The sequence below is a fragment of the Gopherus evgoodei genome, chromosome 8 (genome assembly GCF_007399415.2).
Source record: "Gopherus evgoodei ecotype Sinaloan lineage chromosome 8, rGopEvg1_v1.p, whole genome shotgun sequence".
Lineage (NCBI taxonomy): Eukaryota > Metazoa > Chordata > Testudines > Testudinidae > Gopherus > Gopherus evgoodei.
Window position 1 is genome coordinate 11,214,432 of NC_044329.1, and position 112,850 is coordinate 11,327,281.

The 112,850-nt window shown below is 41.5% G+C and overlaps 3 protein-coding genes and 2 long non-coding RNA genes across 10 annotated transcripts; 3 read left to right on the top strand and 2 right to left on the bottom strand.

Moving 5' to 3' along the window:
* Positions 1 to 15,934: 15,934 nt before the first annotated feature.
* LOC115655761 lies at positions 15,935 to 57,072 on the bottom strand. The gene is made up of 5 exons (XR_004001499.1): positions 56,893 to 57,072; positions 56,081 to 56,250; positions 54,681 to 54,766; positions 18,621 to 18,669; positions 15,935 to 16,054 (listed from the first exon to the last, which is right to left on the bottom strand). It is a non-coding gene; the product is annotated as an uncharacterized LOC115655761 (long non-coding RNA).
* Positions 24,836 to 32,844, top strand: LECT2 (leukocyte cell derived chemotaxin 2). Of its 2 annotated transcripts, none has more exons than XM_030571540.1 (4): positions 24,836 to 24,936; positions 30,046 to 30,142; positions 31,888 to 32,039; positions 32,678 to 32,844. In XM_030571540.1, the coding sequence occupies exons 1-4, from the start codon at positions 24,891 to 24,893 to the stop codon at positions 32,842 to 32,844; spliced, it is 462 nt and encodes a 153-aa protein (XP_030427400.1). In that variant the 5' UTR covers positions 24,836 to 24,890. The 2 variants fall into 2 exon arrangements, with proteins under 2 accessions (XP_030427400.1, XP_030427402.1); XM_030571542.1 differs by lacking the exon at positions 24,836 to 24,936 and adding an exon at positions 26,053 to 26,389.
* Positions 57,073 to 60,807: 3,735 nt separating the features above from the next.
* Positions 60,808 to 64,886, top strand: LOC115655758 (myeloid protein 1-like). Its single transcript, XM_030571539.1, has 4 exons — positions 60,808 to 61,020; positions 62,389 to 62,485; positions 63,632 to 63,783; positions 64,370 to 64,886. The coding sequence occupies exons 1-4, from the start codon at positions 60,975 to 60,977 to the stop codon at positions 64,534 to 64,536; spliced, it is 462 nt and encodes a 153-aa protein (XP_030427399.1). The 5' UTR covers positions 60,808 to 60,974; the 3' UTR covers positions 64,537 to 64,886.
* Positions 64,887 to 73,012: 8,126 nt separating this feature from the next.
* Positions 73,013 to 96,530, bottom strand: LOC115655757 (F-box/LRR-repeat protein 21-like). Of its 4 annotated transcripts, none has more exons than XM_030571537.1 (7): positions 96,378 to 96,530; positions 90,641 to 90,740; positions 89,633 to 89,710; positions 81,913 to 82,371; positions 80,412 to 80,534; positions 77,196 to 77,367; positions 73,013 to 75,543 (listed from the first exon to the last, which is right to left on the bottom strand). In XM_030571537.1, the coding sequence occupies exons 4-7, from the start codon at positions 82,282 to 82,284 to the stop codon at positions 74,900 to 74,902; spliced, it is 1,311 nt and encodes a 436-aa protein (XP_030427397.1). In that variant the 5' UTR covers positions 82,285 to 82,371; positions 89,633 to 89,710; positions 90,641 to 90,740; positions 96,378 to 96,530; the 3' UTR covers positions 73,013 to 74,899. The 4 variants fall into 4 exon arrangements, with proteins under 4 accessions (XP_030427397.1, XP_030427395.1, XP_030427398.1 ...); XM_030571535.1 differs by having other exon boundaries at positions 89,633 to 89,772; XM_030571538.1 differs by lacking the exon at positions 89,633 to 89,710 and having other exon boundaries at positions 90,641 to 90,736.
* A 92-nt stretch (positions 96,531 to 96,622) lies between these two features.
* LOC115655760 lies at positions 96,623 to 104,424 on the top strand. Of its 2 annotated transcripts, XR_004001498.1 has the most exons (5): positions 96,623 to 96,683; positions 97,183 to 97,280; positions 97,786 to 97,871; positions 101,002 to 101,201; positions 103,678 to 104,424. It is a non-coding gene; the product is annotated as an uncharacterized LOC115655760 (long non-coding RNA). The 2 variants fall into 2 exon arrangements; XR_004001497.1 differs by lacking the exon at positions 96,623 to 96,683 and having other exon boundaries at positions 96,690 to 97,280.
* The last annotated feature ends 8,426 nt before the right edge of the window (positions 104,425 to 112,850 follow it).

A 112,850-nucleotide genomic window follows, 5' to 3' on the forward strand; every position in this document is an offset into this window, starting at 1 on the left:
CCTCTACTGCAGCTGTTGGACCAGCAGGCTGGGGGGTGAGCCAAGCATGAAAGCATACTGTGTTGCCATTTAGATTGTCATTTAACAAATTTGTTCTCCAGAAATGCTTGCTAACAATCCTGAATTCAATTTCAATATTTTTAAAAAAAAAACCAATGTCTTAGCCAAAAACAGAAAATTAAGTTGTTGACAATTATGTGTGACAACTTATTTGTGTTTGGTATGGGGAAGGGAGTGGGCCAGTTTTCATCAGAGAAACAAAAACTGTTGACTGACTTTCCTATAGCCCTGCTAAATAGAGCCCTCCAACAAATGTAATATGCTCATCTCCTTATTAGTGTATAGAGCAGGGGTCGGCAACCTACGGCACATGTGCTAAAAGTGGCAAGTGAGCTGATTTTTGATGGCGCGCAGCGGCGGGCTGAGCGGCTCAGTCCGCCGCTGCTCTGCGGTTCTGGCTGCTGCCCCATTGCCACCCGGGGTCCCGGCGGCCAGCCCCACTCAGCCAGGGGCGGCTCTAGACATTTTGCCACCTCCACAGGCATGCCACCGAAAGCACCCTGCCTGCCACCCTCGCGACGCCAGCAGAGCGCCCCCTGCGTCTAGCTGCCCCAGGCACCCGCTTGGAGCGCGAGTGCCTGGAGCCGCCCCTGGACTCAGCACCCACTGCTGGTCTGGGGACCCCCAAGGAACCCCAGGCTGGAAGTGGGCTGAGCAGACTGGCAGCTGATACCCTGACTGAGCCACTCAACCCGCTGTCGGCCTGGGGTTCCAGTCACTCAGCTGGTAGTGGGCTGAGCAGGATTAAATTCAATGAAATAGGAAAAAAAGAGCAACTAATGACAAAGTGCAAGAACCTAGAGCAGTGGTCCCCCAGGTGCCAGACGAAGGACCGCGGTGGCAGATGAGCATCTGCCGAAAAGCTGCTGAAATTTGGCGGCGACGCCTCTGGATGCTGCTGCTTGTCGGCGGCAAGCAGCGTCATCCAGAGGCATTGCCGCCAAAATGCCGCTGAATTTCAGCGGCATTTCGGTGGATGCTCGTCTGCCAGCCAGTACGCAGGAGTACTGAGAGGCCCCAGCACGGGCCATGGCATCCACAGGCACCGCATTGGGGACCCCTGACCTAGAGAGCCTCCTGAAGCACAGCGATAGTTTTGATTTAAATGGACTTGAACTGTATGAAGAATTGAGTACACTGTCATCAATGTTGCCACATGCAAAATTGATAGACTTTGTACAGTTTATTCATATCAGCAAACTTGTTGACATCTATCCTAATGTGTACATTGCCACTCGTATTCTACTGACAATTCCTGTAACAGTAGCATCAGGAGAACGGAGTTTCTCAAAACTAAGGCTCATTAAAAACTATTTCCGCTCTACAAGGAATCAGGAACACTTGACTGGTCTTGCTATTCTTGCAATTAAACAAGACATCACTTTGTCTATGTCATATGATGACATTATTACTGATTTTGCAGCCAAAAAAGCCAGAAAGATTGCTTGTAATTAAAAACAAATCCTTCTTTCAATACCTCTTTATAGAAATTTCCAATAAAATGCTGACAGATTAAAAACATTATATTATTTGCATCATTCTGTCAAATCAGAATTTTTTCTATAGTGCTAGTCCATCAGGATTACAGTGGCTTAATTACGTTAAACTGGTTTTAATAACATGCATGTAGTAAGTTTTCCAATAGTGTAAGCGTATGTTTGTGTTGCTAAAAGCAAGACAGGCGCAGGGGTACCAGTTTAATAATCCCACCTAGGGCACCATAAATCCTAAGGACAGCCCTGCTAGTCCCCTGTCCTGAGCTCCCTGCTGCACCCTGCACCCCTGTGTACTCCAACCTCTGACCTGAACCTCCTCCCGCAGTCCGCACCCCTCCTGCACCCTTGCCCTGAGCCCCTTCCTGCACACCACACCCCCTCCCACACCCCGCACTCCCTCCTGCCCCCCAATCCCCTGCCCCAGCCCTGCATACAATTTCCCCAGCCAGATATGGCCTTTGGCCCAAAAAGTTTGACCACCCCTGGTCTAGTAAGTTGTGTGATTTAGCACCACATAGAATCATAGACCAAAACCACCCAAAACATCCCACTGACTTTGCAGCAGATGTAATACTGCCCTTTCTAGACCCTGGTGTGTTTCTCAAGAGTCCGATGACAGGATATGACTGACCCCAGCCACAGTTTCAGTGACAATCTCTCATCCCCTCCAAAGCTTGGCTAAATCATAGTTTCATAAACTGACAAGAGGCTTGAACGCCACCGCTGGGTTTGCCTATTCCAGATGCACATGGGCTTCTCCAGAAGCCTCTCCAGGATAGTCATGTAAAGTGTCAGTTGCTTGATTGTTTGTTACAGGTACAATTTTGATATTTGGTTGGTTTGTTTTGCGGAACTATTGCAGAATTTCATTCACGAGGGCTCAGCTTTGAGCTGCCTAAATCTACCTTAAGTCATAGAGGAGGAAGGGGATATAAGATACATCCCTAGTTCTCTGCACTGGCTTACCCGCATTGCCAGTCCGTGTGCTGGGAGAAGAGAAACTATCCTCCAGAGCTTGCCCTACTCAGCAAGTTGAGCTGAGGGGGAACTAAGTGGTGCCAGAGACAGGGGAAGCAAGGACTCAGCCAGAATTCAGTCTGCTCTGCTCTGCACCTGGGGCAGTGCAGCTATGTGATGACAAAGAGGCAGTGATGCAATATGAAAGCAGTTTACACATATTTTAAGGGAGACTGATTTAGTATTGCACATGCGGTATAGCTAGGCGTAAGGGATAAAACTGAGTATCAGGAACAGTATTCAAAATTGTGAGATGTATTATGGAATAGTCTCTCAAGGCAAGAGACAGAAGCCCCGTCTCTTGGGACTTTATACGGAAGACAGGATGAAATGCACTGCATGGTATAATCTTGCACTGGAATGGAAATAGGGTGGAGGACTTAACAGGCATCTTCCATCACTAACTTCTTTGATTTTATAGTCACAGGCTCCAGTCTGGTTTCCTTTTTCCATCTGAACTGATTTTAACCCACAGGAAAGAGTCCTACATTTTCTCCGTGCTGTTCCAAATGATCATTCAATCTCTACGTTAGCGAATCCCAAAATTCTAACGGCATCAGAGTCAGAAACCTGTGAGCCTGCTTACTGGATCAGGCCCTGCAGGCAACAGATGGGGAAAAGCTTATCTTCCCTTGATTCAGGGATCAAGCTAGGGCTTAGGCATCTGGGCATCTAGCGTGAAGCAGCAATGCACATCTTCTGAGGCAGAAACTTCAGCGTCTAGGGAACTCTTCCAACAGAAGTACAGGTGCCAAGTGAGTATAGTCACCTAAATGGTTAGGTGGCCACTGAGAGAGGATTTTGTAGATCCCAGTGTTGCCTAAAACTGGGATTTAGGTGCCTCAGTACCTTTGTCTTCACTGTTTTTTTTTTCCTTCTTCAGGACCAAGGCAAGTCTCAGCAATGTGCTCTTCTCCTCCTGCTTAGTAAGGCTGAGATTTCAAAGACGATTATGCGATTAGGCTACACAGCTCCCTTTGAAGTTAACGGGAGTGGAGTGACTAATTGCCCTGAAAATCTCAACCTCCACCTTTAAATGAATCTCAGCTTTTGTTAAACACATCCCAACACAATATATTCCTATGGCACATCAGCGGAGATAATCCTACTCTGATAGAAGCAGCTGTGAGCATGAAGGCCAGCAAAGGCAAGTGGAATTGCATCCTGGGGGAAAAAAATCTTAAACCATATTCTGGTTTGAAGCCTTGATGCTATTTAATGTTTTTAATATTATATACATTTTAAATTGCTGTAAATGGGCACTGAAGTGCTATCGGCCCTCTTTGCACAGGTGTAAATACTTGTAAATGGTCCATGGAAGAAGAGGATCAGACACCTGGTTACAGCACTGTAACACTGTTCCTGCCACAACCCTAGGGTCTCTACAGAGCCCTGTGTTTACTGCTGGAAGTTCTGGGGCTCTATATCTTGTGGGGGGAGGGTCAGGTGGGATGTAGGAGGAGCCTGCTTTATATATATTGCCTTTGGGCTGCTTGCACCCCTGTTGAGTTGCTTGAGGATTTGCCTAGGTTACACTTTTTGCTCATGTCATAATTTGAATTAACTAATTTCCAATTAACTCTGATTAATAGATCATGTAAATTAACCCGAGTTACAACACAACCAAAAACTGTAGTCTGGACAAATTCTTAAGCTACTGAAGGAGGAAAAAAGATACGTTTTTGCATAGTGATAATTATCTCCTTGTAAACTCCTATTGCAGACATCAAGGTTAGGTAGTTTTTATCTCAACAAAACTACTCAGGAGCAACCCTCCACCCCTCCATCTGGGATTGATCTCGACTGCCTACATCCTCCCCTCCAACCCCCTGACCCCTCCTTTTCCAGCTACACCTCTGTTCTAAGCACTAAGTGATTCGTGGAAATAGATTCCTTTTGCAAAATGAATGATTCACAAATAAATACTCATTCCCTGACTAATAGACGCACACAACTTGCAGCTTGCACTAACACTTCTATACACCATGAAATTTAACATCTGGAGTTCTGACCACGTGGAAGGATCAGGAGACAATTTGGTGCCAGAATATTGTTTTGCGTACCCCAGCGTAAAGCCAAATGTTACACGACTAAGGTCAATGGCACACTTGCCCGCTGTCAAAAAATGTAAGTCAGGTGCCTGCACTTTTGGAAATCTGGTCCAACAATGTTTAAAAGTAACCAGGAACCACCTTAAAATTTCCCTTCCAGGGCTGACTGCTTACTGTGTGTAGGTGGTCTGCCCTGCCCAAAGCTCACCTTTCACTTAAGAGGTTCCTGAATTTGGTAGATGCTTTCAAAATACAGAAGATCTATGAAAATTAGCACTCAGACCTTTGTAACATGCTATAGGGCCTGTTTTTCTCTCTCTCCTTTCATTTGGTTTCCTCCCATCTACCCCACATTACAGATGGGCTTAGTATTTTGTTATTTTGTGCTAAGTGAAGAAGGTGGAAAGTCAGTGGGAATTGGGTACCTAACAATCTTTTGTAAATCGCACTCAGCCTCTATCTGTATCTTTAGGTACCCCACCTCACTCGTGCCTCAGTTCCACATCTGTAAAATGGGGATAATGATATTCCCCTCTCTGGTGGTTGGGAGGATAAATATGTATTGTGTGGAGTGCTGAGATACCACAGTGCACAACAAAAAACCCTGTAAATAAGCCTAGCTGTGTCCTCAGGTGTTGGAGAACAATCTCTTTTATTCCTCTTGGGGGTTTCTTTATGAGTTCTTTTGGTGTGAAATCCTGGCCCTATGGAAATCAATAGCAAAACTGCACTTGATTCCAGTGAGGTTAGAATTTCCTCCATAGGGTTCTGGAACAGTTCCCCTGTTACACACACTCCCTCTCTCCTGTATTGTTCTCAACAATTCTGAATGTTAGCGGTGTTATTCTGAGAGAAAACAAATCAGGCTTCTGGCTTCAGTATCTCCAGCCACTCTTACTTACTGGCTTTTAAACTATGGAAGTTAACAAGGTCTAACCTTGCCTTTGTAACTGTCTGCCCATCTCTGGCTCTCACACTCACCATAAATGCAACTTGCCAAAAGCTATTGCTCCAACTCTTCCTGCTACTAGCCGCTCAGCAACGGAAAACCAGCCAGGGTTAGGGCTCATAGCTAATGGGAACATCAAGTATTAATAAGGAATTCATTTGGGTGTTCACAATAGGTAAATTTGTATTCATTGTTACTTTGTTAATTCATGCAAGACAAATTGTAAGAGAAGGAACAGAACATGAACAAGGAAGAGATTGTCTCCTTGCCTTTCCTGCTCAAGGAAACAACATTTATCTCTTAGCTTTGTCCAAGAGGATAGTGTAAAAAAATTTACCGCAAATTTAACAAGTTTAACCCGTTAAACTATTTTCATAAGGAGTCTGAATAAAATTAACTGAAAAGCAAGCCCAGGAGGTACAAAGGGGGCAAATCTTGCAGTCTGTACTCAGCAATTTTCCCCACTGAACTCCTTTCTCCCCTCGGTAAAGAAAGCAGGATTTAGTCAAAGGTCTGTGACAGGGATAGTGTCATGTGTGTTAATCTAGGTTTCCAGTGACCTCTTCACAGCCATTTTATCAGTATCAAGGAAACAAAAGAAACAAGCTTTCAAAGGCCTATTCACCTAAATTCATCTATGGCGCAGCAACTTTTTATATTCACACAGAGCTGAATTATTTACTGTGCATGAGTTTGTTGAGCGTTATGAAAAATTTGTCTTTAGAAATCCCAATGTGCCAATATGTTTTGTATTTGAAAAGTACATGCTGGCTTGCCATTTTCCTCTCCTGATTTAAAGCAACATAAGATTGTCTCCTTTGTAGTGGATCAAAAGTGTATATGAATCTGGATTGCTTGGAAAGCCAGAGTGGTCTTCAGTGGTATTCATAAGTAGTAGGATCATAAAAAGGTCCAGTACTTTCTTGTGAGCACAGAATTGGGGTAAAATATATAGAATTATTTCATGCAATTTTTTTGTTGCCTTCATTTCAACTGGTAAGTCTATAACAAAGTCAGAAGCTGTCTGGATGAATTTACACTGATCCAAATAATCTTGCTTTAACTTAATTGAGATCTATGAATGAGAAGCACTGTATAACAGCTAGTTACTGTGATTTGTTATTATTGTTCTTATTAAAACTACGTTTAACTGCAAAATCTGCACACATCTATTTTTGTAAAATGCTATGGTAAAATCGATTTTTTATTAGGCTATATATAATGGCTGTAGAATGTGAAATCAGTAAACAAAAATTAAGAGTTAATCAACATTCTTAGCAAAAGGGAGCTATTTCCAGAGGGATAGTCTTGAAGACCATTTTCAATAGGAATGTGAACTTTGGAAAGTTTTGGATTATTCTAGTCTGTTTTCCATTTAGCAGCTAAACATTAATAAAATGGAACTAAAGAGAACCAGACAGTTTTGGTGTTAAGTAAATTTGTTGCTGTTCATTATTGATTAGTTTAACTTATATCTCTATAATGGAAAAGTTTTTAAAGAAAATATTTTGGAAAATATCTGAAATATCTTGTGAGACTGGTGTTTAACAAGCATAGCCCTGTCCTCTGTTGGATAAATTAGATATAGGCTAAAGTTTGAAAATTACTTTTTTTAAAACAACTCTGAAATGTATATGCACATTTTAGGGGAAGTTTTGGGAAAATATTTTAGCAGTTTTTTGAAAAACAAATTTCCAGTGGGTGATAATTTTATTCTACTAGCACCAAATAGAACAAAACCTTACAAATGATAATGCTCTTTAAGTGTTTTACCCTTTCATTCATTAGCAGCACAGCTGACTATTATAGCTTCTTTTGTACTTTTCTCCTAACTATCCTTTCTTTGCCTACTGTTCATGGTTGGAAGGAGGAAGAAATTGCCTTTGTAAATGTTAACATTATTGAGCATGGTATAAGCAAGGTTCTGACATTCAAATGAGCGAATGAGATCTGGGAGAATGACACCACCCCTTTGCTGATTGCTGATGTTTGGTGGGAAAGGTTTCTGGAAGGCTGGGTTACCAGGGCAGCTGTACTTGTGATTACAAATAAAAGGCTAGGAGTTCACAAAGAGATATCAGCTAACTCACCAATCGAGCAACGTCTAGACTGGCCTCCGGCACCTCTGCGGGTCCTTTGGGGACTGGTCTCTGCATGGGCACAGGCCTCTGAACTGGCAGAGACTGGGATCTCAACATGGAGTTGAAGGATTTTGCTGTATGCTTCTCAATGAAACATTTGAAATATAGCTCAGGCAAATTGTCCCAGAAGCAGCCTGGATCAAGCAGTTTCCCCATGACTCTCAGCTTGACCTCTTACTCACTGCCCAGTGCAGTTCACTCTGCTTCTTATGGATATTATTTAGCAGAGGTGGGGAACATCTAAATTTTATATTTGTAAGACATAGCACAGGGTCACTTAGCATGCTGAGAAATAATTTTTCAAGCGGTTAAAAGTTTCTCATTGTTGAATGGCAGCAGCACAAAGAAAAAGAAAAAAAAAGTAGCTCACCCTCGCCCAAGATCAGTTACACATCGTGTTAAGATTTTTTTCTTTAAAAAAGAGCACATACAGCACATACTGCTGTTCTAATTTTCATATTCAAAGAGATGAATGTTCATTTTCAACCACAGACACACACGTATCCCTTGCCCCTCACTGCTCCAGACCGCCTTCTCCACGCCTCCTCTGCCTCCCATTGCTCTAGACCTTCCCATATCTCCCCTGCCTCCCACTGCACCAGACGCCCCATCCACGCCTCCTCTGCGTCCCACCGCTCCAGATCCCCCTCCACACCTCCTCTGCCTCCCACCGCTCCAGATCTCCCGCCACACCTTCCCTGCCTCCCATCGCTCCAGATCCCCTCCATACTTCCCCTGCCTCTCACCACTCCAGATCCCGCGCCACACCTTCCCTGCCTCCCACCGCTACAGATCCCCCTCCACGCCTCCTCTGCCTCCCACCACTACAGATCCCCCGCCACACCTTCCCTACCTCCCACTGCTACAGATCCCCCTCCACGCCTCCTCTGCCTCCCACCGCTACAGATCCCCCGCCACACCTTCCCTACCTCCCACCGCTACAGATCCCCCTCGACGCCTCCTCTGCCTCCCACCGCTACAGATCCCCCTCCATGCCTCCTCTGCCTCCCACCGCTCCAGACTCCCCTCCACACCTTCCCTGTCTCACACGACTCCAGACCCACCTCCACACCTCATCTGCCTTCCACTGCTCTAGACCTTCCCATATCTCCACACTCTTCTCCTGCCTCCTGTTGTTCAAGACCCACTCTCACACACAAGTTGTATTGGAGGAAAACTATAAGTATTATTGTACAGAATAGTGTCTCTCAAACTAACTAGGAAAGTTTGTTCCCACACGTACATTACATTCCTATCAAGTTTTTATAGCAAGAGACAACTTTAATCCCTTTTGCTCTCTAAAGAAAATTTAAAAGAATGAAAACATTTGAGTTTTTGTATCAATGGAGGATTGCGTACAAACAAAAACTAAAGCTCCCTCTGCTGGCCCATACTGCAGATAGTTATTTAGATTTCCAGGCTAGCAAAATTCATATTCTCCCCAGAAAATAATTTTCTATAGGTGTGTTTTGCACTTTAATATATGGTACATTTGCAGTGTGGATGAAAACTTTACATATGCTTAAAGTATTTGAAAGCTTCCCAATTGCAGATGAGATCGATTATATTTTAAAAAACTGTTACATATTTCATAAAACTGACCAATCAAATATAATTGGGAGCAGTGTAATAGATCATAACTATAATTCATTAGAGAAAAAAGAGAGAGACACAAAAGTGGGTGAGGTAATACTTTTTATTGGAAGCTGTTCCAATAAAAGATATTACCTCACCCGCCTTCTCTCTCTATCCTGGGACATACGCAGCTAGCATACTGCAAACAAAAATATAGAAAAAATACTTTCAAAATGTGTGTTTTCAATTTGACCAAGAAAATGTTGTTCTTTTTACATGTTTCATAACAGCAGAACATTTTACTATATTATTTACATTTCACTTTTAAAAGACTCAGTCCTACAGTCCTTGATGTTGATGGTACAACTGAGACAAGTAAGGGTTGCAGGATCTGGAATGTCTACACTTAAACCGCTAGGTCGTGTCTACATATTGAACACTGCAGCTGCACTGGCAAAGCACTTAGTGTAGATGCTACCTACACCGACAGGAGAGTTTCTCCCATTGGCACAGGCACTCCATCTACCTGAGAGGGGTGACCTATTTTGATGGGAGATGGAGTACCTCTGTGAGCTATACATGACACTTTTTCATAATTGTCATATGGGGCTGAAAAGCAAGCCTGACCCAATTTCACCAAGAGCAGTGACTCCTGTCCTGTCCCACAGGACTGGACCCGGATCCCTGCTCCAGGCAATGCAATCCCATTCACCATGATCCAACGCCACTCACTCAAATTTGGCCTCGGTGCTCCTCCATCATGACCGAAAGGTGGACAGGACAGGCCTGAATGGTGTTTCAACCCCAAGTGCCAGGTTGCAATGACCACAGTGGGGAGCCAGGCTCAGGCCTGCGGGACAGGAGCCACTGCTAGGTGAGTGCGGGGTAGGCTCACTCTCTACCTCACCACCCCAATGCAAAATTTGACCCGACCACTGTATTAAATTGTCTAATTTAAAAACAAAGTATCCCTCTGACTTCGCAGCAGGCATCATACTGCCCTTTCCAGATCCTGGTGTGTTTCTCAGGAATCCGATGAAAGGATTTGATGATTTCCAGCCAGGTTTTCCCAGACATCATCTCCAACCTCTGAAAGAGATGAAACAATCTGGCACACTAAACCAGAGCTCCTAAAATTGACTGGAGGTTTGAACTCCACCTCCAGGTTTGCATATTGGAGATGAACTTGAGGCTTTTGCATCTCCACCAGCCTCTTCAGCATATTAACTAAGGTATTGTCAATTGCTTGATTCTTTTTTTAAGTGTACGGTTTGATTTTTGGTTGGTTTGATTTGCAGAACTATTGCAGAATTTAATTGACCAAAGCCTAAGCTGTGAGCTACCTAGTGCACCCACACAGGAGAGAAAGACAACATACCCTGTTCTCTTCACTGGCTGCCCGCATTGCCAATCCATGTGCAGAAGGAAAGCAGTTGACTTCTACTCTCTCTCCTGTGCAGGTTGGTGGGAGTGGATGGAATCTTGACTCTATATTGACTCTTTCCCCAATGCTCTGGTCAGCAAGCTGAGCTGGCATAAAGGGAAATTAAGCTATGCTAGGAAAAAGGCTTACAACACAGTTCACATCCTCCATGGCATAAGGAGGAAGCAGGGACTGAACTTCAAATCTAGCTCAGAATTAGTCCCATCTCTACTCCTGGGGCAGTGCAGCTCTGTGCTGCCCCAACTTGGTCTGGATTCTAAACTGCTAATACTGCCCCAAGTGACTGCATCAAGAGGCTGGCGATTTTCTAAGCCTCTAAGCAGAGGGTTGATTCTGGCTTTGGGTGTTGGTTTGTTTGGGGGGTTTCTACAATTTTTTTTTAATTGGAAGTCAACATTTCTCTATAAAAGAGACGAGAACAGATGCACCAATACAGACACATAATACTCATGAGGTGACCTTCACCCCTTGCAGATGAGTCAGAACAAAATAAGGCTTAAGTGAGACTTAAGTGGTGCATGAGCTTTGTGCTAGCTCTCTGTACAGGGGTGAAGTTCACCAACAACAGACTGGGCCAATGACTCAATAAAATGTTGGAAATAACTTATTAAAATTAGACTATGAATTATAACTTCTGCTCCCATTATATATACCTCTTATGACATACATGTCATTGAGCACACACCCAAAATATTTAGTCTGCATTAGCTTTCAATCTTTTATTGAATGAGGGTGACTAGCAGGGAACAATAATAAATAATGAGGAAAAAATGGACATTTGGAATCTTCCCCTTTGAATAGTTCCTCTCGCTCCCTGAGACTGATGTGACCACATCTGGCGTATTGTGCACACGACATTGTCCGAAAGGAGAGACAAACTGGAAGGATATCAAAGAATAAGTACTGTACACTAATTAGAAGAAGAGGGACTTGGTTTCTGAGTAAAGGTTAAAAAAGCTCTATTTGTTATTGCATGACTAGGAGATGACATGGGGGCTATGGTGGAACATGAAGGCAGTTCCAAATATTTAACAGGACATTAGTTTGTGTTACACATAGGGATATAGCTAAGAATACAGGACAAAACTAAGATGGCTGAATATCAGGAAGTTTTCTTAGTGTGAAATGTATTGTGATGTGGAATAGTCTCCCACAGTAATTGGCAAAAACCCTCATCTCTTGGGACTTTTCAAGGAAGACAGGAAGAAATGCACTGTAGGATCTAATTCTGCACTGGAAGAGAGATGGGCTGGAGACTTCGCAGGTATTTTCCTTCTCTAACTTCTCTGCTTTTGTACTTACTGGCTCCAGTCTAGTTTTCTTTTTCCACCTGTGCAGTTTTTAACTCACAAGGAAGTTTCCCATATTTTTCCAAATGTTCAATCAGCTTCTGTATTAGCTCATCAGATGCTACCTCCCTCACACAGAGATACCAGTTCTTAATTTGCATTCTGTGAAGAAATGTTCTCATTATTAATAAAATAAACCACCTTCTGAATGATATAAGATACAAAATATTGCATGAGTCTGTCATCTCCAATTGCTCTTGCAAAATTGTAATTAATCAGATCATATTTATTTGTCTTCCATTTTGTAAGTGGAGTTAGGACCCAAGCCAAAGATCATTGAAGTCCATTTTCTATGGACTTCAATGGGTTTTGGAATAAGCCCTTAGACTCTGTCTATACTACAGTTAAAAACCCCTGGCTGGCCTGTGTCAGATTGCTCAGGTTCACCCAGGGCTTTGGAGCTATGCTCTGTCTCCACTCCAGCTCCAGGCAAAAACCTGCAGCTCCACTGCTCAGGAGCTGCTCCGCGCTCCAGTTCTGGGCTCCGCTCCAAAGCTCTGGGCTTACGGGCTCAGGCTAAGGGGCTGTTTAATTGTAGAATGGACATTTGGGTTTGGATTGGACCCTGGGCTCTAGGACCTGACACGGAGGGAGCTGGCACAGACCAGCTGCAGGAGTCCAGCTGCAATTTAGACATACGCTCAGAGTTTCAAAAACAGGAGCCTAACATTTAGGTCCTAAGTAAAGGATTTAATGCTCTGAAGTGCTGAGCTCCCTGAACCTAGGTTTTGGGTCATGCCCTCAGTGTTTGGGAAAGGTGACTGCCACAGCCAGGCTGGGTCCATAAAACAGACCCAGCCTGGCTGTGGCAGTGCAAGCATCTCCCATGGTGTGCCTTAGCCCTGTTTGGGGAGAACATTGGCAGGGGAAAGAGGGTGGTGCTGTTTCTATTCCTATTTAGAGGATCACTGCAAGGGAAGCACACAAACCTCTTGTCTCCAAGTTGGATTGTCTGGTCAAGTGGGCCACTATTCCAAAGGTATATACTTGCTCTGTAGGCTGAACTGGGGGTTACTGATATATTCCTTTTTCAAAGAATGATAAGGGTTGGAAGAGACCTCAGGAGGTCATCTAGTCCAACCCCCTGCTCAAAGCAGAACCAACACCAATAAATCATCCCAGCCAGGGCTTTGTCAAGCTGGGCCTGAAAAACCTCTAAGGATGGAGATTCCACCATCTCCCTAGGTAACTCATTCTAGTGCTTTACCACTCTCCTAGTGAAATAATTTTTCCTAATATCCAACCAAGACCTCCCCCACTGCAACTTGAGACCATTGCTCCTTGTTAAATCATCTGCCACCATGGAGAACAGCTGAGATCCATCCTCTTTGGAATCCCCCTTCAGTAGTAGTTAAAGGCTGCTATCAAATCCCTCCTCACTCTTCTCTTCTGCAGACTAAATAAGCCCAGTTCTCTCAGCCTCTCCTCATAAACCATGTGCCTCAGCTGCCTAATCACTTTCATTGCCCTCCATTGGACTATCTCCAATTTATCATCCACATCTTTCTGTAGTAGGAGTCCCAAAACTGGACGCAATACTCTACATGTGTGGCCTCACCAGTGCCGAATAGAGAGGAATAATCACTTCCCTCCATCTGCTGGCAATGCTCCTACTAATGCAGTCCAATATGCTGTTAGTCTTCTTGGCAACAAGGGCACACTGTTCACTCAAATCCAGCTTCTCATCCATTGTAATCTCCACATCCTTTTTTGCAGAACTGCCACTTAGCCAGCCGATAGCAGTACATGGGATTCTTGCGTCCTAAATGCAGGACTCTGCACTTGTCCTTGTTGAACCTCAGACTTCTTTTGGCCCAATCCTCCAATTTGTCTAGGTCACTCTGGACCCTATCCTACCCTCCAGCATATTTTCCTCTCCCCCAAGCTTAATGTCATCTACGAACTTGCAGAGGGTGCAATCCATCCCATCAGGACCTCTTTAGAATCTCCTGACATACCATCATAAAATGGATGGGTTCTGTTAAATCTTGGCTACTGAGAAGTTCTGTTAAATGTGGAAAAAGCTCCCCTGCTATCGTTATCCGATTATTTAATTGCTGGGATGTCTGACAGCATATTTAGGACATTGTGACTGTACTTTTTGTATTAGTAAAAGCTACATAAAATAAACGCACCGTGAAGTATGCCCTATACTAAAGGTCAGTAGGCTTGAAGTTTGATGGACAGAGTTCATAATTTCAAAGGTAAGTTCTCTGCAGTTGAAAAAGCCCCTGCCACTAGAATTGGAGTGGTGGAGAGACGGGTATGTTTTTATGATTGCAAGTAAAATATCCAGCAGTGTGCACCAGCTCATAAGCATCATTACTTCTCTCACCAAACTGCAACAAGGCATAGAGAAACCTACAAAACCCTTATGTGCAGGGACTGAGTGTTTCCAAACAGTTTTCCGCAGATCTTTGCAACAAAAGCTCTCTTTAAAATTCAACTCAGACTAATTTGGTTGGATTTTGGTGCTGATTATACAGAATACTTGCTATGTTTCAGGAAGACATTTTAATGTAAAAAAAAAAAAAAAGATTTCCTTGTGAACACAAGTTTGAAAAGCTAATTCATCTTTCTGCAAAGGTGTGAGACATTTAGTAGGAAAGAAAAGTTAATTTTCTGTTAGGCATTCTGACCACTGGAGTACAAGGGAAATCATCTCTCAGGATGATTGCTTCAGTGTTTTACTAATTAGCATCAGCCGAAATGCCCTGCTTGATCTATGCTTTGTAATCAGCTTTTACCTGTTTTTATTAAAGAGAAGAGACAGAAATATAAAATACTGTTGACACATTTTGTAACAGGCAGCTTTTATGACTGATTCAATCTTTTCTTTTTGTCTGCTCACTCCAACCTGTAGAAAGCTAATGAAAGAAACTGATAGAGCCAATGTGCAAAGAAAGAATATGGGAATTGACAAAAGTGATCGATAAGTGGTCCGTCTACTCTGGTAGCTTTATCTGACCGTGGCAAGTACCAAATACACCAGAGGAAGATCCAAGACCTTTATAATGGACCATTATGAAATTCCATGACAGGGGGGAACACAAACCTGTGGTTTCCGGAAATTTGAATATTTCCAGATCTGATTCTTAGACTGCAAAACAATTCTCTCTGCCTTCATTATTGGAATTCACAAGTATCCATCACAAAATAGACTAGATTTGATTCTATTTTAATCTGTAGCAGTTTAGATGTTTTAAACTGGTTTAAGGGTGTTTTCATTTGTATCTACTACTAAAAAGAAATAGACACTTAATAGATGGGATATTTGGTTTTCTTCCACCCACCCCACATCACAAATGGACAGAGTCATTTGTTATATAGTGCTAACCGCAAAAGATCCAGAAAACACTTGTCAAGGAGGAGACATCAGTAACCATGCACCTCTTTGAACCTGTTATGATGAAGAAATAAAAGGGATGGATATAGAACCCCGGTTACATTCTGAATCTGTTACCTTTAGAACAGTGGGCGTACACTGCCTACTCTGTTTGGAATCAGACACATTGTAATTTCACTCACTGCTCTAAATTGGCTCTGCGTGTACCTTTATCTAGGTCACTAACTCCCCTTCAGATGTCATTTGCCCCTAGGTGAGCAGACAGCAAGTGTGAAAAATCAGGACAGGGGGTAGGGGCTGATAGGAGCCTATATAAGGAAAAAGACCCAAATATCGGGGCTGTACCTATAAAATCTGGACATCCGGTCACCTTATTTGCCTCCGTTGTTTAATACATTACTAAGTCAATTCTGGTTCCTAAAGAAAGAGGACCAAGATAAATCTTTATTCCTAGTAAAAGATGAATATGATGGAATACACTTTACAGATACTCAGCATTTCTAGTCCCAGATTAAATTCTTTGTTCTTAACAGATAGGATACAATGGGAGATGGTGAAATGAGGATAGCCGGTCAGGGATCACCTCAGTATGCGTCCTTCTCAGCTTCAGGTAATGGTGATAATTTCTGTGAGGTAGGAAGAAGGAAAGGTCTTATGGACTGGGACTCAGGCAATTTGACACTTGTTCCTAGCTCTGCTACAGACTTTTCTTGGAGAGACTTTGGGCACATCCCTTAATCTCTCCAGGGCAGATTTATAAAGGTATTTCAGTGCTTAAATACACATCTAGAACTAGATCCACAAATGGATTTAAGTGCTGTGGCAAAGTACCTGTTTCTCCTCTGCTGGCTCAGTCCCCTTTTTCCTTGGAGATACAGGCTTGGGCAAAGTAAAGTCCTTCCTGGTCACGGAGGGTCTGGCTGATCCTTTTCTCAGGCAGTCCCTTGTTCTGTTTTTCTCCCCTTCTGGGAAGAGTGCAAGTCTTCCTGGCTGGAAGAGTTCAGAGTCTTGCTGCACTTACTCGCTAGCAGCTTCTCTGCTTCTCTCACTCCCTCTCCCCCCCGCTCCCCTGCCAGGGAGGGTTTAAAAAGGTCTCCAGCAATTTGGGCCAGCTGAACCTAATTAGTTCCCTGGCAACCCCTGTTCCAGCTGAACCTTATTTCTCCATGGCTATCTCCCCTCAATGAATAGGGAGAGGCCTCTTAGCCCCTTTGGGACTAATTACTATCCCTCCTTTGGTAGCTATTTGTCCTGGGTTTGCCACAGTGCCTAAAAGCCGCTTTAGCTATCCAAATCCAAAATCGACATTCTTGAAACCCCTACCCAGCTGCCACCTCCCCTGTAAGCACCTAAAGTCCCTAGCACCTACATTTCTACTTAGCTGCTCAGTGCTGAAGCTCTGGCGGGAATCACAAACCTGGTGTTCATCTGCCTAATTCATCTGTGGCACCCAATTCAACGGGCATGCTGAGAAGCTGCCTTAGAGCACATTTACTGTTTAGGGCACATACAAAACACAGCTGGAGAAAGAGAAGGTGGTTCTACCCCCATTATATCTGATAGCCCAGTGGTGAGAACATTTACCCAGGATGCAGGAAGTCCAAGGTCAAATCCCCACTCTGCCTGAGTTGGAACAGGGACTTGACCATCATGGCGTATGTCCTGACCACTGGGCTACGGTATATCATGGGAAGGCCCTTTCTCAATCTCTCCTGTTAAAGCTGTCTCACTTTCTTGTATAAAATACTTAAATATTCATCGGAGTAGGGACCTTAACTTGGGTCTCCCACCTTCCCAGGTAAGTGCCCTAACTTCCAGGCTATAGAGACTCTCTCACTCACTGTCTGGCCCACTGAAGATGTAAGTGTTGTGTACAAAGTGGAATATCGTCAAGAGACCTACCTCCAGATATCCTATAGCCCAGCGGTTAGGGAGCCTGATATCCTAACCCACAGCTGTAGAATCACAGGACCAGGGTGCTAAAGATATGCATTGCAATGCTCTAACTACATCCCCTCTGTGGATCTAGCCCTAGTGGATTTCACAAAACTCCTAAGCAGATTAGGTGCCTTGTTGAAAGTCAATGGGAGGTATGCACCAAACTCACTTATGCACACTTATTAAGGCCGCTCTCCACCTTGCAGCATCTTTAGGTGCCTAAATACCTTTATAAATGTGGCTCTCTGTGCCTCAGCTTCATGATGAGAATAATGATACCCCTATCTTACAGGGGTTTAGGGAGGGCACATGCATTGGGTGTGGAGTGCTGAGATATTATAGGGTTTTCTATGGCGTGCCATATTTAGGCTGAAACGGTTTTCTAAGGTGTGGGTGAGCAATCTTTTACTTCTCTCGTTGGGTTCTTTAAAAGTTCTTTTAAGGTGAAATACTGGCTCTAATGAAATCAATAGCAAAACTGATATTGACTTCAGTGGGGCTAGAATTTCCTCCATGGGGTTCTGGAACAGTTTCCCTGACACTTACTCTTCCTCCTGTATTGATCTTACCATTTCTGAATGTTAGCGTTGTTATTCTGAGAGAAAACATTCAGGTTTCTGGCTTCCACACACTCTTACTTACTGGCTCTTCAATTATGGAAGATAACAAGGTCTAAATCTGCTTTCGTTTCAGTGTGCTCATCTCTGGCTCTGACTCTATCACACTCCTGATAAATGCAATATTGCTCCAATTCTTTCTGCTACAAGCTACTCAGCAAAGGAAAACCAGGACTGGTGGCAAATATGAATGTTAACCATTAATAAGAAATTCCCTTGGGTCATCAGAATACTTTTCTAGGTCTCGGACAATGGAGCCAATAATCACATTTGTACTCAGTGTTCCTTTGTACATTCATGTGAAACAAATTATAACCGAAAATACAGAACGTGAACAAGGAAGAGATTGTATCCTTGCCTCTCCTGCTCAAAAAAAGCAGCCAATGAGCATTCATCTCTTATCTTTGTGCAAGAGGATAGCATAAAACATTCAGCAAATAATTTAGGTTTAGCAAGTTTAACTCATTCAGCTAATTTCATGAGAAGTTGGAACAAAACTAGTTGAAAAATAAACAGAGAGGATACAAAGGGGGCAAATCTTGCAGTCCGTACTCAGCAATTCCCACTGAACTCCGTTTTCCCCTCAGTAAAGAAAGCAAGATTTAGTCAGGGGTCTGTGATAGGGATAGCGTCATACCTGTGAATCCAGGTTTCCAGTGAGCTCTTCACCGACAGTTTATCAATATCTAGGAAACAGAAACAAGCTTTCAAAGGCCCATTCACTTGAAGTCATCTGTGGCACAGCACTATTTTATAATCAAACATAGCTAATTTGTTTATTGTGCATGAGCTTGTTGAGAATTATGAGAAACTCCTGGTTTTGGATATCACTCAGGTAGAAATCCCCATGTGTTCATATGTTTTGTATTGGAGCAATACACACTGATATGGCATTTTTGTCTCCAGATTAGCTCACATAATAAGACTGCCTCCTTTCCACTGAGTTGAAAGTTTATGAATTTGGATTGGCTTGAAAGTCAGGGTGGCCTTCACTGGTATTCATATGTAGCAGGATGAGAAGAAAGTCCAGTACTGTTGCCTGAGCACAGAATCGTGGTGAAGCGTACAGAATGATTTCACTGATTTTTGTCTTTGCCTTGTTTTCAGTCGGTGAGTCTATAACAAAGTCAACTTGTCTAGATGAACTTAAAGTGACTCAACTTAATTGAGATCTATGGATAAAAGATGTTATATAAGAGCTAGTTATTTATTATTATTATTGAGATTATATTGAAATGCAAATTCTATAGAAGTTTATTGTTTTAAATTGCTACAATAAAATAAATTTTAAAATATTATCTATTTATAATAGTGGAGGAGTGTTACACCAGTAAAAATCAGTTAAGAGTTTATCAATATTTTCAGCAACACAGAGTTAGTTCTAGAGGTATAGTCTCCAAGAAGATTTTGACTTGAAATGTGATGACTAAAAGGATTGTGTCATTCTAGTCTTTACTTTCTCATTTAGCAGCTCTAATTTAATCAAAATAGATCTAAAGAGAACCTAACAGATTTGCTGATAGGGAAATTTGCTGTTATTCAGTATTGATCAGTTTAAATTATAATGGAATACTTTGAAATAAAAGATTTTGGAGAAAATCTGTAATGTTTGGTGAGGCTAGTGTTGGATAGACCTAGCTTGGTCCTGTGTGAGTTAATTAGGGATAGGATAAAGTTTGAAAATTAAAAAACAAACAAATAAATGTATATGGAAATTTTAGGGGATGTTTGAGGAAAACATTTTTGCACTTTCTTGACAAACAAGTATCTTTCGCTTGGCCTGAATAGCATACAACTTCATGAATAGTAGTATCGTATCTTACTTTTTCATTTGCTAGGGAAAAAGTTGGCTATTAACAATTTCCTTTCCTAACAATCCTCTCTTTGCCTACTGTTTGTGGTTGGAGGGAGGAAGAAATTGCCTGTGCAAATGTTAACATTATTGAGCATGGTATAAGCAAGGTTCTGAAATTCACATCTTAGATGAATGAAATGGGGGAGAATGACACCACCCCTTTGCTGTTGCTGCTGTTTGGTTGGAAAGATTTCTGGAAGGCTGGGTTAACAGGGCAGTTGTATTTGTGATTACAAATCAAAGGTTGTGTGTTCACAAAGACAAATCAGCTAACTTACCTATCTCGCAATGTCTAGTTTGGGCCCCTACAGGGTCTCTTGTGGGACTAGACTCTAGGTGGGCACAGGATTCTGAACTGGCAGATCACATTGCAGAGCCTGGGATCCAAATATGCAGTTGGGGAATTTTGCTATGTGCTTCTCAAAGAAACATTTGGAATCTCATGCAAATTGTCCCAGCTGCAGCCTGGAACAAGCAGTTCCCTCATGACTCTCAACTTGGCCTTCTGGTCACTGCAGAATGTAGTTCACTCTGCTCCTTACCGATTTCATTTAGGTGGGGAGGGAACAACTAGACTATACCTAAAATCTTAGTAAGTGGCCACTGATCATGCTAAGAAATAAGTTCTCAATTGGTTAAAAGTTTCTAATTTTAGAAATCAGACCAGTCCTGAAAAAAATCCCAAAAAACTAAGTCATTTGTCTTCACAGAAGGTGAGTGACACTCTAAAATAATCCTTTTATTTTCTTCTCTTTTTTAAAAAGAGTAGGGAACTTACTTCTGTTAGAATTCCACACTAAGAGCTGAATGTGCATTTTCAACCCAGCTGACTTATTTTAGAGAACAAGTGAGAAAATTCTCAGAGCTTAGCTTTTATAGAGGCACAGCAAGTCCAGAGTAATAGCTAGTGAGGAACTCTTCAGGAATTTTATTCGCACTTATTTACTATTCGGTTATCCCTTGTCACTTGGCTGTAATAGCCCAGCGTAACATGTCCATAACATTTCTGAACAAAGTCTTTTCTATTGCTAGTTGCTGCTGATGTTAAATGTGAGAAAAAACTTGGGAAGTGCTACGACTATCGACAAAAAAGATGCTGGTCTGAGATGGTCTCTGGGTTGTGCGGACATGATAAAAATAGAAAATGCTGCATGCCTTGCTCTACTTCGTGTAAGTACAAGCTATTTTATAGTCTATTGATATTAGTTTTCCAAAGTATACATTTATAGTACATCGAGACTGCATAAGAATAGTCTTAGAAAGATAAGGCAGGTGAAGTAATATTTCATTGGACTAATTTCTGTTGGTGAGAGAGACAAGATTTCAAGCTACACAGAGCTCTTCTCCAGTTCTGAGAAAGGTACTTAGTGTCAAGGCTAACTGCAAGATTGAAGAGAGAGTTTACCATAAGCAGTTAGCACATATTCTAAGGAATCATTCAAGATGAAGTGGCTCTCAACTGACTTGTGACAAACCTTAGGTTCCCCCATCCCTTATCTGAAGTTTTCTTCTGAGGTACATCCCTTTCTCTTCCCTCACATTCCATAGGAGAGAAAGGGGGATGGGTGGCTGCCTCTTTCCACCATTTTGTGCTTTCATGGAAGTGTAGAGGAGACTCCTTCCCTCCACCCATATCCATGGGAAGGATCTTCTGGCTAGGTAGATTTCCTTCCCTAAATTAGTAGGAGGACCAGAGAAACACCTCTTCCTGGTTCTTCTGCAATGGATCTTTAAGTTCTCTGGAGCTGAGACCCCTTAGAGAAAATTAAGCTCAGGGGAAACCCCATCCAGGCTATGGAAAATAAGCATGAGTGGATTTGAACCGTGCCTAGTAGGACTTCTTTAGCCCAGCAGGTCACCTGGTCACCAACTGGGGTCAAGCTGAAATCTTCCCCTCCTAAAAATATTGCAGATTTAGCCATGTAATGATGGTGAGGGTGGGGAATGGTGTGCCTTCCTCTGGAGGCATATGGATGGGACCTCTGTTTCATCTGTCCCACTACTGTATGGTACTAAGACCACGACTAGATATACAGCTGTGAGCAACCAATACCAGCAACCAATGTCAGCAAACTGAACTGGTAATAAAATGATGAAGAGGATCAAAAGATTGGCTTTTGAGGAAAGATTAAAAAAATATACATAACTTGGCTAGATAATAACTATGGGAGTCAGAATAACCATTTATACGTGTTTGACATTTGCAATTCCTGAGAAAGGGGAGGAATGGCTTAGGGCTATGCAAGAGGGTATAAGAGAAGTCATTCTTCCGCTCTACTCTGCACTGGTTAGGCCTCAACTGGAGTATTGTGTCCAGTTCTGGGCAACGCATTTCAAGAAAGATGTGGAGAAATTGGAGAGGGTCCAGAGAAGAGCAACAAGAATGATTAAAGGTCTTGAGAATATGACCTATGAAGGAAGGCTGAAAGAACTGGGTTTATTTAGTCTGGAAAAGAGAAGACAGAGGGGACATGATAGCAGTTTTCAGGAATTTAAAAGGGTGTCATCAGGAGGAGGGAGAAAACTTGTTCATCTTAGCCTCTAAGAATAGAACAAGAAGCAATGGGCTTAAACTGCAGCAAGGGAGATTTAGGTTGGACATTAGGAAAAAGTTCCTAACTAACTGTCAGTGTAGTTAAACACTGGAATAAATTGCCTAGGGAGGTTGTGGAATCTCCATCTCTGGAGATATTTAAGAGTAGGTTAGATAAATGTCTATCAGGGATGGTCTAGACAGTATTTGGTCCTGACATAAGGGCAGGGGACTGGACTCAATGACCTCTCGAGGTCCCTTCCAGTCCCAGAGTCTATGAAAGGAGAAGTAATGGGGTGAGTCCTTTACCATTGGTATGGACACAGTCCTGGAGAAAATCTTTCATCGACAGAGTCTGTGCCAGTGATTAATGCCAGTGTCACTATGATCGTGGTTACTCAAATAAATGATGGATAGTATCAATTTCTAATGAGATTTTAAAGAACTCTGTTATTTCTTAGGTAAAATGAATGAGCACCTGTGGTTTCTCTTCTATGATCGAGCTTGTTTAAACCACAGAGGGATATGTCAGTATAGCAGCAATTATTGTTCTGGCACATACTCTAACCATAGATGCGGGGGACCTAAAACACGCCACTGCTGTTTGCTACGTAAGTGCAATGACTGAGGTTAATCAAATAAGATTTGAAAAGGGTTTTTCATAACTTCACAAAAAAAGAACAAAATATTCATTCTATTTTATTAGAAAAAGTAATTCATCCGATCTTATTTATTAATGGTTTGAAATACACCTCTACCCCGATACAACATTGTCCTTGGGAGCCAAAAAAATCTTATTGCGTTATAGGTGAAACTACGTTATATCGAACTTGCTTTGATCCGCCGGAGCACGCAACCCTGCCCCCCTCCCCCGGAGTGCTACTTTATCACATTATATCCAAATTCATGTATATCAGGTCGCGTTATATCAGGGTAGAGGTGTATTTTGTGGTTTGTGTATTTGGACTTTGAAAACAAGCAACGTTTACCTTTTGCAACATATAAATTCCTAGCACTAAATCATACCTTGAGAGTAGAAATGGCCAAAATTTTTCCTTCAAAACTTTTTTTGGGGAAAAAATTGCTTTTCATTAAACACTGTATGATTTCATAATCCCCAACCCCTTTTCGTAAAGTGTCCAGTTTTTCATCAAAATGAAAATTATCTCTCAACATTCTAGGTATCTTGGCTTTTTCCCATTTTCTTCCCTTTTTTTCCTTGTTGCCACTAAGTACAGAATACATACCAACACTATTTCTTTCCGTTGTTGTATTTAATTTCATTCTAACCCCCTCCAACTTTATGAGGACAAGGATTTGCGTTTGAGTCCCCTGTATCTAAACCTCATTTTGTGGTTTTGTCACCAAGATTGGAAAGGCAATTGCTTTTCAGAAGCAAGTTTGATACTATGAAAGGAAAGAGAGGGGGAATGAAAAGAAGGGGGTTGAGAGTACATCTACCAGGTCTGAATGTCCCATAATCAAATTATGTGTAACCTATTTTTTCATTTTTCTTTTACAGCTAGGCCATCTGGGAAATAATGACTCTCTAAAGACATACACCTGGCAGAGGAAGAGCCAAGAATATAAACTTAGCTCTCAGCCTCTGGATACCACCAATAGGTCACATTCCTTCCCTTCCCCAAAATAACTACAATTTGCCTTATTCATGCTTCAGCATTCTCCATTTCTTGAATTTCCTGTAATTTGGTTTAACCACATTACTAGAAGGTTTCCTATTTTTACATTAAGCCGTGCTCCAGATTGTAACCTTATGGCTTTTCCAGGTGTTAACTCTGAAGATGTATCATATCTAGGATATATAATGAAATAGACTTATGTAACTGAGCAAGAAGTGTCCCATGTACTGGTGAGACAAGGAAGAACCTTTCATAGAACACTCTAATAAGGTTCTATTTGCCCACAACTTTTCCAAAATAAGGTTGATTACTCAGTGGTCACCTTCTGAAGTACAGAATTGTCCAACTAGCTGATTTCCTTCCCAAATCTAAGGTGTGTCTCTCTCTCTGCAGGCCAGCCCAATCTGTAGCTTTACAGATTGCTTGGGACTCTATTCTCTCCTTCCATCCAATTATGTTTCTGAAATCAGGAATTTAGCTACAGACTGCTGAGGAATGCATAAATAGATATCACAATTTGTCCTTGAATTCTCCTTTTTTTATTTTTAAACCCACTGTTCAGTTGTTAAAAATACCTCAGACAAGTTAATTGCATTGCATTCTCCTAAACCACATAATTACTTTTGCAGAAGGGTTTGGCATTTCCACAATATTTATTATCTGCCCTGCCGGGACGCCCCCAAGAGAAGGCTCTGTTCTGGTTGATATTTGGCTTTAAAGATTAAGTTCTGAACCAAGATAACAGATTCCTATTAAATTTCCCTGATGATGTCTGATTGGCTAGGAACTAAGACACAATCTCTTTTGGAATGCATAAATAGAAAGCAAAGTATTTTACACCCTTCACTTGAAACCACAACGCTGGTGACACAGACAAAGATGCTCATAGTCAGAACAATCATTGTTGCTACCTTGATTTCATCTGGTAAGTCAAAATATTATTGTAATGTTGCTTATTTTAAACTAGCATTTTTTTGCTGGAAAAACATCTTAAGGAAGGGCAGATCTGGGCCTAACTGCCACTTGTGCATTTGAAAATCACATCTTAATTTTGTGTAAATACTTTAACAGCAAAATCCATAACAGTTACTGATAAAGATTACAGTAAAATATTAATAGTATTAATCTATGTCCATTGCATAAGAGAGACGACAGACAGGTAACAGTACATTAACTCCATCAGCAATTTGGGGTTTCTCCCAAAAACCTGCAAATGGTTTTATATTAGGACAAAGATCAAAAGGTATAGACCATCTCAGACTGTTTCTCTATCTATGATCCTGTAATAAAAGGACTAAAACAAAGGAGGAGGAAAAGTTCTCTGTTTTTAAGTAAACTGCTGTCATGGAATGTGAGTTTCTTGGATGTGATTACATTTAGGTATTTTTCGGTTACTACCGTATAAAAGGTCTTTCCTCCAAGTGATCAAGTCCTATTTGAGGAAACAGGTTTGAGACAAATACACACTTTTTACCCCAACATTTACTCTATATTCATTGTGAAGGCCTTTATGGAATCACTAATAGCTCAAACATATTTCTCACATCCCTCTTCACTCGTGATTTGGTATGTGTATCCACTTCTGTATAACCATTGGATATAATTGTTTATGACGATACCACCACAACACCCATTTAAAATCTTAAGTCATAAGCAGTCATCAACACACTAAATACACATTCATAAGGATTTGATCAGAATACTTATGAGAGGATCAGTCTCGGGATAACCCTTGCATCCTGGCTTGATTCAGCATGATTTGATAGGATCTGATAAATACCCTTAGCAAGCCTAGTTCTTTTGTACAGTGTGGCAAACAAGTGATGTCATGTTGATTCTCACTATCCTAGCTAATAACCAGGTTTTGGCCTGATTGGAGTCACTGCTGGTTCATTAGGCACAATCCTCCTTTATTGTTAGAACCATCTGGGACAACTGAGGACTTTTCCAAGGTCTTTTCCTCCTATGTTATCAGTTACCTTTTAGGTCCATTTTTTTCCAAGTAAGCCACATTTCAAGCCCTGTACTTCCAATCAAGCAGACCATTTTTCAAAGCCTTCCCACAACTGCTAACCGCAAGGTATATAATTTTCTTTAACCAAGCTAATTTACCCCGTTATATACCTATATTATCCAACAACAGCTATATCTACAGCATCTCTCTATACAATCACTGTATCAGGAAATAAAAAATGCTCTTGGAAGTTAAACTGAATTCTTTGAATAATTATAGAGGATTTAAAAATACTATTAAAGTGTAAAACCATAAAACCATACTCTCTTGTGTGTAGATAAAGGCATGTTATTCTTTTCCATACATCAGCTATGTGATTACTAGGTGAACTCGGTATCGACATGGCATACGTGGTTAATGTCTTGTGAGTATCAGATATTATAACCTTTCCCCTCTACTTTAAATAATAATAGCATGACTAAAGAGGCATCATCCTAGAATATTTCTATAGGTTTGTTTCTATATTAAATTGCCAAGGGATGGATTCTGCTACCTATAGTCACATTGAAAAATATATTATTCTACAAAGGGTTCATAAAAATAAATGGAACATATCTAGAATAAAGTATTGTTATGAGCTGAGTGGAACCCTGTTACACATAGAACTGCTACCTATGACAAAAGAAGCGTGGGAAACTGCCAGGGAGCTTTTGGCTGAATATTGTTTTGGGCTGGTGTGGGGTACAGAGCAAAACTGGGAATATGAGAGACAGAGAGCACGCCTAGAGGCATATCAGAAAGTGCAGTGGTTGACTTTTGAAAAAAAATTGGAGAAAAGTGTTTTGGATCAGGGGAGCTGGATAAAAAGGATGCTCCTGCTGTTTTCTGCTATTCAATTCCTTCTGTGTTCAGAGACACAGGACTTTATACATTATTTGTAAAGAAACAAAACTGCATCAGAGAAAATACCAGATCCGACCCATCTCTACTTCCAGCTGGAACATCCCCCAGGACCCTGAAACTTCGAGTAGCCACTTGGGTCAAAGGGGGTAACACTGATGCTAGGAGTGGGATCTAGTTTCCAAGGAGAGAGATTGTGAACTGATATCCTTATTGAATCAAGATGGAACAAATAATGGAGGCACCAGCAGAATTGTATTGACCTTCTTTGGTGTGGTCAGTAGGTGCCTTTCCCAACCTGCACAAACACTACATATAGATTCCAAACTCAGCTGGGGTCTGCCCTTCTCAAAAATAAACAACAAGAACAACAAAAAAGATATAACAGTAAGGATCTGCTCAGACCTTCTTCCTCTAATTCCTCCCTCAGTCCTGTTTCCCCTAGACAAAGCTACATCCACATCTCTTCTCTCTAGGTGGGATAACACGTCATTGCCCTAAGGGAGTCAGCAGACCCACTTATCCCTTTCCCAGCAGGGTAATAGGATGGTATGTTTCATTCCAATGAGCACCTTTTACAAGAATCTTCAAGGACAAAGCCATATTGCCAGTACCATGGTCACATAGTTTCTTAGCAACCAATCTCCAGCCTTGGATATGCCCAGCACTTACTTCAGTGGGAGCTGCACACATATTTAAAGCAGTGGTTATCAACCTATTTACCATTGTGGGCCGCATCCAATACTACCTGTAAGGCCCTGAGGATGTCACATGGGCCACAACTGTATGCTGATTGGGTGACAATCAGCGCAAGGGTCGCAGGTTGAGAATCACTGATTTAAAGGCAGAATTTATTCCTCATACAGGAAAGAGGCTCCATAATGATATTTATTTCTTCACATTATTAGTTTTTATTCCACACATTCCCTCACCTCTTCATTTTGCCCATTTTGTTCTTTTGTCTGAACCATGAATGAGCACTAGAGCTGGGAAAAAACTTTAGCCACAATTCTCTTTTTGTTTGCAGAACAATGCAGATTTGGGGTGACTGAAACATTTCATGAACATATGTTAAATTAACTGAATTGTTTTGGTCAAAAAAAATCTGAAAAAATCAAAGTGTTCCAATCCAAATACTTTCTTGACAGAGACCCATGCTCCTTATAACTAATCTTGTGAATATGGGTGTTTAAAAAACTCCTTCCCCGCACACTCTGTACAAACAACATGGAAGTACAAACCGTGGGCTCCATTGCTTTTCAGCACTCCCTTTCCCACCACTTGGTTTGTTTGTATGTTGTCTGTTAAATTGCAAGTTCACCCGGATAGGGACCTTGTCTTCTTACCTAACTGTAAAATACTCAGCATGCTGCTGCAAGACAAATAGTAGGCTAGATGCTTCACCCTTTGCACTGCTCTGGGGGCACAAAATGACACAGAAACCTGGTTTAATCAGCCAGTTCGGAAAAGCTCTTGGATAGGAATACCTGGGGGACACAGCCACGTCCACGCCACCCCTTCCTGCCCACAACTCTTCCAAGAATTAAAAAGTCTTCTGGGGGAGTTGAAGCTCCTGTTCCTCATGATGGAAGAAAGGTGGCAGAAAGTCAATTTCACTCCTCCCTCCTCAGTTACACGGAGCAGAGCTCAGGCCCAAAAGGTGTGTTCAGAAAGAGGTAAAAAACTCAAAAAGGAACAGTTTTAAATCAATATTGTGAAACAGATAGACATGGCCTTCCACTTAGCAGTTCTCAAAATACATCCAAGTAATTTATGCTTCATTTTCACCTGGCATAGAACCTGACCTAGAGTGCACTGAAGTCCATGAAGGGATTTCATGGGGCTTTTTATGAGACCTGTGTCAAAACAGAGGCTTGGTGGGTCAATTACGTCCTATCAATTATACGACTCTTACAGAATGCAAATCTCCAGCTCTGCAGGTTCACTTTTCTGAGACTCAGGGCAAGGCAAGTTGGAAAGATGTGTTCTTCTGCTGCCTTCAGCAGAGCTGCCCAGAGGATTCAGGAGGCCTGGGGCAAAGTGGGGGAGCTGCAGTGCTTGTGCTCACCTAGCAGCGGTCTGGGTCTTCGGTGGCATTTTGGAGGCAGGGGGGCCCTTCAGTCGTTCCACATCTTCGGCAGCACTGAAGGGCCCCCCGCCACCGAAATGCCGCTGAAGACCTGGACTGCTACTGGGCCAGGGCTCTCGGGGCCCCACTTGCTCCCCCGCCCCAGGCGGCTCTGGCCATCAGGCATAATCTCAATTTGCAGTTACAATGTAGTATTGTTTTGTTTTCTGACTCTCTCAGTGAGCTATGTTTTCCTATAAATAGTTCAAACTGATGAACAGCCAACATTCATAGCCTCCTCTGACCCCACACGCATTGTCTTCTACTTCAGAGCTAAATAATAAACTCAAATCCTTATTACCATCCATAAATTTCCACTGAAGAGGGAGGATAGTATCTGATCCTTAGTCTAAGTTATTATTCATTATTTCTATTGCAGTATCATCTACATCAGTGGTTCTCAAACCTGGGCTGCCCCTTGTTCAGGGAAAGCCCCTGGCAGGCCCGTGCCACTTTCTGCAGCACCCGTTGGCCTGAAGGGGCAAACCACAGCCAGTGGGAGCTGCGATCGGCCGAACCTGCAGATGGGGCAGGTAAAAAAACCAGCCCAGCCCGTCAGGGGCTTTCCCTGAACCAGCAGTGGCCCAAGTTTAAGAACCACTGATCTACATGCCCCAGTCATGAGCCAGAATCTCACTGTGTCAGGTGCTGTACAAACACACACACAAAAAATGAGCCCCTGCTCCAAAGAGCTTACAATCTAAGTAAAGCATGGGAACTCTTCCAGAGTTCTGCAAGAAAAACTTGGGTTGGATCAATTATTCCTATGTCAAAAATACCAAGATCTTCTCTTCTGTACGGTGTAGTCAATTTAAAGGAAAAAGAACACCACTCTGTTCACACTAACAAAGAAATAAAGAGCCATTCATCCATGGCACTCACACAACCAATGTATATTCGGAAGTGACACATTATAACGCATATTATTAAAGAAAATTCAGCATCCTCCTATTTTAAATCTATTAGTTGCATACCAAACATTTAATATGTAACATTATGTCCTGTACAAGGCAAAAAAAGATTCAATTTTGTATATTCCATTTCTTCTTAAGTTGCTGCAGGACCATGGGGACAGATATGTGCTGGGAATCCTAGGAACAAAGCAAGGGGCTGTGATGGATATGGCTGTGGATATTATACAGCTCCAAGGTAGGATACTGAGAGCACTTTTTCTGTGTGTGGAACAGGTGGTTTGTTTATTTATTGTTGTTGCTAAAATAATGAACTATTCACTAAGAACCAAAACTTCTGAGTTCAACCTTCATTTAAAGCTCTCAGGGCTTCTGAAGTCTGTCAGATGACACCACTGAAGAACAGTTGGCGAAACAAGACCCAGGACAACAATCCTTCCAGCATGCATTAATTCCTCATGTGACAGAATCACACTGAGAAAAGGGAGAGTCTCACCACTAGGACCTATTCGGTCCTTGGTCCTCCTTGTTGGGTCCTTATGTTAGTGCTATTTCTAAGGATTTTTGTGATGAGGACAGGACATTTGCCCTCTAGGAACTGGACTCAGACCACCAGATATTTCACGTGCAGCTCTCTAGAGGCTGTTCAGTTTGTTGTTCTAGACACAGGTAGGACAGACAGGGCCGGTGCAACCATTTAGGCTACCTAGGTGGTCGCGTAGGGCACTGGGATTTGGGGGGCGCCATTTTCTTTGGCAGCGACTGCGGCGGCCGGATCTTCGGCCACCCTGATCATCACTAGCATTTAGGTGGAAGGAGCTGGGGCAGGGGAGCGCAGGGAAGGCCGCCTGCAGCAAGTAAGGCAGGGGTGCGGCACACAAGGGAACTCCCCACTCCAGCTCACCCCTGCCCCACCTCCTCCCTAAGTTGATTGGCACTGCAAGCCTGGAAGGCAGGAGACATGAAGCAGCCACGGCATGCTAGGGGAGGAGGCGGAACAGGGGTGATCTGCTTCACTTCTCTCGCCTCCCAGGGTTGTGGTGCCAATCAACTTAGGCGCCACAAGCCTGGGAGGCTAGAGAAATGAAGCAGCAATGGCATGCTCTGGGTGCTCATGCGTGCTCGGGGTGCTCGTGCGTGGAGCAGGGGTGATCTGGGGTGGGAGGGGTGCCTCAGGACAGAGGGTGGGGAGCTGCCGCAAGGGGGCGCCTCAGGGTGGTGGTGGGAGCTGCCGTGGGGGGACACCTCAGGGCAGGGGCGCGTGGGTGGGGAGGTGGAAGTTTCGCCTAGGACACGAAACATCCTTACACTGGCCCTGAGGACAGAACTAGTTAAGAAACAACATTGAAATGGTCTCACTTCCAGACACTTGAGTGACCCCAATTCCCAACCTCAGAGGTCAGGTGGAAATGTTTTGACCAATTCTATCAAATTTACTAATTTACTTTTTTTTTTTAATCTCAGTGATTAAAGGCTTATTTTCCTCCCAGGCCTTCTTGAGAAATTTTCCTTTCGTTCAAAGAGTTTTTATGTGTTTTCACAAATATCAAAAACCTCAAAATGTAAAGTTTTTTTATTTTTCATTTTTAACAAAGGAAATAGGTATATGTCGTGGGTGGGGGGAGGTTGTGTTACTTTGTTTTGTTTTTTGAAACCGTGGTATAACCCCGAAACACTCAAAAAGTGTAAAAATGAAGATTTTATTTTTTTTCCAATAATTTTTTATGGAAAATGAAATATATTTTTGACTCGCTCTGATTAACAGTGGAGAGAGATTTTCAATTATTATAACTGGATTGAACCTTCAAATACTTCTACCTCCATTGCAGAAATACAAAATTTGAAACACAACTAAGCTAACAATGGTAGCCATACCCCCGTGTTGCTTTAAATAATCTACATGTGTATCTAGTGTGAGGTGTTAGGGCTAATGAACATGTAAGTCAGCATTGTCTCATTATTTGCACATTTACACACTTCCAGAAAAGACGGTAGAAGAAAGCACCTAGGGGTGGATGTTATATGCAGAGATGGCTCAACAGTGTATGCTCCTTTCAGTGGCATGATTGAGAGACGAATTAATCCCCATGGAGGGAGAAATGTCATTAATAATGGTGTCAAACTTCGTGGATCAGGTAACTGAGCTACCATATTCTAATATTTAAGTATTTATTAAAGATTTGTCATTAAACAAGATTACCTTCTATTCTTAATCAATTGGAGAGCTATGGTAGAAGCATGATCTAAACAAACTTAGAAGTTAAGCAAATCATAACTGTGTAAAGTAGGTCAATGCCGGTGTTTCACTCAAAACGATCTGGTCCTATATTTGAATATAAGTACAACTCATTCACTCACACACAAAGCAGGCCAAATTCTCCATCAAAAGGAACAGCAACACACTCCTTTTCCCCTCTAGCTCTCCACCCACTTAGACAAAGGAACAAAAATGAGGACCTAAAGTGAAGAAAACAAAGGGAGGGAAGGAAAATAAAAAGAAGGAGCTTCAAATACACAGGAGTTTGGTTCCATAAGAAAAAAAAATTCTTCTCTCGACCTCCCAAAGTCACCAGCCTAATAACCCCAACTTCATGAATACTGTTAGCTGGACTGCACTAGCGCTCCCAGCAGCGCTAACACCAATGGCAGTACAAGACTGGAAGATAATTAGAAAATTATTAAAGTAAAATCAGCCAAGGAGATCAGATGATGATCAAAGTTTGATGTTTCCTTTATCCTCCCTAAATCTTTTTTCCCCCCTCCTTGTCTCAAGGTTTCTGCGTCCATATGTTCTATATCAGGCCTGTTACTTACAGAGGTCGGATCAAAAAGGGACAAAAAATTGGAGAAATGCTGCCAATGCAAAGAGTATATCCTGGTATAACATCTCATGTTCATGTCCAGAACTGTAACCACTTTAATGTCACTCGCTACTTATAAACGGAAATGTATATTAAATGGAAATGTACAAGATCCCAAATAAAATTATCTGAACAAAAGCAAGTTTCTTCCCTTCCTACTCAGACAGGGTAAATTAAAAAGGTAGTCCCTGGGAAAGAAAAAGATATTTTACACATACAGCAAAATAAAAATGTATATTACTCCTAGGGAAATTCTGTGCCACTGCATGCCCACAGAATTCATGTCCCCCACAGATTTCTTTGCTTCCCCACAGAAAAAATGACTGACAGGAAAGCAAAGAGAAGCCACAAGAGCAGTCACACACCTCTCCCCAGGGAACCCGGTGAAGAGGTAAATCACTGTGGGGGTGGGAATGCCCCGGGGCCAGTGGCTCCTACTCTGCACTGGGCTCAGCTGCTGGATTTGGCCGGGATGCAGGGGGAGGGAGGATGATGGGATTTCCTCTTTCCCTGTATGAAACAGCCGGGGCCGAGAGCCAGGCCTAAGCTAAAATATGACTTAATCAGCTTCACAGAGACTTAGAGGGATAAATTTTGTGACGCAAATATTGGAATAGAGCAGGATAGCTTTTTTTTAAGAAAGACAGTCAGGGAATAAAGGGAGGAGGTGGTGTATTATACATCATTTGTTTTGAGGTCCAGAAGGAGGTGAGAGGCAGACTAGCTGAAAGTCTCTGGGTAAAGATAAAAGGGGGACGTTGGGGTGACATTATGGTAAGGGTCTACACCAAATCAGGAAGAGGAGGTGGATGAGGCATTTCTAAAACAAACAACAGAAATATCAAAAACAAATGACCTGGTAGTAATAGGGAACTTTACTTACTGAGGAATCTTTTGGAAAAGTAATATGGCAAAACACAAAATTTCCAATATTTCTTTGACTACATTGGGGCACACTTTCCATTTCAGAAAGTGGAGGAAGTAACCAGGGAGACAGCCATTTTAGACTTGACTCTGACCAACAGGGAGGAATTGGTTGTGAATCTGAAGGTGGAAGGGAATTTGGGTGAAAGTGATCATGAAATGACAGATGTCATGGTTCGAAGGAAGAGAAGGAGTGAAAGCAGCAGAATAAAGACAGTCACCTTAAAAAAAAAAAGCAGATGTTAGAAAACTAGAATGTAAGGTCCCACAGAAAGACAACCTAAGGGATAAAGGGGTTGAGAAATGCTGGCAGTTTCTCAAGGAGACAATATTAAAGGCATAACTGCAAACTATCCTGATGTTAAGGAAAGATAAGAGGAATAGAAAGAGGCCCGTATGGCTATATCAGGAGTTTATTAACGATCTGAAAATCAAAATGGAATCCTACAGAAAGTGGAAACAATGCTAAGGAGGAGTACAAAAGAATAACACATGCATATAGGAACAAATCCAAAAAGCCAAGGCACAAAATAAGTTACACCTAGCAAGGGACATAAAAGGCTGTAAGAAAAGGTTCTTTAAATACATTAGGAACAAGAGAAAAATGAAGGAAAGTGTAGGCCTCTACTTAGTGAGGAATGAGAACTAACAACTGATATCAAGAAGACTGAGGGGTTTAATATCTATTGTGCTTCTGTCTTCACTAAAAAAGTTAATGGTGACTGGATACTCAACAGAAGTAACATTAATAGCAAGGGGAAGGAACCCAAGCCAAACTAGGGAAAGAACAGGTTAAAGAATAGTTTGATAAGTTAGATTTATCCAAGTTAGCAGGGCCTGATGAAATCCATCTGAGAGTACTTAACGAACTATCTGAAGCAATCTTGGAACTGCTAGCAATTATCTTTGAGAACTCCAAGGTGAGGTCCCAGAGAACTGGGGAAGGGTAACTCTCTTTAAAAAGAGAGAGGTTCCAAGGAACAATAGAGTAGACAGTGTAACTTTGAGAATAGAAATGATACTGGAACAAATTATTAAACAATTTATTTGTAAGCACTTACAGGAGAACAGGGTTATAAGGAATAGCCAGCATGGATTCACCAAAAGCAAATTGTGCCCACAGTGGTCCCTCACACTCAAGTAGGGAGGGAAGCCACTTTGCCTACTACTGGCAGACCATAAGTAACAGTCTTATAGGGGAGAGCTCCAGCCTGCTTGGCCAGGCAAAGCACCACAATCCTTAGCCCACAGTAACCTGGCTGGAGCAGACAGCTACAAACACCCCACAGGGCCTTCTGGCCTAGGGATAAATAGGCCACCTCCCTAGGGTGAGGGCTGGTGGCAGGGAGATGCAGGCCCACCTGATTCCGCCACATCCCAGCCCAGGGCCGTAACAGTGCCAGAGTGTTCCGCCATTGGGTCAGAGGGGAATTCAGCGCAACACGCTGACTCACACTCCGGCAGCAGAGCCAGAGAAAAGTCTGGTCCCCCTGGGCTACTTAACCTACTACAATCTGGGTCCCGTGGTCCAAAGATCCCATTTCCTCTGAGTATTCAGCTGCTGGTAGCTCCAGCAGCTCCTCAGGGTCCTCATTTGCCTCCCCTGACGGCAAGGTGCTAGTTCGCTCCGGGGCTGAGATGGCCTCTTGCAGAGGCATCTGCTCTCTTCTGTGGCTCAGCAGCCACTGAGCTCCAGGGTTCTCCTTTTCTACTCCTGTACCACCCTGGTACTTCTGGTGAGGGGGGCGGGACAGGTTTGCATCCACTCACTCGGGGGAGTGTAGTGGTCCCTCACATTCCAGTTCGGAGGGAGACCACTCCACCTCACGACTGTGCCTAACCAATGTAATGTCCTTCCTTGATGGGTTATTGGCCTAGTGGATAGGACGGAAGCCGTAGATGTGATATGTCTTGCTTTAGTGAGGCTTTAGACACAGTCCTATAGGACACTCTCATACTCAAACTACGGAAATGTGGTCTAGATGAAATTACTGTAAGGATCAACTGGTTGAAAGGCTGTACTCAAAGAGTAGTTAGTGGCTCATTGTCAAACTGAGACTTGCAAGAGTCAGTCCTGGATCCGGTACAATTCAATATTTCATTAATGACTTGGATAATGGAGCGTGCTTATAAAATGTGTGGATGACATCAAGCTGGGAGGGGTTGCAAGCATTTTGGAGGGCAGGATTTAGCATTCAAAACAACCTTGACAAATTAGAGAATAGCTCTGAAATCAACAAGGTGAAGTGCAATCAAGACAAAGAAAGTGCTACACTTACAAAAGGAAACATCAAATGCCCATCTACAAAATGGGGAATAAGTGACTAGCCTGTTGTACTGCCAAAAAGGATCTGGGGATTATAGTGAATCACAGATTGAACTCCCACCATTGGAGGTTTTTAAGAACAGGTTGGACAAACACCTATCAATGATGGTTGAGGTTTGCTTATCCCTGCATCAGAGCCGGAGGATGAACTTAAAGATCTCTTGAGGTTCTTTCCAGCCCGATATTGCTATGATTCTATAACTTAAAATGTCCCTTTTAAATCTGCATGTATTGGTTAAAACCGAAAATCAGAAGCCCTACTTATACTCTGAGGTCTGAAGCCCTAGAGGGAGGGAGCTAGCTGTTGACACCGGTGTGTGAACAGGATGAACAGCCCAAAGTTGCTTTAGAACTCCAGCTAGAGTCAGTGGTTCTCAAACTTTTGTACTGGCGACCCCTTTCACATAGCAAGCCTCTGAGTGCGACCCCCCCCTTATAAATTAAAAACACTTTTTAATATATTTAACAGCATTATATAAAGGCTAGATGCAAAGCAGGGCTTAGGATGGAGGTTGATAGCTTGTGAGCCCCCATATAATAATGTCATGACTCCTGAGGGGTCCCAACCCCCAGTTTGAGAACCCCTCACCTAGACAGAGGCCCCAGAGGGGTGGGAGTTCTCTGCTGCCATCTGTGGGTGAGCAAGGGGAAAGGGTTGATCAAACTGAAGAAATAGCACAGAGCTAAGGCTGTGGAGTGAGCTGAAGTGGCTTTGAGATAGTGGGTCATGCTGAATCAAGGCAGTGGACAGGGCTGGGCTGACTGAGGCAGCTTTGAGGGGGTGTATGGAGGTGGGCTGCGGCAGTTTTGATGTAGACAGAGGTGTCACTGAGGTGGCTTGGACAGTAGCCACAGGCAAGCTGAGAGTCTTATTGCAGGCTCCTTCCCCAGCAATCAACACTGCAATGGCTTCACTGCAGGGAGGTGGTAGAGCCCCTGGCGCTGCTCAGGCAGCTCTTCCCTTAGAGGCTGGACATGGACCTGCCTAACTTTCTTGGTCTCTGCCAACCCTGGACAACAAACTGTGAATAGGGAGCAGGGCAGTTGATGATGGTTACATGCATTGACCCATTAGCCATGCGCAGCCAAGAGAGGACTGAGATAAAGACTGTTGCCAAGACACCTGGAGTGGTGGCAGTCTTACGTAATTGATATTCTTGCTTAATTAATTTGCTGAATTTCCCATGTTTATTGTCAATCTTCCCTCCTTTCCTCCCCCACCCCAGTACATACATGCACAAACCAAAGGGAAGGAATTTGGTTTGTTATTGGGGCTGCAGTGAGATTCTTGGGGAAGGCTGAGTTCCTTAGACTTCTGAGGTAATGGCAACTGGATAGATGGTTGAAAAATTAACCTGGATAAAATCCCATCCTTAAACTCCACACTTGCTATTTTATCTCAAATGTCCAAGTTGTTTGTGGGGGGAGGCTGGAAAGAGCTGACTCTCTCATACTGTAGGATTTTAGTCACACTCTGCTTCCACCCTTCTTTGCCTACAATGCAGCAGCTGGGAGTGTTAAAATGGAACTTCCTCAGACTTTTACCTTGCAAATTCCTCCTACTTACTCTGTTAGCAATATGTTGTATTTCATGCTGCGTGCGGTAACTCATGTTAGCTACTGGCATTCATTTTTATTTCTGATTTAAACTTTTTGAATATTTTTAACAATTCATAAACAACCCAAAAAAGGGACAAATTATCTCAAGATTTTGCTGTTCCCTAAAACTAAACAGGAGACCCTGTTTCAGCTCTAGGCTGTTCTAAAAAGGGTTTGGAATTATTGCTTTTATAAACTCTGATTTCAAGGGATTGTGACATGGCAATACTTGTAAATCACTCTGGCTTCAACCTGTCAGAATTGGTCAGCTCATACCACATTTTTAACTCTCAGAGAAGCTATTTTATTTATCTACAGTCCATGCTTTATTCCAACAGGAAGCAGCATGCTCCTGTGGTGACAGAACTAGCTTGAGATGGACTCCATCTGAGTAGGGAAGGAAACAGACTTCTGGGACAGAGGTCGGCACAACTAATTAAAAAAGGAGAGACGGTTGGGAGATGCTCATGTAATCCCCACACCTGATTCTAACATTGAGTGGGGGAGGGGAGACTCAAGTAAGAGAGAATTCAGCAGTGGAGAAAGGAACAACAGAGAGGAGGAGAATGGATGTCCAAAGGAAAGATAATACTAATGCCAGTGATAGTCAGGTAGGCGATACTGGCAGTAGAATGACTGTACCTATTTGGGTGAGGAGTCTGAGTGAAGCCATGCAGAAACAACTAAGATGTTGTCTGTATACCAATGCAAGGAATCTGGGTAATAACATGGAGGAACTAAAACTACTGGTGCAGGAAGTGAAACCAGATATTATAGAGGTTACAGAAACATAGTGGAATAGTAGTCATGAGTGGAGTACAGGTATTGAATGGTATGCGCTGTTCAGGAGAGACAGAAATAAAAGTAAAGGTGATAGAGTAGCATTGTATATTAATGATGAGATAGACAGTAAAGAAATTAGAAATGATGGAATGGATAAAACAGAATCTGTTTGGGTCAAAATCACTTTGGGGAAGAAAACTAACAGAAGCTCCACTGGGATAGTGCTTAGGTTTGCTGCAGACTCCCATGATTTGATTTGAATATGAAAAGAGACTGCTTTAATATTTCTAATTAAATAAATACTACTGGAAATTGTGTGAGTACGGGAGACTTTAATTTCCCAGATATAGGTTGGAGGACTAGTGCTACTAATAATGGTAGAGGCCCAGCTCTCCTGGATTTGATAGCTGATAGTTTTCTTCAACAAATAGTTACCAAACCAACAAGAGGTAATGGTCTTTTAAATTTAGTATCAGTAAGTAGCAAGGACCTCCTAGAAAACTGGTTGTAAAGGAAAGCTTTGATTCAAGTGATCATGAGCTAATCCATTTTAAACTAAATAAGCCTGCATCTAGGGTCCTTTATTTAAAAAGGCAAACTTTAAAAAATTAAGAGAATTAGTTAGGGACGTGGACTGGACTGAAGAACTCAAAGACCTGAATGTGGAGAAGGCTTGGAATTACTGTCAAAGTTGCAGAAATGATCTGAAGCCTGCATTCCAAGCAAGGGTTAAAATTCATAGGGAAGGGTTGCTGCCCAAACTGGATGAGCAAGCATCTCAAATAGGTTAGAACAGAAAGACTACAAAGAATGGAAAATGGGAAGGATCAACAAAGAAAGCTACTTCTTGGAGGTCAGCAAATGTAGGGGGAAAAGTGAGAACTGTCAAAGGCCAGGCAAAGGTGCACCTTGCAAAGGAAACTGAAATCAACAGTAAAAGGTTCTATAGCTATGTAAATAAAAAGAAAACAAGGAAAGAAGAAGTGAGACTGCTAAGCACTGAGGATGGGGTGGAGACAAAGATAATCAAGGCATGTCCCAACACTTACAAGAATACTTTGCTTTGGTTTTTAATAAGGGTAGTGGCAGCGTAGCTAATGGAAATGAAGATATGGAGGTAGAAATAACCACATCCCAGGTGGAAGTCAAACACAGATAGCTTATTGAGCCCAAATAAGGGAGGCTTAGATAATCTTTACCCAAGAATATTAAAGGAACTGGCACACGGAAATGCAAACCCAGTAGCAGGAATTTTTTATGAATCTGTAAACTTGGGGATCATACCGTGACTGGATAACTGCCAATACAGTACCAATTTTTAAGAAACAGAAAAAAGTGATCTGGAAAAAAAAAGGCCTGTTCATTTGACCTCAATTCTTTGCAAGGTTTTAGAACAATTCTTTTTTAAAGGAGCGTAGTTAAGGACATTGAAGTAAAAAATGATTGGGATAAAATACAACATGGTTTTACAAAAGACAGATTGTGCCAGACACCAACCTGATTTTTTTTTTTGAAAAGGTAGCTAATTTTTTAGACCAAGGAAATGCAGTAGATCTAATCTACCTGGATTTCAGTAAGGCATTTTTTTTTTTTTTTACAGTTCCACATGGGAAATTTAGTGAAATTGGAGAAGATGGGGATTAATACAAGAATTGAAAGGTGGATAAGCAACTGGTTGAAGGGAAGACTATGATGGGTCATACTGAAAGGTGAACTGTCATTCTGGAAGGAGGTTAGTAGTGGAGTTCCTCAGGGTTTGATCTTGGGACCAGTTCATGACTTTGGCATAATAAGTGGGAGTGTGCTAATAAAATTTGCAAATGACACAAGATTGGGAGGTATTGCTAATATGGAGGAGGACCAGAATATCATACAAAAAGATCTGGAGGACCTTGAAAACTGGAGTCATAGATTATATTTTTATGCAGCATCTCTGGGAAGGAGGAAAGAAACTTGTTTTTGTTTGCTCAGATGATTTTATATGAAATTTTGTACGTTTTCATTTCATGTAACTTTGCATTTATAAAAGTTACCAGTAAGATCTGCTCTGTTACAGTTCTCAGTATGTAACGTGAGATGTTATACCAGGATATACTCTTTGCACTGGCAGTATTACTCCAATTTCATTGCCCTTTGTGATCTGGCCTCAGTGTTTAACAAGCTTGATATAGAGCATTTTTACGCAGATATCTTGATGGGAGGGACGAAAAAAAGAGAGAGAAAGATTAAGGAAGGATAAAGGAAACATCAAAGTTTGGTCATCTGATCTCCTTGGCTGTTTCTCCTCTGGCCAGAGACGAAATATTTTCTACTCTTGAACTATCATTGGTGCTAAGAGTGCTTTCAGCACAAGTACAGTCCAGCCTACAGTATTCATGAAATTGAAGTTTTCGGGGCTGTTGTCCTTGGCGAGAATACGGGGGAGAAGGATTTTCTCTTAAAGAATTGAACTATAATATATTTCAAGATCCATGTTCTAATATTTTGTTTTTCCTTTTTGTTTTCTTCACTTGAGGTCATCATTTTGTCCCATTGTCTAAGTGGGTGGAGAGCTATAAGCAGGGGCGGCTCTAGGCATTTCGCTGCCCCAAGCAAGGCAGGCAGGCTGCGTTCGGCGGCTTGCCTGCGGAGGGTCTGCTGGTCCCGCAGCTTCGGCGGACCTCCCATAGCCGCACCTGCGGGAGGTCTGCCAAAAGCATGGGACCAGAGGACCTTCTGCAGGCAAGCCGCCGAATGCAGCCTGCCTGCTGCCCCCGCGGCGACCAGCAGAGCGCCCCCCACGGCTTGCTGCCCCAAGCATACGCTTGGCGTGCTGGGGCCTGAAGCCGCCCCTGACTATAAGGGAAAAGGATTGTGTTGCTGGTCCAGTTTATGGAAAATTTTGCTTTGAAGAATGAATAAGTTGTGCTTGGATTCAAATACAGGAACAGACAGTTCTGACTGAAATACAGGCTTTGACCTATTCTGTACAGCTATGCTTTGTTTTAACATCCAAATGTGTTTAGGTTGTGCTTTTTCCACAACTCTCCAATTGGTCAAGAATTAGGTAAAATTATTTCATGAGAAATATTCAACATTTATCAAAGATGAATACTATGGTAGCTCAATTTATCAATGATCAACACTATGGTAGCTCAGTTACCTGATCCATGGAGTTGGAGTCCATTATTAATGGCATTACTGATTTTATAGGGGATAACTTTTCTCTCAATAGTACCACTAAAAGGAGCATACACTGTTGATCCATCATTGCATACAACATCCACCCCAGATGTCATCTTGTGGTGCCATCTCTGAAAATGTACACATGTGTAAGTAAGGAAACATTGCTGATTTACATATTTTATAGCCATAATGTCTGATACCATATACCATTTAGATTATTTAAAACAACATAGGGGTTATGGCTCAGAGGTGCCATTTCAGATTTTGGTGTTGTGGGAGGGAGAGAGGGCACCTTTAATCATGATTCCAAGGGCCACTTAGGCACCTGAAAACTCCAGGTTTTTTTCACAGATAATAACTTTGAAATTGGCTGGTAGGGTGTCATAAACAGATAGCTAAGGGTTAATGTCTCTTTCACCTGAAGCACCTGACCAGAGGACCAATCAGGAAACCGGATTTTTTTCAACTTTGGGTGGAGGGAATTTTGTGTCTGAGGTCTTTGTTTTCTGTCTGCCTGCTTTCTCTGAGGTTTGGAGAAGTAGTTTCTGCTTTCTAATCTTCTGTTTCTAAGTGTAAGGACAAAGAGATCAGATAATAAGTTATATGGTTTCTTTTCTTTGGTATTTGCATGAATATAAGTGCTGGAGTGCTTTAATTTGTATTCTTTTTGAATAAGGCTGTTTATTCATATTTCTTTTAAGCAATTAACCCTGTATTTTGTCACCTTAATACAGAGAGACCATTTGTATGTATTTTTCTTTCTTTTTTATATAAAGCTTTCTTTTAAGACCTGTTAAAGTTTTCTTTACTGGGAAATTTCAGGGAAATTGAGTCTGTACTCACCAGGGAATTGGTGGGAGGAAGAAATCAGGGGGAGATCTGTGTGTGTTGGATTTGCTAGCCTGATTTTGCATTCCCTCTGGGTGAAGAGGAAAGTGCTTTTGTTTCCAGGACTGGGAACGGAGAGGGGGAGTCACTCTGTGTAGATTCACAGAGCTTGTGTCTGTGTATCTCTCTAGGAGCACCTGGAGGGGGGGAAGGGAAAAAGGATTATTTCCCTTTGTTGTGAGACTCAAAGGATTTGGGTCTTGGGATCCCCAGGGAAGGTTTTTCAGGGGGACCAGAGTGCCCCAAAAAAACACTCTAATTTTTTGGGTGGTGGCAGCAAGTACCAGGTCCAAGCTGGTAACTAAGCTTGGAGGTTTTCACGCTAAGGTCCAAATCTGGGACTATAAGTATGATATAGGGTGCTGTATCTAATTCCTATATATAAAAAAAGAGGATTTAATAAATATTAGATCCATTCAGCTCTAATACTAACATGTTCTCACATCCTGTGTCAAGTCACTTAAAGCAACACTGGTTAGGTTTAATGTATATTCTTTGTTATTAACTCTTGAATACAGCAATTGAAACAATTCGAGAAAAATCTAGATTGCTTTCTATCACTTTTCTGTAGTTCATCAAGCCTGAAACAGATCATTTAACTTTGGCAACATCCTACTAGGGCAACGCCCCATGAGTTTATACTGCACCTGCCTGGGGCTCTAGAGGTGTTACCTCACTACAAATAGACTCGAAATTAACCTTAAACAGGAGTGAAACTGACACTTTCAAGTCATTTTCACAATATTGCCAATCCCAAATGTTCAAAACCCATGACTCCGGCTCACCAAAAATCATGATATTGGTTTTAAAACATGAGATTATGTAAAAATAACAGATTGGGGGTTCTTTTTATTAACCCTCTGCTTTTTGAGCCTTTAGGATGCACTAGACTCACATTTTAAAGCTTTCACCACAGCCACAAGACTTCATTTTTCTTTAAAAATGAAGGCTGAATCATCACGTATCCACTTGACTCCAGGAGCTGGGGCTTTAAGGAAAACAATTATCATGAGACTCATGACAAAAATCATGAGAGTTGGCAACACTGCTTTTACTTCTGTTTAAGGGCTGGTTACTTTCCAGAAGGCTCTTTAACACAACACTACAGTGATTGGGTTACAGTTCTCTCAAGAGAATATTTAAAACCAAAATACCAAGAAAATTCTATATTTTAAAGTTGAGGGGAAAAAAAAAGACTTCTGAGTTATATCAGAGCCACTGCAGGCAGGAAAGAAAAATAAACAGGCCCAGGAGCTCTGGGAAGCTCTTCCTCTTGAAAGAAAGTTGGAGGGTCAAATCTTCTAGATTTTAGTCAAGTCTATTGCCCTCAGCACCTCCACTCATAGATATAAACATCACAGTGAACATGTGATAACATGTTCGGTCAATAACTATACACTTCATACTTAAATATCTGAGCCATCTTATCCAAAGTTGCACATCTTGCATGGACTCCTCCTGACGGTTGAAATGACAGACTGGATTTCTACATAGAGTGCTTCTACAAACGTGCACAGGCTGAAATTGTGAACAAACAGCATCACTTGCCCATAACCTCAGCTGTACAGAAACCAATGCCATCCACAGCCTCAGAAACAACTCTGACATTATAATCAAAAGGGCTGACAAAGGAGGTGGGGTAGTCATCATGAACAGGTTGGATTATGGACAGGAGGCTGCCAGACAACTCTCCAACACCGCATTCTACAGGCCACTAGCCTCCTATCCCACTGAGGGGTACCAAAAGAAACTACATGATCTGCTCAAGAAACTCCCTGCTACAGCACGGGAACAAATCTACAAAGACACACCCCTATAGCCCCGACCAGGGGTATTCTATCTGCTACCCAAGCTCCATAAACCTGGAAATCCTGGATGCCCCATCATCTTAGGCACTCTTACAGCAGGATTATCTGGCTATTTGTACTCCCTCCTCAGACCCTACCAGCACTCCTAGCTACCTTCAAGACACCACTGACTTCTTGAGGAAACTACAATGCATCAATGATCTTCCCGAAAACACCATCCTGGCCACCATGGATGTAGAAGCTCTTTACATCAATATTCCACACAAGGATGAACTACAAGCTGACAGGAACAGCATCGATGATGTAGCCACGGAACACCTGGTGTTATACCAATAGAATAAAAACCAGTGGGATTCTGCCGGTTCCTAGAGCGGGGTGACGAAGGAGTGACAAGATTATGGCGATCAACAGATGGCTTAGGGAGTGGTGTTATAAGGAGGGCTTTGGGATGTACGGTCACTGGGAAGCGTTTACGGATAGATGACTGTTCGCTCAGGATGGACTTCATCTAAGCAAGGAGGGAAATAGAATTCTAGGATGGAGGCTCGCCGACCTCATCAAGAGAGCTTTAAACTAGGAAGTTGGGGGAGATGGTTGGGAGATGTTCGGGAGATCTCCACGCCGGAATATAACCTGGAGAGGAAAGTAAACAAAGTGAGAGGGGATACCCTTGCGGTCCCAAGAATTGATCCAAGGAGGAATAGTGGAGAAACCAGAGTAACGGGTGATGCTGGTGGTAAAAGGTCTCTGCACGATGGGGGAAAGAATGTCACTGACGCCAAATGCCAAAAATTAAAAGGTCTGTACACTAATGCGAGGAGTCTAGGTAACAAGATGGAGGAACTGGAGTTACTGGTGCAGGAAGTGAAACCGGATATTATAGGGATAACTGAAACCTGGTGGAATAGTACTCATGACTGGAGCACGGGTATTGAAGGCTATGTGCTGTTTAGAAAAGACAGGAAGAAAGGCAAAGGTGGTGGAGTAGCCTTGTACATCAATGATGAAATTAACTGTAGCGAAATAAGAAGCGATGGAATGAATAAGACAGAGTCTGTCTGGGCGAAAATCACACTGGGTAAAAAAGCAACTAGAGCTTCCCCTGAGATAGTGCTTGGCGTGTGCTACAGACCGCCGGGATCTGATTGGGATATGGATAGAGACCTCTTTAATGTCTTTAGTGAAGTAAACACAAAGGGGAAATGTGTGATTATGGGGGACTTCAACTTCCCGGATATAGACTGGAGAACGAGTACTTGCAAGAATAATAGGGGTCAGATTTTTCTGGATGTGATAGCGGATGGATTTTTTATCAAGTAGTTGAAGTACCTACGAGAGGAGATGCCATTTTAGATTTGGTGTTGGTGAGCAGTGAGGACCTTGAAGAAGAAATGGTGGTAGGGGACAACCTTGGTTCGAGTGATCATGAGCTGATTCAGTTCAAACTAGACGGAAGGATAAACAAATGTAGATCTGGGATTAGGGTTTTTGACTTCTCGAGGGCTAATTTTAAAGAGTTAAGGAAATTAATTAGGGAAGTGGATTGGACGGAGGAATTAGTGGATTTAAATGCGGAAGAGGCCTGGAATTACTTTAAGTCGCAGCTGCGGAGACTGTCGGAAGCCTGCATCCCGAGAAAGGGGAAAAAAAACATGAGCAGGAGTTGTAGGCCAAACTGGATGAGCAAGCAACTCAGAGAGGGGATTAGACAAAAGCAGAAAGCTTACAGGGAGTGGAAGAAAGGCAGGATCAGTAAGGAAAGCTACCTTGGTGAGGTCAGAACGTGTAGGGATAAAGTGAGGAAGGCTAAAAGCCGCATTGAACTGGACCTTGCAAAGGGAATCAAAACCAATAGTAAAAGGTTCTACAGCCACATAAATAAGAAGAAAACAAAGAAAGAAGAAGTGGGGCCGCTATACACTGAGGATGGAATGGAGGTTAAGGATAACCTAGGCATGGCCCAACATCTAAACAAGTACTTTGCTTCAGTTTTTAATAAGACTAGTGAGGAACCTTGCGATGATGGAGGGATGATAAACGGGAATGTGGATATGGAAGTGGATATTACCGCAACTGAGGTAGAGGCCGTACTTGAACAGCTCGATGGGACGAAGTCGGAGGGCCCGGACAATCTCCATCCGAGGATATTAAAGGAACTGGCGTGTGAAATTGCGAGCCCGTTAGCGAGAATTTTTAAGCAATCGATAAACTCGGGGGTTGTGCCGTATGACTGGAGGATTGCTAATGTAGTTCCTATTTTTAAGAAAGGGAATAAAAGTGATCCGGGTAATTATAGGCCTGTTAGCTTGACGTCTGTAGTATGCTAGGTCTTGGAAAAAATTTTAAGGGAGAAAGTAGTTAAGGACATAGAGGTCAATGGTAATTGGGACGAATTGCAACACGGATTTAGTAAAGGTAGATCGTGTCAAACCAACCTGATCTCCTTCTTTGAGAAGGTGACGGATTACTTAGATAAAGGAAATGCGGTAGATATAATTTACCTAGATTTCAGTAAGGCGTTCGACACGGTTCCGCACGGGGAACTGTTAGTCAAATTGGAAAAGATGGGAATGAATATGAAAGTTGTAAGTTGGATAAGGAACTGGTTAAAGGGGAGACTCCAGAGGGTCGTATTGAAAGGTGAATTGTCAGGCTGGAAGGAGGTCACTAGTGGAGTCCCTCAAGGATCGGTTTTGGGACCGATCTTATTTAACCTTTTTATTACTGACCTTGGCACAAAGAGCGGGAATGTGCTAATAAAGTTTGCGGATGACACGAAGCTGGGGGGTATTGCTAACACGGAGAAGGACAGGGATACTATTCAGGAAGATCTGAACCACCTTGTAAACTGGAGTAATAGAAATAGGATGAAATACAATAGTGAAAAGTGCAAGGTTATGCATTTAGGAATTAATAATAAGAATTTTGGATATATGTTGGGGGCGCATCAGTTGGAAGCGACGGAGGAGGAGAAGGACCTTGGGGTACTGGTTGATAGCAGGATGACTATGAGTCGCCAATGTGATACGGCTGTTAAAAAAGCAAATGCGATTTTGGGGTGCATCAGGCGGGGTATTTCCTGCAAGGATAAGGAAGTGTTAGTACCGTTATACAAGGCGTTGGTGAGACCCCATCTGGAATACTGTGTGCAGTTCTGGTGTCCCATGTTCAAGAAGGATGAATTCAAACTGGAACAGGTTCAGAGACGGGCTACAAGGATGATTCGAGGAATGGAAAAACTGCCTTATGAAAGGAGACTCAAAGAGCTTGGCTTGTTTAGCCTGGCCAAAAGAAGGCTGCGGGGGGATATGCTTGCTCTATATAAATATATCAGGGGGGTTAACGTTAGGGAGGGAGAGGAATTATTTAAGTTTAGTACTAATGTAGGCACGAGGACGAATGGGTATAAACTGGATATTAGGAAGTTTAGACTTGAAATTAGACGAAGGTTTCTAACCATTAGGGGAGTGAAGTTCTGGAACAGCCTTCCGAGGGAAGTAGTGGGGGCAAAAGACTTTCCTGGCTTTAAGACAAAGCTTGATAAGTATATGGAGGGGATGTTATGATAGGATTGTTAATTTGGGCAATTGATCTTGGATTACCACCAGATAGGTCTGCTCAATGGTCTGCGGGGAGATGTTGGATGGAATGGGAACTGAGTTACTGCAGAGAATTCCTTCTTGGGTGCTGGCTGGTGACTCTTGCCCACATGCTCAGGGTTTAGCTGATCGCCATATTTGGGGTCGGGAAGGAATTTTCCTCCAGGGCGGATTGGCAGGGGCCCTGGAGGTTTTTCGCCTTCCCCTGCAGCGTGGGGCACGGGTCGCTTGCTGGTGGTTTCTCTGCAGCTTGAGGTCTTCAAACCAATTTTGAGGATTTCAATAACTCTGTCCTGGGTTAGGGGTTGTTATAAAATTGGATGGGTGGGGTTCTGTGGCCTGCCTTGTGCAGGAGGTCAGACTAGATGATCAGATTGGTCCCTTCTGACCTATGAGTCTATGAGGATCTTATTAAGAGGAATAACATTTTGGTGGAGAAGCCTCAGGTATCGTAAACATTGGTGTGCACACGGCCGGCTCTATAGAGAGCGGTTCTATTTTTGGTTAACCAAAGCCAACTGTTCTCCGGTGGGTAGAGGCTTCCTAAAAGAGCTCATAGAAACTTTAAGCTACAATTAATCATATCCAAAGTGTTCACTGAGAAATCAGGGGTAACAAGAGCCTATAGGGCAAAGTAAAGCTGCTCGCTAAACGAGACCAGTGGTAGCAGGATAAGATAATTTAGGCTGTGTCACTCGCTGCAAAGGTTCAGGGGTGACAAAGGAAATTATACATGTGTTAAAAATGTTTAAGAAAAGACAAGGGAGAACAGTCTCAGAGGCTTGGTCTACATTATGCGTTTAAACCGATTTTAGCAGCGTTAAACCGATTTAACCCTGCACCCGTCCACACAGCGAGGCCCTTTATATCAATACAAAGGGCTCTTTAAATTGGTTTCTGTAATCCTCCCCGACGAGAGGAGTAGCGCTAAAATCGGTATTACCATATCGGATTAGGGTTAGCGTGGCCGCAAATCGACGGTATTGGCCTCCGAGCGGTATCCCACAGTGCACCACTGTGACCGCTCTGGATAGCAATCTGAACTCAGATGCAGTGGCCAGGTAAACAGGAAAAGCCCTGCGAAATTTTGGTTTTCATTTCCTGTTTGCCCAGCGTGGAGCTCTGATCAGCATGGGTGGCAATGCAGTCCCAAATCCAAAAAGAGCTCCAGCATGGACAGTACGGGAGATATTGGATCTGATCTCTGTATGGGGAAACAAATCTGTTCTATCAAAGCTCCGTTACAGAAGATGAAATGACCTTTAAACAAATCCTTTAGAGAGATGGGCACAGTCCTTGGACTGAACAAGCCCTTGCAGATGCTTGCTCTATTTCAGATCTAGAGGATAGATTGGCCCAATATAGCCTCATATGTAAACCCCCAAATGCAGGAAAGAGAGATGCTGCAGGGATCTGGCTACTCTGGGAGACTTGTAATGACAGCTACCTCCACCTAACAGCCTGTAAAGAGGAGAAAATATCTCTAAAAGAAAAACTATCCCAACTGGAAAAAGGGATAGAGAATTGGAAAATCATGGCAATAAACTCACAGAATCAAATGGAAATGATAAAAGAGGCAATGCAGGAATGTAAACGTACAGAAAAATTCTTGACAGATCAAGTTACCACACTTAGGGGACTAGAAAGCGAGAACCAAGCCCTAATTAAAGAAAATCAGGTCCTACAAGGAGTGGTTAAAAAGTTAACATTGAAACAAGGTAAACATCCAGCAAACCACAATTACTGTGACTCGATTATTAAGCAGCCAAAACTAAAATTGGGCCTCACCACCTGCCAGATAGCAGCCATTAGTTCAGGAGAATGGAACCCAGCTGACCTCAAATTAAATTCACATTGGGAAAAACAGGCTTGGGACCCCCGGGAAACATGAGAAGTAAATATGTGGAAAGACCATTGTAAGCTGCTCTTTTAGGAATTAGGGGTTATAATGCTTAATATTTATCAATTTGGTTTTGTTGTGGTTGGTTGTTGCTCACAACTGTTGGAAAGAATGTTTAAGAAAACACTCTCTAAAGATATCCTTAAAAAAAACCAACCAATCAACCAAATTGGCTAGGTACTTATTAATATATAAACCCTCAGCTCCAATGAAAAAGGAAGCAGCTGCAGTTTGGCTTCTATGGAAAACCTGTAATGAGGTATTCCTTCAATTGGCTAAATGTAAAAATGAAAAACTGCACCAAGATTTACAAGCCTCTGCTGCAAAAGCAGAGATATAAAAATGTTTGTAGTACCCAAACCCAGTTAAGTGCTTCACCACCTGCCAGATAGCAGCCGTTAGCTCAGGAGAATGTTATGAACTTAATTAGGGTTAACCCCATACACTCAAATCTCCATCAGAATTTGCAATAATAAAAAACAAAACAAAAACAGGACAACACCATTCCCATGATGCACAAATAGTATATAGTGGCAGCTATCCTGAAGAAGCCTGCTAAGAGGTATAGCTGCTGAACTATGGTCAGCCTGTCTAAGAAGGCAATGCAGCTAGATTGGCACACATGATTATTGGCATCTCCCTGGTCACGGACAAAGGCCCTTGCAAGACTCAGAGCCTAAATATTTTCATTTGAATGGCCTCAGCAATCAACAGAAATCCTCAACAAGAATATGTTTGGGAGTATGATAGCAACAAAAGTTATAACTGATTATGGATACTTTCATTCTCTCTTTCTGAAGATAATAAGCATGGATCAAATTTCAGCTCCTTGTTTTTGCAGTTAAAAGCAATAAATAAACTGGACCCCCTCTAACACCTGGTATGCACATAGGTTTTGTACCAGTATAACTATGTCAGTTAGGGTATGTTTACACTACAGGATTATTCCGATTTCACATAAACTGGTTTTTAAAACAGACAGAATAAAGTCGAATGCACGCGGCCACACTAAGCACATTAACTTGGCAGTGTGCGTCCATGTACCCAGGCTAGCGTCTATTTCTGGAGCGTTGCACTGTGGGTAGCTATCCCATAGCTATCCCTTAGTTCCCGCAGTCTCCCCTGCCCATTGGAATTCTGGGTTGTGATCCCAATGCATGATGGTGCAAAAACAGTGTCGCGGATGATTCTGGGTAAATGTCGTCACTCAATCCTTCCTCCGTGAAAGCAACGGCAGACAATCATTTCGAGCCCTTTTTCCCCTGGATTGCCCTGGCAGATGCCATAGCATGGCAACCATGGAGCCTGTTTTGCCTTTTGTCACTGTCACCGTATGTGTACTGGATGCTGCTGACAGAGGCTGTATTGCAGTGCTACACAGCACATACCATCCCTATTGCACCGTCTGCCATTGTAAATTGGTGATGAGATGATGGTTACAAGTCATTTTGCACCGTTTGCAATTGGAAATTGGTGATGACGATTATCAATCATTTTGTACTGTTTGCAATTGGAAATTGGCAATGAGGGTTATCAATCATTTTGTACCGTCTGCTGCTATCATGGGTGCTCCTGGCTGGCCTCGCTGAGGTCAGCCCGGGGCTCATGGACAAAAGTGGGAATGACTCCCTGGGTCATTCCCTTCTTTATGTTTTGTCTAAAAATAGAGTCAGTCCTGCCTAGAATATGGGGCAAGTCTACTAGAGAGCCAGAGAGCACAGCCGCTCCGGGTCAGAGCCCCAGAGATCCCACAGAAATGATGAGCTGCATGCCCTTCTAGAGGGTGCCCCTGCAACAACCCCACCCATTGCTTCCCTCCTCCCACACCCCTCCTGGGCTACCGTTGCAGTGTCCCCCGATTTGTGTGATGAAGTAATAAAGAATGCAGGAATAAGAAACATTGACTTTTTAGCGAGATAAAATGAGGGGGAGGCAGCCTCCTGCTGCTATGATAGTCCAGGTAGGACATTAAAGGGGGAGGGGGAGAGGAGCACAGCCTCTCGCTGCTATGATAGTCCAGGGAGTACAGAATCTTTTCTTTAGACACGAAAGGGCGGGGGGGGGCTGACAGAGCTCAGGCTCCAGCTGCTATGAGGAGGATGGTTATCAAGCATTTTGTACCGCCTGCCAGGAATGACATGGAGCCATTGCCATTTTTACCCAGGCACCCCTGGCTGACCTCACCGAGGCCAGCCAGGAGCACTCACGGGATGATGATGGTTTTCCATCATTTTGTACCGTCTGCCATCAGGAAACGAAGGGGAGGGAATGCTGCTGTTCAGCACCGCAGCACCGCGTGCAGTAGACATATGGTGACATTGAAAAAAAGCAAGAAACGTATTTTTTCCCTTTTCTTTCACGGGGGGGTGGGGGCAGGTAAATTGACAAGATATATTCTGAACCACCCCGGACAATATGTTTGACCCTCCAGGCATTGGGAGCTCAGCTAAGAATGCAAATACTTTTCGGAGACTGTGGGGACTGTGGGATAGCTGGAGTCCTCAGTTCCCTGTCCTTCCCTCCATGAGCATCCATTTGATTCTTTGGCTTTCCGTTACGCTTGTCACACAGCACTGTGCTGTGGCCTCTGTCTATCATAGCCTGGAGATTTTTTCAAATGCTTTGTCATTTCGTCATCTGTAACGGAGCTCTGGTGGAACAGATTTGTCTCCCCATACAGCGATCAGATCCAGTATATCCTGTACGGTCCATGCTGGAGCTCTTTTTGGATTTGGGACTGCATCGCCACCAGTGCTGATCAGAGCTCCACGCTGGGCAAACAGGAAATGAAATTCAAAAGTTCGCGGGGCTTTTCCTGGATGCACTGGCCAGTGCATCCGAGTTCAGATTGCTTTCCAGAGTGGTCACAATGGTGCACTGTGGGATACCGCCCGGAGGCCAATACCATCGATTTGTGGCCACACTAACCCTAATCCGACATAGCAATACCGATTTCAGTGCTACTCCCCTCATCGGGGAGGAGTACAGAAATTGGTTTAAAGAGCCCTTTATATCGATATAAAGGGCCTCGCTGTGTGGACGGGTGCAGGGTTAAATTGGTTTAATACTGCTAAATTCTGTCTAAACAAATAGTGTAGACCAGGCCTTAGGAGTGAGATTTTTTTTTTTTTTTTACTGAAATAGTTACACCAGTGCAACCTCTAGTGTGGATGCAGTTATACCAGTATAAAGGTGCCCTAAACAAATATCGCTTATTCCCCTTCCTCTACAGGAATGCCTATAAGCTCCTTTAGAGTCCAATAGAATTACATCCATACTAGAGGGATTATACTAATTTAATTACACTGGTTACATTTTGTGAGTTGGTAGACCCTGACACTTTGCTTTTTTGTCTTCTCACCACTTTCTTGTTGACAGAGACCTATGTTCCCTTCATCCTGTAACAAGCTGAATCTACTGAATACGAGTATATAAAAACACCTTCCCCACACATTCTGTACAAACAACATGGAAGTACAAAGCGTGGGCTCCATTGCACAGCTTTTCAGCTCTCCCTTTCCTGCCACTTGGTTTGTTTGTATGTTGTCTGGTAAATGGCAAGCTCACAAGGATAGGGAGTCTGCCTTCTTACCCAACTGTAAAGTACTTAGCCTGCTGCTAATGCAAGACAAGTAGTAGGCTAGATGCTTTGCCCTTTGCACTGCTCTGGAGGCACGAAGGACACAGAATCCTGGTTTAAATCAGCCAGTTAGGAAAACCCCTTTGATAGGGATAGCTGGGGGGCACACTCAGCTCCATGCCACTCCTTCCTGCCCACCACTCCTCCAAGCATAAAAGAGGTTCTGGAGGGTTGAAACAGTCTCTGTTGAGAGAAGGGGGCACAAAAAGTCAGTTTCACGCTCCCCACCAGCTACGCCAAGCAGCTCAGTCCCACCAAATGTGATCCTAATGAACTAAAGAACCCCCAAAGGGAGCAGCTGAAATCAATATCAGAATGGGGCCTGGCCTTCTGAGTGTGTCAGAATGGGGCCTGGCCTTCTGATTATACTCCCTGGAGAAACTGAGGTTACAGACAGGGCTGAAAGTAACTGAGGACACTTACTAGTACGGGGTGGGGTGTCTCCAACCCCCCGGAAAGGGCAGGGATTTTGGCGGAAGAGGTGGGGCCGCGGGGTCAGCATCCCCCAGCCAGCCCTGTCCCACATTGCCCAGGACTCCTGTGTTGATTTAAAGGGTCTGGAGCCCCGGGCTCTTTTAAATCGCTGGCCCCACGGCAGCTGCTCCCTTTGCCCCCCACACCCGTAGGCAGCTGGGATTAAAGCATTGCAGGGTCCTTTGCTGTGGCAGTACTTTAACATTGCTGTGCCCCCTCCGCCACTCCAGCAGCGAGGGTGTGGAAACATTCAAGGGCTGCCGCATCAAAGGACCATCCTTAAAGCACTGCCGCGGCAGCGCTTTAATGTCCCTGCCCCATTTGCCTCCCCTGACAGCTGTTCTGCCAGTACAGACTCTACCAGCAGGGTCGTCAATGGAGGTGGGGGGAAGGAGCAGTGAAGGATGGTCCTTTGCCTTTGCAGCCCTTTGAGGATCCTTAAAGCATTGCCGCAGCAAAAGATCGTCCTTGTTGCTACTCCTTCCTGCCCCCCGTTGGCGGCCCTGGGGAGGCAAGGGGCAGGGATATTAATGTGGGCTGGGTTCTTACAGGTACGGAGTACTGGCCTGTACCAGCTCACTTTCACCCCAGTTACAATAAAATCAAATACTTTGCAGTTCCAGAGTATATTATAGCTTCAATGTGACTTCTGACCAAACGTTTTGGCTGGTAAACTGAACAACTAAAGCAGCCTGTTGGTTCCTAATGAAACTACAATACAAGTAATTGGTGGTACAGTTATGCAGGCTTTTTGGACACCGCTTATGTAGTCCTCTAGTCTATTGGCATTACAGTTCATCTCTGCTCACCTCTGTCCTAGCATTATTGGAACTCTTGCAAGCTGCAAATCCCCAGCTCCTCGGGTTTGCTGCCTTGAGAGTCAGGGCTAGGAAAGCTGGAAAAGCAGAAACAATATTTACATGTGATCTCAGGCAGCCCTCAGGCAGCCTCTCAACTTGCAGCTACAGAGGAATATACTTTTGTTTTCTGACTCTCTCTGTGAGCTAAGCTGATATCTGAATAGATCACCTGATGGAAAGCCAACATCCATAACCACCTATGACCTCATATGCGGCTCTTCTACTTCAGAGTGAAATAATGCCTTCAAATCCTTGACTGTCACCCTTTAATCTGAACTGAAGGTGGAGGGTACTCTCTGATCCTTAGCCCCAGTTGCTATACACTATTTGTATTGCAGTAGCAGCTGGATTCCCTAGTCACTGAGCAGGACCTCACTGTGTTAGATGCTGTACAATCATAAGATAGAGAAAGTCCCTGCTCCAAACAGTTTAGTATCTAACTGAAGCATGGGAATCCTTTTAGAGATCTGTAAGGAAAACCTTTTTGTAGGATCATTTACTCTTATGACAAAAAATAATCGAAATCTTGTCTTCTGAACAGTGTATTCTACTGAACAGAAAAACCACCACCCACCATTCTGCTTACATTAAAGCAAAGAAATGCAGAGCCATTAGTCTACGGGGAGCACACAAGCAACATGTACTGGAAAGTGACATATTGTAATACCAATTACTAATGAAATTCTAGCATCCTCCTATTAATATTAGTTGCACAGCAAACATTTTATATATTACATTTCTGATCTGTTTAATGCTAGAAAATGTACTTCACTTTCCTATATTCCATTTGCTTTTAAGTTGGTGCAGGACAACTTAACAAGTAAGGGGCTGTGACAGATAAGGCTGTGACTACTATGGAGCTCCAAAGTAGCATACAAAGAGTACTATTTTTATGTGGAACGGGTGTTTTGTTTTTCATTGTTGTTAAAATAATAAAATGTTCATGAAAAACAAAAAAAATCTGAGTTTAGCCACCATTTATAGCACTCGGGGCTTCTGAAATGTGTTAGAAGGACACCACTGCCAAGCAATTCGCTAAACAAGAACCGTGGTAATGTCCTTCCAATGTGCATTAATCCCTCATATGATAGAATTACACTGAGAATGGAAGAGTTGTCTCCTCGATCCATTCAGACCTTGGCCCCTCATTGTTGAGGTGCCAAGGAGGGGCCTTAAATACCTTAGTGGCACTTCCAAAGATTTTTGTGAAGGGGGCAGGACATTTGCCAACTAGGAACTGGTCTCAGACTACCCAATGATTGTATATGCAGTTCTTTGAGGCTATTCACTTTGTTGCTCTAGACATGGACAGAACAACTAGTTAAGGAATAACATTTAAACAGTCTCACTTCCACACACTTGAGTGACCCCAGTCCTCAGCTCATAGGTCATATGCTCAGCTGGTGTACGTCAGCATAGCCGCAATGAAGTCGCTGGAGTTATGTCGCTTTACGCCAATGGAAGGTCCAGTGTTCTTTTGAGCCTTGTAAGTGGATTGACAGCCTGCAGCACCAGGGAACTAGTGAGAGATTTTAAGAGTAGAGCTAGTCAAAACATTTCTATCAATTTTATTTATTCATTTTTAATTTAAAAAAAAAAAAAAAAGCCTTTTCCTTCCCAGGCCCTCTTGTGGAAATTTCCCTTTTGTTCAAGGAATTTCTTTGGGTTTTCACTGAAAAATCGAAAACCTCAAATTCTTTTTTATTGCCAATGAAGTCAAGCTAGACCATTTAGTGAAACTACATTGCCATCCTGCCAGTTTTGTTTGGTGCAGATAACCCCCACACCTTGTGGGCGTGGTGTTCTGTCCCATCTAGTGGCCCTGAGACCACTTAGAGAGAGCTTAATTAGTCTGCGCTACAGCCTTAGCTAAGGGTACGTCCATACTACCAGCCAGATCGGTGGGTAGCGATTGACCTACCGGGGATCGATTTACCATGTCTCATCTAGACGCAATAAATCAATCCCCCGAACGCGCTCCCATCGACTCTGGAACTGCACCAGGGTGAGAGGCGGAAGCAGAGTCGTTGGGGGAGCCGTGGCCTTCGATCCCGCGCCGTGAGGATGGGAAGTAAGTTGAAATAAGATGCGTCGACTTCAGCTACGCTATTCCCATAGCTGAAGTTGAGTATCTCTCTCTCTCTCTCTCACACACACACACCCCTTTTAGGGCACGTAGTAGAAGCTCACGCACTAGGCTCCAGAGATCCCAGGTTCAATCCTGCCCTCCGATGACTGGGTCTGTCGGTGTTACACAGGCAGGGTATTTTATATTAGGTCTTTCTTGAAAAATGTTGTGGCTTCAAGTATATGTAATTTTCCCTCAGCTATTAGTTTCAATTGGTCTCTGAAAAGAAAACAAAGACAACACTGCAAATGAATACAGCACATTTTTTTTCTGAATACCACAACTACAAAAGCCCGATAATCTATTTTCTTGCCCTAGTAACAAGAATGAAAATGAAAAAGAGAAGCTAACAAAGTGACAGGCTGAAACAAAATTTATTTAGGGCTACTTTTTGAAAACCACTAGCAGATGGTTGCTGCCATGGAACAACGCAGAACAATAGCTTGAGACTTGCTCTGCCAACAAACACATATAGGTGAGCCCTAGGCTCCAAGCACTGCATTGGAAAGCGGAAATATAATTAACTACCTGATATCACCATGCAGCCACCACCAGCTGCTCCACACAGCATACTTGTCAGAGCCACTGCAACACAGAAAAGGAAGAATATCTGGCAGGCAGGGATATTGGCATTTTCCCTCTGAAAGCAGCAGAATATCTGTGGACTTTTTAGTTGCAAGTTTATACTAACCCACCCAGCATTTAACTTTGCCTGCTATATTCACTGTGAGCCCCTTGGTAGGGTTACAAAGAGCACACACATCAAGGGAAGTCAATAGTGGGTATAGGAGCAGCGAAGCAAGAGACACATATTGGTTGTGTGTAAAAGACCCAGGATATTTTATTGGGTTTGACTCATCTGCTCTACTTCTTGCAGATCCTCAGAGCTTAGGCATTATATTCTTGGTATCCTTCCCTTTTCTGCACCTCTCTTGATCCTCTCCATTGTAGCTGGGAGGAGATGTCGCAACTGCAGGTGCTCAAGAGCTGTGCGATTTCTCAGGCCCTTGTTCCACTTCCGTCTGTTTTTATGTTGCAAGGGGCTTATTATTGCATGTTCCTTTCACAACTGGACATATCAACAGTTGTATTTTCTCTTAACATCCCAGTTTCTTAATTTGAGAATTGCTTTACACAGTTTCAAAGCTCTACTCATATGTGAATGGGTATTCAGACAGGTTTAACCTTTCTAGAACACAAATAGCAAAAGACACACAGTACATTATACTGCTGATTGTATGAGAGAATTCTGGTAAAACAGCTGCAAAATGTTCACACACATACTGACTGGTTTTTGGCTAGGTTCCCATCAGTAAATTGACTATTTCATCTATTTTCATGAGGGTTTGACAGACTTTTTAGCAGAAGCTTAAATATCAGCTAAATATTCTTGCAGCAAAATCCATTCTGATGTATTTAGTTTACGAAGAGTTAATGTAAAATACAATATTTTAAAAGACCTATTAACTGACAAAATATAAAGCATCCACGTGCATATATTTTATCATCAACTATTTGGCATGACGAATATCATTCATTATGTGGTTTAAAGAAATGCCATGAGAATTGCAAAGTTAAAGTTGTTTTAAATTACTCTTAATGGGTCTGAAAACTAGAGTATATATAGCCAACCAAGTCATTAGCTTTGCATCTACAGGATAACTGAGGGGAGAGGAGAGCATCTGTGTATTGGGAGGGATATTTGGCCTCAGTCCCTGAAAGTATAATCTAAAGAGGTTAACGAAGTTCCAGATTAAGCCATTTGAAATCACTATTGGGAAACAGAACAGGGCCTTGTCTTCTGCTTATCCATGTGCGATAACAGTGAGGTTACTATAAAACCAAATACTTTTAAGATACATGCTACAGAACTGCCAATAGTGACTTGCAACCAAATCTATCAGCTAGCACAGCCTGCTGGTTTGTAGTGAGACTACAAGAAATGGTTAGTAAAGCTAGATGAGTTTTTCAGACAAAGCTTATTAAGTTCTGTACTGTAGTTAAATACATCTAGTTTATTCTTAATTCGTCATTATTTCTCTTCCTGTCTTTTATCATTCTAGTAAATCCTAATACATAAAACAGAAAGCAAAGACTCATTCTAGTGGTCATAAACAATTGCACGCCGAGCTAGTTACTTGTTCTACTGCTAGCCAACACACTTTTCAGGCACAGAAAGAACTGAAAACTACATTATGCTCTCTGTGCAAAGGGGATGCATACCTTTCTATACAATGACTCACTGAACAATTTGGTTCCTACTAAGTAAATCCTAAAGATAGTAGGTGCCTTCACGCTATCCATTTTCATGAGAGTCCCAATAGACTGTCAATGGGATTTTGGCTCCGAACTGTCTAAATCGCTTTTGAAAATATGAGATTCAGGATCCTAAATCAAAATTAGTAAGGCAGCTGAGCAGAGTCTGTATCCATACGCCTTCCACATGCCTGTTATGCAAGCTGAGCAACTATATTTGCCTTCATTGCACTATGGGTATGTATTTAGGCATCTAATTCCCACTGAAATCTATGGGTGCTAAGGGCCTAAATACTTTAAGGATCTGCACCCAGCTCACTATGCTATTTCTCTTTAGTTGTCTCTATGTAGATCATATTGTGGATTTTGTTGCCAATGAAGTCAAGCTAGTCCATTCAGTGTGACTAGACTGCCACTGTATAAGTTTTGTTTCATACTGGTGGAGAATTTTTTGAGCTCCTGTATATTATATAAATACAAAGCTTCTTAATTTTCCATCAGCTACTAATTACAGTTGGTCTCAAAAGATGACTGCTAAATGGATACAACGCTGCAAATAAACGCAGTACATTTCTTTATCTCATAACGATACAAAGCTCAAAGCACAATGCATTAATTCTCTTTCACTCCATCCTTGGCAGTAAGGAATCAAAGAATGTCAGTTTATCAGAGAAAGTGACAGTGTAAAATACCATTTTGGGCTACTTCTGAAAGCAACAAACAGATTACAGCTGCCATAAAATGAGGTGAAACAAGTTTGAGCCCTGCTCTCCAGAAACCAAATGCTGGTGATCCCCCATGCTCCAAGCACTGCACTGGCTCTCTCTAATTTCATGAATGTTAACAGCAAAAGTATGCAGCACAATGAAAGGCTTAAATAACTTAGCATCAGTACAGCTGAGGGAACACCTATTGACCTCCACCCCTACAGACACCAAGAATAGCAGGGTAGGAAATCACCAATATTCCTGAAGTGCAATCCTGACTAATAATGCATTTTCCATGGAAAGCCCATGACTTCTGGTCCATTGCTTCTTCACGCACAGATATACTTTTGTGACATTTCTCATTACAAGACTGACAGCTTGTGTTCATTGTAACTTGCAGACTTCTGGCACATAGTGTACAATATAGAATGCACAATGGCTGGGAACATGGAGGGGAAAGGTAACTATCCCGTATCACCATGCAGTCACCACTACCTGCTCCACAGTTTACATGCCAGAGCCACTCCACCACTAGAAAACACGAGCAGCTGGCTGAGTGGGATAAGAAGCTGCTGCCACTACGACTGGCACATTTCCCTCTGAAGCTGCAAAATTGTAATGGAGTTTTTATGTGTAAGTTGATACTAACACACTCATCATTAACTTTTCCTGCTAGATTATGTGTGACCTTATTCAAACGATTATAGTGAACACACATTTCAAGCAAAGCCAATAGCAGGTGTAGGAGCAGTAAAGACATTGGATATGCATGAAAGACCCAAAGTAATTAATTGGGTTTGGCTCATCTGTTCTATTTCTCATGGACCCTCAGCGCATAGGCACTATTTTCTGAGTTCCACTCCCCTTTCTGCCACCTCTCTTGGCACAATTACAGCCCCTCATCAAAAGCTGTGCAATTTCTCAGGCTGTTTCATTTGTCTGATTTTATGTGGCAAGTAGGTAACTATTGCACTTAACTTTCAACAGTTGTATTTTCTGTTAACATCTTGCCTAATCTCTGCCTTACATTGTTTCAATACTCTGCTCAGAAGTCTGATTGGCTGGGAAGACAAACAGCCTTTCTAGGACACGCAGAGAGACTATACATTATAACTTTGATTTGACAGAGAACTCTGGTGAAACAGATGCAAAATGCTCACACTCAAACTGATTGTTTTTGCTGGTTTGGTTTCCATTGGTAAGTTAAGATGACTATGTCATATTTTCTTGATGCTTTTATTTCAAAACAGACTTTTTATAGAAGTGCATCAGGTTTACTATTAACTGAATATTCTTGCAGGAATATCTACCCGAAATATTTATTTTATGAAGAGTTAATGTAAAATACAATGTTTTAAAAATCTATTATCTGAGAAAATAAAAAACGTGCGTCAGTGATATGGCGTTAGTGATTTGACACACTAAATGGTTTAAAGAATTTAAATTAGTTTGAGACATAAGAATAGTTATATAAAACCATCCAAGTTATTAGCTTTGTTTTGTTTCTAGAGGGTTTTACCATTATCTTTAATGTATCTTTGTAACATAATAGCTATTCTGTTAGAGAAAATCACACTGAGAAGCTCTTGGGATTTAGAGAAATGACCCAGTTCTGATCTCACTCCAGTTTAACTTAATTGATTTATAACCAGAATGAGATCAGATTCAGGCCCAAAATCTCTAGTCTAGTCCACACACGGACTTTCTGTAAATTTCTTACAGTTGATTTTATTGGTGAACCCATGAGAAATGCCAGCAGTAGAATCAGAGGGTGCTACCTGTTGGCTAGTGCTGCCCATGGCAAAGTTAGATAGCAGGATGATTAGAACACCAGTGATCAGTCTACACTAGCTGTTTTGCTGTTTCCACTAGTGGTAGTAACTGTAGAAAATGTTAAGAAAAATCTAGCACAGATAAAGCCTCATTGTAAAAACTAGGGTTGAGAGCAAAGAGCCATAAAATGTTTTGTGAAGCACTTCTCTGAAGGTCAGCATAATGAAAACCCAACACTTATAGCCTCCCCCCGTTATAGACTCCTCTATTTCAGAGCTAAATCAGGTCCTTATATCCTTAATGAACATCAGTACGTTTCCAATGAAGGCATCTGACCCTTAGCCTAAGTTCATTATTTGTATTGAGGTAGCAGCTAGTAGCCCTAGTAATGGACCAGGATCCCATTGTACCAGTGCTGTACAAAACAAAAAAGTTAGTTAAGGAGGCAACAGCGAACCATGGAAATCTTTTTAGGAGTCCATAAAGAAACTTGTTGATGTCATTAGTTATTCTTCTACCTAAAAAAAAGAAAAGAAAAAGAAAAGTCTTGTCTTCTGAATGACATATTCCACATAAGACAAAATACATCACTCTGCTTCCACTAAGTTAAAGAGCCACTGTTTTGTGCAAGACACACAATGTGTATTGCAAAGTGACACTAACAGATCACTAATGAATTTCAATTTCTTATTTTTAATCAATTATTTGCACAGAAAACATTTAATATGCAACATTCTGTCCTGTACAAAAACAGAAAATGTACTTACTTTTGTATATTCCATTTTTTCTTAAGTTGCTGCAGGACGATGGGCACAAATCTGTGATGGGAATCCTTTGAACAGCATAAGGGGCTGTGATAAGTATGGCTGTGGATATTATGGAGCTGCAAGGTAGTATAATTTGGACAACAACAATGACTTTTTTGGGTTGTTCATTGTTGCATAAATAATAAGAATGCTAATAGAGAACAAAACAGACTAGTGAGCTTAGCCATCTTTTCCAAGCATTTAAGGCTTGCAAAGAGTGTCAGAATAACACTGCAAAGCAAGTGACTAAACAAGAACAGTTTGAATGTCCTTCCAATGTGCAGTAGTCCTCATCTGCTAGAACTGGAGTAGAAGTTGTCTCCAGGCTCATTCATTCATTGGCTTTCATTGATGAGGCTGTTGAACAATTCTCCCAAAGTACTTTAGTGCCACTTCAGTTTATTTTTGAGATAGAGACAGGGCACTTGCCCAGTAGGATCTGGTCTGGAACAACCAGATGATTTCACTTTTCTGTTGACTGTTGCTGTAGATCTGGGGCAGAACTGAACCAGTTAGTAAAAAATGGTATGGTCTGTAATCTCATTTCCAACCAGCTGAGTCGCCTCAATCTCTCAGCTCATGGGTCAGATGCTCAGATAGTACTAATCAGGATAGCTTCAATGAAGTTCCTCACTGGATTTACACCAATGAGAGATCTCACTTCAAGTGTTCTTTTTACCTTCATATGCAAGTGGACAGACAGCTAATATCTCTAATTTCATGGTGCTAACAGCAGAGATAGTCAACTTTCCATAAAATATTTTTTGTTTGTTTTAATGAAAGATGTCTTTGTCCCATCCCCAACGCTAGCTAAAGAAAATTTCCATTTTGTTCAAAGATTTTTTTTTTCCTGGATTTTCACTGAGATACAAAATCTCCAAAGTGTGATTTCCTCCTCCCTCCCCACCCTCCCGTTTTGACAGGAAAATATTTCAGTTTAGGAGTTTGGTTTTTTGTTTAGAAACCTGGGAAATTTTCACACACAAAAATTAAGTGAATATTTAAAAAAAATCCATTTTTGACCAGTTCTGCTTAACCGTTCAGAGTTTTGAAATTATTAAAATTAGATTGAAACCTCAAACTTTTCTACTTTCATTGCAGAAATACACATTTCTGCAAATAAGCTAAGAATAATCCATTTTGCTTTAAAGAATCTACTGGTAACAGGCTTTATGGCTGGAGAACATGTCAATCAGTAGTGTCATTACTTACATATGTCCATATTTTCAGAAATGGCAGAAAGCACCTAGCGGTGGATGTTAAATGCCAGGACGGATCAGGAGTGTATGCTCCTTTTAGTGGCCTGATTGTGAGACGCATTAAACCTTTTGGAAATAATAATGCCATTGATGATGGAATCTTACTCCGTGAAGTAAAATCAGGTAACTGAGCTACCACAGATAAAAGTCTTTGTTAAACTTTAAATACTGGTCATTAAATCATTTTACCTTCCTAGGCAATTGTAGCCCTATGGAAGAAGAACAATCTACACAAAAGTTAAAAGTTAAGCAAAGCATAACTATAGAGTAGGCCAAGGCCCATGTTTCACTCAGAACTGTCTGTTCCTGTATTCAAACCCAAGCACAACGCATTCACTCTTAAAACAGTCCAACGTCTCCATCAACAGGACCAGAATACACCCCTTTTCCCCCTATAGCTCTCCACACACTTAAATGATGGAACAAAATGAGGACCTAAAGTAAGGACAACCTTGTAGAAAGGGGAAAGAAGTATGAGAACAAGGAGCTTGAAGTATGCCACGGTTAATTTAAGGAGAAAAAAAATCTTTTCCCCATCTCTCAAAAATACCAACCCTGAAAATCTTAATTTTATGTATGCTTCGGTCTGGACTGCACCAGGGCTAGCTAGCGCGTACAAAACTGCTAGAGTAGGCATAGCCAAGGGGATCTGATGCCTATCAGAACATCGATATCTTCCTTAATCTCTCTCCTTTATCTTCCCCTAAAGGTTCTTGCATAAAACTGGCCTTTATCAGGCCTTTGAGAAACAGAGGCTGGATCAGGAAGGGATCTAAAATTGGAGTAATGCTGCCAATGCAGAGCGTGTATCCTGATATTATATCTCATGTTCGCATCCAGAACTGTGACTACTCAAATCCTACTGGCAACTTATAAATGGAAACTTACATGAAATGGAAGTGTACAAAACCCCAAATAAAAATCTGAGCAACCAAAAGTGTTTTTTTTCCCCCCTACTCCCCGTAGAAAACCCACCTAAAATTTAGTCCATGGGAAGGAAAAAAGACATTAGCGCACACAGCAGAGTAAAAGAGTACATAGCGTGTGTAACACCGCCTGTAGTGACTCAAAGAATGTACCATCCTCAGGGCAGACTTAAGAAACAGGTCACTTATCCCAAATTGATTGTGAGTTCTATACTTAGGCTACGTCTACACTACCGCTGGATCAATGCTCTGATAATTGATGCACTGGGGGTTTATTTAGAAGGTCTAGTGAAGACCCACTAAATCAACGGCAGAGCACTCTCTCGTTGACCCCGATACTCCACCCAGAATGAGAAGAGTAAGATAAGTCAATGGGAAAGTGTCTCCTGTCAACCTAGCGAGGGGAGACACCGCAGTAAGTCGACCTAAGCTACGTGAACTCCAGCTACATTATTCATGTAGCTGGAGCTGCGTAACTTAGGTCAACTTACTGTAGTAGTGTAGATATCGCCTTAGATTTCACCAATCAATTATCAAGTGGAGACACTTCACGCACTGTTACAGCCTCATCATGGAGTCACAGACAGTCCACTTGTGTACGCCAATCTATCTCACTACCCAGGAGAGCATATTTTTGTGGTACATGGCCACTAAGAATCACAGCAATATTCAGGTTACTCCTAGCTCCAGAGGACCAGTCACTTACTCCAGGTCAATTGCAACTTAGATCTCACATCAAAGACAATGAATATAAAGATTCATTAACTAGGAAAAGGAAATTAGATTGTTATTTACAGGGTAAAGCAGGTAAACATACGTACACAAATGAGTTACAATTTAAGTTTCAAAAGGCAACAGAGGTCTCTATATTCAGCAGGCTCTGTATGTCCTTTAGGGCTAACTCAGGCTAAGCAACTGGTGATCTCTTGCTTATGCCTAAAAAATCCCCATCCCCACTTCCTCCAAGTCCAAGCATAGAGATTAATCAGTTCCTTCATGTTAGGGTTTTTTTCCTCTTTCCTTCCACATGCTCTGAGCTGCAAACTCCCAACAGAAGGAATCCACTCATGTGACTCGTCTTCATGGTGGAGGGTAGAACACACATAGTTTGTCCTCTTTAATGCCCCACAATATCTACATCTGGTGTCAATGGACCTTTCCTGTTGAGCAGGGCATAACACGTTCCGTTGCAGATCAGTACTTCACTTTAATTAATGTCCCTCTCTTGCCTGGTGATTTACATACTCTCAGAGGCTCACAATATAACCTCTCAAATAAATATAGGTGTGATGTTCTGTACCTTGTGGGAACACCCTGCACCCCCATGTTCATCCTTATAAAATGATTATGTGGTATCTAATGCAAAGTTTGTCATGTTGAGTGTCTTCGGAAGGCTCAATGATGCACTGAGCATTGTTGTGATAGAGATGTTACAGGTTGTAATTTCATGTGTATATATAGTTATGAGGCTGAAAATGTGTATTCATGGCTTAAAATAAGATCAGGCAAAAACTCTCCAAGTGCAGAGGAGCAGTTCACACAACATCAGGGCATGTATGGTCAAACCCAGCCCAGCCTCACAGGAACAAAGGACACTGGCCGAGGAAGCAACAAAGGATCTGTTGGACTCTCAAGTGAGTCACCCCCTTTCCCTTGTTCAGACAGGGACTACGATGAGGTAATGCTCACCTGACTCTGAAGGAGACGGGAGGGAGAAGGGTGCAAAGCCAATAGGGAAGAAAGAACATGATAAAAGGGCAAGACATTTGCCATACTGTTCCTCTCTCTTCCACCTCCATCTACAGACATCACCACCAAGTGACTGAAGCACTGCTCAAAGTGAAAAGCCTGGCTGAAAGGCAACCAGCCAGCCTCTGGTGAGAAACATATAAGTTTGTAAGGGCATCAAGAGTGTTAAGATTAGCTTAGAACACGTTCTGCTGTTATTTCACTTGATCAAATCTAACTTGTTAAGCTTTGACTTAAAATCTATCTTTGTAGTTAATAAATCTGTTTGTTTATTCTACCTGAAGCAGTGCTTTGGTTTGAAGTGTGTCAGAGATGCCCCTTGGGATAACAAGCCTGGAGCACGTCAATGTCTTTGTTACACTGACAGACTCATATAAGCTTGCAGCTTCCAGCAGGCATAACCCTAGGAACCTCCGCCTTACAGGGTCCAGTTGTGTCTGAGACCAGAGATATTGGCTAGTATTATTTGGTGGCACAATCCCAGGAGCAGCTTACATGCTAGAGGCTGTACGTGAACCGCCCAGGAGTGGGGGGTCTCACAGCAGAGCAGGGTAAGGCTGGCTAATAGAGTCAAGGATTGGAGTGACCTAGCAGATCACCGGTCCAGAAAACACCAGAAGGGAACATCACAAAAGGATACTAAGATTGTGAAATTGATGAAGGCAGCAACTCACAAGCATTTAATAAAGTCTAAACACTAAACATATTCTTATAATTCTAATGCCTTTGTCAACAATACTAACACACAAGTAAGCCAGCCTGAATCCAGCTATGTATTTCCTAGTGTTCAGCTGAGAGACGGGAACACTAGTATGAGCTGGCCCCTGCTCTACCAGCATCACAATATGCACATTACCCGTGTGTCACCAGTCAGTTTAGCATACCAATGATTTGCCCAGGAATCATAATCTCAGGCTCAGCAATGAGCTATATTGGAAATACCACTGTGCCCAGTTACAACCTTTTTGGTATCCATATGTGTTTTTATTTGATCTTAGTCGAATACATAAAATCAAACTGTTCTCTTCACTGCGTGCATAGACTACCTCAATATGACCTTTTAAACAGGAAAAGTGTTACCTCTCTGTTTTTGTTGCTAAATGAGTCCCAGTAATAACACATGCAGGAGAACCTCTATTCAATTAAAAGGCATTAAGAGAAAAATGAAATTGCAGGGTGATTAATTTGCTGAAACATACAAAAGTCATACCAAGATGCTAGTTGCTATGATTATGATTTAACAACCAGCGTCTAAGTAAATTGAGGTAACACCCTAAAGGAAACCAGCTGCCTAACCAAGATCATGCATTTTAGTGAAATTAATATGTAGCGTGCCTCAAGAAATGGGAAAGGATGATTTTTTGTCTGTAATGCTCGAGGGAATTAAGCTTATAGGAGGGACTAGACTTGAAGTAGACAACAGACTTTTCTACTGAGCCACCTCCAAGAGGAAGAGAGAATAGTTGAGTCTAAGGGAATAGCTCATCAGTAATGGGAGAGGAAAGATAATACTGCTTTTAAACTGAAGTGTATAGAATAGCCCATAAAGTCTCTCACATACCATCTAAGTCAGATGGGACACAAATCCAGTGTGTTCCAGTGCTTCTTCCCTGTGCCTTAAAAGTACACTTTATTTCACCCAAACCTCATAGGATCTGAATGTTACACTGGGGGGAAAACTGACAAATCATTTTCTTGCAAGAAAACAAATCCCACGGTAATACATAAATTGGCCTGCTAAATCCAGGGTTGTGAGTTCAATCCTAGAGGGGGCCACTTGGGGGGTCTGGGGCAAAAATCAGTACTTGGTCCTGCTAGTGAAGGCCGGGGGCTGGACTTGATGACCTTTCGAGGTCCCTTCCAGTTCTAGGAAATAGGGGTATATCTCCAATCATCATCATCAACCTGTATTTCAGCATTTACTAAGGATCTATAAAATTTAAAACTTTGCATTAATAGGCTAGTCAAATTTTACCAGCCACATTTTTATTTATTGAACTTTACAAGTTCAACATTTCTTTTGGATCAGAGAACAACTTTCAAATTATACATGGGAAAACTGGGTTATTTTTGGATCCAAGTCTAAAAGAATACAGGTTTGAAGGGAGGGTAGTGTGCTTTAATTTAAAAGCAATATTCAAAATTATTGTGTGTTCACTTGGAATTCTAAGTGAAATTAATTTTTTTTTGGTAAAATTATGCAGAGAATTAAATATACCTACTAAACAGGGGCAGCTCTAGGCACCAGAGAAGCAAGCACGTGCTTGGGGCAGCCAGGATCCAGCATGGGAGCTGAGAACCAACAGGGGGCCTTGGGAGCTGTAGTTCCTTGGTTAGCTCCCTGCCTATAGAGCCAGCCCTGGAGCAGAGAAATAACTACATTTCCCAGCATTCCCTTGGCCACTACCAACAGGAAAGGGAGGGGAAGGGGGAGGGAATGAGGTAGCTGAGCGCTCATGCTGCAGCCTGCTGTGAATGGAGAGTTGCACTGTGAAGGGTAGGGATACCATATTTTAACATTCAAAAAATAGGCCACTCCATGGGGAGAGAGGGCAGGGCGGGGCTACCACCATCCACTCCCTCCAACTGCCCCCCACAGAAACCTCAACCCATCCAACCCCCCTGCTCCCTATCCCGATTACCCCCTCCCGGGACCTCACCTCCTAAGTGCCACTGCTCCTTGTCCCGATTGCACTCTCCCAGGACCCCACCCCTATCTAAGCCTCCCTTCTCCTTATCCCTAACTGCCCCCTCCTGACACCCTCCCCAACTCCCCCCCAGGACACCACCCCCTACCTGTCCCCTGACAAACCTCTGGGACTCCCATGCCTATCCAACTGCTGCCTGTCCCGACTGCCCCCCCGAACCCGACCCATCTAACCCCCCTTCTCCCTGACTGCCCCCCAAACCTCCACCCCATCCAAGCCCCCTGATCCCTGTCCCTTGACTGCCCCACTCGAACCCCCTACCCCTCCTCCAAGCCCCCAGCCCCCTTACCGTGCCACTCAGACCAGCATGTCTGGCTCCACGCAGCACTAGCCACGCTGCTGCATACATGCTGCCATGGTCTCCTGCGGAGCCACAGCCCCCCCCCGGACCTGCCTTCCAGATTGAATACCTCAAAATTCATGAGTGCTCAAGCTCAATTTGGGCAGCTGTTACTTCATTTCTCCCAAATCAAATATACTGATCCACTGTAACTTACTGTAGAAAAAGTAGGACAGAATTGAGCAAGAAATGCTTCCCGGTGGTTATTAGGATTGGAATTGCTATTTTTAACAGCCATTGCCTTTTTTGTTTGTTTAAAAGGAAGACAGTGATATCGCATTGGCAAATTCCCCATCGAAAAAAAGAGTAGAACAAAAGAATAATAAAAGCACCTCAACTTTTTCACATTTATGTAGGACAGTCTTTATAATATGCATCCAGATATCCTCCAATCACACGAACTGAAAATTGTTCCACTTTACTGCAGTTCTGTAACAATATGGGAACCAATCCTGTATGCGTTCTGTGCACATCTAAAATTCCTGCTGAATGACCTGCCCTGGGAGCAAGTTACCAGTGACCCAGGGCTGCGGAGGAAGGAGGGTGTGGGGGGGGGAGGAGAGCCCAGGGCTGGGGTGGCAGGTGGTGTGTGTATGGGGCAATGGTGGGGGGAAAGGAGGGAGCCCAGAACTGGGGTGGCAGGGGGAGTGGGGAAGAGCCCAGGGCTGGGGCAGCATGGGAGGGGCGGTGGAGCCCAGGGCTGGGACATGGTGCAGCCAATTTTTTTTTTTTTGCTTGGGGCAGCAAAAACCCTAGAGCCGGCTACTAAAGCCAAAACATTTAAGCATTGTAGAAATACAAAGCATGGAAGTATGAAGGAGCCTCTCAAAACCAATACTAACACTGTAAAAACTTAGGATTCTTGGCGGAAGAGGGGAAAAGATAAAAGATCTGAAGTTCAGTGTAGATAAATATTCAAAAGCTCTAATACTTATCCAGACTCTGAACTTGGATACATCTACCATATCCCTAGCTCTCCTATAATATTCCTTAGAACGATGGTTCTCAAACTAGGCCCGCCACTTATTCAGGGGAAGCCCCTGGCTGGCTGGGCCAGTTTGTTTACCTGCTGCATCTTCAGGTTCGGCCGATTGCAGCTCCCAGTGGCCGCGGTTCGCTGCTCCAGGCCAATGGGGGCTGCAGAAAGCGCTGCGGCCACTGGGAGCTGCGATCCGCTGCCACTTCCTGCAGCCCCCGTTGGTCTGGAGCAGTGAACTGCAGCCACTGGGAGCTGTGATTGACCGAACCTGCGGACGCGGCCGGTAAACAAAAGCAGCCCGGGCCACCAGGGGCTTTCCCTGAACAAATGGTGGCCCTAGTCTGAGAACCACTGCCTTAGAACAGGCTCTGTTTGGCAACCCCTAACATCCTACCTGTTGTTTTGCAGTAGTCTATCATGTTATTTCTAGATGGCATATCCTTTGTTCTCTCAATAGACTCCCTGGGACTTCTCATCTTATTGGTCCTCAACTTTCTCTCCTCTCAAATCTACCAGAGACTGCATACACTTTCCATGTGGAAGATATGATTATCTTTAACTAAAAAAAATATAGTATGACATTTTATGAAATTTTTTTTTTTAACCTGTTGAAAGCAAATATAGCACCATCTTGGCCTAAAATAGGAAACTAATTCATATTTCAGAATCAACCTATTTTTATTTAAAAATAGTCTTAATTAAAAATAGGGTGTGTGTGTGTGCTGGCACACGTGCGTGTGTGCCTCTCTCTCCCTCTAAACTCCAAAAGCAATTCATAGTAGAAATCAAGATCACTCTCTCCCTTTTGGCTGTGGGGACAGTAGCTAAGATAAATAGATTCAGCAAGGCTTTTTCCTCTGGCACTCAGGGAAGAGTCAATCAAGTATTTCAGTTACAGAGATCTAGGATAGATCCAACTAACATATGGAAATTAATCTCACTGGTGAGACAATGGTACTTTAGTGGACATGTTCAGCTCCACAAAAACCATCTTGTAGCAGAGTGTGTGCGCGCGTGTAGAGAGATGCACCCAATATAATGATCAGCATGTCTATGCAACACACTGCACAACCATTTGATAAACTGTATGTATACATGTTTGATCCAACTATCCAACAATTCATTACAAATGTGTTCTCTTACTATTCCAAACTGCAAGTAGCTTCAGTCAAAACTAACTTTTCTCCATTCTTCCTGCTAGAGAGAAGGTACAATCATCTCCTGAATTTAACAACATTTGGGAAGATCAAAATCTCCTAACACTTGTTTTGATACTTTTCATTCACAGATCTAAAAACACTTGTTCTTTTTTTGCTGTTGCACGATCCCCATTTCACAAATAGGGAAATGGTAGTCCAGGGTATGTCTACACAGCTAAAAAAAACCACAGCTGGCCCACACTAGCCATCTGGGCTCATGGTGCTGTTTCATTGCTATGTAGGCTTCTGGGCTTGGGCTCAGGCCCAGGCTCTAGGATTCTTTGAGGTGGGAGGGTCCCAGAGCCCAGGCTCCAGCCCAGAAGTCTACACAGCAATGAAACAGCTGCACAGCCTGAGCCCCGTGAGCCAAGTCAGCTGGCACTGGCCAGCTGTGGGCTTCTCTTTGCTGTGTAGACATAACCCTAGAATGATAGGCATTAGCTCGTCACAGCACCTCAGTGAGCGCACAAGAACCAGAGACAGAACTCAGGTCCACCATACTATTCCAATATCCAAAGGAGTATGCCTGCTTCCTTATGATGTAATCAAATATGGGCAGTTTTTTTAAACATATAGGACTATTATTTCACTAGATTGCTGGAAAATTCAAAAGATAAAAATGCCTTGATAAAAAAAGATGTAGGTAAATAAAAACTCTTTTGGGGAGGCAAATCTGTTTAACCAGTTTTGTTAATGTTTAATTAAAAATGTGTGAGCTAATCAACTGACAGATTGAGGCCAGTGGGGTTAAAAGCAGTCATGTTACACACCCTTGAAATCAGAGTTCAAAACAGCAATCATTACAAATCCTTTATTACAGCAGCCTTTAAACATGAAACCTTGTTTCAACTAGTTTTAGGAAAAAGCAAAGTTGAGGTATTTTAGTTACTTTTTTGCTGGAGCGATAGAGGAGGGTTATGAAAATACTTAAATATATACAACTAAGACACCTGCATTAATTTTTACTGCTATTGTAAGTGTTTCTATGCTGCATAAAACAACATTGTTAACAAAAGGTCAACTTTGAGCAAGCGCCATTTTAATATGTATATTTCAGTTTCAGGATTTGAGGCACTCCCAGCTGCTGAACTGTAACTAAAGGAGGAAGCACAGGATGACCAAAACCCCACAGTGAGAGAAAGTCAGCTCTTTCCTGTTCCCAAACAACTATGACAGATGAGGAAAATAAAGTCCTTTTAAGGATGAGAATGTACCCAGGTTGACATTTCAGATAATAATGCAGCTATATTAACTAACAAAGAAACACAGACTTCCCCTACTATTAACCTCCCTTCTCAATAAAAACAAACAAACAAAAAACAACATAAAACAGCAACCTGATTCCCTTCCATATGTACTCCTATGTATGTTTACCTTCACTGTAACTTATTCTAAAAATGTTGCCTTTTAACTATTTTCATTAAAACCAATATAAATTTTCTTCAAAATCAGTGGGAAGGTTAGATCAGTTTATTAAATTTACAGTTTAAACAAAAATTACAAAAATCCTCATCAAAATAATATTTGGAACTAATTTAGATTATATAAATTTACCACTTATGAACTGCTTGGTTAACAAGTGATATTACAGTCTTTTCTACAATATTTGTCTTACGTAGTTTTTACAAACTCATTATTGATCAGTTCAAATACATGTGTTATCCAAACAAACAAACAATCTCTTATTTTATGTTGTGTATAACTTTTCAAACTATTCTGTTTGAGGGAATGGAGGAGTTAGCAAACACCTAACCCAAAATTATTTGTACAACAGAGAAGTTAGGTTAACAAAGGAAGTGACTCTACTTGGCTTTTACTTTGATATGACAATCCTAATACAGATCAACCAAATGCACACATCTCTGATTTGCTGCTACAAGCAGGTAAATAGACAAACTATGGTACAATGCACTACAAATTTATATTAGTGTATAAAAGTGGATCACGAAAAACAAACACATGTTCTACTTTGTACTAACAACCTTTACCCCATTTCAAGTAAAAGAAAGATTGCCTTCATCACAGGATTCTTTAGTGCAGATATGAAACAAGTCAATCCTACAGTCCTAAAACAGGCAGGACACTCACTTAGGTTGCAAGTCTTGCTTACTTAATGAAAACAGGATCAGCCCCCGACACTCACTATAGGAGGATTTAGTGGTTAGGAGAGAGTTCTGTGAGGCACAGCTGAGGCTCCCAAATTCCCAGGGTTTAATGGGGCCAGTTTGGCCCCTGGCATTAGGAAAGCTTTGGTTGCTCTAAACTTGTGTGTGTCAGGTGGGAAAATAACTGCATCCAGTTGGTACATCCCAATCACACGCTCCTCCCTACCAGCATACTTCTGTGCTAGTGTCACTGAGATATCATAGCCATCTCTACACCAGGAAAAGGAATACAACCGTCACCATTTTGGGACATCTTAATAGACCCTTTGTGAAGGGAGCATGGGCCAGAATCCTGACAGTTTAGTCTTTAAGATAAAAAAAATGGTCTTAACGATAAAAGCATACACTTTCTCAAATGAAAGAGCTACTATTTCTTATATACAGTTACTAAAGTGCTTCACTGCTTAGCCAAAAATTGAAACATGAATTATTTTAGGTACATCAATTTTAACAAGGTTTGTTTTTTTCCTGTACAGTTAAGTCAGTACATAGGAGGAGAAACAATGAATTATAAAACACTATCTTTATGGAATAACTTACTGATAAAGTGAAAATTGAGTCCAGAGTGCAAGTTAAAATAAAAAAAGCTTTTTCTTTATCGCAGCATAAGTCCTTAATTTGCCACAATACTCAAACACCTGTATACAAGCACATTAAAACAGATTTAATAAGCTATACTATTTCAGATTGCTATTATGATACAAAGTGTTTGTTCTACATGTTCAACAAAAAATTAGTGAACAAGTGGATAAACAATGCAAGTAATAGTTTACCTGAAAGTTCCATTTAACTCCCTATCAAGCAGACTAGCTTCTGACTCCCTTTAACCACATCAGAAAGACGAACACCTTAAAAACTTCGTACTAACTATGTTTAATGGAACAATTTAATTGAACAGAGGCCAAATGAATGTGCTTAATTTAATTGGAGGAAGAAATATCTCTAACTCACAGACATCCTTTCAATGTATCTATTGTTAAGCATACGAGATTCTATTTTCTAATTGAATCTAACATTGTCAAACACTTCATTTTAGCCTACATGCAGTTCATTAAACTTGAGAAATTTAAAATTAAGTTTTGATGCTTTACTTTTATAATTTCTTATTTGCATAGTAAGCAACATCTTGATCTAACCAGTTTTGATGATATAGTAATACTTTCTATAGCTAGTTTACCAAGTAGGCATCATATCAGGGAACCACATTCTTCCAAGGTGTTTGGAGACTTCTGAATGAATTTGATCCAGGTTGTAATCATTATCTGGAATTAGTACCTCCTCCATAATAGAAAGTTGGGTGAGTCTCCCTCCACACATCTTTACAAACTCAATGAAACCTCTACAGGTAACCTCACATTCACCGAGGCCCATCGCTGTTAGGTTCTTACAGCGTTCAGCAATGCAAATGAGTTCATCGTCCAGTGGCTGAAGTCCATTAGCACACACCACCAATTCAATCAACCTGGGGCAGTTCATTCCAATACGACCTAACATAGCTTTGCTTACTGCACGACCAAAGTAAAGGTGCGTAACAGGAGTTTCTTCTCTGAAAAATGCATCAAATTCCTCTTCATATAAAAAGAAGTACATCACAATATTGACTTTGGGGGAGTGCTTAACAAGTGCATCCCAACTTTGCTTTTTAATAGTATGAAATTCAATTTGTCCAGGATTTTCACTCACAACATCTATGCGAAGATGTTCAAGGTTAACATGTTTCTCACTTGAAAGAGCCAGGAGCAGTTCATCACTTAGTATGTAATAATTCAAAGCCAGTTCCCTAAGGCCATGACACTGGTCAGCAACACAAAGAATTCCTAAGACAAAACAATTGAAATACATAAATTGCATATATTTATTTCTTTTATAAAGTACAGTATGTTTGTATACTTAGCTTAAATTAAAATATTTTATTCAAACCACTAAACCATGTGTTATTCTTTTTGGCATACCCATATTCTAGAACAATATCTAATATTTCCAGAAAAGCAATGATAATAGAAAGGGTTGGTTTTGTAGGTTGTGAAAAACTTCAAAGCTGTCAGCTTTATAATAGTTCATATTTGATGGCACCCCTAATGCTGTCAAACAAATCTTTTAATTAAAGAAGTTAGTGTAAAATATAAAATGAAGCTCTACTGTGAAAAATGGCTAAATAAATATAGAATCTTCCTTCTCCACGGTTCTGCTTCTCTTGTGCGTTCGTATCTGCTTATTTTAGTGATTATTTTCCTCCTACTGCTTTTTACTCCTGTTAGTCCTAGAATGTGCCTATGTCTGTGACAGTGTGCACTGAATTTTAGCTTATTTGTATACCAACAGAACTGCTTACCAAATTTCATTCTGTCATACTTGTAAAAAGCCACTGAATGCAATGAATAGGGACAAGTATTAGAGGCATAATCTGAAGAAAACGAGTTGTACATCTGTTACTAAGGGAACAATCTGGTCCACAGAAGCTTTAACTAGTAATGATATTTAAGAATACAGTTTGATTTTTAGTTGTGAAAACAGCAACTGAACTGGCATTCAAAAAGCCTCAATACACAACTGAATTCATTTAATGTTTATGTTGAGAAAAACAGAGGCTCAAACTTTGTTAAGTCACTTTAAGATGTTTTTAGACTCAGAATATGCAGTGTGTCATTGATAAAGTTATGACCATACATAAATGCATAATATTTACAATACCTTACATAATTCAGAAAATTCAATGTTATCTAATTTCCCACCACAAATTTGTATTAAAGCTTCTTTTGCACTACATTACTTGATTTTTAACAACCAAGCGACAAAGTTACGTTTTTTCAATGAACAGAGATACAGGTACTGTACATGCTCATGTTAGCTTGAGTATGTTATAGAACAGAAGTTGATTAGTTTAGAAGATACTGTGCATGCTATGAGCAGTTCATGAATTTTAATACTTACAACTTCATTATTTCAAGCAAATTTCTTCACACAGCAAGAGTCATGTCCTTTATACTCATGTTACAGAAAGAGACAGTACTATATATAAACAAGTACTTGCTTTCATGTTGGGCTAAGTGCACGGAAGGTTTACATTTTTTTTTTTAAATCTAAAATTTAATTCTTTACAGAAGTAAAACAAAGCATTAGAATGATTGAAAAAGCATGGACAAATCCCAAAAACAGGAATAAAACCAGAAAAATTTAAAGTAATATGAAAGGTATATCAATACTATTCTGCTTTCCTTTCACTATGATTACTCCAAAAATGCTTGACATTAAAGACCACATTTTCCCACGCTCTAGACAACTTGAGACTAGTCAAGTGGAAGGTTTAAGTACCATATTTGAACTGAGAATTTGCATGAAAGATTTTAAGTAGAAGAATAATTTACTCCAAATGTTAAGTACCTGAAAATAAGTTAACAGAAATGCATCCTCAACAGTAACTATTGCATTACTACTTCCTTTTTAAAAAACAAACAGATTTACTACTCACCAGCCGGTGACACATGAGGACAACTGCTCATTTTTAGAAGTTTTAGAGTATCGCTATTGTTAGCAACAAGAACTTTCAAAGATGGATCATCAACTGGTGTGTCATCAATTCTGATGGATGATAATGACTTGGAGTTTACAAAAACTACTGTCAGTGCTGATGCAAAATGAGCCTGTTCAGAGAAAGCAAGGGTGGGGGCGGGGGTGGAAGTTATCTTTCAATGGACATCTAATGTTGTTATATCCATAGCATAATTGATTGAAATTTTGGCTCAAGGTAGAACCATTAGTTTGGTCTTACATGGGCTGAAGGGGTAAAATAATTAGTGTAATTATAAATTCTTATTTAAATCAATTCCCTAAGTTATGTAATAAAGAATACAGTACTTATTCCCAAACTAGGGGTTATTTTAATGCTTACAGTGAACACAAGCAGTTCTGCCCTCTTCCTCATTTCCCCTCTTTTCGAGAAAAAAAAAAAAGTGAACAATGAAGAGCTTGAAGTAGCTACACAATACCAGTAAGTAAAAATACCAAATTAAGAAAAAAAAAAATTCATCAAGAAACAGAACTGAGATCTCTCAGGACTAACATTTGATGGAGTGATAACTGAACCCTAGCTCACTGAGAGGAAAAAAGGGAAGGATATACTTACATATGTAAAATTAAGTATTGTAGCACCTCACTTCTGGAGATCTGATTCATACCACTACAATTTTGGAGTCCTGAATAGCGCTGTCAAGCGATTAAATAAATGGTATTCTATTGTTTCACAGTGTGATTAATCATGATTTTTTAAAAAAAAATTTGTTGATGTTTTCTACATTTCTAAATATTTTTATTTCAGTTATAACAATACAGTTTACAGTGCTCACTTATTCTTTATTACAAATATTTGCACTGTAAAAAAAATAGTATTTTTCAATTCACCTAATACAAGTACTGTAGTGCAATCTCTTTATCATGAAAGTTGAACTTACAAATGTAGAATTATATACAAAGAGACCTGCATTCAAAAATAAAACAAAGTCCAATTAGTCCTGTTCCTTGTTCAGTCAATCACTCAGACAAACAAGTTCATTTACATTTGTCAAAGATAATGCTGCTGCTTGTTTATAATGTCACCTGAAAGCGAGAACAGGCATTTGCATGGCACCGTTGTAGCCAGCATCATGATATTTACATGACGGATGTGCTGAAGATTCATATGTCCATAGGCGGCGGGATAATAGGCTATGGGAAGCTCTGCCTCCCCCAGTGCGGCCACGGCCACTGGACTCCTGGCTGCATGGTTTGGTGGTGAAGTTTTTGCTTTATTATGCCCCATGCAGGTTCCAGGGTGGCAGAGGAGGCACATATCAGCTCCTCAGCCACCCCAGAATCCGCATGGGCATATCAAAAAGTGTCTTCTATGGATGCTTTTCCCCTGGGCCACGGGCAGGTTGGGTCTGGGGAAGGAAAGTGAAGCATTATCACAGCAAGTCCCGAGCTCCTCCAGGCTTCGCTTGGGGCTTCTGCCAGCCTGGCCTGGCCTGGGTGTGCGTGTGTGAGATATGGGGGAGCTCTGGGCTGCAGCTGATCTGGGGCTCCTCTAGCCAAAGAGGGGAAGGGGTCTCATGGCTCTGGCCATGGACGGAAGGGGCAGAGCTGGGGGCTAGCCTCCCCAGAGTGGTGCTCCACCCGCCACCTATGCATATGCCCCTTGATACTTCAACCACCATTCCAGAGGACATGCATTCACGCTGATGACAGGTTCTGCTCGATAACAATCCAAAGCAGTGTGGACCGACATGTTCATTTTCATCAGAGTCAGATGCCACCAACAGAAGACTGATTTTCTTTTTTGGTGGTTTGGGTTCTGTAGTTTCTGCATCAGATTATTCCTCTTTTAAGACTTCTGAAAGCATGCTCCACATCTCACCCCTCAGATTTTGGAAGGCACTTTAGATTCTTAAATCCTGGGTCGAGTGCTGTAGATATCTTTAGAAATTTCACATTGGTTTCTTCTTTGCATTTTGTCAGATTTCCAGTGAAAGTGTTCTTAAACAACAACATGTGCTGGGTCATCATCTGAGACTGCCATAACAAAAAATATATGGCAGAATGCAGGTAAAACGGAGCAGGAGACATACAATTCTCCCCCAAGAAGTTCAGTCACAAATTTAATTAATGCTTTTTTTAAATGAGCGTTATCAGCATGGAAGCATGTCCTCTGGAACAATAGCCAAAGTGTGAAGAGCCATATGAATCTTTAGCGCATCTGATATGTAAATATCTTGTGACGCCAGCTACAACAGTGCTATGCGAACGTCTGTTCTCGCTTTCAGGTGACACTGTAATTAAGGGGGCAGCATTATCTCCCGTAAATGTAAATAAACTTGTTTTTCTTCATGATTGGCTGAACAAGAATTAGGACTGAGTGGACTTGTATGCTCTAAAGTTTAACATTGCTTTGTTTCTGAGTGAAGTTATGTAACAAAACAAAACATATGTACGGAGCACTTTCATGATAAAGAGACTGCACTATAGTTCTTGTATGAGGTGACCTGAAAAATACTATATCATTTTTGCAGTGCAAATATTTGTAATAAAAAATATAAAGTGAGCACTGTACACTTTTTATTCTGTGTTGTAATTGAAATAGATATATTTGAAAATGAAGAAAAACATACAACCATAGAATACCAACTGAAATGTATTAAATTGTTTAACAATGTGATTAATCATGATTAATTTTTTGAACCACCATTAATTTTTTATTTAAATCGCATGAGTTAAGTGTGATTTATCGGACAACCGTAGGTCTTGTGCCATGCATTTGCTTCCCAGATGTTCCAAATCTGGATTAAGCACCATGCTTCAGCACAGGCTTAAGACTCATTGAAGTCCTGTAATCAAGATCACATGACCCAGAGTCATGGATATATAGATACTAGTTTTTTAGAAGCCAGTATCAGCTGGGCAAAAAGTTCTGAGAATGAAGTGTTGTCAAATCTATATCATACTTTAAAAGACACACATGAAAATGAGTGTTTAGAGAAATATATGGCAAAAAATAGAACTTTGTGCATTTGTGTACTTTAAAATTAAAGTGTTGGGTTTGTAAAAATTACTTCTTTTTAATTCAATAATATCTACATAGTTTAACATGCTTAGATATTAAATGATTTGTTACACTATCTAGCAAGATAAAATTTGAGAGTCCATAGGACATTACCTTGGAGACATTCATAAAACTTGGTTTCGCTGTTGAAATCAAACCTAATGTCTTGATAGAACAATTCACCAATTGAGAAAGGATGTCACAGGCAGCTTCTGCAGACTCAGTACTACTATCAACCTAGAAGACAATTTTAAAACACTGAAGTCATTTTGTATTGCTTCCTAGAAAGTCAACAGCATGATAAAATATATTTAATATCCAAAATAGAGTAGCACCAGTTTTTTGGTTTTTTTTTTTTTAACTAGTAGATTGCCCTATACTAACTTTTATTTGCTCCAAGAAAGAAATGTGAAGCTTATTAAGCAGTTAATAATTTGAAGGCAGCAAAGAGTCATGAAAAGTACTTGCCTACAAACAACCACTTATTACACTGTGTGATTATCAGATAAACCATGTTCTGACAGTCTTGATAACACCAAACATCTTAAGGCTATCCATCTATCTTTGATTTGTCTCATCTCTGCCTTTCTTTATCAACATCTCAATTTGCAAGCATGACTAGTATTGAATTGCAGGTTAACGCATACCATAATTTCATAGTTCGTGCCTCTTCTTCATAATTATCAACTGCTGCCCCCACAGCTCCCATTGGCTGGGGGAGAAGCCTGGCTGCGCCTCTGCATAGGAGCCGGAAAAGGAACATGCCGCTGCTTCCAGGAGTGCTTGAGGGTGCAGGCTCTGGCCAGTGCTTACCTGAGACACGCCCTCCCCAGTGCCCCATCCTCCTGCCACAGCCTTGAGTCACCTCCTGCCCTCCAAAGCACTCAGCCCTAACCTGTAGCATCCTCCTGCACCCCAAACCCCTCATCTCCACCCCAGAGCCTGCACCTCCAGTCAGAGCCTCATTCACCCACTCCTCACCCCCCCTGCATCAGCCCAGAGCCCCTCCCACACCCTAAACTCCTCATTTCTGGCCCCAACCCAGATCCCATACCCTCAGAGAGAGCCCTCGCCCCCATCCCAATTTTGAGAGCATTCATAGCCCACCATACAATTTTCTATATCCAGATGTGGCCCTCAGGCAAAAAAGTTTGCCCATCTCTGACTTAGAACCACTATAACAAAAACTCTAAAACTAGGATTGACATCCTATCCACACAGTATACTTCCACCGACAATACTGGCCTTGTAATTTTTAAACACAAAAAGGTAGAATAGCTACTATTTAATGTCAAAATTATGACAAAGTTGTGCAAAATAATTTTTTTTTTTAATACACTAAATTAAATACAAACAGGCTATGAAAATCATGTGAAGTAGATACTGTGCATGTATAGGAAGTACATAATCTTAGCAACTTCTTCCTTCTGAAAAAAAATTGCTGCAAACATCTTTGAATATAACTTTCCATGCATTCAATAGTCATACCCAATTTATTCTTTAAAAAATAAAAATAAATAAAAAGGTTTTTGGATGGAGATGTGATACCATTTACAGACATCCAAACGTAACTGTCCTGAAAAGTGACAAAACAAGCCTCCACTCCTATCTTTACCTTGAAGCTGACATACTGCAGATCATCAGCATGTCTCTTGATAATTTGCTGAATGAGATCAGGGTGAGTCGATTTTAAATAAGAAGTAGCTGGTTGGTTAAGCTCAAATTCAAACTTCCTCCACAGGTCAGGAATATGAAAAACTTCATTCCACCTTCGGCAAACAGAAGATGCCCGTGCTCGATCTACTAAAGGCAGGAACTGAAAAATATGTAAAACTACATGGAGTGGCAGGGTTCCCCAGTCCATCAAGGTTTGCAGGTGAGACTTGCCAAATGATGATCCATAGAAAAAAGTTTTCTGCTTTTTTGATCTTTGTGATGCTTGGAGAATTGGATTCTCAGTTTTAACAGTCTGCCTGATTCTCTTCATTTTGAGAGCAAACAATTTCAGTTACTAGAGTGTTGTGACGTAATGAAGGTACAAAGCTTTCTGTATGTTTTCAAGTACAATAGATCTCTAAGAAAAGTACAGAATATCACAAAAACAAAAAAAAAAAGACATGTTAGCAAAGCCTAAGTATATCTGACCACCATACAAAATGTCTCCGCACTAGATACAATGTACATACAGTAGCCAGAGTCTCATTTCCATATATATGGTATGCTCTGTAACCATTAATGAAACCAAGTTTCCTAGGTCCAGATGAGCTACCCAAGGGCAGTTTCCTTTGACAGTATTTCATGCAAGTATACCACCAACTGCCTTCTACAAAAATAAATACAATAAATAAATTTAATCATATGCAGGTTTAACTAAGAAGGCTCAAACTAGTGAGTCCATTAGTAATTTCTAAGAGCATATTTGTCTTTGTTATAGTTTAAGGTACACTGTATTTTTTCCCAAACCGATGGACCTGTGAAATGCCATGCCACTTTTTATCTTATTCTTTTAGCCAATATGGCAAAATAGGGCTTGTCAAAATAGGGACACTTAGCAAAAAATAATCCAAATCGATTAAAGGGGTGAATTTAAAGTGGATTAGTTAAACTGCATTGAGTAAGAGTGTCCACATAGTGTTTAGCATTAAAATGACTAATTCAGTGAATCAAGTTAAGATCACTTTAAATCCTGTCTTGACACTTGCACAGAGTTAATGCGGATTAATCAATCCACTTTAAATTGTTCATCTGTATTAAAGCTTGTCTACACAGGAAAATTAAATGCCATTGGATTGTGAAGTCTGAGGAAGGATCACCCCCAAACTACCGAACAACTTGTCCAGGTAAATCTAATTCAATGCACTTCCGAATGACTACTTTCACCCATGTTCCTTTTTAGAAAAAGGACAAATACACAAAGTACTATTGCACATAAAAGCAAGGCAAGAGACACTGATCAAACAAAGTGGATGAACCCACAGGATAACTTTTGAATCACATAACCTAAAACTTCAATGCTTCTGACATGCTTCACTTTTTTTTTTTTTTTTGGTAGAGTGGGGACAAGATATAGCGGATAAAAGAAAAGATTTAGAGTTTTCACCTTTCATTTTACACATTTACGTTTATCTAGGCTAGTTTATTACTGACCACTTTTTTTTAAATTGACCAAGAATTTCCAGGAATGTTCTAGGTATCAATTGTCAGAACTCTCTTAATTTGGGATATACAATGCCACCTGTACTGAACAGTCACAGCTTCAAGCCCCTCTATATAACTGTCTATAAATCAATCAAAGAACTAGTTATGGCATCCACTAACACCTTCCAGCATAACAAAACCTCTTGTCTCATCTCTTCTCATCCTCCCAATACAATTTTACAGCAATTCACTGGATGTCCTATCTTTCAGATCAAAAGATGATAAATAATGGTGGGAACAGACCCCTTAGCGTAAAAGGAGGGAGGCATGGGGATGTAGAGACCACATGGGCTGGGAGAATGAGGGACCCTGAAATGAAGGGCACATAGAACCCTCAGGGAGCCTAGCATGGGAGAAGCAGCTGAGGGGGCAGGGTTCTAGTAGTCCCTTAAATAGAGAGGGCTGGAGGGTAGCAAAGTACTCTTTTCCACAAGCATGCTGAGAAATGCAAGCAGCCCTTGGTGTATGCAATGAGCTTGGCCTAAAAAAGCAACAAAGTGTTGCAATCCTCAAGTTTTATAGCACACAAAAAATGTACTATATACTTCACAAAAAGAAATCAGCTTGTAAATTTGTTGCGAGGTTAAATTTAGTTGGGCAGCAAGGAATGAGGATAAGAGTTACAGAAAAACAAGGAAGTGGTAATTCATTTTAGGCATGTGCATAACTTCATGGTTTCAGGGTTGCTTTTTTAAAAAACTATAAAAAGAAAGATACTACCGACTCATTTCTTATGGGTAGTGAGGTTTCAGAAAGGATTTACCTTATGGTTGGAGACTTGCTGTTAAGAATTCCACAATCACAGGACAGCATACATAAGGCAACAATACATTTGTGCCTGTTTATAGGTTTAATCTAAATTGCTACAGCATATGATTCAAACAAATTAGTTTTATTAGCAATGAAAGAGCTCTCCTATTGGCCTACCATAAAATTTACCTTAAATTGTTATGCCTTTGTAGTTTTGTACTGTCTAGTCTTGCACTTTGACAAATTGTAAAACTGCATAATTCTATTGGAAACCCTGTGATGCATGTCATATTCAGAAGCCTACACAATCTCTGTAAATAAATCAATAAAAAAATTAACCATAAAAAAGCGATGAAGTTAGTCTAAAAGGACCTATTTAATTGTGATTTGTTTGCATTTTACATTTTCATAATATGTAACCACATAAAGGCCAGTACATATTGTGGCTAGGTATATGACAGCATGAACGTGAAATGAAAGTGTCATGCATAGATTATGTCCCATTACAAATTCCTTTAAAGGGACCTTCCTACTTTGATTTTTCCAGTGCTAACCAATTCCTGAAGATATTATGGCCTTCTGTCAGTTTCCAAAACTAGTTCTAGACATTTAACAGATGAAAGCACTCACAATTCAAGCAAACTTGTTAAATATTTGAATCTGACTTCACAGGAGTCAAGAAACAAAAACTATCAACCTTGATGAGTCCTTGGGATTAGAGGGAGTTCAATTCCCCATTTCTCATGAAAATGGAGTTATTCAAGGTTATGCACCTCTACCTTGATATAACACAACCCGATGTAACACAAATTCAGATATAATGCGGTAAAAGCAGTGATCCGGGTGGCAGGGCTGCACATTCCGGTGGATCAAAGCAAGTTCAATATAACGCAGTTTCACCTATAACACGGTAAGATTTTTTGGCACCCGAGGATAGCATTATATCAGGGTAAAGGTGTATTGAACTCTATGGACCAGACTTCAGTACATATTACAGTTTAAAATATATAAAGAAGTGTAAATTAAACAGAATGCAAACCAACGCATGTTAATCCAAGAAGTTATTAATACAATCTCTAGTGGGTTTATCAGTATGCCACAGATAAAAGATTCTGACTGAATGTCAACTCTTACTTCTCTACAAATAATGTCCATGAAAACTAAACAATTCTCACCCAGTATTTTGTAGTTTACAGGGTACTATAGAAATCTGAGAATTAATCTCAGTGATGAAAAGCTTAACTTTTTGCTTGTCTGTAGGACAGTCTGGGGGAAAAAGGGGTTTTTTTTAAATTTTTTTCTTAGAAAGACAAGATGTGTGAGGTAATACCTTCAGTTGGTGGGTGAGAGAGAGAGAGAGAGAGAGTTTTCAAGCTTTTACTGGTCCAATAAAAGATACCACCTCACTCACCTTGTCTGCCTAATATCCTGGGACCAACATGGCTACAACAAACCCCTTCTTTCTCCTTTTAGTCCAGGAACTTTATAAGAAGTTTTTTTAATCGATTAAAATATGGAAGGTAATTCTTAGCCCAGTAAGCACCTTCTCTTTACTAAGGATATGTCAACATCCAACCACATCTGATGTACTTATACCTTTTCAGGAACTTCCAGGTTCCTAATATTATTGGCTTATATCCCTCCAATATCCCTATGGTTTGGAGACCTACAGGGAGATTTTCAAAGGCACAAATGGTAGCTGGGCAAGCCAATGGCAGTTGGATGCCTAAATTCCCAGCTGCATTAGAGCTGCAGCTTCATGTTGCCAAACAGGAGGAGGGGGGTAAAACTGCGTGTACCCCACCATTCCCTGAAGAAAGTGGACTAACAGTATGGCCCCAAATGAGCTGGCGGTCAAGTCTGAATCTTAATAGATCACATGCCCACATCATAACTGGCATCCTTGTTAGCCACTTCAGCAGAGGCCAGAGACAGAATGAGCATGAAGGCTTTAGATATGATGGAGCTTCATCAAAAAGGAAGGAAGGATCTTAGATGGACATATGGTCAATGTTATAGGCAGCTCCCGCTACACTGAGGGCGCTGAAGATTAAGAAGATGACTTTAAACTGGCAACAGAAGCAGACTGGGAGCAAACAAAGACTATGACACACAAATGATGTGTTTATGGTATCCTAGTCCACTGAGAAGATGAGTAGCTGTATTCTCCCCAATATAGTATGCCTACAAAGCTTTCATATTTAATGTCAGAATTAGTTTAAGGCATCTAGAATATGAAAAAACCTAAAGATCTGGCTGCAGTGATCCATATTCTGAGAGAAAATGACAGTTTTCTAGAAAACTGAAAGATGACATTTTCCACTACTGATGCTACCTGATTTTCCAGGGTTAGTAAGGAACTCAACAAGACTGAAGGGTCACACCACTTTGAAGAACAGGAAGTAGGTATGTTCAACGCAGGGGTTACCAGTGGGAAAGAGCATTCTAACAATACCTCTACCTCGATATAACACTGTCCTCAGGAGCCAAAAAATCTTACCATGTTATATGTGAAACTGCGTTATATCGAACTTGCTTTGATCTGCTGGAGTGCGCAGCCCCGACCGGATCACTGCTTTACCGTGTTATATCAGAATTCGTGTTATATCGGGTCACGTTATATCAGGGTAGAGGTGTAGTTCTATGAAGAGATACCTCACTACGACCAGCATCACTACTGTTTGCTTTGTAGCTAGAGGACTTCAGTCCCCAGAGAAATCATCCAGCAACTTTCAGAAGCAGTAAATCCACTTTAAAGAATATGGTGAACTATGATCATATTTACATGGCAAAAAACACAAAAAACACGAGACAATACAAAGAAAGGTAAGAAACTCCTCAGATACTTTAAATGATTAATTCAGAAGTATGCCCTCCCCGACCCCATGCATACGTTTCATAATACAAGTTTGAAAGGTAATCAGGTCCAAGAACAGTCTCATACAACTATTTCTTCCATCTACTATTGTTTCACCACCTAGATTACTGTAACTGAAAGATGAGATAAGTATTCTGCTCTTTGTACCGTCCGTTTCACTGTACTTAAGTTTCCTGTTGTGTAGTATTCACACAGCAATAGGGAGAGGAAAACCATGTTAAAAAAAGAAATGGTGACTAAAGTCACAATAAATTGGGAGATATAACTGAAGTTTTGTCTTTTTAACTGATTAAATAGTAAGTTTTTCCGATCTAACAGAAAAGAGTGTTTCAAATCTAATCAAGAATTTGATTTTTACAATTTTAAAGAAGAACAGCATACTAGCTCATGTTAATATACACTTAACGTATTGCTTCACTATTCAGACCGTTATGTCAGACAGTCATCTAACTGACCAATTTAACAACTGTTCAGAGAATCACTAAATGGATCTGCAGTATAACATTAAAGTTAATATTTTGATATTATAGGCAGAATTGGCAGCGTTCCATTATAAGATCCTGGTTTTGGTTCCTTGTAACTTTGACAACTTTATACTGCCTGGGACGAAATTTTCCATGCCAGATGTCTTTCTCCAGCTGAATTTTTTGAAAAAAAATGCCAAAACAGCTCAGCTATTTCTAAGAATAAGGCATAGGGAAAACATACTTTCCCACGTTAATTTCCAGCATCATCTTCTTTGATAAGCAACCACATGCTTTGCACAAGGGACTTTCATTTGGAAGGGGGAGTCTTTTGTTTCAAGGATGTGTCTTGTTATTTCTGTGAAAATCTGCCCAGGTTTGGCCAAGTTATAGACCTTTGACAAACTGCATCTTACACACACTCAGCAGAGACCTGCTAGAGCTTCACAGTTAAACTCCCTTACGATTTTGATCGCATGCCCCAGCTTGGAGCTGAGCAGGACTTTCCTGGATATTGTTGCACAAGACTGCTGCAGGTCAGGCTGGACACCAGAACTGATAGCACAGACTAACTCTCAATGACATCATTGCTGGGCCCAGGCAGGATGGAAGAGGGGATCTCAATTTGAATGAAGAGGGACAACAGCCAAATTTGGTGTGGTAGATTGTGACTGGATGAGCACTTGTGTGCAGGGTGACCAAAATCCGAAAAAGCATCAGAGACATAATGACTGGCTGGGTAAGGAGAAGGGAGACATGACACATACTAGATGAGGAGCCTTGGGAAAGAGACCATGGGGATAGGGAACATAGATGGTGGGTGATGGAGGCTGGGGGGACCTGGGACTGGAAGTTCAGGGGGGTGAGACTAGGCCTGGCTGGACAAAGAGACTGGAATAAGAAGCCTCAGGAGTAGAAACTGGGGCTTGCTAGGTAAGGAGAACTGCCCTATGAATGAGGAGTGGGGAAGAGACAGGGAAGAAGGGGGTCATGATTGGGAGAAAATGAGAAGAAGAGTCTGTGCCCAAGAAACAACTCTCCAGAGAGAGTCTCACCATTCCTCTGCCATCAGCACATATGGAAAAAAAAATGTTGTGCATATGCATTACAATGATCACACAGGAGGGCCGAATTAAGGCTACACTGGCAACTTTAATCCCAGCATTTCCAAATTTTGAGTGCTCGCCTTTGCAATATTATGTTTTAGTGCATCTTTTTGCATGCAACATATTTTCACTTCAAAATTTCAAACTACTACACACTGCTGAAATTTTAATTCTATTCCCATGACTCTACATCTTCTAAATGATACAACTATGAAAACTGTGCATGCCCTTTCTCTAAACATAAAGGGCGAGTTGCTCAAAAGCTGACATTTGACATCCAGTACAGATGAGGAGGTAGGGTGCAGAGGCTTGCTGTAAACTGTGGCTGCTGCCATTGGTCCCCAAGGATTGTTTGGGCAGTTGGGAATCATGAGAATGCAAGACTGTGACCACACCCCATATGCTAGGGTGGGGCCAAAGAGTGGAATAAGTAGTACCTTGTAAATGCTAATATATATGGTACATGAAATGCAGACTGCAGGTTGACAGCAACAACAAAATATGGTAATTACTACACTAACTATCATACTATTTTAGTTTAGCTATTTCTGAATCTGATATAGTTTTGGTATTATATATACTTCTATATTTTAAAACTCTTGCATAGTTGCATCACAATGTTGTGCAATACCAAATTTAGAACCACAAACTGGAAGGAAGAGGGGAAAAAAAGAAGAAAAAAAAGTTTACTGCTTATAGATCATGGACAATCACCATTAATGTAGATTATTTTTTATTTTCCTTTAATACATTAGTATTCACAGAACCTTCTGTTCCATTCTGGAATTAACTAAAATCTGAAATAAGATGTATGTTACGTATACAGCTATTTCTTAAAAGTAGTTTACAATATATTTTCTACAACTGAAGTTAACTAGTCTAATTTTCAGGTGTTATAATCAAGGTAGCCTTGAATCAGAGGTGCACATGCACACATACCTCCAAAGAATGTGGAAGTTCCTGTCTAACATCAGCACTTTTCAGGTATTTGAACATCCATCCCATTGCTGAGTCATCCTGTATGTATGAAAGGATTCCTTAACCAGAAGGCAGGGAGGAGTCCCAGAAGATGAATTGACCTGTGAAGTCATCGACCAAAGACAAACTGACCTGCAAAGTCTGGGAAACCCATGAGGGACTTTAAGAATTCTTTAAGAATTCTAATACAAGTATTTTAATTAAACCAAGAGCACTATCGAAGAAGCTAGTCTCATCACATCCACTCACCAAATAGTTTTGTAATAGAGCAGGGAACTCTTAAGGTGCATAGCTCTAAACGTGGGCCATTTTTTGCCTTCAGAATGCACCCAGTTATCATTAGTTGTACAATTACAGGGACTGAAGTTACACAATCAATACCATATTATTAAAACACCATCACAAGTGTACCATTGCTCTTGATCAAGAAAGTCTATAAAGGGATTCCATACGTGGGCAGGAAAAATGGTGTTGCTCACACAAGTAAGACAATCTAAGAGCTGGGGAGCTGTACTCGTCTGATGTTAAGCAAATCAAAAACACAAGACCGAATCTGTGGATAGCATCCAGAGAATGTTTTTTTAACTTCAATGTCTCTCAGTTACAGTAATCTTGTATTAATTACTTGTAAATCCTACTGTTGCATGATGTTCCTAACAAAAACAACAACAACCTTTCTTCGAAGTTGACTGTATCCTTTTGATCACTTTTGGTTGTTCTACACATGCACTACCTTTCTGCAACAATGTTATCAATTATTACAGTATACAAGAAAACTGACACAGTAAATAATTTATAATTAGTAATGACACAAATATACTATGCATAAAGTCACAACTGAAAACAAAGCAATTGTGACATACAACATGCCCAGATATTTTACAACTATGAAGTTATAGAACCAACATAATTAGCTACAAAAGACCAATTTTATAAGTTGTATAGGACAGTCTGAGACAATTTCCTTACCTAAAGAAAGCTTCCAAGTTATGGTGGGTAGTGGATGAATGAACTGTGGTAGCCGCGGCCATGGGGCATTCACCAGCATCTGTCCGCTTTCACTTCCTGTCTAGATAAAAATCACCCCAAAAGTTTTAAGTTTAAAATCTAATGCCGAGATTCCATCTGGTATAAGAATGAGTCAGTTAATAATGAACTACAATCATCTCATTAGCCTTTGTCTTTCCTACTGACATTTAGCATCCCTCAGCATAGCAAAAACAAGTCTGGTTGTGACAGCCCAACGGTATGTGGATATTTTTCCATATTGCAAATACTACAGATAGAATTGGTAGTCTCTGCTGAAGATAAGCATGCAATTGAAAGATGGGTTATATGCTTAGTCTTAACCTGTATTGGCCAAATTATATGGAGGAGTTTAAACATTTGCTTTACTGATCCAATGCTACCAGTCATTTGTTGCCATGAGCACTAAAAAAAAAAATAAAAAAAAAAAATCACTACCCGAATTAAGTATTAATGTCATCTAAAGTCACAGAAACCACGACGTACACCTCTACCTCAATATAACGCTGTCCTTGAGAGCCAAACAAATCTTATCATGTTATAGGTGAAACTGCATTATATTGAACTTGCTTCTATCTACTGGTGTGTGCAGCCCTGCCCCCCCGGAGCACTACTTTACCACATTATATCCGAATTCACGTTATACCAGGTCGCATTATATCAAGGTAGTGGTGTATATTAAAGAGCAACCATGTAGGCTTTTCCTTGTTTTTCCTGTGTCAAAGATTTATTTTCTTTATCATGTTATGCTACTATATAAGGAGCTTTCTTGTCAATTTCATCTGTTTTAAAACAGCATTAAGAATCTTCTTCCTATAATGAGATCAGTAAGATTATTTTTGTGAGAGCATAGAGTAGATATTAATATGCTAGTTCAGTACTTGTTTGTATTTCTGAAAAATACTAACAAAAGGCTCACTCATCCAATCTGTCCTATTTTCAGCACTTTGGTATTCCTCCCATCATTGTTCAACTTGAGAAACTACAGTCTAAGGCACCTTCTACTTAAATTATCTCAAACTTAGTTTTGCATATTAAGAAAGTTTTCCAATATCATCTTCGGTGGTTTGCTTATTACAACTTTGACCAATAGCGCACTCATGAATCGCAACATGCCAAAAAGCAGGAGATGCTTCTGTGTTTCATTAAGATTTAGGTTGGGGTAACTACAACAGATAGTTATTTAAGCTCATCATAATTTACAATTAATGGTTAAATACATTCCTCTTATTTTTCCTATACTGAATATGCATAGAAGTTCCCAATATAGATTTATACAGTAAATCAAACAGATCCTTCTATGTTTCACATATAATTAGATTGAGTAACTATGCAACAGTTGGACTTAAACTAACCACAAACTATAATTGTAATGAAGTAGATTTCTCTTCGCTTTTCATTTTATTGAAATATTAGAAGTTCACAATATAGATTTATACAGTAAATCAAGCAATTACATTTAGTCTAATAATGGTTTGTGTTTGTATATGAGAGAGTATTGATTAAAGTTTTGGAAACCTGACAGAAAATGTAAAGTAACCTAAGGTTTTCAAAAAGCAGACTCCTGCAGTCTAAAGAAAGAAATTTCCTTAAGGAAAACTAAATAAAAAGTATTGCATATAGTGCAATGTCATCTACTTGAAAAAGAAATGTGACACTAAATGTGACTAATCATTAACAAAGTATAACAAGGTATTTATTTCTTATTAAAAAGGTAATCCACTTATGCAAAGAATTTTCACTTCACATTGGCTTCAAGGTAAACTTAACCAAATGTTATAAGAGCTAAATAACCATAAGATCTGACAGGTTGTATAACTGGCAACTGCACACAAAGCTTAACATAAGTGATCCTACCAACCTTGTCACTAAACTGTAGGGAATAACCAAGTATTTGTACGGAGTATAGACAGCTGTTTTGCCTTATTGTTTAACTTACATCTTATTGGTGTTAGATTAAGCAAATAGCTTTATACTGCTGCATGATGAACTACTAAACAAGTACAGAAAACAAAGAATGTGAAGAGACTTTACTTAAAGATACTTTAGCTTCAAAACAGGTATTTCTTTAGGCATCTAGAAGTGGTGACAGAAACCACAAATTGGGAAAGAGACACATAAGGTTGGCCAATGGGTACACCACAAGAGAGGGCTCAGGGAAGCAGTCTTGAAGTATGCTGCTGACTGGAACTAAAATAATGGGCAAGTGTTCGATGATTACCTTGATAAAATGTCTCTTGCAACCCATTATGTCCCAAGAAGTTTTGTACAATCTGGTAAAGTCTCACAGGTCTTACACAAACTTCATGGCATAAAATACCTGCACCTAAAGATTCATAAACTTTCTTTGCAGTTTTTGATCCAAGCAAGGACTGAACGGTTAAAAAGTTGAGAAACAAAAATGCAAACTGTCACTTGGGCAAAATTCATGTTCTCTGTCAGTATTTTTTTATTCTGAAGGAGAGAATTGCTGAACAAAACAAGGCTGGTTTTATACAGTTTCTGATTGGTGCTGAGGGCTGGTTCCTCTTCTTGGTGAAGTTATGCGGGCAGGTCAAAAAGTGGCAAAGATTTGGAACATCCAACTGGAATAGGAGTTGAAAGCAAAACAGAATCCTCTGACAAAAAAATACATGTATTTTGCTCAACTGACAGCTTGGCTATTAAGCTACATACTTAAGTTAAAATAATCATAAATAGCTAAATATGTATTATGAACACTTGTGTTTCACCAAAAAACTTTGATTTAACATGTTTTCTAGACAACTAAGATTAATAAGCTATTTAGAGTTTTGAAGCTGCAAAAAATTATAAATGATAGGCCATGTTAGTGTAAGGAGATACTGCTTAACCCCAGTAAAAGATAGCAGAGAAACCCTGAATGTTTCACAGATCAATTTAGAAATCAGGAGTTGTGATAAAAAGGAGTTGACAATTTTCCAGAGAAAGATAAAGCTTTGACTTGACTTGTAATAATAAAATAATAATAAGAGATATACCTATCTCCTAGAACTGGAAGGGACCTCAAAAGGTCATTGAGTCCAGCCCCCTGCCTTCACTAGTAGGACCAAGTACTGATTTTTGCCCCAGATCCCTAAGTGGCCCCCTCAAGGACTGAACTCACAATCCTGGGTTGAGCAGGCCAATGCTCAAACCACTCAGCTATCCCTCCCCCAGGCCAGCAGTTGGCGCTGAATGAGACTGGCAGCGGTACCCGGGCTGGCAGGAGCCAGCCAGAGAGGGGGCGGGCTCAGCAGCTTAGCCCGACCCAGCTCTGGGAGGTTTCGGCTGCTGGCTCCTTGCCAGCCGGGGTCTCAGCCCACCACCAGCCCAGGGTTCCTTCCCCCAAGCCAGCAGCGGGTGCTGAGTGGGACCGGCAGCGGTACCCCGGCTAGTAAGGGGCCAGCAGCGGGAACCCCAGAGTGGCAGCAGGCTGAACAGCTCAGCCTGCCCCACGTGCCATCAAAAATTGGCTCGCGTGACCCCTGAGCTAGAGAAAATTGGGGGGAGGGGTGGCAAGTAGAGGTCAGATGCGCCAAAATACAACTGTACATTATTTTTTGTTATTGAGGCTGCCAAAAAAACCCAAAACAACAAAAAAAAACCAATTCCTACGATTTGGAAACATATGTGCATATTCATTTGTTTTTCCTAAAGTATTTTAGCAAATTTTGTCAGAGCAGCCACCAGCAAGAGTTGGTGGCTGCACTGAGGTCACCACAACCTTTGTTGTGCAAACCCCTGCTCTAGGCTTTTAATGGAGTTTAATGGCTTAGTGTCTGCTCCCATTGGCTTCACTGAGAGCAGCATCAGGTCTTAAATAAAGGGAAAGTCAATGCTTAAAGAAATAAGAGTGAAGCCAGTAGTAGGAGACTGATTATACTCAAGTATCAGTTAAGATGGGACTACTGCTATTTCAGAGGAAAGACACAGCTTGATATTTTTGTAAGATAAACACCCACCCTGGTCAGGAGACGGATGTTTCATTTTGTGCAACTTTGTCCTACAAGTACTGACAACTGGAATTCACTTACTTCAGAATACTATTTGAATGTAAAAAGATAAGCTCTCTTCATACTCTGCTCTCTCTTCAGTTCGTATAAATCTTTCATAACAACTGATTGCATTATCACACACATTCTGACATACATTAAAGGATGGAGGAATGACAGTTACTTTAAATATGAATGTGGGTGCCAGACTTTCAAAAAGGTTCTAACTTGTTAGCCCAAATAACTTATTTTTTTAAGTTATAGAATTTGTTGGCTACTTTTACCCACTAATCTTTTGTTTTTCCCAGTAGTAAACTGTAGCTCCTCAAAAATCCTGTTAAGCTTCTATTTGAAAACCAATCCCCTTTTTCAGTTTTATCTTAAAGCTGCTTTAAATCCCCTTATTATACATTTTATTCATTGCTCCAATGAAACACTTTAAAAGCCTCCCTACAGTATTTTTACCTATCAACTCTACCTATTCTTTATGGAAGAATAGAAATCAAGATGATTCCTGCAGTGTTTCCTGCAGCATTTCTCCCTTATTTTTAATAGTATTCTGGTGCACTCCAAATTAGGAAAATCCTCCTTTTTTAATCTGACACTTTTTTAAAAAAAAATTTGCAGAGACCAACAACTATGAGAAGTCTCTGGAGTAAGCCCCCAGTTTAGTTTCCTCTACAAACTGAAAGGGCCTGCTAAACCCAGGGTTGTGAGTTCAATCCTTGAGTGGGCCATTTGGGGACTGGTCATGCTTTGAGCAGGGAGTTGGACTAGATGGTCTCTTGAGGTCCCTTCCACCCCTAATAATCTATGAAAAAAAAATAATAATCAACTCAGCCAAGCCTAACAGATTTCAGAGAGGTAGCTGTGTCAGTCTCTATCAGCAAAAACAATGAGGAGTACTGCCTTAGAGACTAACAAACTTCTTTGGGCACAAGCTTTTGTGAGCTAAAACCCACTTCATCAGATGCAGAGTCTCTCTGAAACACTTGCTCCTTTCAGTTAATGACAACATTACCTCTCGCCCACTAGATCTGGCACATCTCTTATCTGAGAAGAGATGTTTTACTATTACACACTGAGTTTAGTGTCTGATAGAAGATTTTGCTTAATAGCACTGGAGAGGTCAGGGATATTTCACTTTGATCTTCACTCACTCTGAGGGCACCAGTCTGAAAACGCCCAACCCTAAAGGGGGAGGAGCCTATAATAAACCCAGCAGCTGGGCCGCTGTTTATAAACAACCACCGGGGACACGCACACGCCAGGACAGACGTCAGGAGCAGAAGCGGCTTTGGGGCTCAGAGTGAATTAAGGTCTCAGAGGCCAATGACCATTTCCTGCGGCAGCTCCCCGCCCCCCTTCCCCGTACACAGCCCGCATCACCCCCGCCCCACAACGCTCAGTCCCGCCCCTCCCCCCTTGGCCACCCTCACCGCTTCCCCCTTCACTCCCGGCCCAACCCCGCCCCCGCCCTACTCTCATTCAGTCACGCGTCCTCCTCGGCCCAAACACCCCCCCGTCCGTGCCCCGAGCAGCACTCCAGCCCCAAGCACGGCCACAGCGTTTCCAGGGCTGCTCCGCCCCCTTCCCCTCAGCCCCGCCGCTCGGCCCGCTCTCAGGGCCATATTGCGCAGGAGCTAATTTCCTCAGGCCGGCAACGCCCCCCGTCCCCTCGCACTCACCGCTGCGGCCGCGATGCCCCCCGCCGGCTGACTGGCTTGAGGGGCTTGGTGGGGGGATTAGAAGCTTCTAGGCCAACAAAGAGCCACTAAAGCCACCGTCCGCTTCCGTGCCTCCAGAAGGGCGGGGCTCCTTTACAGACTCAGCCGCCTAGCACTCCCTGCAGCGCATGCGCTGGCCGCATCTGGGACCGTCATGACGCATGCGTCGTCTGCGCGCTTCTGTTCTTCCACCCGCTAGGTGGCGGGAAAGTCCGTTTTTTGAGTCACGTGCCGCTCCTGCGCCACAACGAGGCGGACGCTCCCGGAGTGCGTCAATTCTGCTGAGGGGTTTGGTGCCTCGTTGCGTAAAATGGGGGGAGGGAACCTTGTGTGTCGGCTCCGCTCGCCCCAGTGCCGGACCACGGAGCTCGCAGCAGAGCGCGCACACGCAGAGCTGTTCAATGTGCTGCGGCACCGTCTCCCTCTTCTCCCTGCCAGGCCCCGCACAGCAATCCCGGGCCCACCCCGCCTCCCTCCGCTTTATGCTGAGCCCCACTGTCTCCTCATCGCCATCCCCAGCAGCCCAGCCTGCTGCGTTAGGGGAGCATCCATTCCGTGGCAGGTGGGCATAGCGGTGCTGACCCGCGCGCCCTGTGCTGAGGACGGAAACACTACGCCCTCCTTGCCAGCGCCAGCCCAACACTGGCTGCTGTAGTCACATAAACAGTGGAAAGGATAAATTGTCTCTATGCCCCCCCCCATGCGAGAACAGAGGCAGAGTGGTGTAAAGGTGGCGTTAAGGTACCTTATGCCCCCCTCCATCTAGGACCAGCAATGGACCAGGCTGGTTTCTGGTGTAAGTTAGAGCAGCCTCAGGACTACTCCAATTCACACTGTGAGAGGGTAGGATCATAGAGTTACAAGGTAGGAATATGAGTATTTCAGCCTTTAGTGGCCAAAGTAGTCGTCCCTTTAATTAAATATCACAGGGGTAGTTGTGTTAGTCTGGATTTGTAAAAAGCAACAAAGAGTCCAGTGGCACCTATAGATTAACAGATTTATTGGAGCATGTGCTTTTGTGGGTGAATACCCACTTCGTCAGATGCATGTTATTCATGAACAATCTGAATTCATTACCCACGGCAACCATACACTTCTACTAGTGCCCATGGATTTCCTGGCATTTGCTTAGGACAGTATAGCTGACCGTAACATTTTACAGTATCTTAATATAGTTGTAGACATATACCAAGTCTTTAACTTGGGATAATTAGCTTTATGTAGATTTATTATATGTTGCCAGATTTATTTTTTTGCATGTATTGTATGGCTTTTACTTTTGTTTTGACCTGGAAAGGTATTATGTCAGTATTGGTGTAAGAATGGGTTATGTTGCATGACTTTCAAAAGTGAAACTTTTTTTCTACAGGAAATCCTCATTTGATTAGAATCCAACTTCTTGAACTACAGCTGCAAACTAAGGAAACACAGTAACGAGCTAACGAAAAAATTGAAGTAAATATGCATTATATGATTTTCATTTAATCTTCAAGTTATTATATAACATAAAATATAGTAACATAAAAATAAGAAATCAGTTTATTACAGAAAATCACAAATATATTCTTACCTATAGAGTACTTGACTGCATTATAATCAATACTTCAAGGAAGAGAGAGAGAACAAAACCATGCTTATGTTTTGTATCTATTCTTTGTTGTATCAAAAAATTAATTGCATGCACAATTTCTCTTTAAATAAACGGTTATTAAAAATACCAAAACCTTTTGGCATTACAGTTACTCTCTGCAGATAAGAATACAGGGTAGATAGTAAACAGAGATGAATGGAGATTTATAACTGTTGGCATCCAAATGTACCAGTCAAATGCTTATCCTTGGTGCACTGCCATTAATCATTGGAATACAGTACTATAAGGAATAGGTCTGATTGCATTTAACTGATATTCAAATTGCCCTGTCTTTTGTTATGCTTTCTCTGTAGAAAAGCAAGTACATGGTTTTTTCTATTGAGGTTGCAACAACTTACATATGTACTTAACTTTACACACTGAGAGAAATCCTATTGTCTTTAAAGTTAAGCAAATTTCTGTTTGCAGGATCAGAATATATCTTTTGTAAAATGCTGCAAATTAAGAATAATAATAATAGAAGTCAGATCTGAGGGTGGGGGAAGGGACAGGACTTTTTCAAACTCTAGCCACAATTCAAATTCTACCAACTCTTGATGCTAATATGAAATGTCATTCAAAATAGATCATGTAGATAGATGTTCATAGTATGATCGTCCTCCTTTATGGGTTTGACATTCACACCATTATCATTAGGCTTCAGATTAACTATCACCCCCCCAACACTCCAATTAATGGAAACAGTTCACGCCTTTAATCGCTATTGCTTCATGATGTCTGCACTACAGACTCTCGCAGATTACCAATCTATTCATTTTCATTTGGATCAAATTGTGAAGGTTATTTGTATTTTTGCAATTGTAAAAGCTACATTTTTAATGTGTTCACTAATTTTGAGTGCTGCCATTTTTGGGGAGCCAACTTGAGACATCTTTTGCTTGACTTTTAGAGGGACTGTAGACCAGCAGTTTAGTTACCTAAAAGTTAGATAAGAGAATAGAAAAATGAAAGGAGAGAGGGAGGAATGTAAGAAGAAATGGGAAAAAAGAGAAATATGGATTTCCGGTAAGAGTATTGGTATAGATTCATATTAATGCATTTTCCTCCAGAGAAAATGGAAGAATTTAATTATGGTATAGAACTTTTCCTATGGAGTCTAAGCTCAGCTGCCAGATCTGCACCCAGACCTAGAGGAATCATTCTAGAAGAGAGGAAACATGATTTGACAATATCCTCTTCTGAAGCATTGGTTGCTTTAAAAAAAAAGTTTTTAAAGAGAGCTTAGAAACATTGTCACAATACATATTGATACAAAATGAAAATAACTAAGCAGATTCTTATGATATTCCAAATTATGGCAAGTACTTTTAGTGACAACCATGATATTACAAGAGAGTTTCTTTGATATCAAACACTTTTCTCATGAAGACAACAGCTGTAATTGGCACCCATTGAACAAGCTTGACATGATATCTTGCCCTGGGACAGCAGGATTTTGCTTTCAATAAAAGCTTTTGGCATCCTCTCTGGGTAGGTGCTGCTGTCTTCATTGCACTGATTTTCTGGCATATTTTCATGATCTTCATGGTCTTCAGTACTTCTTTCACAATATTTGGCATTCAACTTACTGTTACCAGAAGAAGCACAGTTCTGCATACCTGCTATAATATTTTCGACCACTCTAGTTTTCAGAAGATATTCACTGACAGGCAAAATTTATTGTAAAACTAACTTTTGCTGAAATTATACTTTCTCTCAAAAAATTCCTGTAAACAACCATTAACAAGTAGGGCAGCAAATAATACAACAGTCCACTGGTTCTTCTTTCCTTTCCTCAGTTTGTTTCTGATCATACTCTATTTCTTCTCTCCCTTGTGTTTTTATAATCCACTTTAGCAGAATTTTTGAAATTGTTTAAATTAGCATTTAGAAATACAATTACAGCGGTTTCGCTTCCAAAGGTCTTCCCTCATTGGCCCTGAACACATGTAAAAGAGCAGCTAACCTATGGATTGTGCTGGGTGGCCTTGATGCTTTTTGATTCAAGAGAGAGTGGTGAAGGCATGGACAAGAATATGCATCTCCCTGTCAAGTGATTTCACGATCTCCTCAGTCATTTTTATGCATTCTGGAAGTAGTGACCTAACCAAACACAATTAATTTGATTTATAATTCCATGTGATTTATTGTGCTTTGTTCAGATAATTCATCAAAGCCTAAAAGATGGTGTAGGCTCTTCCTACGTCCCTCCCGTCACTAGCCTTGCATGCCGTGTCCCCGGGGCATTCACTTGAGGGAGGGCAGCTAGGAGGAGTAGCACTTCCAGTCTTTCCTTGGGATATTTTTTGTCTGCAAACAACTTTGACTTTGAAAATCTCAGCCTACCTATGAGATTTAAATGCACAATTCCCATTAATTGCAATGGGAATTGCATATCTAAATCATCTAGATGTCTGAAAATTTCAGCCCAGTCTCCACTGGGGGATCCATAGGAACACTGTAGATAGAGACTGCAGGGAGGAAGTGCTGAACGAATGTATCCCTGCTACCTGGTGACCTTTGTTAGAGGAAAGGTTATAGGTGCCTAGCATGAGAGCTGTCCCCTGGTGCACACTCTTCCACCGAAGTCTTCAGTAAGGTCTGCACCAACAGAAGCTGATCCAGACCCTGAGTGAATTTGGCTTTCGGCATGTGTACGCTATTTTCATAAAAATTTAAATCTGAAGCACACCAACATGCAGTCTTAACAATGTCCTGCTAAATTCTAATACCAATAAGGTTTCACGCTGCATCAATAAATGTAGCTATTAATTATCATCATCATTAAATGTTTATATTATGTCAGTGACCAGAGGCTCCAGTCAGGATTAGGGCACCGTTGTGCTGACCAAAGATATATTAAGTCCCTGTCATGAACAGCTATATTGGAAGTATTTCACAAATACTACTGTAAATGCAATGACCAATTTTCTGTTGTCATTCTTCTCTTTACAGCAAAATACTGAAGCTATTGTATGATTAAACAGTGCAGCTCTAATGTCTTGGAATTATCAAGGAGACTGAAGTAGCAAATCAAAATAATACCCTGGAAGTAGGTTAGCATATCATGTTTGGTGGAAGCTTGCTAGCAACTTCACTAGGCAACAGCTGTTTTCAAGGGCATGTGACAAGAAGAAACCTGCTTTAGTAAACATGTAAGTTTCCTGATTTGTTTTAAAAAAAAAACCAAAAAACACAACATACTAATTTTCAAATGTTTAAAAAAAATTAAAATGACAGTTTACAGCTATTTTTAAAAAAGGTCTTCCTTAATAATAGTTAAGAAATAGCAGGGAGGAGGTTTGTTATGTTTGGATATTTTAAATGCTATAGTCAGGCTTGTAAAAATGTATTAACATCTTCTAAAATTACTGGCTCCATAAATAAACAGTAAGCATGATTTACTAAGCCCGTCGTCCGAACTGTGGTACAACCATACATTCTTTTCCCCGTACTTGGTCCGTGAGTTTAATAGGTGGTATGTTTCAAAATCATTTACTTATTATGTAGGATACTGATAGCATGCCTTCCAGATAAATCTGATGTGGAAGAAAATAGGCACAGGTCATTAGCGTTCACTGAATTGCAAAACAAAAGACAAAGGACTAGTCACTCAATGAAATATTAACACTTGCTGTAGGTTTCTCTGTAAACAAGCAGCTAGAAGAAATATTTTAATAGCTTTTAGTTTTTCTGAAAATATACATATCTGATTTTTCTAAAGTAACCGCCTTGATTCCTTCTCTATTAAATAATACTAAAATATTCCTCTGGCAAGTCATGGCACTTTAGTGGCAACACTGGTGGGAACCCTAGTGTGCATAAGGCTCCTGAAACAGAAAGTTTATTTTTCTATATTGCGCCATCAGACGCTCAAAGCTTAACAAATAATGAGCAGTAAAAGTGCCAAAATACTAACAAATGGTGACACAAGGTGAAATGTAGGCTAAAAGTTGATGAGATTACTTGAGTATAAAACATTATGACTGTTACTTTGCAAGAATGCTTGTCTCTAAATTCAAAAGTGAAACAAATATTAAGAAAATCAGATGTGGAATGTAGTTGAGATTTTCGATTTCTCTGTTATCCTGTATGCTGGGGATTAAATCTCTTAAGAGCAGTCTTTTTAAAGACTAAAATACAAAGTAGGAGCCATCCTTCTTCATAATTCTGATTAATCACTCTGCATATTAATTATTATCGGCTTCTGACAAGTTACTCTGCCTACTAATTATCCACAAGGTATGGGCTACTCGCTATTAAGACTAAATATGTTCTAATGATCATAGATATCAAAGTTGCCAGCACGCTTAGAAGTTTTCCGCTGTGAAAAAAATTGTTGTCAAATATATAGTTGTTAGTTTTGAAAAACAATTATTTTTTCCAACTCAGAATATTTATCTCACACACATCATGGATGACTCAGAAGTAACAAGTTACATGCAGGTGGCTCACACATAGTTGAATTCTGATTAATACGTTTAAATAGGGGGACCTCCTAATATATATTTAGCTCCTGTGTCATCCCCAATATATTTACAACTATCATTAGCACCTTTAACTGGATGTCACTGCCACAGCCAAGAAAACACAAAACATCAGGGCATTCATGCCAAAATCCTCCTTTGCGGATTAATCCTGTGTAGAGAAGAAACTCCTGAGGCCAGATCTTAGCCTCTATTAATTCTTCTTTGCACAATGCCATATACACAAAGCTGATTTAAAGATGACCTAGGTGGCCAACTGAAGATTGTATTTGAATAGAAACAACTCAGTGAGTTACTGCAACCTGGAGTAATGTAGGTTATCTAATTCATGCTGGGGTTTGAACTCTGGCCCTCAGCAGCTCCAGAGATTTAGTGGGTAATGTAGATGGCCCACAGCTTGTCCAGACCCAAATATTAGTCCCTCAAAAGAAGACTTTGAAAGAGTGTTTTCATTAGTTTCCTGCTTTACTAACATCTGCTAAACATTATCAGACTTATCCACCTTTTAACTGGATTATGGAGAATCTTCTCAGAAATGTATGTTACATTTCACCTAGTCCATGGGGGGAAACTACAGACTTGCCTCAAACTCTGTTTTGATTAATCCTTGACCAAAGCCATTTGTCTAGCACAGTAACTCCGTTTTGGACATCTGTAAAGTCACAGAATGAACAAAATTGAGAAGCCATAATCTTAAAAAAATTGAGAATTGGGAGATGCTAAAGTCTTGATTCATCTGATACTACACTTGAGTCTGCTAGATTTTACAATTTATCAGCAAGTCCCCATAAATGTTGTGGCATCAGTTTATTACCATGAATCTAACTCTTTTCTAGTCAAGCTCCACAAGCCTAGGCTAGATGTTTTCCAATTTGGGAAAGACTTGTTTTTGGTTGGGATCTATTCTTCAAATCTTACAGGAAGAGCACCATATGTTAGGAAGGATCACCTTTCTAGGAACAGATAGTTTACACTGATGTTTGCAAACCAAACTTTATCTTCTAATTTTGCAGAGGAACCGCAAAGCAGAATAATTTCTGCAATGTTCTGAACGGTCTTCAGCCTTGCTTTTTAATATTACCTTCTCCTGTTCTCATTTGTCTCTTTTTTGTACTAAATTGCCAATTTATTTCTTTGTTCTCAGGATCTGAGCAACTTGTTACTCGGATGGATCCAATACCAATGTCTTTTTCTTGCTATGTTGGTGCATAAATTTCTGATGTTCTTTCTTGGTGGGTACACACATTAAACCTGCCACACTGGTAGGTTAATAGATAAATGACACAAAGCATTTGGTTCTGTTGGATATTTTCAGATGCAAACATTTTTGAGCAGCTCTGACTTTTTCACAATACATCTTCCTATTCTTATTTTCTTAATGGCAAGAGAGAGGAAGGGAAAGCAAAACACAATGGAGGCCAGTTTCATTCCTTGTGCAAGTCCATTGACAGCAGAAGGATTGTGTAATATGCATGTTATCTTGTGTAACGTTGCAGTGGGAAAGAAGCAATGGAAAGTTGTATATTATATAAAATACCACTCATACAAGTTTGCTGGAGTACATACTTGCATGGCAGGTGTAAAGGAGCATCCAAGGTGCAAGGCCATAAGGACATTCAGGCCCTAGAAGTTGTAGAGTACTTGTTGCAATTTAAAATACATCTGAGTTCTAGCACTGTTTACATTTATAGCAATATCAATTGCCTTTCATTTGATATAAGCAATGTAGAGATTTATTTATTTAGTTATTCAGTATAAGTGGCATCACACCTTTATATACTATATGGCAATGTCCTTGTAGTGATTTTGATAGAATTGCACTGTTTCACAAGATTGCACAGATCTTTATAAAAGTAAAGTTTTATAATAATAAATACATAATTTTATAATATTTCCCTGATTGTATGTGCTATTATTACAAACAATAGAAGCTCCATTTCTACCACAGAAGGGAGAGTAGGAAAGAAGGCAAAGTATAGTGACCAGTTTTCTCTGAAAAAACAGAGGTGTTTCTGTTATTAGGGCTTGTCATTGTGTCCTCATCAGTTTCACCAAGGACAGTTTTGCCCTGTTTTTTGTAGCCTCTGCATACAGACTGCCTGTTAGCTGGGTCAGTGACATTGACAACAGGCCATCTGAGAATATATGCAACTCAGGGACCTCCCCAGCAGACCTGTTATATGTTGATACGTTGCCCTTTACGGTAGAAGGGGAGTTGCTTGGCTGACAAGCAGGCATCATGTTCTCATTCACCCCCCAGAACTACAACTCATAACTAACTGACTCTACTATATGAGATGTGGTTTCTTTGCGCAGCTCTTCAAAGAATGGATTATTGCCACATGAATCCTCTTGGTTTGGTGTTACTTTAAGAAGTTGCAATAGCACCACCTGGTCACAAGAGGGAGCTCACATTACTCTAGTGATATCTCAAATAGTAGGAAGCCAGTTCCGTGAAAGCATCAGATATTGGCTACTGCCAGAGGCAGGATATTGGACCAATGACATATAATTACAAATCTTATGCTTTCATGGAAAAACCCCACCATCACTTACCAAATTTAATGTGTCATTTCAGTGGTAGGATACTGGGTGTTTCAATTTCTGACCTAGGAACATAAATGCTACAGGCAGCATTAACTCCCTTCCATGCCTCCCCCATTACTGGAGAGGGTAGGTAGATCAGAGCCACAAGGGATAGTAACCCTAGAAAACAGAGTAGAAGACAGGGCCCAAGACCCATTATATTAGTTTTCTTTTTCCTATGGATCTGCAGTTTGATCCTCTTGCCACACTTCTTGTCTGCACATCTACCCCATTAGAGGTAAATATATGAGGGTGCAGAGTCAAAGTAACAGCAATCCAACAATCTGTCCAGCGCGGGAGTACCTAGAGGATTGCTCTAGCCAGCATAATTTAGAGCAGCCCTTAGGTTCAGCCCCCAGTTAAGCCAAGGCTCATGTTTCCTCTGCTAAATTCAGCTTAGCTATGCCCTGAATATTGCCCAGAATTCCTAATATTCTATTTTATCTCTAATTCTCTTATCACTATTAATTGTGTGCATTAAAAGAGGAGAATAAAACATAAATGAAGGCCACCCTTCTCCCAGCTGCTAATGGCAGCTATATTGGCTGAGTTTACTCTGCTTAGGGGATTTTTTTCTAAAATCATTAAAAACATGGCTCAGGCCCACACCCAGAGCCTTACTCCTACTGCTATCTCTGAGAAACTGAAATACAGCTTCCCTAGTCTCCTTTCTAAGTGATTCTTTCCTACTTGTAAGAACTCAAGAGTCCTTGGGGACACAGAATCAGAAGTATCTTTTATTTGGGGAAATGAGGAAAAGCAGTAAAAAGACACAGGAGAACTCTCTCTCCCTCTCATATTCAGGAAGCTGAACAACCCAAATCAGTGCATCAGGAGTTAGGTCAACCCCAGTTCCAAATAATAATCCTCTGATTTACAGAGGTTCAGAACTTAATCCCATCACAAAACCCACTCATGGGTCCAGTTAGACTCAGAAGCAGTTAAGAGGTAGTTGGCCTCTGCCAGATTGCTCCAGTTCAGAAAGAACCACTTTGCCAGGTCTCCCTTAAGCTTGAGTTTTGTTGTTACCAAACCAAAGTGCGCTACCTTGAAGATCGTGTTTACCCACTCACTCCAAAACACAAATTCCTATGCTCTTTCATCAGAATAGTATTCATAATAGTTATTTATACAATCAAAACAAACAAAATCCAAGCAAAGAAACAAAACTCAGTAGGTGGAATTACTGGTAGGCAATGTTATAACTGCTGTAAATGAAGGTAGCCCCAGCTGATTTCTTCCTTTTTTTCTCTATAGAGGGAACAGAAAGTTCCCTCCCTATCTTCTGGCTCTTCTCTTACTCCTGTAAGCCCCTGAAAGTTACACAAAACCCAATCTAATTAACAACTGAATATTCTTGTACCACATCTGCACGCCAATGTTTTCTTTAACTCCCTGTCGATAAATTTATGTGACAAGATTGTGCAAATCTATTTTAAAAGCTTCTATATAATCCTGAAAGTTTGGGCTTCTTCTAGGAACACTCAGTATAATGAAGTTGGTCCAAACCAGGTGTGCAGTTGTAAACATGTCTCATGCTGTTAGGACTCATCAGCATGATACAGTAACCTGGAAATGTGAACAGACGCACAATCAGAAAAGACCTGGAGATTAAAATCCTGTCTATCCTGTAACTTTTAACTGAGTTTGAAACCATTCTAAGGCATGGTCAACTCTAAATTTGGTTTGTGTCCTCAAACAAACATGCCTAATGTTTCTTTTGCCCTTGCTGGTGGCATAGGCTAGCATGCAGGTGTCTTCCTGTAACAAGCTCAGCCCACTGATTTTTTGCAGTATAGATAGGACCCCATATCTTAGTGGCCTGGTTGGTACTTTTTGGATATGTGGAGGACACTCCAGAGTACATTGTTCCACAAGCTGATGTTATTTCATCTCACCTTAACTGATCACTCTCATTAGAGTGTGTATGGTAACACCCATTGTTTCCTGTTCTCTGTGTGTGTGTGTGTGTGTGTGTGTGTGTATCTTCCTACTGTATTTTCCAATGCATGCATCCGATGAAGTGGACTGTAGTCTACGAAAGCTTATACTCAAATAAATTTGTTAGTCTCTAAGGTGCCACAAGTACTCCTGTTCTTTTTGCATTGTTAGGGTATCTAAAGAGATATTTCCAAGTCAGATTGCCCTGCATTAGTAATGAACCTTAACAGCTGTTTCAGTAAACACTGTTCCAATGTGAAAAGACACTTTACATGACAGCACTGGATATAGGGAATTATTAACAAAAATCTTGACATTCATTTAGATGTCAGTACTCAGTATTATCTCATGGATGTATCATAGCAATCCTATCTAATGTAATGAAAATTTTAAGTTCAGCTTGACTTCTTTATACATTTCAGTACTTAGCAGCTGCATTTTTCATGTGCAAACAGACCCCCTACACATTCCCCCCCTCTGTGCTTACTTTGTTCACCTGGTGCCAATTATCACCATGTTAAGCTACACACCTCCAATGGCTTTAGCCTCTGACCATTGTGCTTCAGCTTTTAACATCATCTAGACCTACAACAGTATTACACATAAAAAAAAACTACATTAAAAGGACATTAAGGTTGCAAAGTCAAACACTCCAAAGTTAGGAAATGCCAGAATTAAGGTTGCCTGTGCAACCTTAATACAGCCCCCTTGGGCATATACATTATGGTACAGTCTCTGACTATGGGTTTCAGAGTAGCAGCCATATTAGTCCGTATCCACAAAAAGAACAGGAGTACTGGCACCTTAGAGACTAACAGTCTAGACTGCATGATCACATACTGCTTTTTCCTGACAGCAGAGGAATGGTGACACTTGGAAATCTTGGGTTCCATTCCAGGCTCTGAAGAAGTGTGCTCTAGTGGGCCCGGACTCCTCTGCCTCTTCCTCCCAATCTTGACCTCTTCTGCCCAGGCCCCACAACCTGTCCCCATCCCAGTCCTGTCTTTTCCTTATCTCTGGTTTCTTGTCCAAGTCTTACTCTCTTGGCCTACCCAGTCCCGGTCTCCCATTCCAGGCCTGGTATCTGAGTCCTGGTCCCCACCATTACTCCCAGTTTCTCTCCCTCCCCATGTCGGTTCTTAGTGTCTTGCCCCACTGGTCCCAGTTCACCCCTCCTGCCCAGCCAGGTCTCAATTCTCCCCACCCAGTTTCTCATCCAATCTATCTCTTCCCTCCCACTCCACCGATTCCTTGTCTCTCTCTGTCTCCCCCCATTCCTGGCTACTTGTCTCAGTTTCTTTGCCCAACCAGTCCCAATTCTGCACTGCACCACAACCCCTTCTCAGATCTATCTCTCCTCACTCCTATTCCTTCCACACTGGTCTTAGTCCCAATCTCTTTGTCTAACCATTTCCAACCCCTCTCTTTGCCCCCCCCCCCGCTCCTTATCCAATCTCAGTGTTCCCAACTACTCCCAGCCTTTCCCCAGCCCTGGCTCCTAGTCTCATTATCCAACCAGTCCCACTCTCCCCCTCCCAGCCACTAGTCCTAGTCTCCTAGTCCAACCAGCCTCAGCATCCACAACCCTTCCGGCTCCAATTTCCAGCCTCTCCCGCTCAGCTCCCAGTCCCAACCTCCCTTCCCTACCCTTTTAAATTCCTAATTCAAGTCTTCCCACTAGCTCCCAGCCCCCTTACCCAACTAGTCCCAGTCCCTCTCCCCACTTCACCTCTAGTATTACCAGACTCCTTGCCCCAATCTAGTTCTTTCTCTACCCCTGGGCCGTCTTTTGTCCTCTCTGCATTCGAATCAGATGGGTTCTTCCTTCACGCTACCTGGGGTGCCAGCAAGTTGGGAGGTGTCACTAAGAACACAGTAGAGACAGGCTCCCTGCGGCCAGTTTCTGGACCTGGCCTGGAGCAGCTACTACAGGGAAAGTCCTTCTGAACCCCTTTACCCCCTGAGCTGAAGCATGCTCATTCACTCTGAGGGTGGCACATGCACAGTCCAGTCACATATAGGAGCTATAAGGGGGTGAAGCATGCTTAATAAGGACAGAATCTTTGGAGAGTTTAAATGCTAAATATCAAAGAAGTCTTTACTTGGCATGGGTGTGGGCTACCATTTTTCAAAGGTGTATAACCTGGCCAAATGTGGGCAGATTTCCATGGAAATAAAGGCACATCCCAGACACAAAGGCATCCCCCTACCACATTTCAAATCTCTGCTCCAAAGCATGAAGGCACTACACCTGTTCAAGAAAGGTCAAGAATTTTTTTAACATAGGCAAAAAAAAAGTTTTATACCCTAGCCTCATTTTTGGATATGGCTGAACTATTTGGACTGAAATTTTCCAGTAAATAAACAGCCTGAGGCAGACAACTAGCATGGGAAGTTTCAGCCCAAATGCTCAAAGATTTAAGCAACTGAAAACAGGGTCTTATAATGGGTCAACCTTAATGCTAGGGGTGCTACCAGCCCTGCCTATAATACCTAAGCTCTGATAACAAAGGTTTGGGGTATGCTTGTGTGTGAATAGAATTCTTTTCTATATCATTTTACTTCTTCCTTAAGGGGCCTCTTCATCCTCCTCTTGTTTATTCACACATTATTCCTTGACCTTCTATACATGCCCCTTTCCTTATCTTTGTTCTCCTTATTCTTTTTGCCCTTTTTTTGATATCAGTGTCCCCCTTTCTCACTTGTTAAAACACTCCCGCTGCTGGGCCTGTCTCTTTGTCTGTTCCGTATGGTTGGCCTACCCTGAGCAATGGTTCTTACCATGAAGCGTGCTCCACTGTCACTCTGGAAGAAAATGTAAGCATTATTTAATCCAGCACTGGCAGGCATCTCCTACCATCCATGCCTGGAGAAATCACTGAAGTTCCGCCAGCTGAGGAGTCTATCCTCAGATAAGTTCACAGTTGCTTCTGTTTGTTGAAAGAGGTTCAGTTTATGTATTGACTTCAGTAAGCAGCCCTTGAATCTTTAAAAGAGTTTCAAAAGAATTCCTGTTCGGGTTCTAATGTTCCAGCTGGCTTTCCATTCTGGGGGGTAAGTATTTTTATTCTCAGAGTGTTCTCTCTGCTTGTAACTGCACCTTGTATACATAAGGTTATACATACCCAAGTAGAGATTAACAGCATTCCCTGGTGACTCCTTCCTTTCCTCATGCCCTCCCAATTGCTGCTGCTTGCTTGTGCCAAATGCGTGTAAAGTGGGTGTAAAATGCTACAAAATAAAAATTTCCCACTCAGTTACACTGGTGGTAGTTTTTACCTCCAGTTTGCATGCATGGGGCTATTCGGGTAGCTGGGGATTGCTGGAGTGCATATCCTTTGTCCCCCCACCCCCACCCCCAACCCTGATATAAACCCAAAACTGCTCTACACCACTGGAAGTTTCCCCTGTGCAGAGGGGATCCTCAGTTTTCCACCTAGGGCAATTTAAAGATGTTTTGCGTGATCAGGAAAAGTGGGTGTGAACAGGTTGTCCCTATGTCCTGGTATTTCCAGTTGCTGGAATAGTCTATAAGGACCAGTAGTTTATAGCCGTGTAGAGGCTTTTCTAATTTGTATTGAGAGACTGGCCTAGAAGCTGCACCAGCCAAAGATTGTGTGTGAAGTGGAGGCACAAACAGCACCTTTGGGCCCTATGGTAATGGACTGTAAATAGGTAATAAAAATTAAAGGACCATCTGCGCTTATCTTTTCCTTAGCAACTAACAAATTTGACTCCTAATTGTATTGCTATTCTGACAAAATGTCCTATGGTTTCCAGGAATGTTGCAATCTTCACAATTTGATAGGATACTTTTTTTCCTCTGTTGCGGCGAACAGCAGAGGCTAACAGAGGGAGTTTGCCTGGGATCTGTCCGTGAGGAGGTATGCTAAGTGCTGCATTAGGGGGGCTGTGTTGGTGAGTATCTGAGTGTCTGTTGCAGGGGATAGTTTGTCAGTTGGACTGTGCGCTTGATTGTTTGATTATTTGTTTGAAAAGTGTGAATTGGGAGTGCTTTGTTCCAGGTGGGCCTTAAGTGGGCCTGACTGCTGTAAAAAGGCAGTCGGCAGCGAACCAGCTGAGCGGCAAGCAGTAGAGGCTAACAGAGGGAGTTTGCCTGGGGAGAGCCCACTGCTTTCATCTCACGGGCTTCTGTGAGTTGCTGCAACAGCTGAGGAAGCTCTTAGAAGGAAGAAATTATGGAAGGTGAGCATTCAACTGTTGTAACCTGCACAGGTTGTGCCATGTTTGTCTTTCTTCCACAGGACAGAAGTGACTGTGTGTGTACAAAGTGCAAGCTGGTCTCCATATTGGAAGAGAAGGTTTGAGGTCTGGAGCAACAAGTATCAACCCTGCGTTGCATAAGAGAAAATGAAGATTTCCTGGACAGACGTCAGGATATGCTTTTACGGGCACAACGTCCTGAAGAATTGGAGCAGGCTGCACAGAAGGGAGAGAGGGACAGTGAAGAAATTTGGCAGCATGTGACCTCCAGAAGAAGAAAGAGGAGCTTCCATGTACCAGCAATGGAGATGCAGATGAGCAACCGTTTCCATGTTCTTTCCACAGTTACTAATGCGGAGAGTGGACTAGATGGTACGTCTGAGAGAAGGGAACAGAAGGAGACTCCACCGATTGGAAGGCACGAGATGCACTGTCCTAGGGATGGGGGTTCCACAACCACCACTCCCAAGAGAAGGAGGAGGGTGGTGGTGGTTGGGGACTCCCTCCTCAGGGGGACTGAATCATCTATCTGTCGCCCCGACCGAGAAAACCGAGAGGTCTGCTGCTTGCCAGGAGCTAGGATTCACGGTGTGACGGAGAGACTGCCAAGACTCATCAAGCCCTCAGATCACTACCCCTTCCTGCTTCTCCACATGGTCATCAATGATACTGCCAAAAATGACCTTGAGTGGATAACTGCAGACTACGTGGCTCTGGGAAGAAGGATAAAGGAGTTTAAGGTGCAAGTGATGTTCTCGTCCATGCTCCCTGTGCAGGGAAAAGGCCTGGGTTAGGGATCGTCGAATTGTGGAAGTCAACGAATGGCTACGCAGGTGGTGTCAGAGAGAAGGCTTTGGATTCTTCGACCATGGGAGGGTGTTCCAAGAAGGAGGAGTGCTAGGCAGAGACAGGCTCCACCTAACAAAGAGAGGGAAGAGCATCTTCGCAAGCAGGCTGGCTAACCTAGTGAGGAGGGCTTTAAACTAGGTTCACTGGGAGAAGGAGACCAAAGCCCTGAGGTAAGTGGGGAAATGGGATACCGGGAGGAAGCACGAGCAGGAGAGTGCAAGAGGGGAGGACTCCTGTCTCAGACCAAGAAAGCAGGACATTCAGCGAGTTGTCTTCAGTACCTATACACAAATGCAAGAAGCATGGGAAACAAGCAGGGAGAACTGGAAGTCCTGGCACAGTCAAGGAACTATGATGTGATTGGAATAACAGAGACTGGTGGGATAACTCACATGACTGGAGTACTGTCATGGATGGATATAAACTGTTCAGGAAGGACAGGCAGGGCAGAAAAGGTGGGGGAGTTGCATTGTATGTAGGAGAGCAATATGACTGCTCAGCGCTCCAGTATGAAACTGAAGAAAAATCTGAGAGTCTCTGGATTAAGTTTAGAAGTGTGAGCAACAAGGGTGATGTCATGGTGGGAGTCTACTATAGACCACCAGACCAGGGGGATGAGGTGGACGAGGCTTTCTTCCAGCAACTAGCCGAAGTTACTAGATCACATGCCCTGATTCTCATGGGAGACTTTAATCACCCTGATATCTGCTGGGAGAA

Excerpts from the sequence above, each read along its gene's own strand:
- LOC115655757 (XM_030571538.1), bottom strand. The coding sequence starts at position 82,284 with ATGAAGAGAATCAGGCAGACTGTTAAAACTGAGAATCCAATTCTCCAA. Across the intron at positions 77,368-80,411 it reads GTTTTATGAATGTCTCCAAG|GCTCATTTTGCATCAGCACT; the intron begins GTAATGTCCTAT and ends TTCTCTGAACAG. Across the intron at positions 75,544-77,195 it reads TCCTCATGTGTCACCGGCTG|GAATTCTTTGTGTTGCTGAC; the intron begins GTGAGTAGTAAA and ends GTTTTGTCTTAG.
- LOC115655758 (XM_030571539.1), top strand. The coding sequence starts at position 60,975 with ATGCTCACACTCAAACTGATTGTTTTTGCTGGTTTGGTTTCCATTG. Across the intron at positions 61,021-62,388 it reads TGCTGGTTTGGTTTCCATTG|TTGCTGCAGGACGATGGGCA; the intron begins GTAAGTTAAGAT and ends TTTTTTCTTAAG. Across the intron at positions 62,486-63,631 it reads GGATATTATGGAGCTGCAAG|AAATGGCAGAAAGCACCTAG; the intron begins GTAGTATAATTT and ends CCATATTTTCAG.
- LECT2 (XM_030571540.1), top strand. The coding sequence starts at position 24,891 with ATGCTCATAGTCAGAACAATCATTGTTGCTACCTTGATTTCATCTG. Across the intron at positions 30,143-31,887 it reads GGATATTATACAGCTCCAAG|AAAAGACGGTAGAAGAAAGC; the intron begins GTAGGATACTGA and ends ACACACTTCCAG. Across the intron at positions 32,040-32,677 it reads TGTCAAACTTCGTGGATCAG|GTTTCTGCGTCCATATGTTC; the intron begins GTAACTGAGCTA and ends CCTTGTCTCAAG.